Here is a 144,179-nt window from a genome sequence, read left to right on the forward strand (position 1 = left end):
ATTATTATATATTACATCCACTCTTTTTGGGTACTTTACATAAACACATATTTCGAAAGGAATAATATATAAATACATATTAAGGATATTGTATTCTTAGAAAACCTCTAACTGATAGCTAGTGGAGAATCTCCACTGTCCTAATCGAAATCTAATTATACCACTTCTATTATAAATACTGTATAAGTGAAAATTTCAAAAGAAATCAATTTCTAAAAAATTCAACTCTAAACATTGGGCAGCTTAAACCTAATTTTCAGAAGTTATCACTAACCTCTCCTTTTGAGTATACCTTTGGCTACAAATTTGAGAAATCAATTTATTTTTTAAAAATTATTGGTTATAAAAACAATATTAGTTGGCTTGAGAAATTATAGGCATACCATATACTTGAAACGTGCGTATACTGACTTTTACTCAAATGGGTAAACACTTCACCAATGACAATTTGAAATTTTGTGAAAAAAACGAAGTATTTTGGAAAATAAAATGCTTATACGTACCGGAATGCTGTAATCGGAACTAAAAATTATATAATCACAAAACTAAAATCATGATTATAAATGAATATAAAAAGAAAAGGAAATAATACTACAAAATATAAATGATAAAGTGAAATTTTTTTTCTCTTTTATTTTTTTAAGCTTTTAAACTTATTTCATGTAAATGACATTATTTGTTAAATAAATTAATATATAGATTCTAAATTAATATATTAGGCGAAGATAAAAATTTTTAAATAAAATATTTTATTTTCATTATCATGTTAATATTTCCGATAATGGAATGATTTTCCGTTGAAACAAATATTAAAGTTTAGTAACTAAAAAATGACAAGTTAAAATTACGTGATCTTATAAAATTAAGTAGAAAGTTAAATGACCATTAGTATGACTTATCCCGAAAGAAAAGGGTTTTCCCTTATTTGGGAAAGAGGAAGAAAATAATAAAGTAAGTAAAAATTTAATTTATTTTTCACCTCAACCTACAACTTGGAGTTTGAATCAACCAATAAAAGTGAGAATTCCACTGTTTTCAATAATTGTAAATTTTTAAATTTTTATGACACTGTTCATTTAAAATTTTATTTTTCAAATAATGGAAAATATAATTTATTTTCTTTCTTTTATTATATCTAAATAGAATGGTGGAAAATAATTATAGAAAAAAAAATTACTCCCTATCTTCTACTGTCCATAAAGATTGGCCATTAATCCATTTTGAAATGTCTCAAAATAATTGTCCACTTTTATTTGTTGTATGCATTTAAAGTTTTTTCCTCTATTTTACCATTTAGCAAATTCACTTTTACGTTTAGTTGCATTTAATTACATCTATAAATTTGAAGCTAATTTATTATGTAAATAGGGGTGGAAAAGGGAAACACATAAATCATCACTACATTAATTGTATTTTCTTAAAATGTATAGAAAAAAAAATAATATAATACTCTTTTTGGGACAAGGAAAAGTATTGCTCACTATTTTTCTACACTATTTTCCTTCCTCCATTATTTTTTTTTTTTTTTGGATTTATACCACGTGTATCTATAAGCCCATTGGGCTCTGACTGCGTCTGGCTTGAGTACTGCAAGGCCCATATAGGGACTGACAGTCCTAGCGTAATAATTTTGCATACCCAAAGTTCAAACTCGAGACCTTTGATTAAGGGAGAAATAGTCTCAACTACTCCATCCCAACCAACGTTGGTTTCTTCCTCCATTATTTGCTTCCTCTCATTTTCAAACAAATCATAAAAATCTGGGTAAATTATATCAATGGTCACTTAATTTTATATTTAATTTTGTTTAAGTTACATAATTTCAATTTGTCATTTTTAGTCACTCAACTTTAATTTTTGTTTCAACGGGAGGTTACTTACCGGAATTTGGTAATTGGAACAGTAATATGACATTAAAATTTACATATATTATAAAAACAAAATCATAGTTATAAAGGAATATAAAAAAGAAAAGAAAACAATACTACATAATATAAATGATGGAGCAATTTTTTTCTTCTATTTTTTTAAAACTTTTTTCATGTAAATGACATTATTTGTTAAATAAATTAATAGGTAGATTCCAAATTAATATATTAGGAGAAAATATGTATTTCTTAAAATAAAATTTTTTATTTTTATTACCATATTAGTATTTTCGATGATGGTATTGTTGAAACAATTATCAAAGTTTAGTGATTAAAAAAATGACAAACTAAAGTTATGTGATCATTGGTGTAATTTTTCCTAAAAATCCCTTTTAATTAACCAAATCAAGCTCATGACTTGCGAGCCATAGAGCATAAAGGTTTTTATGCTCTCAGAAAAGTGCATTTCTCAGTGTTCGAACTTATGTTTTCATCCGCACGGGGATTGATGTCGTTTACCATACTAACCAACACATTTTCGGTAGATTGAAACATCTTCTTCAAGCAAGAGTTACAGCCAACTTACCTGGGTAAAAGCCTTCAAAATATCTTTTTTCTTACCAAACTCAAAACTCATCAAAAAATCCCAAAAGCACTGCAAATATCTCCATCATTTCTCAAGTACAAAGGCACTGCCTATTACTTATTTGAAAAATGAAATAAATTGGCTTCACTAAAATTGCTAGTTCATTGGCTATTTCACTGAGCTGTCAAAATGATAGCGCATGTTATTGAAATATTTTTGCACGCTGAAATTGTCAATTCTATTAGCCATTTCAGTGCACTGTGAACTAAGAATACCTGCAGCGAATATTATTTTTATAATTTCTTTCAGAATTCCATTAAGTTGGGGGAACCGTTATTTTCTTTTTATTCTTGTTGGGATTCTTACTGATCCCGAGTGGGGGCTGTGAAAAATATCGGTGGTAAAAGTAAAATAAAATTACTATTACCACATATACCTCCAATAATTAAATATTAAATATTGACGATCGAAGCCACCAGAAATAATAATCACGGTAAAAATTAAATAATTACCGTAAATGCCAGAAAAAATAAGAACACCGAGAATTACGTGGTTCACCCTTCAACTGTTATGGGCTACGTCCACGGGACAAAAACTCTGAATAATTCTTCTACTAAAAATAGTAGGTACAAAAGAGATTACAAAAAATAGTGACACTCTAAGTGTTTAATAAAAAAACACCCCAAAAATTACAATCCTCACTATTTTCTCTCTTTCCCAATTTTAGGAACCCTTTTCCTAAAATTTTTCTTTGTTTTTATGTTTTTGTTTTTGTACATCTTGAAATAAAAATCCTTCTCCTTTTTATAGGAGAAGGGAGCGCAGTGGACGCGTTAATCACGCGTCCACTTTTCCCTTTTTTCCTTTCTTTCCTTTTTTTTTTCTTTTGTTTGGCACCGTCCCCTTTGACTGCCACAAAAACGTGTTTCATTCTTTTTTTTCTTCATTCAAACGTGTGTGGGTCCCACACGTTTGAATCTCTTTTTTTTCTTTTCAAATGTCTGTGGGTCCCACATGTTGGAGGGACCCCACAACAATTCTCCCCCTCCCGACTACATGGTGGGACTCTCCATCCCTGCTGCTTTGACGCATAGCTCGAACTTCTCCTTCGGAATGACCTTTGTTAATATATCTGCAACATTTCTGTCTGTGTGGATTTTCTGCAACTGAAACTGCTTCTCTTCAATGGCAAGTCTAAGCCAATGATATCTTACATCAATGTGCTTCGTCCGTGCATGATACATAGTATTTTTGCTCAAGTCTAACGCACTTTGACTATCACAATAAACTATATATTCTTCCTGCTGCACACCCAATTCTTGAAAGAATCTCTTTAACCAAAGCATTTCCTTTCCTGCTTCCGTTGCTGCAACGTACTCTGCTTCAGTCGTTGATAATGAAACACATTTCTGCAATCTTGACTGCCATGAAATAGCTCCCCCTGAGAATGTAAATAGGTATCCTGATGTAGATTTTCTTTCATCAAGATCACCAGCCATGTCTGCATCTGTGGAACCAACTACTGCAGCCTTTTCACCTCCAAAAGTTAAACATAACTTTGAAGTTCCTCTCAGGCATATGAAAATCCACTTTACTGCTTCCCAACATGTCTTCTGGGGATTTGACAGAAATCGACTCACAATGCCAACTGCATGAGCGATATCTGGTCTTGTACACACCATTGCGTACATTAAACTTCCGACCGCTGAAGAATATGGAACATTTGACATATCTCCTTTTTCTTTCTCTGTTGATGGGTAGGATTTCTTACTCAACTTGAAGTGAGCGGCAAGCAGAGTGCTAACTGGTTTAGCATTCTGCATATTGAACCTCTCTAGAACTCGTTCAATATATTTTTCCTGCGATAACCATAACCTGCAGGACTTTCTGTCTCGAATAATCTCCATTCCGACAATTTGCCTTGTTGATCCCAAATCCTTCATGTCAAATACTTTTGACAAATCACTTTTCAATTTGCTAATCATATGTGCATCTGGTCCAACGATTAGCATATCATCAACATATAAGAGAAGGATGATAAATTTACCATCAGGGAATTTCTGAACATATACACAAGGATCTGCATCTGTCCTTTTGTAGCCTTGATTCACCATGAAAGAATCAAACTTTTTATACCACTGTCGCGGTGCTTGTTTCAACCCGTACAAGCTCTTCTTCAAGCGACAAACCATGTCCTTTTTCCCCTTGACCTTGAAACCTTCTGGTTGTTCCATATAGATTTCTTCCTCTAGATCCCCATGCAAGAATGCGGTCTTTACATCAAGCTGCTCTAACTCAAGATTCAAACTGGCTACTAGACCTAGCACCACTCGAATAGAACTCATTTTCACAACTGGTGAAAAAAATCTCATCAAAGTCAATACCTTTCTTTTGAGTAAAGCCTTTGACGACCAATCGAGCTTTGTATCTCACTAAGTTGCCATCATCTTTCTTCAGTTTGTACACCCATTTGTTCTTGAGTGTTCTCTTCCCTTTTGGAAGTTTCACCAGCTCATACGTGTCATTCTTTTTCAAAGAATTCATCTCTTCTTGCATGGCCTTTCTCCAGTAATCTCTATCTTTGCAAGAGTGCACATCTTGGAAGCTCTCTGGCTCCCCCTCATCAGAAATTAAAATGTAATCAGAACTAGGGTACCTTGTAGATGGTTGGCGTTCTCTGGTTGACCTTCTTAACTGAGGTTCAACTCCTTCTGGTGTAATGGGGTTCTCTGGCTCCCCCTGCTCAACACCCTCTGCATCACTGTTATCATCTACAATTGTCTCTTGATCCCCTATGACTGGCTCTTCTTCTTCTTCATGTTCTGATTCTGGCATTCCTCCTCCTGTGGCATCTTCTGTAGGAATGCTTCCTGGTGTAATATCAACAACACCATCACTTGTAGATTCTTCACAAGTTGTATCTCCCACGATCTCATTCTTATGGAATACTACGTCTCGGCTCCCGACAACTTTCTTTTTCACTGGGTCCCATAACCTGTAGCCAAACTCTTCGTCTCCATAACCAACAAAAGTGCAAGGAATTGACTTATCATCAAGCTTTAATCTCTGCTCCTTTGGAACATGCATAAATGCCTTACAGCCAAATACCCTCAGGTGAGAGTATGAAATATTTCTACCTGTCCAGACCTTCTCCCGGATATCAAAATCCAATGGTGCTGAAGGTAGTCGGTTGATTAGGTAGACAGCAGTATTGACAGCTTCTCCCCAAAATGGCTTAGGTAAGTTAGCCATTTTGAGCATGGATCTGACTCTCTCAATAATGGTACGATTCATCCGTTCAGCAACGCCGTTGTGTTGAGGCGTACCAGGAACTGTCTTTTCATGCCTGATACCGTGCTGACTGCAATAATCTCTAAACTCCTTAGAGATATACTCACCACCATTATCCGTGAGCAAACACTTCAAGGCCACTCCAGTCTCCCTTTCCACCATAGCATGGAATTGCTGAAAGTGCTTGAATACTTGGTCTTTTGTGCGCAACAAATATATCCATGTTTTTCTTGAGAAATCATCAATGAAGGTAAGAAAATACCTACTTCCTCCAAGTAATTCTACCTCCATGGGACCACATACGTCAGAGTATACCAACTCTAACTTGTTATCTCTCCTTCTAGAGCTTTTCAAAAATGAGACCCGATGTTGCTTCCCAAATAAACAATAATCACAAGGGTTTATCTTACCTTTGGCTAATGGTATGAGGGACTTCTTAGCCAACATATTCAACCCTTTCTCACTAACGTGCGCCAGCCGCCTATGCCACAAAATTGGTGAAGCATCATCTTCAACTGTATTCAGTTGACCCGCACAAATTATTGCGTGCGTCTTATACAGCGAGCAACATAATTTTCCTCTCGCCACCACCAAAGACCCTTTGGTGAGTTTCCAATTACCGCCACCTGTATGATGGTGATAGCCTTCCTTGTCCAGTACACTCACAGATAATAGGTTCAACCGAAGATCGGGAATATGTCGCACATTTTTAAGTGTTAATGTGCCCCCGACACTTGTCTTTATGCAGATATCACCGATTCCCACCATTTGCGAGACACTATTATTTCCCATTTTAATAGTGCCAAAGTCTCCTGCTTTATAAGTGGAATATTCTCTTTTTGGAACACAGTGGTATGAAGCACCGGAGTCTATTATCCACTCGGTATCAGCATCTCCAACATGACAGCAATCTACATCGTGAGTGACTAAAGTCACCTCACCATCTTCTCCTGAGACTGTAGCAGATGTATTTCTGTCATTCTCCTGTCTTCGGTCTGCATTATCCTGTTTGAGTAAACGACAATTTCTTTTGAGATGACCCTCCTTACCGCAATGGTAACATTTTCTCATCTCTCTGGACTTGGATCTACCACCTGACTTTACATGCTTTGGACCTCTACTCTTGCTCCGACCCCTATTCTCTGTGACAAGGGCTTGTGAACTGGTACTAGCAACATCTCTTCTTCGTAGTTCTTCATTAAGTAGTCTATTCTTTACCATAGACATTGTTACCACACCATTTGGAGCTGAGTTACTCAATGATACCACAAGAGTATCCCAACTATCCTGTAGAGATCCCAACAGTAGGCATGCTTGCATCTCATCTTTTAAGGACATACCGCTAACTGCTAACTCAGTTACGAGTCCTTCAAAATCGTTCAGGTGTTGCATAATTGATCGTCCCTCTGACAGCTTCAAATTCATGACTTTACGCATCATGAAAACTTTTCCTTGAGCATTCGTAGCCTCGTACATATTCTTTAATTTCTTCCAGAGAACTTGGGGATCTTTTTCATTTCTCACATGGTTGTACAGGCTAGCATCTATCCATTGGCGTATTGTACCCAATGTCTGCTTTTTTAATTTCTCCCACTGCCTTTCTTTTATATCTTCCGGCTTTGCATTGTCACCTTTAATTGGATCATACAGATCTTTGCAATTGAGGTAGTCCTCCATTATGGATTTCCACATTGAATAATTCGAATCCGTCAATTTGATCATAGCCCCGTCGTTAGCCATGTTGAATTCTAGATTTGACAAAATTTCACTATTCACGAAATTCACTATTCACGTAAATAGTAACTTTGACAGATTTTACCAACCAAAGGCTTTGATACCAATTGTTGGGATTCTTACTGATCCCGAGCGGGGGCTGCGAAAAATACCGGTGGTAAAAGTAAAATAAAATTACTATTACCACATATACCTCCAATAATTAAATATTGAATATTGACGATCGAATCCACCAGAAATAATAATCACGGTAAAAATTAAATAATTACCGTAAATGCCAGAAAAAATAAGAACACCGAGAATTCCACGGTTCACCCTTCAACTGTTATGGACTACGTCCACGGGACAAAAACTCCGAATAATTCTTCTACTAAAAATAGTAGGTACAAAAGAGATTACAAAAAATAGTGGCACTTTAAGTGTTTAATAAAAAACACCCTAAAAATTACAATCCTCACTATTTTCTCTCTTTCCCAATTTTAGGAATCCTTTTCCTAAAATTTTTCTTTGTTTTTATGTTTTTGTTTTTGTACATCTTGAAATAAAAATCCTTCTCCTTTTTATAGGAGAAGGGAGCGCAGTGGACACGTTAATCACGCGTCCACTTTCCCCTTTTTTCCTTTCTTTCCTTTTTTTTTTCTTTTGTTTGGCACCGTCCCCTTTGACCGCCACAAAAACGTGTTTCATTCTTTTTTTTTCTTCATTCAAACGTGTGTGGGTCCCACACGTTTGAATCTCTTTTTTTTTTTTAAATGTCTATGGATCCCACATGTTGGAGGGACCCACAACAATTCTATGGAAGATCCAATTGGCAAAAGAATATTGTCTCGCTCTCTACTAAGTGAGGAGACCAATCGGACCATACCGAAAAGCTGCATGACATTTTTATAGTTACCTAAAATCTTTATGGAAATAAACTAAAAGAAAGAAATAATTATTATTTTGTCTCCATATTCTGCTATAATTAACTGCCCCATCTTTGTGTATTTATAAATAGATGATTTATCTAAATGTTTGATCCGTCCAGTTATTGTATCCCGTCTATTTTTTTTTTGTATTTTTTCTATTAAGAACCTTAAAAATAATATTTTATTGAAATAAACTATTTTATCCTTCCCATTTTCAAAAATAGGCTATTTTATCCTAAAAAATATAAGGAGAAATATTTCGACAATATGCATGGAAAAATAATAGACATGTATACCTATTTTCCTAAACGGAAAATAACAATCCCTTATTTTAGTTATTTTCTTTCCTCCATGGCCTAAAACTCAAGCTTCTACCAAATTTATTTAGACAAACAGAGATTATGGGGCTTTAAGAACACAAGAAGTACTTTATCAATTTGCATAATGATACATACTTAATTTCAGTAATAAGGTGATATCAGAATAGTTGAATAAAGAATGCAACACAAAGTTTCGAACGCAGAGTACATGAATTGTTAAATGAAGGATTTATCCAATTACATGAATTGTCGCCTATTGCAAAAACCTGGTGGATTTGGTTCAAGAAATCAATTGGAAAGATGAGAAAATAAGTTGGGAGGCAGCGTTAGAGGAAGCAAAGCCCAAATACATACACTCTGCTTGCAATCTAAATTAAAGGACGAGATAAAAAAAGTGCAGGCTTCAGGAAGAGCTACTCTCGAAGGTGGTCGAAGATTTGAAGCAGTAAAAAGGGAATTTTAAAGAGAGAGAGAGAGAGAGAGAGAGAGAGAGAGAGAGAGAGAGATGGGAGAAGATGAGTTTGTAGTTGTATAAACTATAAACGACATCGTTTGCACTAGAGGTGGACAATATTTTTCCCCGTTGGCATAAATTTATATACTTCATGCTACCTGCGATTGACTACATGGTCTTATTTGCTAACATGTAGAGGTGTGGGAATGATGTAAAAAAATGAACCTTAGATGCATAAATAGAGTCCAACAAAATTAAGAGTGTCATAGGATTTTTTTTTATAATTCGAAGGACAATCTATTTATTTAATCTTTCTTATTTGCTTTTTATTTTTTTTAGATGAGAAGATCTGAGGTTCATTTAGTAAGCCCATAATAAAATATAATGTAATGCAATCAATTGAACTTCTAGTAGTTAGCTACTATAAGTTCATTTAATTAGTTGTTAGAAATTTTATTTGATTGCATTATTTTATATTCTATCACGGCTTATCAAACAATATCCAAGAGCTATCTATTGGTATTTTAATCTATTTTTTTATTTTTATTATACCAATTTTCTTAAGTAAGGAATATAATTGGAAATCGATCAAATAATTAAGAATATTCATCTTTGGGCATCATTTGCTCTTGGAAATTTGATTATTTAGTCATTGAAATTTAACAAAATTATTTAAGTAGTCTTCACGTTTTAGATAAATATCAAGTGCATCCCTCACATTTACATCTGCCATCTTAAATAGTCCCTCCGTCTAATTTGTTGGATTTTTTCTGTTAAACAGTGGAAAAAATAAGAGGGTGGTGAGAGAAAACATATAAAATTGATAAAATTACCCCTCTCATCATCTTCTTCTCCTTTTGTCTTTCTATAAACCTCGCTCTTGAAATGGCGAAGAAAAAATTACCTGATTGCTATAAAGTCTCTTGTCCCGTGAAGATTGAAGCAATAAGGGTGGAGTTTAGGTAACGAAAGGGAAAGGATTGAGAGAATTGCTAATAAAGAGAAAGGGTGAAAAGCACGAAAAGTTGGAAAATGGTATTAATTGGAATTTTCAATATAATTTTATTCTGAGAAATCACTCTTCTCATTCATATGATATTGGTAGGATCTCATTGTATTTCCATTATACTTTTTCTACTGATTAAACAAATAAAAGTAGTAATTTTACTCTTTAATGGACTCATACAATAAATATTTATTTGAAAATATTTTATATTTAGTGAATCAATTCGATGCAAATAAAATTTAATTTTAGCCCAATAAATATCGCATGTTGAAATTAAACGAGATAACAAGTAAATTTTTTAACATGAAAATCAAAATTTTTTTTCCCTTTCAAAATCCTAATTAAAATTTAGGCATATATTTTTCCTAAATAACAATTTTTAAAAATAAAATGGTTTTCGAAACAAACAAAGGAAGCCCTGACACAAGTAGAATCTTGTGAGTTCGTAAGTGTGGCTACCAAATATGGACATGACAGCTCAGCTATGCATATTAAGATTGGGAAAGGCTTTTACCTTAATATATAAACCCATTCAAAAAAAAAAAAAAAATGAAATCTTAATGTATAACATTGACTTGGAAGACCTAAGACTCTTCTGGTCTTGATTGGCGGCCATTGCAAGTGCATTGCAATTTAACCGTTTAATGTCTCTTTTAACTTCCATCAGCCACAGCTTTTCTTCTTTCTTTTTTTTTTTTTTTTTTTTTTTTTCACTTTTCCAAGTTATTGGAGCCGAAAGTATGTGGAAATCCACAATGCTGAATACACCTTTGCTTATTATAATTTCTTACGTGTTTCTACTATTTATAGTCTCTTTTGTCCTTTTCATAGGAGCTAGAATTGAATTCATAACTTTTTTTTTGATTATACGGTATTTCCATTGTTGCCATCTAAATTAAGATTTCATTACTGAAATAAAGTAATATTTCATGTTGAAATATTTTCCATCCTAAATTTAGGTATAATTCATTTGAATTAGCATTTAGAAATTAAAATTTTATATTTAGTATATGCTTTATAAACTCAATTGTCAATTCATGTTTTGAAATATATAGGATGATAACTCAAAATTATATGTAAAAAGTTAGAAAATATATATTTTTTAAGAATATGTTAATAGTAAAAAATATAACCAATCAAATTAAAGATTTATTAAAAATAATAATTAATAACCAATCAAAATTAAACTATTTTTATTTTTTTAATCAATTAAATTAAAATATTTAATTATATTTTTATCGATATATAAACTTAGTGAATACTAGGCGGGTCGGGTTAGGTCAAGTTTATTGATTTAAAGTGCCTAATCCGTATGTGCGGGTGAATGATTTTTTTTATCTAACCCAACCAGTTAAATGTGTGAACCTGCGGTTATAAACGGGTTGGGTTGGATACGGGTTCAACGTAAATCCACAGGTCAAATGCATGAAAATAATAAAAATATTTTTAAATAAAATACAACTGTTTAAGAGGACTAGTAAAAAAATTAAATAAACTTAAAAACTTAATTATACAATAATTTTCACAAACTACAAATATATCCAATGACAATATTAAAATTAAATTTCTTAACATCATCATCAATGAAAAATTAAATTTTCTAATAAAAAAGACAACCAGTAAAATTAAAAATACTTAGTAATAGAATTATATAATATGTTTTAAGCTACAAAATACTCCAATAACAAAGGTAATATCTACTATATATGTAATTAATTTAGTATTCTTATTCAAAATTGCAAATTAAATCAAATTAACTAAATAATTCATAATTTATTTACGGATTAGGTCGGGTCTGCGGGTTTATCTAGTGAATCCGTAATCAAATTCAACCCGTAAATTATAAAAATGACCCGCATAACGCATGAAAGTGATAATTTTGCTTTTTAATAGACTCATACATGGAATACTTATTGAAAATATTTTATTTTTAGTGAATCATCTCTATGCAAATAAAATTTAATTCTAACCTAATGAATATGGCATGATGAAATCAAATGAGATGACAAGTAAATTTAAAAAAAGAAAAACATGAAAATCATTTTTTTTTTCTGTTTCAAAATCCTAATCAAAATTTAGGCATATATTTTTTCTAAAAATAATTTTGAAAAATTAAATGGTTTTGGAAACAAACAAAGAAGCCCCAAAATTTCTGACAGTAGAGAATCTGGTGAGTTGGTGAGTGTGGCTACCAAATCGGGCATGACAGCTCAGCTCTGAGTCGATAGATTGGGAAAGACTTTTAACTTAATATATAAACACTGACTTGGAAGACCTAAGACTCTGCTGGTCTTGACTGGCAGACAATGCAACTGCACTGCAGTTTAACCTTTCCCGCAGCTTTATTGTTATTATTATTATTTTTTTTTCACTTTTTCCAAGTTTGTGAGCCTAAAGTATGTGGAAATCCACAATGCTTAGTACACCTTTGCTAATAATATAATACTACTTCCTTTTAACTTTGATTCGATAAATAAATTTACTTTAAATTTTATTATTTTAATTTTATAGCACTCTTAATTTTTATTTTAATTTATTAAATATTTTAATTTATAAAATTATATTTATTAAATACTTCAATTTTATTTTATTAAATATTTCAATTTCTAAAGCTAGATCAATTACACTCATTAAAAAGTTGAAATTTACAAAAATTATTATTTAAAAAGACATGCTAACTACATATCAAGTCGATATTTTATAGATAAAAATGAAAAATTTTATAGATTATTGATATTAATGTCGAAAAGTGTGTAATATTACCAAAATTTATAAATTCAAGTGCATAATAGGTCATCCAAAAAGTTCAAGATGTCACAAGATTAAAGTTGCAAAGTTTATGGGTAATTTTATCTTTGTAATGTCTTATGCCGCTTTGATATTTATAATATCTTATGTCTTTTTTGTAGGAGAGAGAATTGAACTCGTGACTTTTTTATCATACGAGTATCTCCATCTTAGCCATCTAAATTAAGGTTTCATTCGCGAAATAAAATAATGTTCCATGTTGAAATATTTATATATAATTTTTTATTTTATCTAGTAGAATTTAAATTTAAATAGAAAATTGATATAACCAATTAAAATTAAATTATCTTTATTTTTTCAATTAATCAAATTAAAATGTTTAATGATATTCTTGTCGATCCACAAACTTGAATGAGACATTTTTAGCAATTTCAATATTTTCCTAATTATTCTCACTTTTATAGATTAATAATTAAAATTATAGATTAAACTTGTCTTAATCAAGTTTTTGGGCGTACCTATAAACCAAATCAACAGATATTTTTACTAATTGTTCCCAAATAGCATTGTAGGATGGATGAAACTGTGCCTAGACTCGACATGCAGGTTGATCTATGAGCCCAACCAATGACAATAAAATATTTTTTCTCAATAAAAGGTTGAAATACCTTCATTAAAAAAAAGATATTTTTTATCAGTTTGGTCCACGAATAAAATCATAGTTCTATCCTTGTAGGGTAGCATATGGATCACTTTTAGTAGTTTCCTTTTCTGAAATTTGTTAAAGAAACATCAAATTTCGAACTTTTTTGGTTAAATACATAAATTTACCTTAAAATTTTACAATTTTAACCTTACGACAATCTGAAATTTGTGCATAACTTATGGCGCACTTGAACTTGTAAATTTTAATAATATTACACACCTTTCAAAATTAATATCAACAATTTTTAGATTTTTTTAGCTTTTATATATAAGATATTGATTTGATATATAATTAGCAAGACTTTTAAAATGATAATTTTTATAAATTTCAACACTTTAATAAGTATTTATTTGATTTAATATGTAAATTAAAGTATGCAATAAAATAATTTCGAAAATTGAAGTATTTAATATGTATAGTTTAAAAGTTAAAGTATTTGATCAATCAAAGTAAAAATTAAAGTGTCACTAGGGCTGTAAACAATACAAGCCACTCATGAGCTACTCAACGCTTGGATCGGTAAAAGCTCACTTAAGCGTGTTCAATAAGCTTATCGAGCCTAACTCGAGCTTGGGTCATTGGCTCGTGAGCCAGTTTTTTCTAGCTGAGCTCACGAGCTAGTCTTATAAGACAAAATCAATCAAAACATATATTAAAACGATGTCATTTGGCTAATAGATTTCAAGCTCAAGTTTGGCTCGTTTTTAGTTATCGAACCGAGCCTGACTATTTTTAAATGAGCTCGAGCTCAACTGGGCTTGGTTATGCTCGTTTACACTCTAGATATCACGATAAAAATTGAGGGCATTACAAAAATACAGTAACTGAATTTATGTACAAGGCAACTTTTTTGTGCTTATATAAAGTGGCATGCATATCCAAAAAATAGAGAGAGAGAGAGAGCAAAAGATAGAAAAAAAAAAAAAAAGAAAATGGGATCAATACCTTGGTTACCTATGGGAATTCAATTGCAATTATTCGTAGCTCGATCAATCAATTCATCCCGCAAGAAATCCGCAGTTACCTATGGGAATTCAGTCGCCGGTTCTCATCAGAAGTCACTATCGTCGTCAAAGAATCACATGAAGGCTCCACAAACCATCTCTTCAATGCCTTGGTTACATATCTTGGCAGCATTGCTTTCTGCTCCTTTTCCTCTTCCTCTTCTTCATCCTCCCCGCGACGCCTAACAGTAGGCAAAAGGGAAAGCATGAAAGTTCTAACATATGGGTTAGACAGAAACTCAGAGATAGTTGATGTATTTCATGGAATTCCAATGAAATGGGGTTATTATACTGATGTCAGTTCTAGACTTCCTAATGAATTGAGATGGTATGTGCTCAGGTTTCATAAAAGACATACTGATTTGGTTAAAAACAAGTACTTACCTTGCATTCTTGACATGGCTAAGAGAATTAAAGATCAGAATAGGATGGTTAAGTTTTACACTACTCGTGGTGGTGGAGATGGGTGGAGCTCTAAAGGACAGAATTTAGATCATCCTATGACATTTCAAACATTAGCCATGGATGGTGATCTGAAGGCAAAAATTATAGACGACTTAGCTGGGTTTATTAGAGGGAAAGAGTATTATAAGAAGATTGGCAAAGTATGGAAAAGAGGGTATTTGTTGTATGGCCCTCCTGGAACTGGGAAATCAAGTTTGATTGCTGCTATGGCTAATTATCTTAATTATGATATTTATAATTTGAATTTATCCGCTGTTAATTCTGATTCTAGTCTTGAGTTTTTGTTGCTTCATATGTCCAATCGGTCAATTCTTGTGGTGGAAGATATTGATTGCTCTATCATGCTTCAGAATCGTCAAGCGGGAGATAATCAACAAGAAAATAAAACCCAATCTTCAAGGCCTCAGGTCTGTTCTCTGTTCATCTACTAATTTGCTCATTTTCTTTATTTTCTTCTCAGTTTTAACTTCTCGTTCTCTGATTATGTTTTTGCTATTGTTTTCTGGGAGATGGGTTTGTTTCAATGAGGAAGAAGGGATTCAGAACTAATTTGCATTGTACTTATACATGTTTTTTGGAGTAAAATGCTTCCAATTGTTTGCGAGGGTTTAAGCACTAAGTGTTGCTGAAGTAAAATTTGTTGTTGTTATGTAAAGGTAACGCTCTCTGGGCTTCTTAATGCCATAGATGGCCTTCTGTCGTGCTTTGGAAATGAAAGGATTATAGTTTTCACTACTAACTACAAAGATCGGATCGATCCTGCATTGCTAAGAGCTGGCCGTATGGACATGCACATATACCTGTCTTATTGCACATTCTCTACCTTCAAGCAGTTAGCAGTAAATTATTTGGATATTTGGGATCATGACCTATTTACTTCCATTGAAAAGCTTATCAAAGAAGTTCAAGTTAGCCCTGCTGATGTTGCAGGCGAACTAATGAAGAATAAAGATCCAGAGACTTCATTACAAGGCCTTGTCAAGTTCTTGGAAGACAAGGTAAATAATGAATCTTTTCATTACGATTTAATTTTGTTATATTTGTGATCGACTATTTTTGCTTCTTTTCGTGTCTAGAATCATATAGACGTTCTGTTCTGCTATAAGAGTAATTTTGCATAGTTAGGCTAAATTTTCCTGATAAAAAAAAAATAAAAAGATATAGAATTTGCAATCAGTAACAGTCAAATATGATATTAATTTTCTTTTTCTGAGGCCTCTAGCTTAGATTCATAGGGTTGCATCCCAAAATAATACAAAAGATAATTTTCATGAAATTTGAGATTGATTAATATCATACCAGCAATGAAAGTTGCATCAAATTTGTTTTTTCTGCCTTTATACTTGTCACTGACTTCATTTTTCCTACTTGTGTTTCCTGCATCAGAAATCATCAGAAGCAAAATTGCAAAAACCTGCGATCAAATCAGAAGACAATAATAGCCTTGAACAGAAGGCTGATGACACCGCCTTTGAAAATAAAAAAGAAGCCGAGTCTCCTAATGCTCATTCAACTTCACCGAAGGAAAATAATTATAGAGTGAAGGGAGAATTTGAGCCTGTTCTTGAATCTATTCTTTCAAAGCACGGCGATATTGCTGCCAATTGCTCCTTGCATTCTCTTCAATGCCGTTCCTCCCTCTTGGAGATTGTTTGTGACATTATCTGGAAGCTACAAGCAGCGGAGCTCAAAAATCTAACTGAAATTCATCTGAAGTCCATGTTAAATAGCATACAAGATCTTGAATCAATTAAACTGGAAGTTGGCTGGCTGCGTCAGAGGTTAGAGGAGATTATGAAGGAAATGGACAAGCAGCTAAAAGGAAGAAATGCAGAAACAATCCAGAGTAACAGTAATGGCAAATTGAATTGTTTTAACAGCAAGTCCTCAATTGATGGGTTAATTTAACTTTCACATTTAAGCAAGTGAATTTCCTTTAGATGTCCTGAGAAAGTGCAGTATGCAATATTAGCATATCTGTCTATTAGCCTGATTTAAGAGTAGCAGGCCAATGTAGTGGTTATTTAAGAAATAAGAAATTAAGTAGCCTTATTTAAAAGTAGCCTCGTTTAAAATTTCCCTTATTTAAGTTACAGTTATTTAAGAAAGTACAAGGGGAAAAATCTTGACTGGATCGAGTTCATAGCTTCACTTTTAGGATTTTATTACTCACATGATCAAAAGCAAATTGCATGACATGAAAAAAAAAAATTCTCCGTTATAAATATTCGTGGACTGTTGTTATCGCTAAGAATATTTTAAGATTTTTTATTTTAATTGACAATAACAAATAATATTTTAAGATTTTTAATTAAAATTTTTTAATTAGCCAATGACAAGGATGTTCTATGATATTTTTAATATCACTATTGATAATCTAACAGTCCCATGATTTATCTCTCGTTCCCATTTATATATGTTATAGATAAATTAGATAGTTTATAGATTGTTTTAAATAGCAATAATTACCATAGTAATAAGAATATTTGAAACTGTCAAATTAGGAATATTACAGATCTAGCAATTTCTAATACAAGAAAATATTTGAGAATTTTCAAGTCTTTCAATTTAAACTTAAAATTCATGAAGATTTTCAATTTCTCTATGAGTGACATATAGTTATTGTACCTATAACAATGTCATCAACATAGACTAATAAAGCCACAAAATCACTTCCTTGTTTTTTCTAAAGAAAGAATAATTTGCTTTAGATAGATGTAAATCCACTTTCCAATAAACTTAACATTTCATTATCTTGAAGCTTATTTTAACACATAAAGAAGTTTTTTTAACTTGTAAATAAGTTTATAACTAATAGAAGCTGGGGCAAAGCTACCTTGATGAGAGGGTGAGCAATGACCCCCTCTTAAAAAGAATAAAAATTCAAAAAATAACTTACTTTCTTGGGAATAAACCCTAGTTGTTTAGCAAAATGTTACACATTTTCACCACTTTATCCCCCTAACTTACATATTCAAGTATTTGCCCCCCTCTTAATTTAAAACCTAGCTTCACCTCTGAATAGAGCTGTACTATATTTACTACCAGGATTAACTACGTGACTAAAATACCTCCTGATAACCTAACTGGTAATATTAACACCTCCTGTTAACCTAACTGGTAATATTAACATTTGATAATAGATAAATATATTAAAGAATAACATATAGATATATATTAAAGATATTGTATTCCTAGAAAACCTCTAACTAATAGGTAGTGGGGAATGTCCATTGTCCTAATCCAAATCTAACTATACAACTTCTATTATAAATATTGGATAAGTGAGAAATTCAAAAGGAATCAATTTCTAAAAAGTTCAACTCTGAACATTGGATAGCTTAAGCCTAATTTTCAGAAGTTATCAATTGGTGGGATGAGTGTGGGATACACCTTCCATCACAACAACTCAACCTTCACAACACAACAACTCAATTTCCATAAGGATACTCTTCCTCGTTGGTCCCTTGCAGTAAAAAGAATAAGTTCACACCTTGGGGGAATTGGTTCCAATTCCATGTTTTTTCACGAAGCTTATGCATATATTGGCAAGTTGATTAATCTAAAGATGGGTCAACAAGAACCGCCATTAATACTGGTTGCGAGGTAAGTAAATATTTAATTTTTTCTTTTTATCATTAAGTGTCTAGCTCATGTTTTAAACCGGTTAGCGAAATTGTCCAGAAAAGACAATGAGGGTCTGTGTTGAAAAAGAAAAAGACAATTTGAATTTATTTTTTTCCCCTTTCATTTTCTACACTAATTAAGAAGAATATAGAATTTGATTTTTTAAGATTAATATAAAAGGATGAAGGATTTGATAGTTATGGGCAATTCTAATGGTTCTTTACAAGATATTTGGAACAACTTCACATGACATCATCTCTTTTCCAAATAAATTTCATTAAAAAATTCATTTATAAGTAAATTTCCATGTATAGGTTAATTTATTTTTAATATGCTACTCTATTGTCTTATACTTAGTTACAACTCATTAGCTATTTTAATAAGTTATAAACCTTGTTAAATTCATATCTCATTTGCAAGTTCTTTTAATTTTGGCAGAGTTTCATAGAATAAAATTGTAGAACAAATTCTCATTTAAATCAAGTGTGTCTATATATATATATATAGGTATAAGTTTCATAGCATATATATTTTTTATTTGCTTGCTTGATTTATTAAAATAAGAAAATAAAAACAAACAAAGATGTGTGTATTTCACACTGGCATAAAAAAAAACATAAAATAAAACTTGATATGACTTTGGCTGCAGCATATATAGATTTGCATGTCATTAATTTGCATTTTTCAAGTATATAAATTAAGAGAATTATAATTTGATAGAAGAAAGACAAACTTGTGGTGGTAACTTGAGAACCTACCATTAAGTATAACATGCATAAAATAATTAATTATTGCTTTTACATACTTGGATTAATATAAGTAGAGGGATCCATAATCATTCCTTGATACACGATATGATACATGACAAGTTATTGAATTTTTATAATTACTCTATCATACTTAGATTTTTAGTTTATTAACCCTCTCTTTAGCATCAATATATTTACCTTTATAAAATTAATCATACTTTGTCAAATTTTGATATTTGATTATTATCTATAAAATTTTTTCACGATGAAAATAATTATATATTTACCATTTGTTTATTTGAATAATATTACTACATATTTAATAGTCAAGTATTAGGTATCAAATAAAAAGGACAAATAAATTTAATTATTCCAGTATTATTAATAAACAAGGTAAATGCCCACATATTGCGTAGAATTTTGTGGGAGATTACTTGAATGATATGTGTTATAATATTTATTTTTTAAAATAAATATTATAAATATCAAAAGCAAATTGCATGACATAAAGAAGAAAATTCTCCCTAATAAATATCCTTCGACCTTGGTTATTGTTAAGGATATTTTAGGATTTTTAATTTTAAAATTTTTATTTTAAATGACCATAACAAAGAATATTTTAAGATTTTTAATTAAAATTTTTTAATTGGCCGATGACAAGGATATTCTATAATATTTTTAATATCACTAGTGATAAATCTAGCAATCCTATTATTTATCTCTCCTTCCATTTATATATGTTATAGATAAATTAGATAGTTTATAGATTATTTTAAATAAGCAAATAAATTAGTGAATGACTTATTTTAATGTTGGTTTAAAAGTTTAGAGTTATCTATTCTATCATTGTTTCCGATTTTTCAATGAATTAATCTCAATTCGATTTACATGAAAAAAAGATAGATTATAAATATGGTGAAATGCAAATTATATGATTTGAGAAAATAATACTCTTTCTTTATAAATTAGATGCGTTCACTTTTTAATCATGCACATATAAATTAAAATGGCCGAATAAAATTCCAAATAAATCTCCTTTACTATTAAATAGCACCACAAGATCTTGAATCACCGAAACTGGAAATTGGCTGGCTGCAGCATCAGGTTAGAGGATATTCGACTATAAATCCAATTTAGATAAGTATTTATATATTAATAATATATAAAGGCAGAAAAGTTTAGATAATGATAGCCAAGTGTAACTATGTGAAATTGTTACTTGTAATAAGAGTTAGTACAATTGTAAAAATATAAGACATAATTGTAAGAAAATAAATTGTTTTATGTATTCAGATAAAGCATTATCAAAATAATATCTACAAAAAATATTATCTATAGCATTAATATATTAATATAAATTTATTTCTTATTAAAACAATTAATAAGTAATCTACAAGCTTAAAAGTGTGAATAAATAATATATTACTAATAAATAAACAAGATATAAATAATTTAAAATATATAAATTGGAACGTCGTACAGGTACGCTAATTTTTAAAAAATAGGATATTAACATGCTTAGAATACACTATATTAAATAAGTAATACATTAATATTTCAAAAAAATATACAATCATTTATCATAAACCATAAACAAAAATTTAAAAACTTAATTTCTTATTTCAATGACACAAGAACAAATTAAAAAAAAAAAAACTCTTCATTTTTAATTAGTAATTAAAAAAAAAATCTTGGTTGTTCAACTTGGTGTATGAAGTAATCTCATATGCTAGGAGTTAGGTTGTATGAACATGGAACACGAGATATAGGAATGTACATGTTACAATAATTTTTAAATAAGTAGGACATCCACATACTTAGGACACACTATATTAAACAACTAATACATTAATATTTCAAATAAATAAATAATCATTTATAATAAATCATAAACATAATAATAAAAAAATACTTAATTTCTTATTTCAATATAATTAATTAAATTCTCAAAATTATTATTACTATTGAAAAATACATTAATAGTGTGTGCATTTTTTGATATAGGTCACACTATATATAGCTTTTGATATTGTTAGCTAAAGGCTTTGCAGAATACTTAACAAAACATATCTTAATTAGGGATGACAATTTTATATCTCTAGTTTCTTAAATCTATTTGTCTTAAAATTTTAACAAAATCTTTTTCATATCTCAGGCTAATTCCATATAAAATTTCATGGATTTGGAGTTCATTTGCATAGCTAAATAACCTAAGCATAGTACCCGATTTTCTGTCAGCCTCTCCACTGAGCAGCATGCATTCATTTACGATAACTTCATTTCTATTTACCCATTGCAGTAGCCCTTTTACCACAGCCTTTCCAATATCCTAAAATAGTTCTCTGTAAAATTTTATAATTTTTCGAGCTCATTTACCTATTTAACCAAGTCCATCTTAGTGACTGAATTTTAAGATGCTCAATTGTGATAGACTTAAGCAATACTTTACCTCCTTAAGCATCCTTAAGTTAATTCCACCACTAATTAATGCATAAAAACTCTTTTAACACTTAAATAACATAATTACCTTTCATATATCAGAATACCTAATCCATAGATTATCAATCAAATGACTAAAATTATCCAAGTTGGTCAATTACGCAAACTTGACATCAAATTCATGCTTAACCATACTTAATCACCTTAAAAGCACTTACAATCACATCATCTCCACCAAGTCAGCAACAATAAGTAAGTACCTCATATTCATAGTTCATGGAAATCAAAAATAAAACATGGAAAAGAAAGAGGAAGATAAGATAACCAACCTTTTCTTAAGGATCACTTGAAAGTATCTAAGTTTTCATGCACTTTTAACTTGCCTTAAGAGTTTTCTCTCTCTCTTTTCATGGAGCTTCGACCATTTTTAGCAAAAAATGAGCAAGAGGTGCCTTATGATGCATCATAAATAGGTGGCAATCAAAGCCTTTCATGGTAATTCTGTCCATGTCCTTTAGTTGTCTTTTTACACCTTAATCCTTCCTTTGATTCTCTTTTCTTACAATTGCACCTAAATCTTTTTAATAATTTAGTTTAGTCCCAATTAGGCCTAAACCAAGTCTATTTAATAATCTCAGCCCTGTTTAAGCAACATTATACCAAAATTATCGATTTTCGAGACTTTCGAGTAAAATTGTGCTTTACCGGGAAATCATTCTTCTTTAACTTATTCTCAATTCCCTTCAATCTTTCAAATTGATTCATAAATACTTTAATTTCCATTTAATTGATATTAATACCCTCTAAATATAGTGTTTCTCGTTATTCCCAATTTCTAGATTACTCGGATAATCGAAATTACTGAACAAGCTAGAATATCAACAACTACCAAATTGAGGACATATATACGCACAATTAAACTTTAATCAAATGTCTTAGGCAATTTAACATTAATCCATCAAATATTAAATCATGGTGCTAGCTTAATGAGCTTCTAGTGCTAGCTTCTCATCATCAAAGCTTAAGTTCATTTAACATTCTTCTAATTTGATTTTCATAACAAAATTGGTTTCCATTAAACATCATATCTTTTAATTAATAGTTCCTCATTAACAAATTAAAGTAATTTCAATTATTCTATTCTTTCAAATAGCAATAATTATCATAGTAATCAGAATATTCTAGATTGTCAAATTGTGGGTATTACATATCTAGCAATTTCTAATGCAAGAAAATATTTGAGAATTTTCAAGTCTTTCAATTTAAACCTAGAATTCATGAAGATTTTCAATTTCTCTATGAGTGACATATAGTTATTGTACCTATAACAATGTCATCAATATAGACTAATAAGGCAACAAAATCACTTCCTTGTTTTTTCTGAAGAAAGATAATTTGCTTTAGATCAATGAAAATCCATTTTCCAATAAACTTAACATTTCATTATCCTGAAGCTTATTTTAACACATAAAGAAGTTTTTTTAACTTGTAAATAAGTTTATAACTAATAGAAGCAAGGACAAAGCCACCTTGATGAGAGGGTGGGCAATTACCCCCTCTTAAAAAAGAAAAAAAAAATCAAAAAATAACTTACCTTCCTGGGAATAAACCCTGGTTATTGACAATATTGACAATATTGTAAATTGTTATAATCTAGACCTTGGAATAAAACACATACTCCTGCAAAAACGAAATTGGATAAACTGCTATTGCTGTAGTTACTTCTCTTTACATTCTCATAGGAGATGAAATTGGATTGTTGTAGTTAATTTACTTATAATTTAAACAATTCAAATAGCTTATTGTAGATAATTCTACAAATAAAGCTCTATAATTTAAATTATCTAATATGGTTAATAGAATATTAAGATAATATTTATTTATATTTTCAATAAATATTTAAGGTCTAATGCCAATACAAATAAATAAAGCAAAACCCAAAAATTGGTAAAAAAAAAATTATACAGATATATAAATAGATAGATATATTATGTTTCGATTTAAAAATTCAACTAAATTTTAGGTAGTGTAATTTAAGCAATTCAAATAACGTGTTTTAGGATAGATAGTTATTTATAAATAAGGTTCAGTAATTTAAATCATTTAATATGAATAATTATTAATTAAAATATTTAATGAAACAACTCGAATTTTTATTTTCAAAGATTTTCCAATTAAATTTAATAAACCGACAGCTTGGAAATTTATTTTAATATTTTAATGCGAACACTGTGAGAAATCGAACAGAAAACCGATTGAAAAAGCCGAAAACCAATTGAAAATCAAAGATTTGGGTCGAATCGAACCGGTTCGACCCAAACCATCTAGAAACATCTCTTTCTTTTCTTTTTATCTCCAGCGCTGCACCTCTACTTCTCACCCTCACCAGCGCCCCACCTCCACTCCACCAACACAGTCACCGCGTCTCCTCCTCCCTTTCTTCTTCTTCTTCTTCTTCTTCTTTCTTTCTTTCTTTCCTTTTTCTTTCTTTCTTTCCCTTTCTTCTTCCCTGCAACTGCGTCTGCGTCACTGCCAGCAACTCCAGCAGCTCCAGCAACGTCAGCCGATCACCACCGCGCGCCAGTTGCAGTCGCACCGCCTCCATCGCGCACAGCACCGCCTCGCCGCTCCTTCGCGCGCCACAGCCAGCGGCTCCACCTGCAGCAGCGCTTCATCCTCAGCCAGATCGCAGCGCCACAGCTCCTCGAGTTCATTGCGCCGCCATCCTTGCTGTCCAGTAGATCGCGCCACTTGCTCGCAGTCCCGATGCGCGTAGCTCCGATCTAGCACGCGTAAGCCTTTCCGATCTAGCAAAATTCAACAAAAATTATACTTGGGGTATAGAGCAATTCTTGCTAATTCTCAGAATTTATTTTAGTAATTTGGGTATAATTTAACTTAGTAATTTTAGTTAATTAAATTAATTTTAGTAATCTGGATTAGTTAATTTAATTTAGCAAATTTGATTAGTTGAATTAATTTAATTTAGTGTTGATGAGTCGATTAATAAAAATATATTTGATTAATTAAAATTAAATTCTGGTAGTAAATAAAATTGTTGGAAAATTTTGATTTATGGAATTAAAGAAAAATTAATATAGTTGATGTGGATAAATGTGGAGGATGGGAAAAATTAAATTGATGGAGGATGGAAAATTTAATTGATTGATTGCCCGATGGATGGGCCGTGTGATTTGGAGATATTAAATACATTGTTGATATTTTAACAGGTGGATAGTCCAATTTTTAGGGGAGATGTTGCCGAAATTTCGGTAGAAAATAAAAACATATTCAGACGAAAACAAATAAAATAGAGTTAGATAGAAAAATAAAATTTTAGTACAGAAAATAAATTAAATATCGAGATTTATTTACGTAGAAAAATTTAGAATATAAAATAAAAATTCTTAGAATGGTAAAGAAATATTGTCTGATAGAATTATTTTCTTTTGTGTCGTTCTTCCTTTTCTTAGATCGCCCGGGTCCATCCAGTGCTCCTCCAAGACAACATCAAAGCTGGAATTTCGCTCTCTATCACTGTGAGTAATAATAAATAATGCATATCAACATGCATTTGCATAGCATTTTTTTTACAAACCTTATATATATTTTTATATTAAAGCTCATTTATTTTATGTTGCATAATTGTATATTTGGATGTATTTGGTGTAGTACGTTCAAAAATTGTTTGAATAATTGTGTTGTGCATATATTGTGACTTGTTTGTGTGGAATTAGGATGAAGTGGGTCACCATGGGTTTGTGAGACCGTTACCGTTATATGGATCCTGATTATGATTATCGGTACCGTTATATGGATCCTGATTACCGTTAGCCGGGTAAATGGGAGATCGGCGCCCCCGTGTGCACCTACCGTTACCGTTACTGTTAACCACAGGTTGGCTTCTTTATTGGGCGCACCGGATAATCTAGATTTGATCGCAGCCCGCAGGGTGGCCTCCTGTTGTGAGCGCCTGATGATCTAGATTTGATGGAGACGACCGGGTTGCCTCCTGTTGGTATGGAAAAGAAAAGAGAGAATGGAAAAACAATGAGAGGACTGGTCAAGTGAGGATTAGACCGGTCGGCCAGTATGGGGGATCGGCTCCCTGGTGCACATGTGAGAGGATGAGCCATGTGGGAGGACGGCTCATCGGGGGTTCGGTGACTCCACTGACTAATTTCCACGTGATGTGATTATTTGAAGGTGATATTGTTTGTGGGTGCTGATGTAATGTCATATGATTGACTGTTGTGTGTTCATTCAGTATACTAGGGTGCATTTTGCTTGACTGTATGTGGTGTGTATTATTTATTATTATTCACTGAGTTGCAAAACTCACCCCCCCTTCTCTCCAAACCTCCCAGGTACTAGGAAGCAGCTGATTCGACTGAAGCTCTGCAATCTTCTCCGCAGAGTTACAAATGTAAACTTTATATTTCTGTTATTTCCTTATGGATGTATAAATTATTCTATTATCAGATTATTTTTGAACTCCGCAGTTATAGGGTTGTGTATTAATATTGGACTTATTGTTAGCACTACACTATAAATTAAATATTATGTAATTAGCTGCAGGTGAACCAGTAAGCCCTTATTGTGATTATAATTTATTGTGAATAGGCCTAGGTTATATATTATGTGTTATTTGAGATTGGGCCAGACGTTTATATATGGGTTTACTGTTTTGAAGAAATCGGGACAGATAGGTCGATAGATTAGATGAGTTAGGCTTACTACGGGCCTTGGGGGCCTTAAGCTTACCTGGGCCCTAGTGCCGGTCCGTCCCACGGAATCGGGTCGTGACATTTAAGTTGTCCAATTTCAATACAGAAAAATAGAATAAAATTTTAAAAATCTCTAACAAAAGAAAAATAAAAAGTTGGATATAGAGAGAGCATTGAATCTTTTTATTTATTTATTAAAATAAAAACTTAATTGGGTTTCATGCTTATGAGTCGGGACTAACGATCATTCCCAACAGAAATACCCTGATGTCATATATTATTCGGTCCAATTGACCAAAACGGAATTGGGCTTTGGTGGGATCTTGGCAAATATTATTGCAGGTTTAGACTAAACATGAATTTCAATATTGTTTTGGTTCCAATTCCATGTTTTTCACGAAGGTTATGTGTATATTGACAATATTGGCAAGTTGATTAATCTAAAGATGGGTCAACAACAACTGCCATTGATACTGGTCGCGAGATAAGTAAATATTTAATTTTTTGCTTTTTATCGTTGAGCATAGGCATGGCCACCGGTTCAGTTCTAACTAGAATCGAACCGTACTGTAGATGAACCAGAACCAGTGGTTCATAATTTTAAACCAGAACAGACGGTTCAAGGGCCGATTAAGGTTTATGTGAATGTTAAATATGAACCGGAACTGACCTGGAACTGACGGTTAACCGACGGTTTCTGTCCAGTTCGAACCGAATGCACAAAAAAAATTGTAGCTTAAAATTTTTATAAAAAAATTTATATCACTTTATTTGATTGTAGTTGATTTGATTTATGGTGAAGAGAAGTACAATGATACACAAGTTATAACAAGTGGTGAAAAAAAAGTATACATGATTTGACTTAATTTGTACAAAAAATGGTACATGAATAATTGATTTATAAAAAAAAAAAATACTTTCAAGTGTACAAAAAAGAGTGTAATGGATAGTTTTTGATATGATAGGTGTTTTTTTTTATTTATAGGTAAATAAATTTTATTTATTTTTTAATTAATTAATTAATTAATTACTGTAATTTACTAAATTATCTAAAAATATAGCTATTATTTTTCTATTATAAGGAACAATTTGGAAAACTAATAAATGAGAAACATATATAAATATGATGAGTTGATGATTTTTTTTTTCACAACCAATTATATTTTAACTCTTCTCTTATTATCAATTAAAATTCTCTCAAATTTCAATAGTTCATTATTTTTTCTATTGCTTTATTTTCCTTAATATTGGAATTATCTATTGTTTATTTTTTATTTTCTTACATCCAATTCCAAATTCTTTCTCTAATCTCAATTTTTTCATTCATAAATTTACTTCATTTTGATTTTTTTTAATAATTTTCTTAGTATTTGAGAATAATAATTTTCAACTCATTCCATTAATTTTATATTCCATTTATAGTTTTCTATATTAGTGAATTAGCAAAATTTGTAAATTTAATGTAATAATAGTTCTAAGTTAGTTAATAGAAGTTTTTTTTTTAAATTTTATAATAATTTATTTAGTTAATAAAATTTCAACATTTTAAAATTATTATTTATTTATAAATTCGTAATCAAAATTTTATTTTTTAAAAAAAAATTTGCGTAATACCGAAACCGAATCAGAACCGTAATTTGAACCGTCGGTTTGCTGGAACCGTGTCAAACCGTGGTGGAACCGGAGGTTCAAGGGTTGGTTTCGGTTTAAAATTTTAAACATCTCAAACCGGCGATTCACTGAACCGGCCATGCCTAATTAAGCGCCTGGCTCATGTTTTAAATCGGTTAGCGAAATTGTCCAGAAAAGACAATGAAGATCTAGGTTGAAAAAGAAAAGGACAATGTGAATTTAATTTGTTTTCTCGTTTCGTTTTCTATGCTAATTAAGAAGAATATAGAATTTGATTTTTTAATTAATATAAAAGGATGAAGGATTTGATAGTTATGGGTAATTCTAATGGTTCTTTACATGATATTTGGAACAAATTCACATGACATCATCTCTTTTGCAAATAAATTTCATTAAAAAATTCATTTTTAAGTAAATTTCCATATACAGGTTAATTTATTTTTAATATGCTACTCTATTATCTTATAATTAGTTACAACTCATTAGCTATTTTAATAAGTTATAAACCTTGTTAAATTCATATCTCATTTGCAAGTTCTTTTAATTTTGGTAGAGTTTCATAGAATAAAATTATAGAATAAATTCTCATTTAAATCAAGTGTATATATATATATATATTTTTTTTTTTTTTTTTATTTGCATCCTTGATTTATTGAAATAAAAAAAATAAAAACAAACAAAGATGTGCATATTTCACACAAGGCATAAAAAAAACATAAAATATAAACTTGATATGACTTTGGCTGCAGCATACACAGATTTGCATGTCATTAATTTGCATTTTGCAAGTATATAAATTGAGAGAATTATAATTTGATAGAAGAAGGACAAACATGCATAAAATAATTAATTATTGCTTTCACATACTTGGAATAGTATAAGTGGAAGGATCAGTAATCATTCCTTGATACATGATATCATACATGACAAGTTATTGAATTTTTATAATTACTCTATCATATTTAGATTTTTAGTTTATTATCTATTTTCAATATACTTACTACCTTTATAAAATTAATCATACTTCGTCGAATTTTGACATTTGATTATTATCTATTTTCACAATGAAAATATTTGTTTATTTGAATAATATTACTACATATTTAACAGTCAAGCATTAGGTATCAAAGAAAAAGGACAAATAAATTTAATTATTTCAATATCATTAATTAAAAAAGGTAAATACCTGCACATTGCGGGGGATTTTGTGGGAGATTACTTGAATGATATGTCTTATAATATTTATTTTTTAAAATATAATATATTTGTGTAGCAATAATTTTTGTTAGGCTGAATTAAAAAAAAATATTATAAATTGTCTTATTTTTTCAATTTTAGGCAACTATTATAATTTAGGCTATTGATTATATGAACTTTTCCATGGGATCCTAATCTTTATGCAACTGCAAATAAAATTAAAATTCAACTAAGAAACGACGAGCTTGTTTAATTGCTATCAACTTAGTCTTTAGTTCAAATAACAACGACGAGCTTGTTTAATTGCAAAAAAAAAAAAAAAATGAAAAAAATAACAACATATAAAGATATCATATTTACAAAAAAAATAGATTCGGATTACTCAATAAATCAAAAACTGAACATTTGAATGGCAAATCCCTACTTCATTATCATCAATGAAAATAAATATTAACATAAATACACAGTCAACAAAAAGCTGCATTAATATAGACATATAGTCAATAAAATTTTGTTAAGTTACAGTAGGAGGTATCCCAGCTTTTAAATAAACCATATTAGCCAGCTAAACATGCTGCCTTCAAAATTCAAATCAACAACCTCAGCATCTGATTCTATATCATAACAATCAAAAATTAAAAAAAAAAAAAAAAAAAAAAAAAAAAAAAAAAAAAAAGAAAAAGAAAACCATTACAATCAAAACCCATTATCAAAAGCAGTAGAAGAAGCGGCACGGAATTAGTGGTGGTGCAAGTTCAGTCTCGACTCATCTAGGATAACACTACAATTTGTTGCTAAAGTGAACTCAAGCCACTTTCAAATTTTTATTTTATGATTTTGATATTCTGTACTATTTGTTTCAGAATTTCAAATACTTGTGAAAATAGCTATCCATTTCATGCTATTTATGCACACAAACATTATTGCTTCCATTGTTTTGAAAATTCTAAAATTTAGAGATAAACAAATTAGAAAATTTAACTTGAATTAAAATCTATAAAAAGTAAAAATAAGAAAAATATAAAGATAGGATACAATGGTGTTTTAGTATTTTAGTTACAACGTCCTATATAATTTAAAATTTTAAAAGTTATCTTTATTAGTTATTATTAATTAATTAATTAATTAATTAAAAATTGAGAAAAAAATACAAAAATTTCTAAAAACATGAAAAATAGAATGCTTAATAAATAGAGTGCCAAGTAAGCTTTTTAGATTTTTTTTTTTTTTTTTTTTTTTTTGCATCAGGATTATATATATACTAGGTAAAGACCCGCACATTGCGCGGTTGCTCTTTTACTATATGTTATATTTTTAGTTTTTAAGTTATTTATAATTTATAAGTTGTTTAGTATATATGGTTTCATAGTCTATATAGACTTTTCAAAACTTACAAAATTAAAAATGGTGACTTAAAAAAATATAAATTGATATATATACAGAAGAAAAAAGAATTAAAAATCCATATATATATATATATATATATATATATATATATATATATATATATATATATATATATATATTGAATTTCACTTTTCCATCCTAATTAATCTAATCATAAAATAAAAGGATAAAGTAAAAAAAATTCAAAAATTAAATAGATAAATAATTATTTTAAGTAGATATTAATTTTTAAAATAAAATTATTGATGGTTTGTGATTGATTTCTAATAATTTAGATAACAACATTAAAATTTTAAATTATTAGGCATTTAATTTCAATGTGATTAAATAAAGTTTTTACGTATAAATACAAGTTAAACTCATAAAGGATAGATTTTATAAAGATATGTATTTGATTTTAAATTGGAACTCCTAATGATTCTAGAAGATTTGACAAAGCTTTGAAATTATTAAATTATTTAAAATTTTATTAAATTATTTTCAATGTAAAATTTGAAAATTATTAAACATCCCTTAATTAGTTATAGGTATTGAATCTATTTCTAACTAAAATACTTAATTATGAGTATGGTATGACTTTACGTAAGAGTTCAAACGCATTCATTTAATTTAGATTTTGATAATTATTAAATTTTTTTTTTCAAATATAGAGATTTGATTTTTTTTTTCATAGTATGGTATTTTCATGTCAGCTTCCTGATAATTTTTTTTGCTTCAGGATTATATATATATATAGATTTGATGCTGGTTGAAAATTATTCTTCTTCTTTTTTACTTATTTTCTTATATATAATGCCATATATTTCTTTTATTTATAAAAATCTCTATATTTAAGAGTGATGGCTAACTTAGAGTTGATAATATTTATGAAATCTCTCTTGGTTATAATATTTAGTAACAAGTTGAAATTACGTAACCTTATAAAATAAGTGACCACTAGTACGATTTACCCTGGAAAAACCTAAAGAAAAGAGTTTTTCCTTAATTGGCAAAGAGGAAGAAAATAATAAAGGAAGTAAAAATTTAGTTTATTTTTCACCTCCAACTTGGAGTTTGAATCAACCAATAAAAGTGAGAATTTCACTGTTTTCAATAGTTGTAAATTTTTAAATTTTTATGACACTGTTCATTTAAAATTTTATTTTTCAAATAATGGAAAATATATTTTATTTTCTTTTTTTTATTATATCTAAATAGAATGGTCAAAAATAATTATAGAAAAAAGAAAAAACTCCCTATCTTCCCTATCTTCTACTATCCATAAAGATTGTCCATTAATCCATTTTGAAATGTCTCAAAATAATTGTCCACTTTTATTTATAGTATGCATTTAAAATTTTTTTTCCTCTATTTTACCATTTAGCAAATTCACTTTTACGTTTAGTTGCATTTAATTACATCCATAAATTTGAAGCTAATTTATTATGTAAATAGGAGTGGAAAAGGGAAACACATAAATTATCAATACATTAATTGTATTTTCTTAAAATGTATAGAAAAAAAAATGTAACAATCTTTTTGGGACAAAGAAAAGTATTCCTCACTATTTTTCTACACTATTTTCCTTCCTCCATTATTATTATTATTATTATTTTGTTTGGATTTATACCACTGGGTATCCAAGAAAACCCACTATTTTCATTTCTCCATTATTTTTTTTTTTTTTTTGGATTTATACCATCGTTATTCGAAAATCCACTGGACTCCGATTACGTCCGGTTCGAGTGCTGAAAGGGCCCATAGCATAGCAATTTTCATACCTAAAACTCGAACTGGAGACCTTCTCCATTATTTGGTTCTTCTCATTTTCAAACGAAGCATAAAAATCTGGATAAATTATATCAATGATCACTTAATTTTACACTTAGTTTTGTTTAAATCACATAATTTCAATTTGGTCATTCTTTTAGTCACTTAACTTTAATTTTTGTTTCAACGTGAGGTTGCTTACTGGAATTTGGTAATTGAACAGTAATATGATATTAAAATTTACATATATTATAAAAACAAAATCATGGTTATAAAGGAATATAAAAAAGAAAAGAAAATAATACTACATAATATAATATAAATGATGGAGAAATTTTTTTCTCTTATGTTTTTTAAACTTTTTTCATGTAAATGACATTATTTGTTAAATAAATTAATAGGTAGATTCCAAATTAATATATTAGGAGAAAATACGAATTTTTTAAAATAAAATTTTTTATTTTTATTACCATTTTAGTATTTTCAATGATGATATTGTTGAAACAATTATCAAAGTTTAAAGACTAGAAAATGACAAACTAAAATTATGTGACCATTGGTATAATTTTTTCTAAAAATATCACCTCATTAACCAAATCAAGCTCATGGCCTCGGGTCATAGAGCTTAAGGATTTTTTATTCTCTCAGTAAAATGCATTTCTTAAAATTTAAACTTGTATTTTCACGTTTACGGAGATTGAAGTCGCTTATCATTGTAACATACACCTTTTCGGTAGATTGAAACATCATCTTCAGCAAGAGTTATAGCAAACTTACATGGGTAAAAGCCTTCAAAATATCCTTTTTCTTACCAAACTGAAAACTCATCAAAAAAATCCCAAAAGCACTTCAAATATCTCCATCAATTCGCAAGTACAAAGGCACTGCCTACTTATTTGAAAAATGAAACAAATTGGTTTCAGTAGAATTGCTAGTTCATTGGCTATTTGACTGAGCTGTCACAATGATAGTGCGTGTTGTTGAAATATTTTTCCACACTGAAATTGTCAATTCTATTAGCCATTTCAGTGCACTGTGAACTAAGAATACCTGCAGCGCATATTATTTTTATGATTTCTTTCAAAATTACATTAAGTTGGGGAACCATTATTTTCTTTTTATTCCATTGAAGAATCAATGGGCTAAAAGAATATTGTCTCACTCTTCACATAAGTGATGAGAACAATCAGACTACATCTAATAAGCTGTATAATATTTTTATAGTTACACGTAAAATCTTTATGAAAATAAACTAAAAGAAAGAAATAATTATTATTTTGTCTCCATATTCTGCTATAGCTAACTATTTCATATCTGTGTATTTATAAATAGATAATTTTATCTAAATTTTTTATCCCTGCGGCTGTTGTATCCAATCTATTTTTATGTATTTTTGCCATTAAGAACCTTAAAAATAATATTTTATTGAAATAAACTATTTTATCTTTCTCATTCTCAGAAATAGGCTATTTTATCCTGAAAAATATAAGGAGAAAATAATTATATTTCGACAATATGCATGAAAAAATAATAATTATTCCCATATTGTTTAATGGAAAAGTAGAGAAAATAGGAGGTAGGATATTACAGTCATGGAAGTAAACATTAGGGATAGAACTAGTTAATTCTATAGTAAAACATAGAGACAAAATAGTAACTAAAGGAAAAAAATTAAAAAAAAAAGTTAAAATTAATTTCTTTATTCTGTAAATAATAATTTTTTTTTCTATTTTTGTTTAATTCTAATCTTAGGATATGTTTTTTTTTTTTTGAGAAGAATCTTAGGATATGTTGTTATAACAAATTTATAAAATTGAGATTTAATAATAATAAAAATTAAATAAATTCACTGTGTTTGAATTATAGTCCAGTGTCTTGGGTTGGATGATTCTTGGCAGTTGCAAGGAACTATACGGCCAGTAACTAGACATGGACTTGACTGGAGATTCCTGTCACCGTGCAACTGTGCAAGGCAATTTAGTCCACAACGTGCTCTATAACTACACAAAGTTCACGGAACCACACTGACTGAAATGTGCAGGTAGCGTCCAATCTGAAGTGACGCTGAGCAGGAGATGACCCAAAAGTTATTCTTCTTTTATTATTATTTTTTTAAGCCAAATACATGGATTGGCCTGAGCTTTGACAAATAACACTGCGGCAGCCCTAGCTTTGCGATGGCTAATTATACACTTAAAGTAAAAATTTTGCACCTATTAAACACCTTTTATGGCCAATTATGTGCCTGAAGTAAAAATTTTGCAGATATTAAACACCTGCCTGCTCCCATGACCCTTTTGTGGGTCCCTATTTTCTCTTCATATCCCATCAAATCCCATCCTCCCCCCCCCTCTCTCTCTCTCTCCCAGTCTTTTCATTAAGCAAAAACAGAGCATTTCTTAGGAAACTTGAAATAAAACAGAGCAAGTAATGGAATTATTTTTCCCAGTCATAGAAGAGGACTCAAATTTTCAAAGCAAGAAACAAGGTCTGAATCTACTTGAGCAAAGTGATACATTAAAACTTTCCCTTATAATTAGTCAAATGCATTCTTTTGGGTTGAATCTGTTTATCCCATTAACTTGCATTATTTTTGTTTAGAAATATAGCTTAACCTCTGTAGAACTTTAATTCTCAATTTACAGAAAATCTATATGATTTCTACATATTTATCAAAATTTTAAAGTCTGTTTTGAAAATGGAAATGCATGTCCAATTTGGAACATGTTCCTGACTTCTGGGAGACAAAAATAAAGAATTTAATAAAATCCATAAAATTTCGCTTTTACCAAATATCTTTAGTGAAGATTTGAGTTGCTAGTCTGGGAAGGTACATAAGATTAGGTATACAAAATCACATGTAATAAAAATATAATTAGACATGTATATCTATTTTCCTTAACGGAAAATAACAATCCCTTATTTTAGTTATTTTCTTTCCTCCATGCCCTCAAACTCAAGCTTCTACCAAATTTATTTAGACAAACAGAGATTATGGGGCTTTAAGAACACAAGCAGTACTTTATCAATTTGCATAATGATACATACTTAATTTCAGTAATAAGGTAATATCAGAATAGTTGTAAAGAATACAACACAAAGTCTCGAACGAAGAGTACATAAATAAGCTAATAAACCTCTTCTATACTGCGGTATATTGTTAAATGAAGGATTTATCCAATTACATGAATTGTCGCCTATTGCAAAAACCTTGTGGATTTAGTTCAAAAAATCAATTGGAAAGATGAGAAAATAAGCTGGGAGGCAGTTTTAGAGGAAGCAAAGCCCAAATACGTATCTCTCCAATTGCAATCTAAATTAAAGGAAGCGATAAAAAACGTGTAGGCTTCAAGAAGAGCTACTCTTGAAGGTGGTCGAAGATTTGAAGCAGTGAAAAGGGAATTTTGAAGAGAGAGAGACTGATTGGAGTAGATGAGTTTGTAGCTGTATAAACTATAAACGACATTGTTCATGCCAGAGTGGACAAGATTTTTTCAAGTTGCATAAATTTATATACTTCACGCTCCTGTGACGCTCCTGCCAGCGATTGACTACATTAACTTATTTGCTAGCATGGAGAGGTGTAGGAATGATGAAAAAAATGAACCTCAGGTGCATAAGTAATGCCCCACAAAATTAAGGGTGCCATATTTTTATTTTTTTTATTTTTTAGTTTAGGGGACAATAGCATCATCTAACAATTCATTTCCAGATTCACCACCAACCACAATCAGTTTTTTACCAATCACAGTAGCAGTATGCTGTTCAATGAAATTACAAACAAAGAAAAAAAAAAACGAAAGTTTCCAGTTTTTCTAGGTTGGCATATGCATAATGAGATAATCAATAATGACTATAAAAATCAACCAAATCTTACATAGAAACGAGTGGGGCCATGGAAGAGATGGAGAGCTGTGGCTTTTAGACTATCAAGGGGAATTTTCATCCTTTCCTCGAGCGTACAAAATAGACAGAGGGACTACTTAGGATGACGAATGATGTGTTAGATATTCATTTAAAATGTGAAAATTATTTAAATAATTTCGTCAAATTTTAGGGATTAAATAATTAATTTCCCTTTGTTTTTATACTAAATCTTTAAAATTTATACACTTATTTAATAATTAAATTTAATTTCAATTAGGAGGTGATGATGATTGTTTTGAAAGTCTCCTGTCCCGTGAAGATTGAAGCAATAAGAATGGAGTTCAGGTAACGAAAGGGAAAGGATCGAGAGAATTCCTAATAAAGAGAAAGGGTGAAAAGCAAGAAAAAGTTGGAAATGGTATTAATTGGAATTTTCAATATAATTTTATTTTGAGAAATCACTCTTCTCATTCATATGATATTGGTATGATCTCATTGTATTTCCATTATACTTTTTCTACCAATTAAACAAATAAAAGTGGTAATTTTACTTTTTAATGGACTCATACGATAAATATTTATTTTAAAATATTTTATTTTTAGTGAATCGCAAATATAATTTAATTTTAGCCCAATAAATATAGCATGTTGAAATTAAACGAGATAACAAGTAAATTTTTTCACATGAAAATCAAATTTTTTTTTTTCCTTTCAAAATCCTAATTAAAATTTAGGCATATATTTTTCCTAAATAACAATTTTTAAAAATAAAATGGTTTTGGAAACAAACAAAGGAAGCCCCAAAATTTCTGACACAAGTAGAATCTTGTGAGTTCGTAAGTGTGGCTACCAAATATGGACATGACAGCTCAGCTATGCATATTAAGATTGGGAAAGGCTTTTAGCTTAATATATAAACCCATTCAAAAAAAAAAAAAAACTTAATGTATAAACATTGACTTGGAAGACCTAAGACTCTTCTGGTCTTGATTGGCGGCCATTGCAAGTGCATTGCAATTTAACCGTCTAATGTCTCTTTGAACTTCCATCAGCCACAGCTTTTCTTCTTTCTTATTGTTTTTTTTTTTCACTTTTCCAAGTTTGTGGAGCCCAAGGTACTTGGAAATCCACAGTGCTGAATACACCTTTGCTAATTATATAATATTACCTCCTTTTAACTTTATAACATCTTATGTCTTTCTGCTATTTATAATCTCTTATGTCTTTTTCATAGGAGTGAGAACTGATTCCATGATTTTTTTTGGTTGTTACGGTATTTCCATCATATCCATCTGAATTAAGATTTCATTACCGAAATAAAGTAATATTGAAATATTGAAATATTTTCCATCCTAAATTTAGGTATAATTCATTTGAATTAGCATTTATAAAATCAAATATAAAATATTTGAGTATATGTTTTATAAACTCAATTTTCGATTCATGTTTTGAAATGTAAAGGATAATAACAAAAATTATATGTAAAAAGTTAGAAAATATATATTTTAAAGAATGTGTTAATTGTAAAAAATATAACCAATCAAATTAAAGATTTATTAAAAATAATAATTAATAACCAATCAAAGTTAAACTATTTTTATTTTTTCAATCAATCAAATTAAAATCCTTAACTATATTTCTATCGATCTATAAATTTATTAAATACTAGGTGGGTCGGGTTGGGTCAAGTTTACTGTTTTAAAATACCTGACCCGCATGTGCTGGTCAATGATTTTTTTGATCCAACCCAATTTATTAAATGCGTGAATCCGCGGGTTATAAACGGGTTAGGTTAGCTACTGGTTTAATATAAACCTGCGGGTCAAATGAATGAAACTAATAAAAATATTTTTAAAATAAAAAACTATTGTTTGAGAAGATTAGTAAAAAAATTAAATAAACAAATTTAATTATACAATAATTTTCATAAACTATAAATGTATTCCAATGACAATATTAAAATTAAATTTCTTAACATCATCATCATCAATGAAAAATTAAATTTTCTAATAAAAAAGACAACCAGTAAAAATACTTAGTAACATAATTATATAATATGTTTTAAGCTACAATATACTCCAATAACAAAGGTAATATCTACTACATATATAATTAATTTAGTATTTATATTCAAAATTGCAAATTAAATCAAATTAACTAAATAATTCATTAATTTATTTATGGGTATGCGGATTTATCTAGTGAACCAGTGATCCAATCTAATCCATGAATTATAAAGATGACTTGTCCAACCCAATCCATTATATTTTAAACCTGTCAAGTTAGGTTGGGTTGGATCGCTCGGGATAAGTTATGTTATAACGAATCATGTATAGCCCTAGTAAAGACATTTTTAACAATTTTATCTATAGACCACACCAATAACAATAAGCTTTTTTTCCTTATGAATTTTCAAAAATACCTTCATTTAAAAATATATATATATAAATTTCTTTTTATTAATTTGCTCCATAAATAAAATCGTAGATAGCCTAAGGATCACTTTTAGTGATTTCCGAAAAAGCATCAAATTTCGAATCTTTTTTGTGCTTATATAAACTCGCATGCATATACGAGACTAATAATAGAGATAGCAAAAGATCGGAAAAAAAAAAAAGCATGGGGTCAAATTTATCAATACTAGCTTCAATTGCAATTATTCGTAGTTCATTCAATGAATTCATCCCACAAGAAATCCGCAGTTACATATGGCAATTCAGTCGCCGGTTCTCATCCGAACTCACTATCGTCGTCAAAGAATCACATGAAGGCTCCACAAACCATCTCTTCAATGCCTTGGTTACATATCTTGGCAGCAATACTTCCTGCTCCCCTTCTTCTTCCTCTTCCTCTTCTTCATCCTCCCCGCGACGCCTAACGGTAGGCAAAAGCGAAAGCATGAAAGTTCTAACATATGGGTTAGACAGAAACTCAGAGATAGTTGATGTATTTCATGGAATTCCAATGAAATGGGGTTATTATACTGATTTCAATTCTACACTTCGTTATGAATTGACATGGTATGAGCTCAGGTTTCATAAAAGATATACTGATTTGGTTAAAAACAAGTACCTGCCTTACGTTCTTGACGTGGCTAAGAGAATTAAAGATCAGAATAGGATGGTTAAGTTTTACACTACTCGTGGTGGTAGAGATGGGTGGAGCTCTAAAGGACAGAATTTAGATCATCCCATGACATTTGAAACATTAGCCATGGATGGTGATCTGAAGGCAAAAATTATAGATGACATAGCTGGGTTTATTAGAGGGAAAGAGTATTATAAGAAGATTGGTAAAGTATGGAAAAGAGGGTATTTGTTGTATGGCCCTCCTGGAACTGGGAAATCAAGTTTGATTGCTGCTATGGCTAATTATCTTAATTATGATATTTATAATTTGAATTTATCTGCTGTTAATTCTGATTCTAGTCTTGAGTTTTTGTTGCTTCATATGTCCGATCGGTCAATTCTTGTGGTGGAAGATATTGATTGCTCTATCATGCTTCAGAATCGTCAAGCTGGAGATCATCAACAAGAAAATAACACCCAATCTTCAAGGCCTCAGGTTTGTTCTCTGTTCATCAACTAATTTGCTCATTTTCTTTATTTTCTTCTCAGTTTTTACTTCTCGTTTTCTGATTATGGTTTTACTATTGTTTTCTGGAAGATGGGTTTGTTTCAACGAGGAAGAAGGGATTAAGAACTAATTTGCATTGTACTTATACATGTTTTTTGGAGTAAAATGCTTCCAATTGTTTGCAAGGGTTTAAGCACTAAGCGTGGCTGAAGTTAAATTTGTTGTTGTTATTGAAAGGTAACACTCTCGGGGCTTCTTAATGCTATAGATGGCCTTCTGTCATGCTGTGGAAATGAAAGGATTATAGTTTTCACTACTAACTACAAAGATCGGATCGATCCTGCATTGCTAAGAGCTGGCCGTATGGACATGCACATATACCTATCTTATTGCACATTCTCTACCTTCAAGCAGTTAGCAGTAAATTATTTGGATATTTGGGATCATGACCTATTTAATTCCATTGAAAAGCTTATCAAAGAAGTTCAAGTTAGCCCTGCTGATGTTGCAGGCGAACTAATGAAGAATAAAGATCCAGAGACTTCATTACAAGGCCTTGTCAAGTTCTTGGAAGACAAGGTAAATAATGAATCTTTGCATTATGATTTAACTTTGTTATATTTGTGATCGATTATTTTTGCTTCATTTCGTGTCTAGAATCATATAGACGTTCTGTTCTGCTAAAAGAGTAATTTTGCATAGTTAGGCTAAATTTTCCTGATAAAAAAAAATGAAAAGACATAGAATTTGCAATCAGTAACAGTCAAATATGATATTAATTTTCTTTTTCTGAGGCCTCTAGCTTAGATTCATAAAAGGGTTGCATCCCAAAATAATACAAAAGATAATTTTCATGAAATTTGAGATTGATTAATGTCATACCAGCAATGAAAGCTGCAGTTAATTTGTTTTTTCTGCATTTATGCTTGTCACTGACTTTATTTTTCCTACTTGGATTTCCTACATCAGAAATCAGAAGTAAAATTGCAAAAACCTGAGATCAAATCAGAAGACAATAATAGCCTTGAACAGAAGGCTGATGACACCGCCTTTGAAAATAAAAAAGAAGCCGAGTCTCCTAAAGCTCATTCAACTTCACCGAAGGAAAATAATTATAGAGTGAAGGGAGAATTTGAGCCTGTTCTTGAATCTATTCTTTCAAAGCACGGCGATATTGCTGCCAATTGCTCCTTGCATTCTCTTCAATGCCGTTCCTCCCTCTTGGAGATTGTTTGTGACATTATCTGGAAGCTACAAGCAGCGGAGCTCAAAAATCTAACTGAAATTCATCTGAAGTCCATGTTAAATAGCATACAAGATCTTGAATCAATTAAACTGGAAGTTGGCTGGCTGCGTCAGAGGTTAGAGGAGATTATGAAGGAAATGGACAAGCAGCTAAAAGGAAGAAATGCAGAAACAATCCAGAGTAACAGTAATGGCAAATTGAATTGTTTTAACAGCAAGTCCTCAATTGATGGGTTAATTTAACTTTCACATTTAAGCAAGTGAATTTCCTTTAGATGTCCTGAGAAAGTGCAGTATGCAATATTAGCGTATCTGTCTATTAGCCTTATTTAAGAGTAGCAGGCCAATGTAGTGGTTATTTAAGAAATATGAAACTAAGTAGCCTTATTTAAGAGTAGCCTTGTTTAAAATTTCCCTTATTTAAGTTACAGTTATTTAAGAAATTACTACGGAAAAATTTTACCTAGACTGGGTTTATAGTCTCACTTTTAGGATTTTATTGCTCACATGATCAAACACAAATTGCATGACATAAAGAAGAAAATTCTCCATTATAAATATCCTTGGCCTCGGTTATCACTAAGGATATTTTAAGATTTTTAATTAAGATTTTTTATTTTAATTGACCATAACAAAGGATATTTTAAGATTTTTAATTAAAATTTTTTAATTGGCCAATGACAAAAATGTTCTATAATATTTTTGATATCATTATTGATAAATCTAGCAATCCTATTATTTATCTCTCGTTCCCATTTATATATGTTATAGATAAATTAGATAGTTTATAGATTATTTTAAATAAGCAAATAAATTAGTGAATGACTTATTTTAATGTTGGTTTAAAGGTTTAGAGTTATTTCTATCATTGTTTCCGATTTTTAAATGAATTAATCTCAATTCGATTTTCATGAAAAAAAGATAGATATAAATATGGTGAAATGCAAATTATATGATTTGAGAAAAAGAATATTCTTTCTTTATAAATTAGATGCGTTCACTTTCTAATCATGCACATATAAATTAAAATGGCCGAATTAAGTTCCAAATAAATCTTCTTTACTATTAAATAGCACCAAGATCTTGAATCACTGAAACTGGAAATTGGCTGGCTGCGGCATCGGGTTAGAGGATATCCGGCTATAAGTCCAATTAGATAAGTGTCTATATCTATTCTATATAATAATAATATATAAAAGCAAAAAAGTCTAGATGATGACAATCAAGTGTAAGTATATAAAATTGCTACGTGTAATATAAGACATAATTATAAGAAGATAAGTTGTTTTATGTTTTCAGATAATGTCTTTATCAAAATAAAAAAAATATTATCTTTAGCATTAATATATTAATATCAATTTATTTCTTATTAAAACAATTAATAAGTAATCTATAAGCTTAAAAAGTGTGAATAAATAATATTACTAATAAATAAATAAAATATAAATAATTTAAAAAATATAAATTGGAACGTCGTACGGATACTATAATTTTTAAAAAGTAGGACATTAACACGCTTAGAAGACACTATTAATATTTCAAATAAATATACAATCATTTATAATAAATCATAAACATAAAATAAAATAAAATTAATTTCTTATTTCAATGACACAAGAACAAATAAAAAAAAACACTTCATTTTTAATTAGTAATTAAAAAAAATATTAGTTGATTAGCTTGGTGTATGAAGTAGTCTCATATGTCAGGAGTTAGCTTGCACGAACACATGACACGAGATAGAGGAATGTACATGTTACAATAATTTTTAAACAAGTAGGACAACCACATACTTAGGACACACCATACTAAATAATTAATACATTAATATTTCAAATAAATAAATAATCATTTATAATAAATCATAAACATAAAAATAAAAAATACTAAATTTCTTATTTCAATATAATTAATTAAATTCTCAAAATTATTATCACTATTAAAAAATACATTAATAGTATGTGTGCATTTTTTGATATAAGTCATACCATATATGGCTTTTGCTATTGTTAGTGAAATGCTTCATAGAATACTTAAGAAAACATATCTTAGTTAAGGATGAGAATTTTACTCAACTTGATAGGTACATAATCAGGTTCGATCTGATTGGTGGATTTGGATAGTGATTAAATGAGTTTGAGATGGGTTTGGATGGTATTTTTATTATCCGTATTAAGTTCGTATCGGATTGAAGGACTCAGGTACCCACTACCTGTTACCCGTTTAAATAATATTCCAAAAATTTTTGAAATAATTATTTCTAAAGAAAATTATATATATGCACCTTTTTAATTATAATTAATGCTATACTTATATTTAATATTTATATATTTTTTATTAAATCAAAATAATAATTTTATAATTTTTACTTATTTTTTATTTTTAAAAAATAAAAAAAATTTTAATGTAAATTGGGTATTTAAACGGGTTCAGGTATTTAAACATGTAATTATAATTGGGTTCGAGAAGGGTTCGGTTATTAAAAGTGAATTTCTAAACAGGTTCAGGGACATGATTCCTAATCGGGTATTTAAATGGATTCGAATATTTATAATACATTTCACAGTCATTTTATTATAAAATTTTATTATTTTTCAATGATGTTAAAAGATTGTTTCATTTTTTAATTCTGCTCCACTCATCACGTGGGTACTAACATTAGTAATATATAAAAGCAGAGAAGTTTATCTTAAATGACAGGTAAGTGCAAGTCTTTCAAATTGCCAGTGTAAGAATAACAGTTATTTAGCATAATTGTAAGAAGATAAATTGTAATAACAATAATTATAAGAAGATAAATTGTTTTATATTTTCAGATAATGTCATACAGAAGGAAAAAAAGAAAAGAAAAGAAAATTAATATTAATAATAAAAAATTATTGTTATTCTCAAAAAAAACTATTTTATTTGGAATAAGAAAGGAATATAAAGGAAAATAATTCTGATAATTTTCTCTTCAAATTAGAAGAAAAATTTAAAAAAAAACTATAAAAATAAATTTATAGAGAAAAATTAATTTTAATTTCTTTTATATCCAAAAAAGAAAGTAACATAAGTTTTTTCCGAAAAAAATTTAGTTCCTTGTTATTTTTTCTTAAATTTAGTTTTGAAAAATGTTAATATTCAACGAATTGTCAGGCCTAATTTTTTTGTTCCTTATTATGAGTTTTTTAACCTAATATACTCTCCCTCTGGTTTGGAGCTGGTCTTTGACAAAAATTGAACATTAGAAGAATTGGTTTATATTCCTAACTATTTACTCTCTACGTTTTCTTTCTTCTGTTAATTTTATTTTTCTTTTATATCTAAAAAAATAAATAATATAATTTTTCTCCAAAAAAAAAAAATTTAGTTCCTTCTTATTTTTTCTAATCATTCATTAATAAAAAAAGGCACAAAAAACAAATTAAAAAATCATTTCATTCTTTATTGTTAATAAAAAAAAAACCTTGGTTGATTAACTTGATATATGATATAGTCTCATATACCAGGAGTTAAATTACACGAACACGGAACATGAGATACTGAAAAGTATGTGAGACGAAAATTTTTAAAAAGTATGACATCCACACGGTTAGAACACACTACTCTAAATAAATATAATACATTAATATTTTAAATAAATAAACAATCATTTATAATAAATCATAAACATAAAATATAAAAAATACTTAATTTCTTATTCAATATAATTAGTTAAATTTTTAAATTATTATCACTATTGAAAAATACATTAATAGTATGTGTACATTTTTCTATGCATGTCATATTACACGTGAACACGATTCGCCTAATACGTGAAATAAATGGATTAGGGTTAAGGTTAAATGGGTTCGTATCATAAATAAGTCACCCATTTTATAACACGAATATAAACATATCGTGTTGTGGGATAAATGAGTGACCCGTTTATTTAAAAGTAAAGAGGAAATTTTAGTGTTACGTATAAATACTCCAACTACAACCTACTTAAATTGCATTATTGTATTACTTTTTTTATTTTAGTTATGAATCTTGAAGAATTTATACATTTTATATACGAAAATTTATTTTTAAATATGATTGGAATTAAATAGGTTAAAATTTATAAGTAAGTTAAGTAGGTCGTAAACAGGTCAACACGACTCACTTAACCTGTTTATGATATTAAGCGAGTTATACGGATTGTATATAACATGACCTACTTAACCTGTTTATCATATTAGACGGGTTAAACGTGTCGTATTCGTGTCACCTGCCTAATTTTTGTGTTGTGTTCATGTCGATAAATTTAATATAATTATTAAATTGATTGTGTTCGTATTAACCCTAATCGTGCCGCATGTCAATCGAATCCGTGTCAAAACTGACACGCCAAACTATCTTAACACCCTTAGATCATACCATGCATGACTTTTGCTATTGCATAATTTGGTAAATTTTTTTTAGCATATCTCACGTATAATTTTGTAATGCATTTCACGATTATTTTATTATAAAATTTTGTTATTTTTGAATGATGTAATAAAAGATAATTTCATTTTAATGTTATATAAAAGCATATTAGTCTATCTTAAATGTTAGCCAAAAATTAGTTCTTTTATATTTTCAAATAATGTATTTATTATAACAATATCTATTCTTTTATATTTTCAAATAATGTATTTATTATAACAATATCTATTAATTACATCTCATCAACCTATTAAATTAAATTCAAATATATATAACCAAAACGCTAAGGTAATTATTGAAATAATAAATTAAATATTTTTTATTTGATGTTTAATATTTATTATAAAATAATTATTTATTTATATAGCTTTTGATATATGAAACTACTCCATATACTAAGCTATTCAATTAAATATTTTTTATTTTATGTTTAATATTTATTATAAAATAATTATTTATTTATATAGCTCTTGATATACGAGACTATTCCATATACTAAAGCATTCATTGAATTTTTTTTGTAAAAATGCAAATTGCTTACACTTTATTAACTTTTGTAAAATTGTCATTCAATTTGTAAAGGTCGTAACCAATTACCTTCGAAAATATAGTCTAACTCTTATTTTACATCAAAATTAATTACAAATTCTATAATTTAAATTTATAAAATTTTTAATATGGTATTAGAATCATTTGTGAATTTATAAAAATAATTATCCAAAATTGCAATTTGATATAAGAATTTAAGATCATTTTTAATAATGAATTCTTTTTTATTTTTTCTAAAAAAAAATCATATTTTTAATCCTATATTTTAAGATCACTTTTAAATATTTTATTTTTATACATAATCATGTAGAATATTTCAAGAAAATTTTCATTTTCAAGTTCCAAGAGATAAGAAGATAAGAAGGAAAAGAAAAGAAATTATGTACAGTAGCAATGGCCTTAAGAAAAATAATTAATTTATACATACTCCATTAAATAAAACAGGTAATGATTAAACAATATATGAAATACATCATTTACCCTCTTCAGCCATCTTCTTACGGATTTCATGAGCTGTGTTGAAGATACCGAGCGTAGGTTGGTTGCACACAAAACACTTCTTGTTCTTTACATGGTGCTGTGAATCAGAAAAGAGTAAAAACAGATCAGTCACACACATATAACACAGATCAAAATGCAACAAGAGTTTAAGACATGCAGCACAATACAGTCAAGAAAGAGGAAAAACAGAAATTCTGTCTCAGACATTCAACCAAACGCAGCATAAACAAAGCCATCAAAAGCACACAAGCATTTACCTTCAAAGCACAATGTTCGCAAAAGTAGTGCTTGCATTTAGTCACAACAGGATCTACAAAAGGCTTTCTGCAAATGAAACATGCAAATGGTAATGAATCATCATCATCTTCATTGTCATCGCTCTCGTCTACACCATCCTCATCCTCTCCCAAAGCCAAATTTCTCTTCCTTATCTTATTTGCCTCTTCCCATTCTTTCTCTAGTTGCCAACCAGGCTTATAATCCCCTCGATCATGCATGAATTTACATGAATCTCCATATCCACAGTAACCAGTTTCTTTATAATCCTTACATATGTCAGGCTGATAATCAAACCTTGCTGATACCCGAATATGAGCAGAAGCCCTAAGGGGGCCATGAGAACCACCAGCTTTTTCACTTGAAATTGTTTGCTCTCTTCTAAAGCCAGCTTTATGATCAGTATAGCCATGAATTCCTTTATACAACTTTTCATTCCCAGAGGCTGGTTGTTTACCCTTCAAAGCCTCCTCCGCTTGCTTAAGAGCCCTCTCGCGAATGGCCCGGGCATCTTTTGAGAACTCAGTCTCAGTTTCTAGAGTTGCTGTTGCCTTACTATCATGTTGAACTTGAATTTCCTTAGAAGACTCGAATTGAAAGATTGGTCTATCAGATTCCACATTTGCTTCAGTAGCCTTGGACTTCTTGGAAGGTTTAGAAGAAAAGTAAAGCTTATTATTGTCAGATTTTGGAGCTTTTTTCTGATTGTGCAGCAAAAAGCTTTCTGAATCCTCATCTTCATCAATTGTCCTCTTTCTTATGTTCTTATTCTTCAGTGGCTTTTTGAAGAAATTACACACTGCAAATGCCCAAGACATCAAAGGGATTGCTTATATTACCATAGAAAGAAAAACAGCAAAAAAACAAAAATTTAAAAGAGGGAGAAACCAAAGAAAGAGATAAAGTTCCAAGGTATACACCTGGTGCAGGTTGTTGGGATTCACCTGAATCAGCCATCTTCAGATGTGGAAGGAAAATTATAAGCAGGACTATATGAGTTATGGTGGAAAAGTACTCCTTTATAACTCTGAAAATAGACAGGAACACCACATCAGCCCCAAACACAATATAATCTCATGAAATGAGAAGACAACTACAGTGCAAATAGATTCATTAAATAAAATAGCATCAACAAACTTGATTGGATATATAACATATCCAATACTTAGCTTTCAAGAACTCTCACCATCTAAAGGTTTTTAAACAATATATTAACACCATGCTTCAACCAGTTTAAACATCTATGGACTTGCATATGAGCGTTAGGCTTATACTTTAGGCCTTAAGACCAAATCTCCATTTGCACTCAATTCAGAGTACTTCAGACTCTCTCCATTCCAGCATTACCTATACTGCTACATACATATGCAATGAATCTTTGAAAGCAACAGAAGAACAGACATATCATATACACTAGATAAACAATCCTCTTTAACTTCTCCTACACAAATAAATTACCAAATAAACAGTCTTAATGGCAACAACTATTATTAGCATTTGAAAACCCAAATGGAATCAAACACAACTACTTAATTAAAAATATAAGCGCCAACACTTAATTGTTCTCCAAATAAACAAATGCCAGAAAAAACAGAACCACCTTCAATCCAATAGGGGATTAGCAGTAGCATATCTTTTTGATTAACTGGATAAGGATTAGCTTCTTTTGTGATTTCTGCCTAGCAGTAGGTGTCAGGCGAAGGGCCAGAAACGTCTTCTTTCTACCCGACTTGTCTCATTAATGTGAAAACTGGCAAGCCCACGGAGCAGTGCACTAGCTTTACTCTTTCTGAATCAGAATCAACAGTTCTGTTCAGAAAAACTCATTACAAAGATAGAAACTCAAAATCAGCACAGTAAAATTAAACAGAGAAATTATAAGAAAAATAAAAACAAGAAGCCAAAAACCAAAAACAACAGAACCCCATATAATTGCCTAATTCAATAGTTCAAAACTCAGTTCCCAAATTGATTCAATCTACTTCCAATCTCAGTTAAACTAAATTAAATTTGAATTCAATAATTCTTAAAAATGTAATTAATAAATTTACAAAGAGAGAGAAAAAAAATGACCACCAATAGTAGAATACTACTGGCGAGCAAGGATGGAGAGAAGCAGCAACGATGAAGAGAGGCAGTAACGACGGATTGGACTCAATTCGGTGGTGAGTGAGACTAGGGATGGCGGCAGGGCAGTACCCACCAAAAATAAGTTACCCAACCCCAAACCCGTTATCATTTTAAGTACCTGAATTCATCCCGAATCCGTTAAGGAATAAACCAATAATACCCAAACCGGCCCCAAATCCATTTAGAATTACCCGCATACTACCCGAACCCGTTTACATAAACATAAGAAATTTTACATAAACATAATTCTTGAGTGAGAACTAAAGCCACATAGAACATATTAAAAAGTATCTCAATAAAAAAATTACTGAATTAAAAAGTAAATTAAAACAGAACAAAATTACAATAACAACACAAGAAATTTTACATAAACATAATTCTTGAACTCCACCTTTTCAAGAACCAAGATTGCAACGATTAACAATCATAATCATCTTCTTCCGCACAACAAACATACATCCGACCCCACGCATGAACAAAAATCTGAAAAATAAATAAGAACAAGAACTCCATTATCCAAGTCAGAAAAAATTTCAGCCCTATATAAAATCACAAAATACTAATCCCACTTATATATATATATATATATATATATATATATATATATATAAAACTGTAGCAGCAGAAAACCAAACTTTATTGCCAAACCATTCTCAGTATATGACAATTATACGCAAATAATCTCATTCTCAGTATCTCTACACAACCTGAATCATTATTACAAAATCAAACTTTGAATTAACAAACCAATCATGTCAGATTTCACTCATATAGCCACGAATCGGCTTATATTCACCATCCTTTTGCCTTTTAATAAATATATATATTTTCAACAAATAAAACATGCACAAAATCCACGAACGAAAAAACAAAACAATAAACATATATCTCTCGGCTGAACCCACAAAATAATTCAATATCCTCAACAATTCCTGCTCTTTGTCTGTTTTATATGTATTTATATATAAAAAAAAAAAAAAAAAAAAGAAAGAAAAGGAAAGGGGACGAAGCAAAAAAAAAAGGGAAAACTGAGAACGAAATATAAATAATCAAGAACGAACCTGGCTCTTGTACGCTTGAAGAGCACGACTGCTGCGGAGGCGACGGTCAAGAATAAAGCGACGGGGGGTATAAAGAAACACTGTGGCTGCAGAAGGAGAGAACAAGAGCGGCGCAGGGACAGGGAGGGAGCAGAAAAACTTGACTTTTCGTTTGTAATGTTAAAATGCAGCCCTATGATAAAACGACGTAGTTTTATTTGTGGGTTCATTGGAACCTCCTAAATCAATACTACGTAGTTTTGATGGTAAAATAGTTATTTTTGTTATTATTATTATTAAAGTTATTATTCTTAAAGTTATTATTATTATTATTAATTATTGATTAAAAGAATATAATTATATTTCATTATTATTATAATAACAAAATATTATATAAAGTGTTAAGTTTAATATTTTTTATTAGAAAATATACTTAGTAGGTTATAATTAATTATGGTTGTTGTAATCATTAAACTAGACTTCTAAGTATAAGTATACTGATATATATGATGATACCAATAAAAAAATAAAAAGACATTTAACTAAGGTCTAATTGTAATTATGTTTATAACCTAAGTATAAGTATACTGATATATATGATGATACCAATAAAAAAAATAAAAAGACATTTAACTAAGGTCTAATTGTAATTATGTTTATAAGTTCATTGGTGATATTTTATATGAGTCATATTCTAATTTACTAAAAGTCTATGTAGATTTCATATTCCACATGAGTTATATTTTAAATTAAGATCTAATTATAATTATCATTTGAAGTTTACTAGTGATAATAATAAGTAATTTTTAAAATTTTTAATTATATAACATTTAGCGTTCTATTCAATTAATAATTTTTTTTTAAATTTTTAATAAATTACATAATTACTAAACTTCATAAAATTGAACTAAATTATTAAGACACGATACCATATGTATAATTTCGTTTAATATATTTTATGTGAAAAAACTAAATTCAAACTATTAAAATATTGTAATTTAATGCATGTAATTTTTTTACTAAACATTACTTATGAATAAATTATATTAATATTCAATAATATTTTTATTTATTAATAAAAATTTAAAAATATAAATAATTGTAATTTTTTACTAAATACTACTCATGAATAAAAAGAAATCATGCCATATCTTTGTCTTTTGATGATTAGTATATGGTTGAAGTTTAGCATGAATATTCTTTGTATATCTTGACAAATGTCAAATTTCCTATGATTTAAGTCATAGGGATTTTTGGAAAAAATGATAAGTATATGGATTCTTGAGGTGTATTTATGTTTCTTAAAGCATATAATGTGTTTTTGGATGAATTGATGAGAAAAAGAAAGTCTTGATGTTAAGAATGAAACTCATGACTTAAGTTTTCCTATTACTTAAAATATGAGAATCTTTGAGTAAATGCCATAAAGTTTGCATGTTTAACATATGTGCATGCTTATATTTGTTGAAGGAATATTTTGATTGAGATATTTGACGAGTATAAGCCTTGAATATGGAAAATGGCTTTTATGACATGAAATTCCTATGATAAGCTAATCATGATAAAGTATGGGTTTTCATGATTTTATTGGATCTTAAGCTAAGAACATTTGATGATTTTGAGTATATCAAGAGAATGTAAAACTTTAAGAGTAATCTTATGATTTAAGAAAGTAAAGTTTTGGGCTTTAATATACTTAGTGTCAATTTGTTGTGTGATTTTGATTTATTCTGTTTTATGAGCATGCTCAGCACTTTATGCTATTCTGTTATTTGGATATAGCTATGATCATATGTTTGGCACATGAGTGCCCTCTGTATGAATGGACGAGCTCTATCTAATAAGTTTTGGCTTTTAAGCACTTTGTGATAATGTGGCTATTCTATCCTTCTGTTTCTGAAATCTAATCTATTTCATTTTCTATTAAGTGTTTGTGAGCCCCACAAGCTAAAAAGAAAAGAAACTCACTTAATAAGATAATATTTTATAATATACGCATTTGTGAGATCATAGTTCATACTTATAATACATATGCTTGCAATACATGACTTATGAGTATTATCCTTTTATATGATACCATGTACCTTTAGCTTGTAAATATGTAATTATGCCTTTATGTGATATTATATGGTTTAATTCTGAGTACTCTTGTTATATATGTTTAAATGATTATATGAAATATGAAAGCTTATGCATTTTTGCTATTCACATGATTATATGATTATGAGTTAAGCATGAAATTTTGATTTGAATGTACATTGCCATCGCAACATTGGATGTATATGATTTATGAGTACCACTGAATTGTATACTCAGGTCGATTTCTATCATGCGCAGGTTGTTGATCGAGGGTTCTGGTAGAAGACCAAAGTATTAGCATTAGAGTAGAAGGATTTCATTTTGGTAGTTCTAGTTTATGTTTATTATATTTATTGATGACTATGGCAGGTATAACTTAAATATGTTTGGAGATTGTATTTATTTGGAGCATAGTATAAGATTTAAGTTTATGAAATTATTTTACTCTTGAGTTGTAGAACTAACTCCTGGGTTATTTATGCATGAATGATTTATGGAACTCATATCTAAGAGTATTTATAATTGTATATGATTAGAAGAATTATGATGATGTTGATGATAATGATTAGAAGATTATGGATGTATTATAGATTGAGATTGATTATATATTAGAGCTATTGGATGGTTGAGGAATTGAATTGGAAGTGATTAAACCCCAGATCTTCAAACACGCTCATGCTCATAAATTGGGACTAAAATAAACAAGAAAAGCACAATTGAAGGGGGCAGGTATGTGAAATTTGAACAAATTTGTGTCTAGGTGTTACTGATGTTGGAGCACCATTATTGCCCTCTCTAAAAGCTATCGCCTTCTCTCTTTTTCTCTTAGGCAAGTTCTTTATCTCTGTCTCTCTCTCTGATTTTCGATCTCCATTTTCTTGTCGTTTGGTTATTGTCACGCCCCGACTCTAATCACCGGAGGAATTGTCTGCTTTGGTGTAGTCCACGGACGCTCTACATCGCAGTGTAGTCCCCGCACGCCCTACACCTCACGGTTTTGTCCCGCAGGTGAAATGGGAAACTTTCCAGGAGGTCACCCATCCTAGGATTTCCGTTAAGCGAGCATGCTTAACCCTGGAGTTCTTCTAACTCTCCAGCCATTCCATCAAAGGGCGCCTCTGATGATTAGTTTCCCCCTTTTCGATATATGATTCGATTCATTCCTGTCTCCCGCATTCCACTACCCTAGCTAGCCTGCCATCCTAGGATCGCTTTGCCGGGTCGGGATGTCACAGGCCCACCAGCTTCTGCGTAGTTCGTCCTCGAACCATACATCTATTGGAGGGGGTCCGGCTCTGAACCAACTGTCACGCCTCGACTCTAATCACCAGAGGATTTGTCCGCTTTGGTGTAGTCCACGGACGCCCTACACCGTAGTGTAGTTCCCGCACGCCCTACACCACACGGTTTTGTCTCGCAGGTGAAATGGAAAACTTCCCAAGAGGTCACCCATCCTAGGATTTCCGTTAAGCGAGCACGCTTAACCCTGGAGTTCTTCCAACTCTCCAGCCATTCCACCAAAAAGCGCCTCTGATGATTAGTTTCCCCCTTTTCAATATATGATTCGATTCATTCCTGTGTCCCGCATTCCACTACCCTAGTTAGCCTGCCATCCTAGGATCGCTTTGCCGGGTCGGGATGTCACAGTTATTGAGAAGGTTTTTGCAGAAATAAAGTTAATAGCTTGCAGTTTGTTACGTATTTCAACAGGGGACTTTTGTTATCTATTGTAAAGATTCAAAATTTACTTTCGACTTTTTTGACGATTTCTCTCTTAGCTATTGAATAGAGAGCTTTTTGGGTTTTGCTTTTTTCCCCTGTTTTTGGCTTTGTACTTGCTTCTTTTGATTTTTCAGTTGTTCTATGTTCTAATGTTCTATTGGGTTCAGATTGTTTAGTTCTTAATTTTACTTTTGTAATTGTTCTTAAATTTATTTTTTTTAAAACCAATTTATATGGTTTTAATGAGTAAATACTAGTCCCTGCATAAAATAGATTTTGGCTTAAGTTTTTAAATTTAAATGTTGATATTGATTTGAAATTAAATGGGCATTGTAATTTATTGTTTTTATGAATGGAGATCAAGGAAATCTTGAGAGTTGTTGAAGAGTAGCATTTTTATTGGGGAAGTGTAGAGAGGACGAGAATCAGAAGTGATGGTGGTATAATATCCATGTCAAAAATTCATCTTGGCATAACATCTCTATCCTATTTGTATTTCCGACTTCCCATGTAAGTCGAAGACACCCGATTAAAAATATTTTTAGAGTTTAAACACTTAATTAAAAACATTTTCCGTTGAGACATCAAAATAGAGAATTTTCAAAAATTGGACACTAAATGTATAATTAACCCTTTCTTTTAAAAGTTTTCCATACACTGTTTTTATTTTTCCTTTACAATCATACTTTTATATTTTTACATACTGTTATATTGTCATTATGTGTGTTTAAGTCTTATAATTTTTTCAGTCATTTTAGAATATATTTTCATAGCTTTTTTCAAAAGATAGCTTAGCATTCTTTTACAATTACACTTTTAATAATAATTGCACTCATGTTTTCAATCATATTTTATGAGCCTTATTAGAAACTGTTTGCCTTTAACATCACATTCACCTATCAAACACATTTATATCCCTATATAATTACATTTAACATTTCACTGGTCCACTATATAGTTTCTCACGAAATCGATCATCTTATCATAGTACTCTAAATAAATCAAACATTTGATACCTCATCATAATTATTTACCTCAAAATAATACTCTTAAAAATCTCAACTATACCATACGACAAAAATTTTTTATCATATACTTATATACAGATCATATTCTTATCACCATTGTCTATCTCCAAATAATATCTCGTAAGATTCACTCATCTATAATGCATGAATTTTCACAGATTATATATCTCATAATGGTATATTGTAAAACTCAATTTAATTCTATTGCAATGATGTTATCAATCATCCATATTGCTCAAATCACATCCTTATCTCTAGTTTTCCTAATTTGTTTAACATTTATGAATTAAATTCTCCATAATATGTGGGTATTTGAAAAGATCCATAAAATTATTTTCAAAATTCTTCATTTAAAAATCTACATATTAATTTTTAACCAATCATAATTCTAGGATATTATTATATTTAAAAAAATAATAATGACAATAATAATTTTATGTTTTGTGAATTATTTAAACAAAATTTATTAATAAATACTACCTTATTTGTTAAACTAAACCTAAAGGGTAAATTAAATCATTAGAAAATCAATTAAGATCAAACAAAAACCAGGATTTGGACCTAACCAAACCTGATTAGACCAAACCCTTCCTAAAAACCCAAACAAAAATCCCAATTCCCCGCTTCTGTCTCCCCGACTCTATCAAAAGTCCATAACCCTTCCCCTTCAGCAATTCCCACTCGTCAGAGCTTAAGCTCCGCCGACCAGACCTTCTTCACACAGCCATCGCCTCTCCGTTCACCACTCCTTCTGATTCCGGCCTGTTTTGGCGTTGCCAGCAAGAGAGAGAGCTGTTGCGATCTCTTTTCTTCCCGATAGACGTAGCAGCGCTTCTCCCTCATCTCCGGCAACTCCAGCCCCTATCGGTTGACTCCAACCCTTTCTCGACGGCGTAACTCCGCTTTCTCACCCTCTCCATCGTCGTTCTGATAGCTTTAGGGTTAAAAAGAATTCTTTTTTCATACCTTTCAATCTGTGAATTACAGAGTTTATATACACAACATATAGAATATTTACAATAACTGCGTTTGATCCTTTCCTTATTTGCTTGATCCAATTTCCTTATTTTTCTGATTCTTGATCCTTTCCTTATTTGCTTGATCCGATCCTTTCCTTATTTGCTTGATCCGATCCTTATTTTCATGATTCTGGTTGATTTCCTTATTCTTACACTCCCTTTCAAGTTGGGTCGTAGGGTCTCCGACACCCAACTTGACTAATGCTTGATTGAAGATCTTTCCTGGAACTGCTTTGGTGAGTATATTTGCCAACTGCTCCTCAAACCGAACAAATGGCAAACAAATGCTTCCATCTTCAAGTTTCTCCTTGATAAAGTGTCTGTCAACTTCCACATGTTTGGTCCTATCATGTTGTACTGGATTTTCAGAAATGCTTATAGCTGCTCTATTATCACACAACAGTTTGCAGGGCCTTCCTGGAGGGAAACCTAACTCTGTTAATAACTTCTTCAACCAGAGAACTTTAGCTAAACCCCTCAAAACTCTACCTCAGCACTAGAGAGAGCTACCACCTTCTGCTTTTTACTTCTCCAGGTGACCAAGTTACCGCCAACAAGAGTGAAGTACCCTAATGTCGATCTCCTGTCAATCAGATTCCCCGCCCAATCAGCATCAGTGTAGGCTTGTATTTCTAAGTGACCATGCTTCTGGAATAACACTCCTCGTCCCGGTGTTCCTTTCAGATATTTGACAATCCTGAGTGCTGCTCCATGTGGTCAACCTGTGGCTTGTGCATGAATTGACTAACCACCCCAACTGCATAAGCAATGTCAGGTCTAGTATGTGAGAGATAAATTAGCTTCCCAACTAGCCTTTGATACTGGCCACGATCAGCTAACTCAGCTCCTTCAGTGATCTTGAGCCCATGATTGACTATTATTGGGGTTTCAATCAGCTTGCAATCCACTAATCCTGCCTCTGTGAGAAGGTCAAGTATATATTTTCTTTGTGAGATGAAAATTCCACCTTTTGACCTCAAAACTTCGATGCCTAGAAAATATTTTAGTCTCCCAAGATCTTTCATTTCAAATTCTTCGAAGAGCCTCTCTCTCAATGATGCTATTTCCTCTGTGTCATCTCCTGTGATAATCATATCATCCACATATATAATGAGGCAAGTTAACAGCTCTCCTTTCTTCTTTATAAAGAGTGTATGGTCAGAATTACTTTGACAGTATCCATATCTTTTCATGGCCATAGTAAATATCCCAAACCAGGCCCTTGGAGATTGTTTGAGCCCATATAATGCCTTTTTCAGTCTACATCCTTCCCCAGCTTTGAACCCCTTTGTAAAACTTGGAGGAGCTACCATATAGACTTCTTCTTCTAGGTCGCTATGTAAGAAGGCATTTTTCACATCGAACTGATGTAGTGGCCAATCAAGATTTGCAGCTAATGAGAACAGCACACGTATCGTATCTATCTTGGCCACAGGAGAGAATGTCTCTGAGTAATCTATGCCATAAGTCTGTATGTACCCTTTGGCAACAATTCTAGCCTTATATCTTTCAATGGTTCCATCTGCATGACACTTTATTGTAAAGACCCATTTGCAACCAACCGGCCTTTTTCCTTTTGGTAACCTGCATTTCTCCCAAGTACCATTTTTTCTCCAGTGCATCCATTTCAACTTGCATAGCTTGTCTCCATTGTTGGCTGTTCTGGCCTTCTTCAACAGTTCTTGGAATATCCTCCGAATATATTGACATTTTAAAGGCCTTTGCAGATTCAGATAAGCTCCCCCTGACTAAGTTTGCCATTGGATGTCTTGAATTTCGAGGCTCATAATCAAGTTCATACCTCTTTGGTGGCACTCCCCGATTGCTTCTTATGGAAGAACATACCTCTCAGTTCTTGGTACCTCTTAGGCTGTCAAATTAGTCATTTCACCAGCAGGTATATCTAAAGGAGCCTCAGGAGTAAAGTCACTAACCTCAGGAATATCGGTTAGAGAGGATTCAACATGATCTGATGTAATGGACTGTTCTATGTTATCAGAAGCAGATCCGGTGGTCTCGCCTACTTGCTCTGTTAGGACAGTTTCAGGCAGTATTGGACTATGTAACCAACTTAGTGGATCATTTCTAAAACTCTCCCCCTGATCACTAGGTTGGTTGTGAAAATAGTAATCGGTTTCAAGAAAGTCACAGTCCATTGTGGTATACATATGACCAGATTGAGGATCAAAACACCGATATCCTTTTGTATGAATCCCATAGCCAACAAAAACACACGTAACAGCACATGGGTCAAGCTTGGTGCGACTAACTTTTAGGAGATGAACATAGACTGTACTACCAAAAACTCTTGGAGGTAGAGTTAGGATAGAAGGTATGTTGGTGTATTGAGCCAAGGTGGATATAGGTGTTTTCATGTGGAGAATTTTGGTAGGCAAACGGTTCATAAGATAAGTTGTTGTAGCAACAGCTTCAGGCCAATAACACTTAGGTACTTTGGATTCAATCATGAGGGCTCGGGTGATTTCCAGGAGTACCGATTTTTTCTTTCGGCTACTCCGTTTTGCTATGGTGTGTGTGGGCAAGAGGTTTGGTGTATAAGTCCATTGTTCCAAAAAAAGGTTTGCATTTTTAGGTTTACATATTCCCCCCCCCCCCATTGTCAGAACGGAGGATTTTTATTTGTTTTTGAAATTATGTGTGAATTAAGTTGTAAAAAATAACAAACTTATCAAAAACTTCAGACTTAAGTTTCAGAAAGAAAACCCAAGTCATTCTTGTGCAATCATCAATAAATAAAAGGAAATATGAAAAACCATTTTTGCAAGTAACAGGGGCTGGATCCCACACATCAGAATGTGCTAATGAAAAAGGGATGTCAGTTCTAGTGTCATTAGGATAGAAAACTTGTCTATGACTCTTTGCCAAGATACAGGTATCACAAGACAACTGATTTTTATGAGAAAAAAAACTGAGTAAATAAGTGTTTGAGGTACCCGAAGGGTGACCCAATCGTCGATGCCACAGCCAAGATTGTCTATCCACCGTCCCATGAGCAAGCATTGCGGTACCTTGTTGGTTCACTTCATCGACATAGTAAAGTCCATGTCTTTCAGTACCACGCCCAATGATCCTCCCCGTCCGAATATCCTGCAAAATGCAAAAAGTAGGATACATCAGAACCACACAATTTAGCTCTTTGATTACATGACTGACTGACAATAGTTTATGTGACAGGGCAGGAACATATAGACAGTTTTCTAGTTTAAGTGTTGGTGAAAAATCAATAATGCCTGCTCCCTCAATCGGTACAAGACCACCATCAGCTGTTTGAATTTGTTTTTTTCGGGGTTCAGTAGGAGTATGGAAATCTGAAGCATCTGGTGACATAGTGTCAATAGCTCCACAGTCAAATATCCATAATGTCTCATTTGAGGGTTTATTTTTAGCAATTAGGCCTATGCTAGGTACCTCTTCGCAATTTTTTGTATCCAGGGATACAAAATGAATATTCTCAAAAAACTCGGGGTAAATCTGCAAATTTTCCATGCTTCCATATCCAATTGCAACATTATTATGGGTTCTATGGTCAGTGTCCAAAGAAACAAAGTCTATAAGGTTAGTTTGTAAAATTTCAAAATTCTGAGTCCCTTTCTTAAATTTACCAGGTGTCTCCACATTAAGAACCCTAGGGTTCCCTTTTTGTGTCTCAGTCGCGTCTCTGCCTCCTCCTTTCTGTGATGCTTCGCCTGCCATTCCACCAAATCCAAGAGGCTGGCTGTCTCCCCTAGTGTCGATGGTCCCAAGATCGCCCACTGCGGCGGCGATAACTCCCTTGGTCCTCTTCTTGCTATCTGGCCACCACTCATGGTACCCAATTAGTTTGAAACACTCCTCTCAGTTGTGCCTTGAACCTCCGCAGTGCAAGCATTTAAGACCACTCTTATCATCCTCTCGCTGGAGTGAAGATTTGGCCCCTGTCTTGGCCGTGTCTGACCGGCTTTTGGTGGCGAGGTCGCTCCCTATTCCTGTGGGGTTTAACCCCGATGATGGCTCCCCTTTCATGATCTCTCTCCGGGCTATTTCTCTTCTGATCATCGCATGCGCTTCTTCCACCGTTGGTAGAGGATCTCAATTCAGGAGATCTCTCCTGTCCTTGTCATACCCATCATTTATCCCTGCAAGGAATTGATACAATCTGTTCCTTTGCATTTGCCCATTGTAGATCGTGATATCCTCAGAGCATTTTATGGGATTTGGCATTCTTCTGTCAATTTCCTTCCAGATAGCCAGAAGCTTACTGTAAAAATTCTCGATTGGATCTGAACCTTGCTTCAGGCTATTAACTTTCACAATCAGATCGAAGATCTGTAGACCATCCTGACCACTATTGTACATTGCCTCTATTCCCTTCCACAGATCTCTTGCAGTTGGGTAATCAAGATACTGGTTCACCAAGTCGAATTCTATATTCTCTATGATCCATATGATTACATTGGAATCTGACTGTGCCCATTTGGTATATTCTGGATCGGTGGTTAGTGGTGGAGGGGTTGTGATGTGTCTGAGCCTACCTCTCCCACTGATTGCCAAATACATCAGTCTGGACCATTTAGTATAATTTTGGTTGTTTAGTTTTTCTGAGATACTCACTGTTTGACTTGTTGTATTTTCTGTGGTAGGTTTGGTGTTGTTGATTTGCTGAAACAGTTCCAGTAATTGGCTCACTGGAATAGATTGCTCCATTGATTTTGTTGTAGACGAGCTAACTTCGTTTGACATTTTAAGTAAGTTTCAATGGTAGGTAATGAGCTTAGACAGAAACTAGGTCTAATGACCGAAAGACTGGCTCTAATACCATGATAGCTTTTAGGGTTAAAAAGAATTCTTTTTTCATACCTTTCAATCTGTGAATTACAGAGTTTATATACACAACATATAGAATATTTACAATAATTGCGTTTGATCCTTTCCTTATTTGCTTGATCCAATTTCCTTATTTTTCTGATTCTTGATCCTTTCCTTATTTGCTTGATTCTGATCCTTTCCTTATTTGCTTAATTTGATCCTTTCCTTATTTGCTTGATCCCATTACCTTATTTTCCTGATTCTGATTGATTTCCTTATTCTTACACGTTCTCCGGCTGGCATAGCAAAACGCAAGGAGCTGCAGTATTGTTCTTCGATCGGGAAGGCGCCACTTTTCTTTTGTTTGTGATTTTTCGGTGAAACCAATCAAGAGCTGGCCAAATCACCTCTCATCCCATCGCCAACACCTCAACATCCACTGTTCCTCTCTTTCCTGGCCAAGCTAGCATCGATAGAATGTGATTTGGACAAAGAACCTGATCGTTCAACCCGAAGATTTACAATTTCTGACGTGTTTCTATGACTAGGGTGCTCTCTTGATGATATTTGATCTCGTTCAAATTTTTTTTATCAAGGATTTAAATCCCTAATTAGCTACTATTCGTGTAAATAATTAGTAACTTCAACTTTACTTTATAAATTGATATATGAACTGAATTCCTTTATATAGAAATAGGTAGACTATTGCTTCTAATATAAATTTTTGTGGAGAATCAAGGATTCATTAGGTTGATAGTAGCTAGTTAGCAGTATGCTTGTGTCCTTGACATGTGTTATGAAGGAAACCTTGATTTTTATCATTTCAAATGAACTATAAACTAAAATTTTATAAGGGAATCTATAAGCTAATATGTTTACTACAGATTTTGATTAAGAAATTAGGACGATTGTGATATGGCAGCAATCAATTGAACCATTTGTTAAAATTAGTACCATGATATGAGATATACGATATGGTAAATCAAATTTTTGTTAGTAACTGAATTAACTAGTATATATAGTATGAATTTGAGTTAAAAAAAACCTTGATTTTTTTTAGGCTGGCAGCACCCATTTTAATTGATTACTTGAATTATAGCTTATGGTATGAATATAAGATATTGTGAATCTAAGTTTTTGTTGGGAATGGAGTTAAGGGCCGTGTGTACCGTGTGTATGAGTTCTAATCATAAAATTCTGATTTCCTTAGCTTGGTAGCATCTAGTTATAAATTAAGTTCTCGAGGGGAAACAGGTTAACTATCATATCATGTATGAGTTTAATCAAGAACTTAAGGTTTCTTTGACGTGATGACAGCCTCTAGCCAGAGAAAATCACGGGTTTTGGTTGAACTAAGTCCATGCTTGGTGGTACGAATATGTTTTCATAATTTGTTATTAGTAGTAGAAGTAGGCATGGCCACGGGTTCGGTTCTAACCGGAACCGAACCGTACTGTAGATGAACCGAAATCGGACCGAAACCGGCGGTTCAAGGGCCGGTTAAGGTTCATGTGAATGTTAAAAAATGAACCTGAACCGGCCCAGAACCGGTGGTTAACCAGCGGTTTAGGTCCGGTTCGAACCGGATTCACAAACAAAATTATTTGTTGCTTAAAATTTTTAACAAAAAAATTTATATAGTTGATTTGATTTGTGGTGAAAAGAAAAACAGAATGATACATAATTTCTAAAAAGTAGTGAAAAAAAACAACATCATTAAATCATTTGACTTAATTGGTAGAAAAAAAAGGTTCAAACTAGCCGTTTGAACTATGCTCATTTGTAAAAAGAAAAAAATTATGTGTAAAAAAAATAGGTTCAAACGGCTAGTTTGAGGTGGCATTTAATTTTTTTATTTTTGGTAAATAAATTTTATTCATTTTTAATCATTTATTTATTTATTTATTTACTGTAATTTACTAAATTATCTAAAAATATAGCTGTTATTTTTCTGTTATAAGGGACAATTTGAAAAACTAATAAATGAGAAACATTTATAAATATGATGAGTTGATGATTTTTTATTTCACAATCAATTATATCCTAACTCTTCTCTTATTCTCAATGAAAATACTCTCAAATTTCCATAGTTCATTATTTTTTCTATTGTTTTATTTTCCTTAATATTGGAATTATCTATTGTTTATTTTTTATTTTCTTACATCTAATTCCAAATTCTTTCTCTAATCTCAAATTTTTCCATTCATAAATTTACTTCATTTGATTTTTTAAATAATTTTCTTAGTATTTGAAAATAATAATTTCCAACTCATTCCATTAATTTTATATTCCATTTATAGTTTTTTATATTAGTAAATTAGCAAAAGTTGTAAATTTAATGTAATAATAGTTCTAAGTTAGTTAATAGAAGTTTTTCTTTTAAAATTTATAATAATTCATTTAGTTAATAAAATTTAAACATTTTAAAATTATTATTTATTCATGAATTCGGAATCAAAATTTTATTATTTTTTTAAAAGTTTGCGTAATGCCGGAACCGAATTGGAACCGTAATTTGAACCGTCGGTTCACCGGAACCGTGCTGAACCGTGCCGGAACCGGAACCGGACTGGAATTGAAGGTTCAAGGGTCGGTTCCGGTTTAAAATTTTAAACATCTCGAACCGGCGGTTCACTGAACCGGCCATGCCTAAGTAGAAGTTCTAATGGTCAAAATAGAATAAAAATGCAAATTGTTTTGTAATAGCAGCATGTATTTTGTTAATCTCATGACCTGTAGCTTTTAATATGAGTATATGAAGTGGTAATCAAGTTCTTAAATAGGAAAATGTGTTAAGCAACTCATTAAGTGTAAATTTTAATAAAAGACCTAAGGTTCCCTTAGTATGGCAGCAGCTAGTTGAGCCATCTACATTTGGCTTTAACTTAATGAAAAGGAGATAGTATTGTATATTTAAATTTGGATAGAGAATGAACAAGCTAAGTGAATAGAATATGGATTTTAAATATAAATTTAGAATTCTATTATTATAACTGTTTACATGTTACTCTATTGTTGAGCTTTGAAGATGATGAAATGAAAATTGATGCACAAATGAATAGACATAAATTCATCGTCAATATAAACAATAAGAAATTGAGGAAAGGTGAACTCACGTGTAGCCTGTGGAGTAAATTAACTATAGGAATATATTTTAGTTTAGTATTAGACTTAAATAATTATTATTTTATTTCAGTATTTAGTAGAAACATTGTTTCAGTTTCATGTTTAATTTTGAATAATGGATTTATATTTTTGCTATTAAGAACTATGCTTGTTCTTTTATAATAAAGAAATTTTTCATAGCTAATCTCATTTGATCTTCAAAATCTAAAAAACCAAGCTCAAGAAATTTTTTTTTTCAAAACCATATCATGGTCTAATTTTCGTAACAAGTTACTAGATTAAAATTAATCCAATGGATTATAATTAAAAAATCAATATCTAACAACATAAAATTATTTCTATATCAATACAGAATATTATCATTCTCCACCATATACGAAACGTCTTTCTCCACATTATACATGGGCCCTGCATTGCAACTCTTTTTCAATTAAAATAGTGCCGTGTTTATCATTCTCGAAGTTGAAAAATGACACATCTTCGCCACCGTCTCACATCCATCCTCGGCCACCGCTTCTCCTCATCCTCCGCCGCCAGAAAGAAGGTGCCCATTCTCTATGAAAGCCCAGAAATCAATGACCAAAATCGGAAAGACGTCGTGACACTACAGCTCCTTTCGTGGGGAAAAGGTGCTTCTGGCCAGCTTGGTGGCGGCATCGAAGAAGTACGACTATACCCAGTTCCAGTGGCCAATCTTCAGGTATTACCGTCCTCTTTCAGGCTCTCTCCGACCCCAGGCCAACTTCTTCTCAGAGATAACAAAATCAGAGATAACAAAGAAGTAATTGAAGTGGGAATTTCTTGTGGATTATTTCACTCTGCATTGCTTATAGATGGTAATTTCTGGATTTGGGGAAAAGGGGATGGGGGACGTTTGGGCTTTGGACACGAGAATCCTGCGTTTGTTCCTACGCTAAACCCTAATTTGGATAGCGTTCGGTCTATTGCTTTGGGTGGTATTCATTCTGTTGCCCTCACTTCCTTCGGCCAGGTCTTTTCATGGTCAGTACTTTTAATAGCGTCCTTTTATGAACTTGAATTGTAAAATATATTTTTTAACTCCCTATAGAAAGTTTTGATCTTTTTACTCTACGAAGAAATCAATTGTAAGTTCTGATGTTTATGCAAGTAGTGCTTGACACTAGGAAGTATTGGCTGTATTGTTATTGACGAGTTGCATGTATCTATTTCACTATATTGACCTGACTACGAAGTCGGTATACATAACTTGATAGTGTTGTGTCATTAAAATTGAAGTCTGCAGGGGTTATGGTGGTTTTGGTGCACTGGGACATTGTGTTTATCACAGAGAGCTGCTTCCTAGATTAGTTGAAGGCACTTGGAACGGAAAAATAAAGCATATTGCCACTAGTGGCACGCATAGTGCTGCTGTTACTGAATCAGGTTAGTAAATCTTTTCTTGTTCGTGTACTGAAAATAAGGATTTTAATTCTCTATGCAACCTACAAAGTTCACCTGTTAGGCATGAAATGGCCATGGCTTTTACAGTAGCAATTTGGCGATGCTTCACTCTGTTGATTTCAGTAATCATTTGGATGTAGGGGAACTTTATACATGGGGACGGGATGAAGGCGATGGTAGGTTGGGCCTTGGCCCTGGGCGGGGCCCAAATGAAGGGGGTGGACTTAGCATCCCTTCCAAAGTCAAAGCATTGCCTGTTCCTGTTGCTTCTGTTTCCTGTGGTGGTTTCTGTACAATGGCGTTGACGGAGGATGGGCAGGTTTGGAATTGGGGAGGTAAGGATGTTACTTCCTTTTGCGTGAACTTTATGTTCTTTTTCCTTTTCTGTATTGCAATATAGATTCAAGTATTTTGATTTAATTTTGAAGAAAATCTTACGCACTAACTGTTGATTCAAATTCTTGCAAAAATCAAAAAGGTTATTGAATTTTCAATTGGTTGGATTAATTTTTCTCCATGGTCAAATAATATCATGTCCTTACAGTCATCTTGTTTTCTGTAAATAGCATAGTTATCTTATTGTGGAGGATGTTTTTTCTTTTTCAAATTGCTTCCAATAACTTTGGGGAAGGGTGGAAAGATGGAGGGCAAGGGTAGGAAAAAAGGCACCTTCCCGCTTGTAAGTCAATTACTGACTTTCAAGACAGCAAATCACAACTTATTTGCTGTAAATCGTGTATATGTTTTTTTATGTGGGTTGCAACATTTCTTATTAAGTCATTTTCTTCTTCCTCTTCCTTTTCTTTCTTTTTGTCTCTCTTTATCTTTTGAAATAGTGCTTTCTTGATTTTAGATTATACCTTAGATTCTTAATCTTGACTCTTGTCAATGAATCAAATATTATGCTAGGCGTCATTTGCTTCCGGGAGTGATTTTGTTGTGGCAAATGCCCTGTTCTTAATGTGCACTTCACTTCAAAATATATAGGGGCCCCACTTATGTGCAAAAATAAAATTCTTAGGCTTGCAACCATAAGGGCATAAGTTTAAACCCCTTTAGAGTAGCTAATTTATTTCATTGTGTATATCTTAGGACTGTCTCCTCTTTCTTTTTCGTTGACCCCAAATTCAATGAAATTATAACTGGGAAATACCTTGCTGCTTTGAGATCTTTCATTTTTTAGGTACAATTAAATGTTTGGATTTAGTTAGTAGAAACACAATCATTTGTTTAAAAGAAAAAGGAAGGAAATGCATTACTTTTAGATAAACGAGATGCTGCTGTGAGTTTTATTTTATTTTATTTTCTAAATCGAGGCAGAAAATTGTTAAGATCTAATATATGAATATGAATGTTAACTGGTGTGATCTGTTGATGCATTGCTAATTTTCAGAGCTGGAATAAATTTTTATTTGCTTCACATTTTTTATGATATTGAATAAACAAGTCTAATTTTAGCATTTTTATCTTTTACTCAGCAAATTCAAACTATGAGCTTGGAAGAGGTGACAAGGCTGGTGGCTGGAAACCAAAACCGATTCCTAGTCTTGAAGGGGTTCGTATCATTCAGATAGCAACTGGTGGATATCATTCTCTTGCTTTAACTGGTAAATGACTGCAAAATCTCATCATTAAAGCAAGACGTCCAAAGTTTTTCATCTATTTCTTTTCTGCTCCATTTGACTTTGCTGCCTTTTTTGTCTAGCATAATTTAATACTTTCATGGTTCCTTCTTGGTCATTATATCAGATGAGGGGAAAGTTCTTTCATGGGGCTTTGGTGGACATGGCCAGCTGGGCCACCCTTCAATTCAAAACCAAAAAACACCAGCAGTAATTGAGGCTTTAGCTGATCAACATATTGTTTATATTGCTTGTGGAGGTTCATCTTCAGCAGCTGTAACTGGTAAGATTGATGTGATCTAAGTAACCTTTTCTCTTCACTTCTAACACATTCTATTAGTTGATATTATCTTACCATATTGTGAAAATTTGAAGTACTGTGCTTTCATTTATCTTCATCAGCCTTAGATTGGTTAGACTGAAATCTTATATCTTAAGAATAATTGGTCACTTGCATTTAGTTGTGTTGGAGTCGGTTGCTAGTTGCAGAGTTGGGACAAGTTTAAGGAATTATAGTCACTTTGCATTGAAGTTCCTAAAGCTGAATTTTTTTTTATTCAATTTCATGTCCTTATAAAGTGCTGTTTTTGATTTTGAGCAGAAAAAGGGAAGTTGTATATGTGGGGAAATGCCAGAGACTCTCAATTAGGTGTTCCTGGTCTGCCAGAGGTACAGCCATGTCCTGTTGAGGTCAGGTTTCTAATGGAGGATGATGGCTTGGGACCCCATAACGTGCTGTCTGTCGCTGTTGGCGCATCTCATGCAATGTGTTTGGTTTCAAGATGAAGATGCTAAAAATAGAATCAATCGTATGGCTGTAAGATGCAGACTCTGCAAGGCTACGGAGGATGAATCGAAACCATTGATGATCTGAGTCGAGAATGATTAGTAAATGAGAAGTTTTGCATAGACATATTGGAGCTTCTTGTGGTTTTATCTCCATAATGTCATTTAACGCAACTCTATTCTTTCTTGTAAGTTTCTATTGCCTGTGTTTCTTACAGGTATAATTTTTTTTCAGCCGAAAGCAGATTACATGTTTCTCACCACAGGTGGAGAACTTGAGTTCCTTCCTTTTATGAATTGGAAGAGAGAATTGATGCAGAAAACTTTAGAAGTGATGAAATTTGATTGTTAAAGTTTCTTTCTACAAAGATGAAGAAATGGCTACAATGTAAATTGATATGATGTCCTTGGCTCTAATATCGAACTTTTATACACATGCATTCATTTTAAAAGGGGAATTGTTAAGGCAGACCGAAAGGCGTGAAATGGGAAAGTGAAAAGAACAAACACAAAGGTGAAACCTTTGCCTCTTTTGCCTTTAATGTTTAGATTAAAACAAAAGAGAAGCATAAATCTTAGATTCTTTGCTCCCTATTTTAACTCACTGTCAGGTCCTCCCATTTGAAAGTTAGACTTTCAGCCCATAGTGTATTTAATTGTTGAATTGCTGACTTTTTGAGTGGAATGATCCTATGATGAGCTTAAGCAAATGTCAAGAATTTTAGAGAAATTTATTAAACACGAGAGATAAAGATGTTAATTAGGATATAAGTTACGGACGTAAATGTATTTTTTTTCCTACCAACGATTGCCTTTTTAATCTCTTGAAAGTTGATATAAGGTAATCACAAATTTCAAAGTAAGATTAATTGAAAAAAGGGAGTGGATATACCTCATGAGAAGTTAAAATAAATAAATAACCCATCTCATATTAATTACATATATAATCATTTATTGAACAAATAATGATGCCAAAATAAAAATTCTCTACATTCACTGTCTGGTTTTTATTGATCACATTGTTGAAAAGCAAGCAACAAGGAGAGTAGGTTAATGGCTTATTGCCATCTCTTTCTTCTTTCTTGATAGCTTGTTCATTATATTATACGTTTCTCTCTCTCTCTTATATATATATATATATATATATATATATATATATATATATATAAAACAACTGTCCTAACTAACAATTCCATAACCTATAGTAATAATGAAATTGTAATTTTTGCGCTGCAACCAAGTTTAATACAATGTACTATGTTCCTTAAAAAAATGATTGACATGTGAAGCACATAAACCTAAGGCCTAGAAAATCAAATTTCAATTTTTGCTTCACAAGTCAATCGTTTTTTTTAGGGCCTTGAATCATGCAACTAGGCTTATAATCCCCTCGATCAAGCATGAATTTGCATGAATCTCCATATCCACAGTAACCAGTTTCTTTATAATCCTTACATATGTCGGGTTGATAATCAAACCTTGCGGACACCCTAATGTGAGCAGAAGCCCTAAGGGGGCCATGAGAACCGTTTGCTCTCTTCTAAAGCCAGCTTTATAATCAGTATAGCCATTTATTCCTTTATACAACTTTTCATTCCTAGAGGCTGGATTTTTACACTTTAAAGCCTCCTCTGCTTGCTTAAGAGCCCTCTCACGAATGGCCTGACATCTTTTGAGAACTCAGTCTCAGTTTCTAGAGTTGCTGTTGCCTTACTGTCATGTTGAACTTGAATTTCCTTTGAAGACTCAGATTGAAAGATCGGTCTATCAGATTCCACATCTGATTCAGTGGCCTTGGACTTGTCGGAAGGTTTAGAAGAAAAGTATAGCTTATTATTGTCATATTTTGGAGCTTTTTTCTGATTGTGCAGCAAAAAGCTTTCTGAATCCTTATCTTCATCTTCCTCAGTTGTTTTCTTTCTTATATCCTTGTTCTTTAGTGGCTTCTTGAAGAATTACACACTGCAAATGCCCAAGACATCAAAGGCATTACTTATATTACCATAGCTGAAAAAAAAAAACAGCAAAAAAGAAAAAATTTAAAAGAGGGAGAAAACAAAGAAAGAGATAAAGCTCCAAGGTATACACCTGGTGCAGGTTGTTGGGATTCACCTAAATCAGCCATCTTCAGATGTGGAAGGAAAATTATAAGCAGGACTATATGAGATCTAGTGGAAAAGCACTCCTTTATAACTCTGAAAATAAATAGAAACACTACATCAGCCCCAAACACAATATAATTTCATAAAACGAGAAGACAACTACAGTGCAAATAGATTCATTAAATAAAACAGCACCAACGACCTTGCTTGGATATATAATATATCCATACTTTTGCTTTCAAGAACTCTCACAATATAAAATGCAAAAGCATAATAGTAGTAATGAATAAACCATTAGCCATCTAAAGGTTTTTAAACAATACATTAACACCATCGTTCTTCTCATTTTGAAACAAAGCATAAAAATTACATTTAATTAACCAAAACAAGCCCATAGAGATCATTTAGAACATGGGCTTAACAATTCCAATCTGTTGACTTGTTGTAATAAGCTTAGTTTATCTTAACCCAACTTAGGAAAATTTCAGATTCAACCGTCTTCTTTAGGCTAAATCATTAAAAATATCCCAAATTTTGTGGTTAATTTTAATTCTAGCATAAATTCAACTTTCTTTTTCTAGTATCTTGAATTTCAACTTTAATTATAATAGCACCATAATCTCAAATTGTACTCTCAATTTAATGAATAAAATATTATTTTCATGGGATCCATACTCTTTCTGATGGTCAGGTTAATCGGCCGTTGCTTATAAGTAAATAAGTATTTTATATTTATTTATATAAATATTAAAATAAAAAATAATATATTCATCTTAAAAATAAAATAGTTTTATTTATTTATATATAGTATAAGTAATCATTCCCTAAAAATAAAATTAGACTGTAATGAATAACACATATTTTTAGAAGAGATCTGACTTAATTATAATTTCAATAAACCCTAACTGAAATTCTATGATTAAAAAATGGCAAAACAAAAACTTAAATTAATATTCTGTGCTTATAACTAACTAAAATTTATTATTTTACTCAGATTTTTATGAATTTATATTTCTAACCAATATTAGTTATTGTGTCGTTAAACAATGAAGTTTTGGTTAATCTAACCATGAGAGAGAGTATAAGTCCAACAAAAATAATATTTATTCATTAATTTGAAATCATGGTGGTCTTGTAACTAAAGTTGAAATTCAGAGTAATAGGAGAAGAAAGTTGAAATTAGGATACAATTAATTAAAATTGGTAGCAAAGTTTGAGATTTTTTTTAATGATTTAGCATCTTCTTTAAATAAGAGTTACAGCAAACTTACCTCGGTACAAGCTTTCAAAATTCCTTTTCCTTATCAAAGTCAGAACTCATCAAAAAATCCTAAAGCACTTCAAATATCTCCATCACTTCTGAATGCTGATTTTTTTTTTTATTTTAACCCGAAACTTATTGACCCGTCTAATTCAGATTTGTACCTAATATGCCCATAAAAGGGGAGTGAAACGTTCCATCTCGAGTGTTTAAAGGGACTTCATATCCAGAACTCGAATGCGAGATCTCTATTTACGAGAAAATGAAATCTCTTTCATTCGATCTCAACTTTCGGGGTACTTCTCAATCGTAATTTTAGTGCAAAGGCACTTCCTACTAATTATTTATAAAAACGAAAAAAAAAAAAAAGGCTTCACTAAAATTGCTAGTTCATTGGCAATTTCACTGAGTGCATGTTACTGAAATATTTTTGCACAATTCTATTGGTGATTTCAGAGCACTGTAAACTAAGGATACTTGTAGCCAATATTATTTTTTAATTTCTTTCAGAATCACATTAAGTTGGCAATCGTTTTTTCTTTTTGATTCACAGGGAGATCTATGTTGGTGGTGATGTGCCCACTCAATTGGGATCCACAGTTTGAAAAGAAAAAAAATAAAGAGAAAAAAAAAACATTCTGTTTGAAAAAGCAAAAGGTTGGTTGCCAACCATTCAAAGGTCGGCAACCAACTACGAAATTAATGGAGAGCCGTGTGTAACAAACACACGACTCTCTCATTCCCTCTCCTATTTAGGAGAGGATGTTTCTCAGTTTAGATGTACCAACAAAACGCGAGAGAAGAATTAGAGAGTTCAGTTTTAAGAAGGGTTCTTAAAATGAAGGGTTTAGAAAATAGTGAAGATTATTAAGGTGTTTTTGGGAAACACTTGTGAGTGCCACTATTTTGTATTACTCTCTTTGTAAGCCTACTATTTTTAATAGTGAAAGAAAAATATTCGGAGTTGGTCCCGTGGACGTAGCCCTAAATAGTTGAGGGTGAACAACGTAAATTTCTGTGTCCCAATTTTAATTTTTCCGCTGCTTAATTATTCTAGTAATTTTATTTCCGGTATCCTAACAAGTGATACCAGAGCCTGGTTCAGCTGGTCAGATAGCAGTACCGGATCCGTGGATATATTTTGAAAATAAATATACCACGAAGACGAGAAAATTACGACGAGTCCATTGGTGCAGTCCGCTCGGAAAGACGTTGCAAAATCGACTTAGTAATGAATAGTAAAATAGTAACTCAAAGTTGATGGTGAATAGTTACTATTGGCTTGCTGAGCCCGTCACTGTTAAGCCCAGCACTATTACGTATAGTACTATTCATGTATACAGGTACTATTCAAGTATAGTACTATTTACGTGTACTATTGCTATTCTCGTATACTGTTACTATTCACATATATGGTTACTATTTACTCAAAAGTTATGGAAGCTAGAACGAGCAAAATGATCAGTTTAAATGGCGCAAATTACCATATATGGAGAAATAAAATGAGAGATCTCCTTATGGTAACCAAAATGCATCTACCCGTGTTTGGTTCAAGCAAACCGGAAGACAGACTGATGAAGAATGGGCTTTCGAGCATGAACAAGTTTGTGGTTATATTCGACAATTTGTCGATGATAATGTGTACAACCACATCTGTAACGAGACTCACGCCAGAACATTATGGGACAAGCTTGAACAGCTATATGCCTCAAAATCCGGCAACAACCAATTATTTTGTTTGACGAAGCTGATGAATTTCAAATGCCAAGAAGGTACTTCTGTAGCAGATCACTTGAGTGAAATGCAGGCGACTATTCACCAGCTGTCAAATATGGGCATAAAATTTGATGACAAAATCCTCGGCCTTATGGTGCTTGCCTCCTTACCAGAGTCTTGGGAGACTCTGAAGATATCAATAACAAACTCTACACCACATAGTGGAGTTAGCTGGGAATTTGTTAAAAATGCTGTTTTGAATGAAGAAATGAGACGTAAAGCACAGAATCCTTCTTCATCTCAGTTAGACATTTTTTTAGCAGATGCTAAAAGAAATAACCAGCCCAGAGGGAGGAGCCAATCTAGAAGTTCAATTAGAAGAGATAAGAGCAGGGGTAAATCAAACAAATTTGCTAATATTGTGTGCCATCATTGTGGGAAGAAGGGGCACATTAAAAGGTATTGCCGGAAGTTCAAAAGTGATCAGGAGAAGATCAAAGGCAAAGCAAAGAAAGAAGAAAGCAGTGATGATGAAGCCAATGTCATTGCTGAGTTCCAACTGTTCATTGAAGACATTATCAATCTTGCAACCCAGGAGACCAGTTGGGTAATTGATAGTGGGGCTACACTTCACGCAACATCTCGAAGAGAGAATTTTTCATCTTACACACCAGAAAATTTGGGTGTGGTCAAGATAGCAGACGGCAAACTGTTGAAAGTCGTCGGTAAGGGAGACATTTGCCTGGAGACAGAAAATGGTTCGAGATTAATTTTAAAAGATGTTGTGCATGTACCAGCATGCATTCAAACTTAATCTCGGTTGGCAGACTTGATGATGAAAATTTCTGTAGCACCTTCAGAAATGGACAGTGGAAGCTCACAAAAGGTTCCATGGTGATAGCGAATGGAAGGAAAGACCCAAAGCTGTACGTAATGCATGCGAAGCTCTCCCAAGATGCCTTTAATGTAGCGAAGGATGACAGTACAATTGAATTGTGGCATAAACGACTAGGTCACATGAGTGAGAAAGGAATGACAACTCTGGTTAAAAACAACATGCTATCTGGATTGGATAAAGTCCATTTAGAGAAATGTTCTGATTATATGGTAGGAAAGCAGAATAGAGTAGCTTTCAAGATTTCTCAGCCTTCTAGAATGAAGAATGTGTTAGATCTGGTACATTCAGATCTATGTGGACCATTGATAATGTCATATGGTGGAAATCGATACTTCGCAACATTTATTGATGACCATTCTAGGAAGACCTGGGTGTACACTTTGAAGTCTAAAGATCAAGTTTTAGATGTTTTTAAACAATTTCTAAACTTGGTTGAGCGACAAACAGGCAAGAAGCTGAAGTGCATCAGAACAGATAATGGTGGAGAATACACTGGGCCATTTGATGCTTTCTGCAAAGAGCGTGGTATTCGACATCAAACAACACCTCCCAAGACGCCGCAACTGAATGGTTTGGCTGAGAGGATGAACAGAACTTTGATGGAGAGAGTCAGATGTTTACTCTCACATGCAAAGTTGTCTAAAAGATTTTAGGGTGAAGCTCTTCTTACAGCAGTTCATCTTATAAGTTGTTCACCTTGTGTTCCTCTTCAGTATGATACTCCAGAAAGAGTATGGTCAGGAAAGGATGTTTCCTATGATCACTTGTGGGTGTTTGGTTGCAAAGCATTTGTGCATATTCCTAAGGATGAGAGGTCTAAGCTTGATGTCAAGACTCGACAATGTGTATTCATTGGTTATGGTCAAGATCAATTTGGCTATAGATTTTTTGATCCACTCCAGAAAAAGATGATAAGAAGCAGAGATGCTGTATTTGTTGAAAATCAGACTATTGAAGATGTTAAAAAGACTCAGAAGCAAGTTGCCGATAGATCTGAAGATGATTCAACAGATGTCCAAATAGTTCCTCTAGCAACAGAACAAAGAGAAGTTGGAGATGAAGAAACTATTCCACAAGAACAAGAGCCAGAGCTAGAAAATCCAGAAATTCCTCATCAGAATGAACCAGAAGATGATTTTGATGGTGTTCCTGTTCAGCCACCAGCACCAGAAGGTTCTCAAACATTAAGAAGGTCTAGTAGAGTCAGACAACCATCTACTAGATATTCAGCAAATGAATATGTATTGATGACTGACGGGGGAGAACCTGAATGCTTTGAAGAAGCAATGGAAAGTGAACACAAAAGGAACTGGATTGAAGCCATGCAAGATGAAATGAAATCCTTGCATGAGAATAAAACATTTGAGTTGGTAAAGTTGCCCAAAGGCAAGAAAGCTTTGAAAAACAAGTGGGTGTTCAGGATCAAGCAGGAAGAACACAGCTCCCAACCATGATTCAAAGCTAGACTGGTTGTGAAAGGATTCAATCAAAGAAAGGGTATTGATTTTGATGAAATCTTTTCACCAGTTGTGAAAATGACATCCATTCGGACAGTGCTCGGAATGGCCGCCAGTTTTAATTTGGAAATCGAGCAAATGGATGTAAAGACTGCCTTCCTACATGGAGATTTGGAAGAAGAAATATACATGGAGCAGCAAGAGGGTTTCATAAAAAAGGGGAAAGAAGATTATGTTTGTAAACTGAAGAAGAGCTTGTACGGCTTGAAGCAGGCACCAAGACAGTGGTACAAGAAGTTTGAGTCTGTCATGAGGGAGCAAGGTTACAAAAAGACCACTTCAGATCACTGTGTCTTCGCAAAGAAATTCTCTGATGATGACTACATTATTCTCTTGCTCTATGTAGATGATATGTTGATTGTTGGTCAGAATTCTGTCATAATTAATAGCTTGAAGAAACAGCTAAGTAAGTCTTTTGCTATGAAAGACTTGGGACCAGCAAAGCAGATTCTTGGTATGAAGATTACGAGAAATCGAAGAACCAAGAAATTATGGTTGTCACAGGAGAAGTACATTGAGAAAGTACTTCAAAGGTTTAAAATGGAGAATTCTAAAGCGGTTAGTTGTCCTCTTGCTAATCACTTTAAATTAAGCTCAAAACAGTGCCCTTCTACCGATGGGGAGAAGGAAGAGATGGAAAAGATCCCATATGCTTCAGCAGTTGGAAGCTTGATGTATGCTATGGTTTGTACACGGCCGGATATTGCTCACTCAGTCGGAGTAGTGAGTCGGTTTCTTTCAAATCCTGGAAAGGAACATTGGGCTGCAGTAAAATGGATTTTCAGATATCTTCGAGGTACGACCAAAGTATGATGTTTATGCTTTGGAGATGAGAAGCCAGTATTAGTCGGTTATACCGATGCAGATATGGCTGGGGATGTTGACTCGAGAAAGTCCACATCAGGGTATCTAATCATATTTGCAGGGAGAGCTGTGTCATGGCAGTCAAGATTACAGAAGTGCGTTGCTCTATCAACAACTGAAGCAGAATTCATAGCACTAACAGAAGCATGCAAAGAGTTGATGTGGATGAAGAAGTTCTTGAATGAACTCGGAATTCATCAAGAACGATATTTGATATTCTGCGATAATCAGAGTGTGATTCACCTTGGGAAGAATTCCTCCTTTCATTCAAGATCAAAGCACATTGATGTTGGATATCATTGGATCAGGGATGTACTGGAGATGAAGCAGTTACAGCTTGAGAAGATCCATACAGATGAAAATGGATCAGATATGTTAACGAAGATTCTTCCAAAAGACAAGTTTGAATATTGCCGATTAGCTGCAGGGATGATGGAGAGTTTGGATGACATCCCCACTTGAGCGTGCAGGGGGAGATTTGTTGGTGGTGGTGTGCCCACTCAAGTGGGACCCACACAGTTTGAAAAGAAAAAAAATAAAGAGAAAAAAAAAACGTGCTGTTTGAAAAAGCAAAAGGTTGGTTGCCAACCATTCAAAGGTCGGCAACCAACTACGAAATTAATGGAGAGTCATGTGTTACAAACACACGGCTCTCTCATTCCCTCTCCTATAAATAGGAGAGGATGTTTCTCAGTTTAGATGTACCAACAAAACGCGAGAGAAGAATTAGAGAGTTCAGTTTTAAGAAGGGTTCTTAAAACTAAGGGTTTAGAAAATAGTGAAGATTATTAACGTGTTTTTGGGAAATACTTGTGAGTGCCACTATTTTGTATTACTCTCTTTGTAAGCCTACTGTTTTTAATAGTGGAAGAAAAATATTCGGAGTTGGTCCCGTGGACGTAGTCCTAAACAGTTGAGGGTGAACCACGTAAATTTCTGTGTGTCCCAATTTTAATTTGTCTGCTGCTTAATTATTCTCGTAATTTTATTGCCGGTATCCTAACAATCTAATGGGGCAAAGAAATATTGTCCGTAGAAAAAAAACAATCAGATCACATTTGATTGGTTACGTATTTTTTAATTACATCTTTATAGGAATAAACTAAAAAAAGAAATAATTCTTATTTTGTCTCCATATTCTAGCATCATTAACTACTTCATTTAAATGTTTAATTCTGTCCAATTATTATATCCTCCCATCTATTTTTTATATTTTTTTCATTAAGAACCTTAAGAATAATATTTTATTGAAATAAATTATTTTGTCCTTATTTTGAGAAATAGGCTATTTTATCTTTAAAAAATAAAAGTATAAAATAGTTATATTTTGACAAAATACATGGAAAAATAGTAATTATATATATATTATTTAACGGAAAAGTAGAAAAAAATAGACAGAGGGATAATATAATTGGACAGAATTAAATATTAAGTATACAATCATCTTATTTTGGAAATGTAGGAATGAACTAGTTAATCATACCAAAATATAAGAAAAAATAATAATTATTGAAAAAACTCCAGAAAAAAAAGTTAAAATTAATGTCTCTATTTTGTAAATAATAAATATATATTTTTTTCATTTAATTCTAATCTTAGGATAAATTGTTATAACAAATTTATTAAATTGAGATTTAATAATTATAAAAAAAAAATTAAAAGGGAAATGCTTGTAGCTCCAACATGTGCAGCTAGCTTCCAATTTGAAGTGATGCTGAGCAGGAGATGACTCAAAAGTTATTGTTCTTTTATTTTCTTTTTATTTTTTTTTTTCAAAAAAGAAGACCCAAGAGTTTCATTTGACGGGCCCTAATAGGATGTAATGTAATGCAATCAAACGAACTTAGCTATTATAAGTTAGAAATTTTATTTGATTGTATTATGTTACATTCAATTACGGCTTATCAAACAGTATCCAATAGTTATCTATAGATATTTTAATTTATTTTTTAAAGCAAGGATATAATAGAAATCAATCAAATAATCCGAGTATTTATCTTGTTAGAAATCATTTGCTTTTATACTAAATCTTTAAAATTTATACTTATTTAATAACTAAATTTTAATTTCAATTGGAGATTGGAAGGTTATGATGGTAATGGATTTTAGGTTCCTAAAGGGAAAGGATTGAAAAAATTGCTAATAAAGATAAAGGGAGAAAAGCATGGAAAACTTGGAAATGGTATTATACTTTTTCCACCTATTTAACAAATGAACCAAATATAAATTAACTAAAAGTTATCGTAACATTAATTTAACAATTTGATTTTTCAAATGAGGTCTAGAGCTCGACTCTCATGAACCGCTTAGTGGATTGATTTAGTAATACTCATGGAGAAAACTTTACTCTGAATGGACCAACCCAACTCACTTTGTGATCATACCCCTATAAATTAAGATGCTCCAATTAAATTCTAAATAAATAATCGTTACTATTAAACTAGTCATGGTCACCATTAGATTTCAATTTAGCATTTGGCTAAAATCAAATCAATCAAATTATTGTTTTTTTTTTTTCAGTTTCAAAATACCAATTAAAATTTAGGCAAATATTTTTTCTAAAAAATAATTTTGAAAAATTAAATGGTTTTGGAAACAAACAAAGAAGCCCCAAAATTTCTGACAAGTGGAGAATCTTGGGAGTCGGTGAGTGTGGCTACCAAACTGGGCATGACAGCTCAGCTCTGAGTCGATAGATTGGGAAAGACATTTAACTTAATATATAAACTCTGACTTGGTAGACCAAGACTCTTCTGGTCTTGATTGGCAGAAAATGACACTGCACTGCAATTTAACCTTTCTTTGGACTTCCATCAGCCACAGCTTTATCATTATTATTATTTTTATTTTCACTTTTCCAAGTTTGTGGAGCCGAAAGTACGTGGCAATCCACAATGCTAAATACACCTCTGCTAATAATATAATACTAACTTTGGTTAAATATATAAATTTATTTTAAATTTTATTATTCTCGATTTTTATTTTGATTTATTAAACACTTTAATTTGTAAAATTACACTTATTAAATATTTTAATTTTATTTTATTAAATACTTCAATTTTATTTTATTAACACTTCAATTTGCAAAATTAGATCAATTACACTCATTAAAAAGTTGAAATTTACAAAAATTATTTTTCAAAAAGTTCATGCTAACTATATATCAAGTTGATATTTTACAGATAAAAAGAAAAAATTTTATAAATTATTGATTTTAATGTCGAAGAGTGTGTAATATTATTAAAATTTACAAATTCAAGTGCTTGATAGGTCATCCACAAAGTTCAGGGGCCACAAGATTAAAGTTAGAAAGTTCATGGGTGAATTTTATCTTTATAATGTCTTACGTGACATTTATAATATCTTATGTCTTTTTTTTAGGAGAGAGAATTGAACTCAGTGACTTTTTTTATCATATGAGTATCTCTATCTTAGCCATCTAAATTAATGTCTCATTCGCGAAATAAAATAATGTTCGATGTTGAAATATTTATATATAATATAATTTTTTATTTTATCCAATAAAATTTAAAACTTTTTTATCATATGAGTATCTCCATCTTAATCATCTAAATTAAGGTCTCATTCGCGAAATAAAATAATGTTTCATATTGAAATATTTATATATAATATCCAATAAAATTTAGATTTAAATAGAAAATTAATATGACCAATTAAAATTAAATTATCTTTATTTTTTCAATCAATCAAATTAAAATCCTTGTTGATATTTGAAACAACCCGGATTTTTATTTTCAAAACATTTTCCAATTAAATTTAATGAATCGACAGCCTGTAAATTTATTTCAATATTTTAATGCGAATACTGTGATAAACCGAATCGAAAAAGCGATTGAAAACTTTGAAAACCAATTGAAAACCAAAGGCTTGGGCCGAATCGAACCGGTTCAACCCAAACAATCTAGAATCATCTCCTTCCCTTTTTTTTCTTCTCATCAACACTCACTCCCTCACCATTTTTGTGCCACTAGTCCACCACTGACACTGCCATCAGCACACTGCCAGTGCCACCACCTCCTCCTCTCTTCTTCTTCTTCTTCTTCTTCTTCTTCTTCTTTCTTTCTTTTCTTTTCTTTCTTTCTCTTTCTTTTTCCCTGCGCCTACGACTCCGTTGCTGGCAGAAGCAGATCGCGCCTCCACCAGCTCGAGCGTAGCCATAGCGCCACTACCTCTCCTCACCGCCGCTCGCCGTTCTTCACAGCCTCCATCTAGCGAGCACCGTAGACAGGAGCAGCGCCTCAGCTCAGTTGCAGCTCCAGCGCGTCTCCGACCACCAGGAGCATATCTGTCGCGCTTGCAGTTGCGCCGCCAGCTGCTCTGTCATGGCCCAGCCCATGGTCAATATTGTCCGCTTTGGGGCTCCAGCCCGTACGAGTACCCCCTCACGGTTTTGTTTTCAGGCAGGCTTTGCAACCCGCCCAAAAGGCCTCTTCCAGAGTGCGCAGCCCAATGGTCGATATTGTCCGCTTTGAGGAGTTGATAACTACATTCCCTCTCACGGTTTTGTTCCTTTGGGAGTTGATAACTACATTCCCCAAAGAAGGCCTCAACCATGTTCTGGAACCACCCCTCTTATGTACAGGACCACCCCCTCGTACTTAACCGATGTGGGATTTGCCTAAGGTGTGCTGGCCTTGCCACATACACCCCCCCTTGGGGACTCAGCGTCCTCGCTGAGGTTTGCCCCACCACCGGCCAGAGGAACGAGGGTCGGCTCTGATACCAATATAAACATGTCACACCTTACCCTACTTTAAGACATGGCATGTCGCCCGTAATATAATTAATAAGCACTTAATTCTTATAAATGCTTACTAAGTATACTACAAGGGACTTAATCCTTTTAATTCCTTCATTTTTATATCTTGTAGCAAAATAATTTAGTTATTAAATATATATAACTTCTTTTGGTAGATATTAATCTCAATATAATTTCTTAAACATATTATAAAAAAAAACATAAAATAAAATGGTTCCATAACCCATAAGTCCATGGATGATTTAATTACATATTGGAGTCCTGTTCAAATCTTAGATACATAATAGAAATTAATTACTTTAATAGACTATAAATTTTCAAATTCATACAATCATAATTTATATGAATCTGCTCAAATATACATAAATGATCTGTTAATGTTTAATACATCATACATATTCCAAAAGAAGTCAAATATACAATAGCTACATCAGTAGCATACTATCTACATCAAATAAAAATGATCCTCTCTTGGTTCTTTTTCCTTTCCTTTACCTGCGATAGTACAAAAGCAACTATCGCTAAGCATATGGCTTAGTGGTGTACTAAAAAAAATAATAAGGAATGACAATTCATAAATCCACCATGGTAAAGAAAATAAGAAACAAAATAAATCAATACCATTTAAATCATCAATTCATAATATAGTCTTTAATGCTTTTATAGAGTCAATTCTGAGGGCCATCAATGTCTAATGTGCACATCTAGACCTGCTATCTACAACCTCAATCTGTGATATGATTTCAACAGAAGAGGGAGCAATCTACAACCTCAACATGGAGGGAGAATTTCATATCAATCATATATCATCTAGTGATGATATCCATGTTCAATCGATCGTAATATCAACTTCAACAAATGAAATGATATTCGGGGTAATAACCATATCTATATCAGCTGTAAGACTTTTAAACAATTCCATTTATGTACTAATATCAAAATCACAATGGACAACATTTCATTTCACAACCACTGCTAAAAACATTTAATCACGGCCACCCCTCATACTACAGATATCAATTGGCCAACGTCCTCCTCTTTCACAGTATAAGAATCATAAAATTCATTTACAAATATCATTCGGTCGTATGCTTTCAAAATAATCTTTTTCCTCTTTAAAAACTTATGAATATAGTTATAATTCATAAAGCAAATCCATTGAAAATATTTTGCAAAATCAATTTCATTTTGTTTAAATAAAAGTAGGAAAGGAATAATATACACTAACCTGAACTAGATGGCTCCCCTAGCCCTTTTCCTCTAGTAATCACCCTCTCCTCAACTCCCTTTCTCTCAGCAGCTGTAGCATGATATTAATACTCACATTAAGATCATACTACACAATGTACACACATGCACTTCTATAAGAATGTAAATTAAGCATTAGAATGTAGTCTCATGCTTTTTCTTTCATTTTCACTATACTTGTCCAAGTGTTATATGATCTGAGTTTAAGCATGAAACACTTCATATCCAACACTTAACCACATCCTAGACACAAAATACTAACAACGAAAACAATAGAAGTGAATAGCATGCTAAATTCGTTCAAGGTTTATGAAATGCAGAATTTCAGCATTTGAGTAGCTGGCATTGCGTTGACTATATCTTGAATTCCCCATATTCAATTGCCCTGAAATTTTGACAGCATGTTCCAAACATCTTAGGGTACTGTTCTGGAAAATTTCATAATTTTTAAAGCTCATTTGCATTTTTAAATGACATAATTATAGAATCTGAAGTTCAGTTTTTCTCATGCTGAGCAGCCTGCATTGATTTACTTATAACTCCATTTCCTTTTATCCAACGGCCTTTAAATTTTAACACGACCTACCCAACATCTCAGCCTATCTCCATATCAAATTTCATAAATTTTGGAGTTCATTTGCTTAGTCAAATAGGTCAATTACAGAAGCTGAATTTCAGGCAGCCCAACTGTAACATGTCCAACAATAATTTATATATGTTTAAGCATTCTCACCTCACTTCCAGCACAAATTCATGCAATCCAACTCTTCTATTACTTACATAACATCATAATATAAGAATATCAGAATTCCTAGTTCATGGCATATCAAGAACAAACTCAAAATCATCCATCTTGGTGACTTATGCAACTTAGACTTTGAATTCATGCATAACTACTTTCAATCATCTTAAATCACCTTAAAATCACTTCTCATCACTTCATCTTCACCAAATCAGATTACACAAACAAGCACCTCACTTCAAAGTTCATGGAATTCAAAAAGTAATCCATAGAAATGAAGGAGGAAGTGAAAATAACTAACCTTCTCTTAAGAATTACTTGAAAATTCTTTGATTTTCACCTTCTTTTTGCTTGGTTTTGACTCAAAACCCTCCTCCTCTCTTCTTGAACGACCTGAACTGCAAAATGGGTGGTAAGTGTCGTGCTTCTCTTCACTTCTTCATAAAAATTATATAATAAACTTTATTAAAAATTCCTTCCATGTCCTTTAATTGCAAATTGCACTATAATCCTCCATTTTGTTTTCCCTTCATCCTTTGGCACTCTAATCTTTTTAATCACTTTACTTTAGTCCTATTAGGTATAAACCAAGTGTATTTAATATTCTAAACTCCACTTGGTAAAAATCGTACGGAAATTACCGTTTTTCAGGCTTTTCAGGTAAAATCGTGCTTTACCGAGAAGTCATTCATCTTTCAACTCATTTTTGATTTCCTTTAAGCTTTCACATGGATTTGTAAAGATCAATTAATGTTTCATTTAATATTAATATTATGTGGCAAGGCCAGCACACCTTAGGCAAATCCCACATCGGTTAAGTACGAGGGGGTGGTCCTGTACATAAGAGGGGTGGTTCCAGAACATGGTTGAGGCCTTCTTTGGGGAATGTAGTTATCAACTCCCAAAGGAACAAAACCGTGAGAGGGAATGTAGTTATCAACTCCTCAAAGCGGACAATATCGACCATTGGGCTGCGCACTCTGGAAGAGGCCTTTTGGGCGGGTTGCAAAGCCTGCCTGAAAACAAAACCGTGAGGGGGTACTCGTACGGGCTGGAGCCCCAAAGCGGACAATATTGACCATGGGCTGGGCCATGACAATTGGTATCAGAGCCGACCCTCGTTCCTCTGGCCGGTGGTGGGGCAAACCTCAGCGAGGACGCTGAGTCCCCAAGGGGGGGTGTATGTGGCAAGGCCAGCACACCTTAGGCAAATCCCACATCGGTTAAGTACGAGGGGGTGGTCCTGTACATAAGAGGGGTGGTTCCAGAACATGGTTGAGGCCTTCTTTGGGGAATGTAGTTATCAACTCCCAAAGGAACAAAACCGTGAGAGGGAATGTAGTTATCAACTCCTCAAAGCGGACAATATCGACCATTGGGCTGCGCACTCTGGAAGAGGCCTTTTGGGCGGGTTGCAAAGCCTGCCTGAAAACAAAACCGTGAGGGGGTACTCGTACGGGCTGGAGCCCCAAAGCGGACAATATTGACCATGGGCTGGGCCATGACATGCTCCACCACCAGGTCGCGCCACCACTGCAAGTCAGCCCCTCCTGTGTCAATCTCAGGTGGTCCAATCGCTTCCAGCACGCGTAGTTTCAATCTGAGGATTATAAAAATTCAAAAATGCGAGGACAAAAGCTGGAAGCATGTGGCTAAAAAGGCAGTCCTTTCAAAGGACAATAAAGAACTGTGAGTAGTGTTAGATAACTAGTATCATCCGCCTGCATTCATGCATTCATGGCTAAATGTTATCATGCATTATTTTGTTGAATTATCATACTGTGATGCACTATTTGTTGATATTAAAAATTGTTTGATTATTTGTGTTGTGACTATGCTGTGCTTTGTTTGTGTGGAATTGGGATGAAGTGGGTCACCATGGGTTTGTGAGACCGTTACCGTTATATGGATCCTGATTATGATTACCGTTACCGTTATATGGATCATGATTACCGTTAGCCGGGTAAATGGGAGATCGGCGCCCCCATGTGCACCTACAGTTACCGTTACCGTTAACCACAGGTTGGCTTCTTTATTGGGTGCACCGGATAATCTAGATTTGATTGCAGCCCGCAGGGTGGCCTCTTGTTGTGAGCGCGTGATGATCTAGATTTGATGGAGACGACCGGGTTGCCTCCTGTTGGTATGGAAAAGAAAAGAGAGAATGGAAAAACAATGAGAGGGCTGGTCAAGTGAGGATTAGACCGGTCGGCCAGTATGGGAGATCGGCTCCCTAGTGCACACGTGAGAGGATGAGCCATGTGGGAGGACGGCTCATCGGGGGTTCGGTGACTCCACTGACTAATTTCCACGTGATGTGATTATATGAAGGTGATAATAATTGTGATTGCTGTTGTATTGCCATTTGTGTGACAAACTGCATGATCATATAATTAAACGCATGACCAGATTAAAATATTTTAGCATCTGTGTGACTGTGTGGGGTGAGAGGGTTATCTAACCCTACTCATTGAGTTTGGCGCTCATCCCTGCCTACTATTTTTTTTCCAGGTAATAGAAAGAAAGGAAAGCCCTATGGAGTTGAAATACTTATTATAGAAGACCGTTAATGATAGAAATAACGATGTGAATGTAAAGGTAGAGTTCCGCAATTGTATTCCAACTGGGTTGTAAATGATTAAATAGAGTATAGACATTTATTATGTGGACTGTACTTTGGATATATTTGTGAAATAAATTATTGGGCCTGAATCCATAATTATGAATAGAATGTAAGATTTAAATAAGTTAGGCTTACTACGGGCTTTGGGGGCCTTAAGCCCACCCAAGTCCTAGTGCCGGTCCGGCCCACGGAAATGGGTCGTGACAAAGTTGGTATCAGAGCATTAAGTTGGGCCTTAGGAATCAATTGCGGAACATAGGAAATTGAATATAAAACTCCTACGTTGGGATCGGCCGTAACCAACAAAGGAGAGACACTAAATAGGAGACGGTCTTAGTGCAGGTGGACGCACTGTGCTCTAAGCCAGGCACAGAATCATAAATAAAATAAATAATAAGAATAAATAAATAGATAAATAAATGGTGAAAGATAATTATATCTATAAATAATGATATTTTAAAGGTTAGTTAAAGCTTTGAAACACAGAAGAAATTAGAAGGAAGTGCAGTGGCCTGATCAACCAGTGTACTCTTTCTAATGGAAACTGTGTCCTTAGCTTAAAAATTTAAATTTTCTCCTATGGAATAACATTTAGATAAGAGGATAAGTGATATGTGCTTAATAGGTTGAAGCAAAAATAATAAAAGCATGCTAGTGTTATTTAATATATGTTGACTGTGGAATACATGCTTGAAATTGCATAGATTTGTATATATGTGTACGTACAGCAGGGGTATATTGAGAATGGGCTGTTAGTCTTAATTGATAAAAGAGTTAGATGATTCGGGGTCAAGGACATTAGGATCTATTTAATGAGGGTATTGATTTTAGCATATTTATTTGATGAAGTTTACATGATATGGTTGGTGGAATTTATTAGAACTGTGGAGATAATCATTTTTCTGGATGGAATATATATCTTGGTTAGTACATTTACATGAATGATATTTATAAGGTTTAAATGATAAATGATTTGGTGTGATTTGCAATAATAATTGATGATGAGTGTTTTTCGTAAGAAATAATGTTGGTGGAATTATATCAAGTGCTTGTTAATTACGAGAAATAATTACTGTTTATTGGAGTAAAGAGTATTGTGGTAATAATCAACTATTTCTTTCAAGTGTATGACTATAGGGAATGATATAAATTATTGTGGTTATAAGAAAGGTAAATTGTGATTCTTAGTAAGAAATGAATTGCTTTAATCTTTATGTACCTAGTAACGGATATTGTGTGGATTGTGGCACTTTATGGGTTAATAGGACATGATTATGAATTAAATTCAACGAGATTTAGTCTTTTGATATTTAAAATAATGGTTGCATTCTAGACGTTATGTAAGTTATAAATAAGGACTATTGTTTAATGAGAGATTCTATGATCCGAGAAGAAGTAAATGACTCATAAAAAGAAATTAAGATGATTATGTTATATAAATAGTGGGCCATGACAGTTATGTGCATTGATGAATGATATAGGACATTAAAGGATAATCGTCCAACTATGGACTTGATGTTACACCAATGAATTAGATAAATAAGACTGGATCTAGTTCTATTATTGTATGGATATGAAGAAAAGACTCAACTACAAAAATGTGAGGAGTATAGATGAATAGGATTTAAATGAGGATAATTGGTATTTAGAATTTTGACAAATTAGGAATAACTACTATTAATGTGAAAAAAAAAAAGTGAAATACTATTAAGGGTAGAATGATGGAACATGTATATTATTGAAGGTAGGAAAATGGCTTTGAGGTTTAAAATAATTATCACTGTCGGTGATAATTCTACTAGAATATTAAACAAATAATTGATAATGTTATGACCAAACTTTTGAGTTGAGTTAATCGGGTCTTGTGAGGTGAGTTTCGAGAATTAGTGGTTCATAAATAGTAAATTTAGAATCTAAAAAGAGATCAAATGTAGGAAGCTATTAAATGTCTGGTGATAAACAAATAGATAAATGATTCAAGGATTGTAATCCCGATGAGGAAAAGAACTAAGTACTTATATTCAGGAAGAAAGATAGACTTTCTACTTGAGAGTAAGAAATTTTTGACTTCTGTCATTTGATAGCGTCTAGTTAGGAAATAGTTTTATGAGTTATATGAATCGAATCCATATAATGAGCTTATAAATGTATTATGTACAAGTGTTGAAAGCTTTGTAATTAAAATCAATATTGTCTTTCCTAGTTTAGGTTTATTGTCTTTCCTAATTTAGGTTTATTCCTATTTAGATCTCTTCCTATATTGGAACAATCTTGTGTATATATATAGTGATGTAGAGATTGAAAATATAACACACAATAAAAAAGAAATTCGAAATATTCTTTCAACATGGTATCAGAGCCATTGCCGTGAATTTTTTCGGCGACGGTTTCGATTTGAAACAGGGCTGAGATATACAGAGTGCCGCCGGAGTTAGGAGTTGGCCGTCACCGCCCAGCTCAGAAGGAAGAGGGACTGCCGATCGGCCCTCCATCCAAGCCGCGTCGCTGTCCGACCACCCGCGTGTGCACACGCGCCGCCAGAAGTTTTCGGCCGTTCTTCACGCGCCGGCGCGTGCGGCTGTTTCTGGCGAGATCCGTCGACGTTTTTTGTTCCGACGGCCTCGATTTGTTATGGCGTTCTTCCCTTGCTGGTTCTTCAGCACCAGTTTTTGCTTTTTGCAATTTTTTCCTTTTTTTGGTTGATTTCTGCCGCTGCCAGTTCTTCGCCACTACCGCTTAAAAATTTTTTTCTGACAATATGGCTGACGGAAAAAAGGTAGATATGGGTTTTCACTCAGAGAGCCCCTCTCTTCAGATTAGTCTGGTGAAGTTAGATGGAACAAACTACCTGGCTTGGTCTCGATCTTGCTTATTATTCATTGAAGCAAGAGGTTTGCAGGGATACCTTGATGGTGGCGCAACTAAACCAGGTTCGATAGATCCAGGCTTTAACAAATGGAAATCCGAGAATTCTCTTATTATGTCTTGGTTAATAAATTCCATGCAGCCAACTATTTCCCGAGGCTATTTGCTTCTTGATACAGCTAAGAAGATATGGGATGCCGCTTCACAGACGTATTTGCAAACTGGAAACTATGCTCAGAGGTATGAATTGCGACAGAAAGTTCATGAAACCAAATAGGGAGATCTGACTATCGCTCAGTATTTTGCTGAACTTAGTGGGTTATGGCAAGAACTGGATTATTACCAAGACTTTCAAGCCAAATGTACTGATGATGCGACTCAAGTTCAGAAGTTGATTGAAGTAGAACGTGTGTATGATTTTCTAGCTGGCCTAAACAACGAGTATGATCAAATTCGAGTCCAAGTTCTTGGACGAGATCCTTTTCCATCCTTGCGACAAGCATATTCTTTTGTACAGCAAGAGGAGACTCAGAGGAATGCAATGGTTCACAGATCTACAATTGATAAAGCAGGGTTGATTGCTAATTCTGCAAGTGAACATATACAGGCTGCCAAGAACGGTTCTTCAAACAGAGATCAATTATTTTGTGACTATTGTGGTAAGAACAGGCACACGAAGGAGTTCTGCTGGAAATTACATGGACGCCCAACTAAAGGGCGTGGAGGAAAGCGGGTCAGTTCTTCTAGACTGCAGGCACACATATCTGATGGTGGAGCTTTATGTGAGGAAACATCTACTACTGGTAGCTTTTCTGATAAGGAAATTCAGTCCCTGAAACGATTGTTGTCACAGCTTGATTCTTCCTCAACTCAGACTGCAGCTTCTAATTTTGTTAATTCAGGTAATGCTTTTCTTACCTTTCTTGCAAAAATTGCAAAACCCTCTTGGGTTATAGATTCAGGAGCAAATAAACATACAACAGGCTCTATAAAACATTTTCGTACATATTCTAAGTATCAAGGCACAGAAAAAATTCGCATTGCGGATGGCTCCTTAGTACCCATTACTGGCACAGGTTCTATTAACTGTACTTCCAATATTAAACTCTCCTCTGTTCTTCATGTCCCTAGATTCCCTATTAATCTATTATCTGTTAGCTTAATCACAAAAGCGCTTAATTGCAAAGTAACCTTTTACCCTACTCATTGTATATTTCAGGAACTAAACACGGGGAGAACGATTGGCAGTGGTAGCTTGCGCGATGGACTGTATCTGTTGGATGACGTTTGTCGTTTTTCAAAGTCGGGTACCGGTCAAGCTTTGTTAGGAACTTCTAGAAATCCTTCCCATGAAGTTATTCAATGGCATAGGAGATTAGGACATCCCTCTTTTTCTGTTTTAGGACGTTTATTTCCCACTTTATTTGCTAAGTGTGATTTCGATTCCTTAGTATGTGATGCTTGTGAACTTGCCAAACACACCAGGCATTCTTATTCTCAAATTAATAATAAAAGCTTGATTCCTTTTGCTACTATTCATTCTGATGTATGGGGTCCTACTAAAACTGTCTCTCTTTCTGGTTATAGGTGGTTTGTGACCTTTATTGATTGTTGTACTAGATTAACTTGGGTTTATTTGATGAAAACAAAAAATGAAGTTTTTTCGTGTTTTCAGAATTTCCATAGAATGATTTGTACTCAGTTTGATGCGCATGTTAAAATCCTAAGAACTGATAATGGTACTGAATACATGAATGCAGTTTTTCGTACCTATTTAGATTCTAATGGTATTATTCATCAAACTAGTTGTGTCAATACTAGTGCTCAAAATGGAGTTGCGGAAAGAAAAAATAGGCATTTACTGGAAGTAGCTAGGTCTCTTATGTTCACTATGAATCTTCCCAAACCATATTGGGGGGATGCTATTTTGACTGCTGCTTACCTTATCAATCGTATGCCTCTTCGTACTTTAAATTTTAAAACTCCATTAGAGGTTCTTCAAAGAAAAAACTCTTATATTGTACCTCCTAAAGTCTTTGGTTGTGTTTGTTTTGTTCATCAGAATGGTCTAAGCAAATTAGATCCTAGAGTCTTGAAGTGTGTGTTTGTTGGTTACTCTGCTACTCAAAAAGGATACAAGTGTTATCATCCTCCTTCTAGAAAATATTTTGTGAGTATGGATGTTACCTTTCGGGAATTTGAGTCTTATTTTCCTTCCCAATCACCTCTTCAGGGGGAGAAATATCAGATGGAAGAGGTGATGAATGACGTTCCTTTCCAGGGGGAGTTTCCTGTAGACATAGATAGTAGGAGAGAACAACCCAAACCTCTAGAAAGATTGGATAGACCTGATTTGAAAACCTACACACGACGGACTAATACAGATACAACCATGGAGCATGAGACCTCTGATCAACCGTCTTCTCCAATTTCAGGCTCTGAAAATACAGCCGAACAAGAACTTGGTGAGTCTTCTTTAATTCCTGATGATTCTGATCCTAATCTTGATTCCAGCCCTTCTGTCAATGACCTTGATATTCCTATTGCTCTTAGAAAAGGAGTTAGAACGTGCACTAAACATCCTATCTCCCATTTCATCTCTTATAATGCTCTGTCCCCTTCCTATAGAGCCTTTGTTTTGTCTGTTTCTTCTGTTTCTATACCGCAGGATTGGCAAGAGGCATTACAGGACTCAAAATGGAAGGCTGCAATGGTTGAGGAGATGAGAGCTTTGGCAAAAAACGAGACATGGGATCTTGTAACTCCTCCATCAGGAAAGAAGCCAGTTGGATGTAAATGGGTGTTCACAGTTAAACATAAGGCAGATGGTTCCATTGAGAGGTACAAGGCCAGATTGGTAGCTAGAGGGTTCAGTCAGACCTATGGAGTTGATTACCAGGAAACTTTTGCCCCTGTAGCCAAAATGAATACAATTAGAATTTTGCTGTCTTGTGCAGCCAATCTTGACTGGGAATTACATCAGTTTGATGTTAAAAACGCTTTTCTACATGGTGATTTGAAAGAAGAGGTGTATATGGAGATTCCTCCTGGATTTGATGATGACAAGACCAGAGGAAAAGTTTGCAAGCTGAAGAAGTCATTATATGGGCTGAAGCAATCACCAAGGGCATGGTTTGAAAGGTTTAGTAAAGCTATGCTTTCTTTTGGGTACATGCAAAGCGATGCTGATCATACTTTGTTCATCAAACATCATAAAGGTAAGATCACCTTGCTTATTGTTTATGTTGATGATATAGTGATGACTGGAAATAATGAAGAAGAAATGACTCACTTGAGAAATTTGTTAGCTAGGGAGTTTGAGATTAAGGATTTGGGAAAGTTGAGATATTTCCTTGGGATAGAAGTTGCTAGATCAGAAAAAGGGATTTTTATTTCTCAAAGAAAGTACATGATCTTCTTAAAGAAACTGGTATGTTGGGATGTAAACCCGCAGAATCACCTATTTAAGCCAATCATAAGCTTCAAGCTGGAGTGGGAAGTTCAGTTGATGTTGGCAGGTATCAGAGATTGGTCGGGAGGTTGATTTACCTTGCCCATACTAGACCAGATATTGCCTATGCTGTAAGTTTAGTGAGTCAGTATATGCATGACCCTCGGGAGTCTCATTTAGAAGCTGTGCATCGGATTCTAAGCTATTTAAAATCAGCTGCTGGTAGAGGACTTTTATTTTCTAAACATGGCCATTTGACAATAACAGGCTATACAGATGCGGATTGGGCTGGTTCTCTTGATGATAGGAGATCAACCTCAGGATATTGTGTTTTTGTTGGAGGAAACCTTGTCACATGGAGAAGCAAGAAGCAGGCTATTGTTGCAAGGTCCAGTGCAGAAGCAGAATATAGAGCTATGGCACAAGGAATATGTGAACTCCTATGGTTGCGCAGATTAATGGAAGAGTTAAAGTTGGTTGAAACAACAAATATATCCTTGTTTTGTGATAGTAAAGCAGCCATCAGTATTATGAATAATCCAGTCCAGCATGATCGAACTAAGCACATAGAGATTGATCGTCACTTTATAAAAGAGAAGATAGTTGAAGGCCTTATAAAGGTCTCCTATATAGCTTCAAAAGAGCAACTAGCCGATGTTTTCACGAAGGGTTTGAATAGCAAACTGTTTCATCCTTTGGTTTGCAAGTTGGGCATGAGTAATATCTATGCACCAACTTGAGGGGGAGTGTTGAAAGCTTTGTAATTAAAATCAATATTGTCTTTCCTAGTTTAGGTTTATTGTCTTTCCTAATTTAGGTTTATTCCTATTTAGATCTCTTCCTATATTAGAACAATCTTGTGTATATATATAGTGATGTAGAGATTGAAAATATAACACACAATAAAAAAAAAAATTCGAAATATTCTTTCAACAACAAGTGATGAGTGTTATTAATAGTAATAACTGGGAATAAGAGTTGATGAAGAATCATGAGGTTCAGCTTGAGGTGGCGATGAATATGAATAAATGTAATGTCTTGATGCAAAGTAGTTAGAATAAGAAATTCCTATTACTTAGTGCATTTTTGTAAGTTACTTAGTTTATTGGATGGAGAAAGGGAGATATAATTATGCCTCTAGGGAACAGAAAAGTATCTAGAGTATTTTATACATCAATGAACTAACTGAGTTTTAATTTTACTATTCATTTGGAATATTGAGATTTGTATAAGAATAAATAAGTGGATTTGGACTAATTTTAGCAAATTTAGTAAGGAGGATACACATAAGTATTCGAGGATTGAAAACATAAACTATAAGATTATTGGATGGGTAACGAGATGGTTAAGATTACATCTTAATTATATTGGAACGCCAACTCATGTGTGTCAATTAGATAAATTATTAGTTTAAATTACCCATGGAATGATTGAGGTACTAATTAAGGTGAGAATTATTGAAATATAATTCAGAGTCAATGTAAACCTATTCCGAATTTCTTAGTAATTGGTAGCAATTATGATTGAATGAATATAATTGTGTTATAAATGGCAGCTTGCGACATATCTTGTGGTTTAAGGGAATACTTAATTAATTAGGTCCATTGAGGATTGGTACATTGTAACTCCGATGTTGAAGGATTCAATGAGGTATTAACCTTATTTGGAGTAAAGAATATAGAGATAACATAATTAAGGTTGAGGATATTCCTAGATCGTATTAGGTATAAATTTTACAAATTTGAAAGTGATATACATTACGATAGGCTTAGAGAAAAGGAATAACCCAATAATATTATTATCTGAATATTCATAGGCATTCATGAGATTAAGAATAAACATAAAACAATGGGCATAATGTAACCAGGAATTGGATTATAGGTTTAATATCCTTAATCTCATACTTAACTAGAGTAAAAGGCGTTACTTGTTTAGGATTCTTGATTTCTAAATACGTAAACTTAGGTCTAAAAGATTGATCAAGGATAGAAGAAATAGATAAATTGAATATAAACTACGGTTTGGAGAATTTTACATCTTGATTGTAGGCTGGATTTCTTTATGGAAGTGAGTATAATAGAATGGCGTTTACAAATTCTAGAAATAAATGAAGAATTATCTGGCATGACAACAATTAACTTGGCTAGTTGCATAAGTTCTTGTCATAATTAGTTAAGAAATGGTATGATATGACAAATTGGAAAGAGGAACAGAGAAGTTAAAACTAAATTAGGGACTCGACTATGAGTTTAAATTTTCTCTATATAGTTGATGTACGATTTGTTTTCATGAAGATTCTCATTAGTAGGATTTGAAAGGAGATTATATGTCTTTCGTTGGAAAATGGTTAAGGTGATAAATATGTGATGAGATTGGGATAGAAGTCATGATCTCCTATCAGTTGATAGCAATTAGCTAGAGAAATGTCATGATTTTGTTTGAAATAAGCTTGTAGTAGTGGTAAGAATTTGTTCTCTTTAATTGGAAATGATCAAATAGTACTTAATGGCAGAATTTGATAATAATCGAAAACCTCCTTGAATTGGCAGCAACCATCTTATCTAATTATAAATTTCCTCCATGATTATTGGAGCAATGATATTAATATTTGGAACTGAAGGAAAATGGATGAGTCAGCATGTAGGTTTTGAATTTTGAAATAAGGATTCTAAATTGGGATAGTAGTAAATTTGAATATGTGAATTTTTGTATCAGAAGATTTAATACTTGGTTTGTGTATGAGCGTCTTATTGAGTGATTATCAGTGCCTATAATAGCTAGTGAAAAATAAATGAGGCGATATACAAATGTAGGTCACATAATATATAACTAATGAAATTAATAACCCTTACTTGAGCAGAGATTACGAGGAACTTAAATTCTTATGTGTAAAGGTGAATACTAGTGTCGAATTTGTGTCTTGGATTATGAATATTTTACTTGATTTGACGCCTTGTAAATATAGTACAACTCAAGTTTAAATTAACTATAGTGATAAGTCGATATCTAAACTTTGGGGATGAGTTCAACTCATAATCATCCTACCCTCTCTATAAATTAGATTTTCTTCCCGTGCTTGTTTATTGGGTTGTCTTAATTAATAAATCTAATAAAAATTAGTTTCACCACTCTGACTAACGAACTCAAAAATATTTACCTCATCGTCTTGATTCACCCTTCTAGCTGCTCAGACGAACAAGTATCCTCCTAAATGTAAATGCAATAACTTTTAGCAGTTGCAGCATTATGTGAGAAGCACAACTACCATTGTCGTAAACAACTGTTGCATCCTAGCTTCTTGCTACTTTTAACATTCGAGGATGAATTTATTTAAGGGGGGAAAACTGAAACAACCCGAATTTTTATTTTCAAAATATTTTCCAATTAAATTTAATGAACCGACAGCCTGTAAATTTATTTCAATATTTTAATGCGAATACTGTGATAAACCGAACCGAAAAAGCGATTAAAAAATTTGAAAACCAAAGGCTTGGGCCAAATCGAACCGGTTCGTCCCAAACAATCTAGAAACATCTCCTTCCCTTTTTTTTTTCTTCTCATCAACGCTCACTCCCTCACCATTTTTGCGCCACTAGTCCACCACCGACACTGCCATCAGCACACTGCCAACACCACCACCTCCTCCTCTCTTCTTCTTCTTCTTCTTCTTCTTCTTTCTTTCTTTTCTTTTCTTTCTTTCTCTTTCTTTTTCCCTGCGCCTGCGACTCCGTTGCTGGCAGAAGCAGATCGCGCCTCCACCAGCTCGAGCAGAGCCATAGCGCCACTACCGCTCCTCACCGCTGCTCGCCGTTCTTCACAGCCTCCATCTAGCGAGCACCGTAGACAGGAGCAGCGCCTCAGCTCAGTTGCAGCTCCAGCGTGTCTCCGACCACCAGGAGCATATCTGTCGCGCCTGCAGTTGCGCCGCCAGCTGCTCCGCCACCAGGTCGCGCCACCACTGCAAGTCAGCCCCTCTTGTGTCGATCTCAGGTGGTCCAATCGCTTCCAGCACGCGTAGTTTCAATCCGAGGATTATAAAAATTCAAAAATGCGAGGACAAAAGCTGGAAGCATGTGGCTAAAAAGGCAGTCCTTTTAAAGGACAATAAAGAACTGTGAGTAGTGTTAGATAACTAGTATCATCCGCCTGCATTCATGCATTCACGGCTAAATGTTATCATGCATTATTTTGTTGAATTATCATACTGTGATGCACTATTTGTTGATATTAAAAATTTTTTGATTATTTGTGTTGTGACTATGCTGTGCTTTGTTTGTGTGGAATTGAGATGAAGTGGGTCACCATGGGTTTGTGAGACTGTTACCATTATATGGATCCTGATTATGATTACCGTTACCGTTATATGGATCCTGATTACCGTTAGCCGAGTAAATGGGAGATCGGCGCCCCCGTGTGCACCTACCGTTACCGTTTCTGTTAACCACAGGTTGGCTTCTTTATTGGGCGCACTGAATAATCTAGATTTGATCGCAGCCCGCAGGGTGGCCTCCTGTTGTGAGCGCCTGATGATCTAGATTTGATGGAGACGACCGGGTTGCCTCCTGTTGGTATGGAAAAGAAAAGAGAGAATGAAAAACAATGAGAGGGCTGGTCAAGTGAGGATTAGACCGGTCGGCCAGTATGGGGGATCGGCTCCCTAGTGCACACGTGAGAGGATGAGCCATGTGGGAGGACGGCTCATCGGGGGTTCGGTGACTCCACTGACTAATTTCCACGTGATGTGATTATATGAAGGTGATAATAATTGTGATTGCTGTTGTATTGCCATTTGTGTGACAAACTGCATGATCATATAATTAAACGCATGACCAGATTAAAATATTTTAGCATCTGTGTGACTGTGTGGGGTGAGAGGGTTATCTAACCCTACTCATTGAGTTTGGCGCTCATCCCTGCCTACTATTTTTTTTCCAGGTAATAGAAAGAAAGGAAAGCCCTATGGAGTTGAAATACTTATTATAGAAGACCGTTAATGATAGAAATAACGATGTGAATATAAAGGTAGAGTTCCGCAATTGTATTCCAACTGGGTTGTAAATGATTAAATAGAGTATAGACATTTATTATGTGGACTGTACTTTGGATATATTTGTGAAATAAATTATTGGGCCTGAATCCATAATTATGAATAGAATGTAAGATTTAAATAAGTTAGGCTTACTACGGGCTTTGGGGGCCTTAAGCCCACCCAGATCCTAGTGCCGGTCCGGCCCACGGAAATGGGTCGTGACAATATTATTGTCAATCCACAAACTTGAAAGAGACATTTTTAGCAATCTCAATATTTTTCCAATGATTCTCACTTTTATAGATAAATAATTAAATATTATAGATTAAACTTGCCTTAATCCAGTTTTTGGGCGTACCTATAAACCAAATCAACAAATATTTTTGCTAATTGTTCGCAAATAGCATTGTAGGATGGATGAAACTTTGCCTAGACTCGATATGCAGGTTGATCTATAGATCCTGATAGGTGTTAATTCTATAGTGTTTTAATATAGTTTTTATTTGAATTTTAGTAAGTTTTATTGCTTTAATTTGATTTTAAATCACTTTTAGTATAATTATGTTCAAAAGCTTCCTTGATCTTTAATCCGCTTGATCTAAGAAAAAATTGCAGAAATTTGGCGCAGAAAAGAACTTTATAATACAAGGCACTTAGCTTCTAGCACGCCCAGGCCGTGCTAAAAAGCACAACCGTGCTAGAAGCCAAGGAAACCAAAGGAGAGACAGAAGAGAGCACGGCCAGGGTGTGCCAAAAGGCACGGCCGTGCTATAATGGGACCAGGGCGTGTCAAAGCATAGCACGCCCGTGACAACTCTAGGCAGACTTCCAGAGAAAAGCACGCCCTTGCCGTGCTAAGTGGCACGCCCGTGCCTCAATGCTTCGCTAGCCCGTGCTACCTAGCACGCCCCGTGCTTCACTAGCCAGACTTCCAGACTAAAGCACACATGGCCCGTGCAAGGAAGCACGCCCGTGCTGCGCAGGCGGAACCAGCGGGAATTTAATGCGCAAATCAAGCTTTTTCTCACATGGGCCGACCTCGGGGAGTTTCCTAAACACACTAAACAAGACCTGGACCTATTCTTGAGGAAAAAGGAGTCCTAATCAAGAAGAAATCAAGAACCTAAACAGTCATGATCTCCTATAAAAGATTTTTCACTAAATAAGGATTCTATTTCCTAAAAGGAGTAAAACTTGCCTTCAAAAAAACTCTATATAAAGAGAGGAACTTCTCCTAACAAGGGATCTCGTTTTTTATGCAATTTCCTTACATAATTCTTTCTTTCTCTCAAGATTTCAAGCATCAAAGAATTGTGCCAAGATTCCAGGAAGCCATCAACATAGTTGTGATACAGTTTTTATTCTAAACCCTTCATCTTGTTTCTTTCTTTATTGTCTTTAATTATGATGAATGATTCAAGTATGATTGAGTTTAATTTAATTACTATGTCTAGCTAAACTCTTATACTAGGGAATTGATGTAACTTAATTCGATTCCAGTTTATAATATTAGATTTATTCTTCCTTGTTCTTGTTATAACTTATTATTGTGCTTAAGGCGTCCAGGCAGAAATTTTCCCCTGGATTGAATTATTTCAATAATTACATTCGGGAGAAGGGTTATTGATATGAAAAAGATAATAATTTACTTGAGAATAATAACTTGATGCGAAAGCTATATGGTTTGACTCAAGGGATGTTTTCATAAGTTAATAAATTTTTAAGTTGTGAACTCACAAAACAACCATAAAACCTAATAATCTGATTTATGTTTAATTTCACTATTAAAGATAGGTAATTGAACTGGATTAGAATAACTAACAATAAATCGGGAGAGCTTGTTAGTGACTTTAGGGTTGTTCTCCTACTTGAACAATTAAAATTGATTAATGAACTAATAGAATAAGCTGGATAGAATTAAGTGAAATCAAATTCCCTAGTAGCTTAATCCTCTGATTTCTTTTCACTTGAATTTTGTGTTTGATCTCTTCTATTTTTACTTTAAATTTTATTTACCTTACAGCGAATCTCCTTTATCGTCGTCTAAATAATAATAGGTTAACATAATTTTGGTAATTGATAAACAATCCCTGTGGATACGATACTTTCTTACTCTATACTACTTGTTGCGATTTCGTACACTTGCGAAAACCGCTGTCAGATCCAACCAATGACAATAAAATATCTGCCATCCAAGCACGAATAACTTCGTTTGAGAAAATATTTTCAGTTTAGAAAATTTTAAATTCAGAAAATAACTTCATTTGAGAAAATATTTTTCAGTTTAGAAAATTTTAAATTCAGAATCTTCCGCTGCACGGATCTCAATTTATATTTCTACCTATTATCTGGATATACCATCCCTCAGTAAATGGTCGAAATACCTTCATTAAAAAAAAAAAACTTTTTATTAGTTTGGTCCATAAATAAAATCATAGTCCTATTCCTGTAAGATAGTGGATGGATCACTTTTAGTAATTTTCTTTTCGAAATTGGTTAAAAAACATCAAATAACTTTTTTGGATAATTACATAAATTTACCTTTGAACTTTGCAATTTTAACCTTATGGCACTCTGAAATTTGTAGATAATTTATTGTTCACTTGAATTTGTAAATTTTAATAATATTACGCACCTTTCGAAATTAATATCATTAATCTTTAGGTTTTTTAGCTTTTATCTATAAAATATTGATTTGATATATAGTTAGCAAGACTTTTTAGAATAATAATTTTCATAATTTTCAACATTTTAATAAGTGTTTAATTGATTTAATTATGGAAATTAAAGTATTTAATAAAATAATTTCGAAAATTGAAGTATTTAATAGGTATAATTTATAAGTTAAAGTGTTTGATCGGTGAAAGTAAAAATTAAGAGTGTCACTAAGGCTGTAAACAAGACAAGGCGCTCGTGAGCTACTAGACGCTCGGCTCGGTAAAAGCTCGCTTGAGCTAGTTCAATAAGCTTATTGAGTCGAGCTATCGAACTCGTTTAATAAATGAGCCGAGCTCAAGCTTGGGTCATTAGCACGTAAGCTGGCTCACGAGCCAACTTGATCAAGCCGAGCTCCCGATTTATTTTTCAATGAGTCGAGCTCAAGCTCAAATTTTCAAACTCAAAAAAAGCTTGAGCTCGAGTTTACCAAAGCTTAGTTCGACTTATCTTATTTATACTTCTAGATGTCACCTTAAAAATTAAGGACGTAGTAAAAATTAAAGTAATAAAATTGATAGGTGAATTTATGGATTCACCAACTTTATATGCTCGTACAAAGTGGCGTGCATATCCATAAAATACAGAGAGAGAGAGCAAAAGATAGAGAAAAAAAAAAAAACCATGGTCTCAAGTTTATCAATACTAGCTTCAATTGCAATTATTCGTAGCTCATTCAATGAATTCATCCCACAAGAAATACGCAGTTACATATGGGAATTCTGTCGCCGGTTCTCATCAGAACTCACTATCGTCGTCAAAGAATCACATGAAGGCTCAACAAACCATCTCTTCAATGCCTTGGTCACATATCTTGGCAGCAATGCTTTCTGCTCCACTTCCTCTTCTTCTTCTTCCTCCTACCAGCGTCGCCTAACAGTAGGCAAAAGCGAAAGCATGAAAGTTCTAACATATGGGTTAGACAGAAACTCAGAGATAGTTGATGTATTTCATGGAATTCCAATGAAATGGGGTTATTATGCTGATTTCAATTCTACACTTCATTATGAATCGAGATGGTATGAGCTCAGGTTTCATAAAAGATATACTGATTTGATTAAAAACAAATACTTGCCTTACATTCTTGACATGGCTAAGAGAATTAAAGATCAGAATAGGATGGTTAAGTTTTACACTACTCGTGGTGGTAGAGATGGGTGGAGCTCTAAAGGACAGAATTTAGATCATCCTATGACATTTGAAACATTAGCCATGGATGGTGATCTGAAGGCAAAAATTATAGACGACATAGCTGGGTTTATTAGAGGGAAAGAGTATTATAAGAAGATTGGTAAAGTATGGAAAAGAGGGTATTTGTTGTATGGCCCTCCTGGAACTGGGAAATCAAGTTTGATTGCTGCTATGGCTAATTATCTTAATTATGATATTTATAATTTGAATTTATCTGCTGTTAATTCTGACTCTGGTCTTGAGTTTTTATTGCTTCATATGTCCGATCGGTCAATTCTTGTGGTGGAAGATATTGATTGCTCTATCATGCTTCAGAATCGTCAAGCTGGAGATCATCAACAAGAAAATAACACCCAATCTTCAAGGCCTCAGGTTTGTTCTCTGTTCATCAACTAATTTGCTCATTTTCTTTATTTTCTTCTCAGTTTTAACTTCTCGTTTTCTGATTATGTTTTTACTATTGTTTTCTGGAAGATGGGTTTGTTTGAATGAGGAAGAAGGGATTAAGAACTAATTTGCGTTGTACTTACACATGTTTTTTTGGAGTAAATCCCTCCAATTGTTTGTGAGGGTTTAACCACTAAGTGTGGCTGAAGTTAAATTTGTTATTGTTATGTAAAGGTAACACTCTCTGGGCTTCTTAATGCCATAGATGGCCTTCTGTCATGCTGTGGAAATGAAAGGATTATAGTTTTCACTACTAACTACAAAGATCGGATCGATCCTGCATTGCTAAGAGCTGGCCGTATGGACATGCACATATACCTATCTTATTGCACATTCTCTACCTTCAAGCAGTTAGCAGTAAATTATTTGGATATTTGGGATCATGACCTATTTACTTCCATTGAAAAGCTTATCAAAGAAGTTCAAGTTAGCCCTGCTGACGTTGCAGGCGAACTAATGAAGAATAAAGATCCAAAGACTTCATTAGAAGGCCTTGTCAAGTTCTTGGAAGAAAAGGTAAACAACGAATGTTTTCATTAAGATTTATTTTTGGTTCATTTTGCGTCTAGAATCATACAGTTCTGTTCTGCCATAAATTGACTGGGTGACGAGCTTTTGCATCGTTAGGCTAAATTTTCCTGATAAAAAAAATGAAAAGATATAGAATTTGCAATCAGTAACAGTCAAATATGGTATTAATTTTCTTTTTCTGAGGCCTCTAGCTTAGATTCATAAAAGGGTTTCATCCCAAAATAATACAAAAGAAAATTTTTATGAAGTTTGAGATTGATTAATATCATAACAGCAATGAAAGCTGCAGTTTAAGTTGTTTCTGCATTTATACTTGCCTTTGACTTGATTTTTCCTACATCAGAAATCAGAAGCAAAATTGCAAAAACCTGAGATCAAATCAGAAAATAATAGCCTTGAACAGAAGGCTGCTGATGCTGCCTTTGAAAATAACGAAGAAGCCGAGTCTCCTAAAGCTCAATCAACTTCACCGTTTGAAAATAATTACAGAGTTAAGGAAGAATTTGAACCCGTTCTTGAAGCTATTCTTTCAAAGCACGGCGATATTGCTGCCAATTGCTCCTTGCATTCTCTTCAATGCCGTTCCTCCCTCTTGGAGATTGTTTGTGACATTATCCAGAAGCTACAAGCAACGGATTTAGAAAATCTGACTGAAATTCAGCTTGAATCCATGTTAAATAGCATACAAGACCTTGAATCAATGAAACTGGAAGTTGGGTGGCTGCGTTGGAGGTTGGAGGAGATTATGCAGGAAATGGACAAACAGCTAAAAGGAGGAAGTGCAGAAACAAACCAAAGCAACAGTAATGGCAAACTGAATTGTTTTAACAGCAAGTCCTTAATTGATGGGTTAATTTAACTTTCAAATTTAAGCAAGTGAATTTACTTTAGATGTGCTGAGAAAGTGCAGCATGCAGTATTAGCATATCTGTCTGTCTATTAACCTTAGCCTTGTTTAAGAGTAGCAGGCCAACGTAGTGGTATAAAGAAAATTTTCCCTTATTTAAGTTACAGTTATTTAAGAAGAGTACATGGCCATATTGCTTCTGGGCCTCACGTTTAGGCTGTTATTGCTTATATGATCAAAAGCAAATTGCATGGCTTAAAAAGAAAAATTATCTGTTTATAAAAATCTTTGGTCATGGGTCAATCCTCCTTAACGTAAACTCTTCTTAGGCCAGCTTCTTTGCCTCTGAAGATAAGAGGGAATTAATCAGATTTATTGTGGGCCGTAATAATTAACACGGATCTAGACATCTCCTGGAAATATAAAAAAAAAAAAAAAAAATATCCATGGCCATGGCTAAGATATATCAGGATTTCTCAATTAAATTTAATTGGCTATTGCTAAGGATGTTTTAGAATGTTTTTAATATCACTATGGATAAATCTAACAATCCCATCATTTTTCTCTCGTTCCTTCATTTATATATGTTATAGATAGATTAGATAGTTTATAAATTATTTTAAACAAGCAAATAAAACTGCTCATGCTTTAGCTCGTGTGACTTATTTTGACGCTGGTTTAAAGGTGTAGAGTTATGTTACAAACAATATTTTTTCTATCTCTGTTTCAGATTTTTCAATGAATTAATATCAATTCGATTTTCCTGAAAAAAAAAGGATAGATTATAAATATGATGAAATGCAAATTATATGATTTGAGAAAAGAATACTCTTCCTTTATTAATTTGATGTGTTCACTTTTTAGTCGGGGCAATATAAATTAAGATGGCCCAATGAAGTTCCAAATAGATCTTTTTTATTAAACTAGCACACCGGATGTAGTCAGGAATCTTGAATCAGTGAAATTGGAAATCAGCTAGCTGCATCACAGGTTATATGATATTTACAGACGAATATGAATCTGGTTTAGCAAGTATTTTCCATTTAGAGACATGCCACGGAGAAAAATACTTATTTAAGCCTGATTCATGGTCTTACTTATGAATTAAATAAATAAAACTAAGGATTTTTTAAAAAGTGTTTTGACTTTATTATTATTTTTTCAAATGTATGGTCAAAAATACTTTCGCTTCAATAAAAATATTTAATTTCATCAGTTTAGAAAATATATTCTGCCTAAAATATTGGATATTTGTAATATTGGGTCGAATATAGTATGTAAAGCCATATCGCATATGGGCCTCACTTTTAGGCTTTTCACGCATGTGGACTTGGATTTTTGAGTTGCTGTTAACACCATAATCATCAAATTTCTAATACTATTTGGAAAATATTTTCTAGCGTTTGGTACAACATTAAAAAATTTAATTTTCCATCATATAAATAATGCAATTGCAACTATTATATTTCACATAAATCTAATAAATATATGCAAATTCATAAAGAAAAATAAAAGGTGGATATCATAATAAAAAATATTTCTAATATTTTACTGTAATTTCATAAAGTTCAAACCAAAGTTCATACAATACTTAAAACATAAATCCAATTACAAATATTAGAATATTTCTAATATTTTCTCTCGGAAACGACATTAAAACGTATTCCTCTAGGTATATGGGATTCTTGTTCATATTTTGATATTATCGCGCCACTTACTGCTGTAATACTTGCAGTTGCACCAATACAAGCAGCGCGAATGGATTTGTCATCCATCTACGAAGCAAAAAAAATAATATAGCAAGAGAACTTCTATTAGAAAATAGAAAACTATGAGAAACTTTAAGATAATGGCAGTCAAAAGAACGCATAAAAGCAACCATAGAAACAATGAAACGTCAGTGTATCTATCAAAATAAACAATGAAACATCAGTTGTCTCCCTAATCCATATGGTTTCTGCAAATAAATCACAACACCCTCAAATGCAGAATAGAAGCAAACCCATCAAAGTGTATTTATCAAATAATCTAGGTTATACTCTTGAATGTCATATACCATTACTACTGTATTGATGCGTATATATTATAGGACTAAAAAAGGACTAAAAGAGCATCGTACCACGCCTCTAAGGTATTCAGGCAAGCCAGAGGAGAATCAGAGACCAAAAATAAAATGCACAGATAATTTTATGAATGCTTTGGTGTTGTCTCTTTATTGGACAAGGAGTTTCATCCTTTGTTTGAAAAAACAGGGCAGATGTCTGCATCAAATTATACTAGTGCTAATGTATCACAGCATCAAATTATACTATTTAAAAAAAATTAAACTAAAAATTCCAGAAAAAATTAAAAGTCTTATTAATAGGATTTTCTTCTTAAAAGGAAAAACTTGACCAGAACTCAATGGTCCTATATAAACTTAGTTACATGCATGTAACTATCAAATGGTCCTATATAAACTTGACCAGCACCAAAGTTTCTCCTTAGTTACATGCATAGCATACTATCAAAGTAATTTGTGTTAGGTACCGGCAATAAAGCTACGAGAATAATTACGCTGCGGAAAAATAGAAATAGTGACACAGAAATTTATGTGGTTCACCCTTAACTGTTTAGGACTACGTCCATGTAGGACTACGTCCATGGGACCAAAATATTTCTTCCACTATTAAAAATAGTAGACTTACAAAGAGAGTAATACAAAAATAGTAATACAAAAATAGTGGCACTCAAAAATTGTTTCCCAAAAAACATCCCAATAATCTTCACTATTTTTCTAGATCCTTAATTTTAAAAACTCTTTCTTAAAGCTGAAAACTCTCTAAATATGAGATTTTACTCTCTTGTTGGTGTGTATAAACTGAATCAAATCCTCTCCTATTTATAAGAGAGGAAGACGAGAGAGCCGTGTATAGCTCTCCATTTTGTCAAAGTTGCATGCCAACTTTCCCTTAATTTTTTTTTTCTCATCACGTGTGTGGGTCCCACTGAGTGTGCATTGCCACACCGATGACAAATATGTGGATCCCACTTGAGCGCACAACAATTTATTCATAGCCAATCACCAGAACTCATTACCAAAACAAATTTAGATAAAAAAAAATCATCAAACCAGAACATAGCTCAAGTCCAAGACTGTACAACTAAAATTACTAGTATGAGTAGGCAAAGAAGGAAGCAATTCTGAAAAATAAATCCAATTTAGAGAAAGTTACAGAAAGGATGACGACAGAGAAGACACAAATGGTGACAAGGAAGAAAATCACCAGCGATGATGCGGAGCCACTGTTAGTAGCTGACAAGAGCTGGCTCGTTAGGATTCAGTTTTGTTGCGATGTTGATGATGAACGGTAAGAGAGTAGGAAACTTGATTTGGGCTTTTGAGAAATGTAACGGGCTTTACACAAGTTTTTAGATGCAATGAATATCGGGTTAATTTCACTGGTAGTATCTCAATTTAGCGTATCTCTATTTAACTGTACCTACATTTTAATTTGTAATTTAAAAATACTTCGACTTTGAATTTGTAATACTAAAAATACCTTTGACCATTTTAATTAAGTTTTCGGCACCGGATTGCCAAGTGGCATATAAAAAATTAAAACTGTCTAGATGGCATATTATATCTTTTTGTTTTAAAAATATATTTAAATAATAAAAACTTAAACCATCATTAATTGATAAATAGTTTGCTTTTTTTTTTTTTTTTTTTTTTTTTTTGTCTTCGGTTAACAGTTTGATCTACTGTTATTTTTTTTTTTTGATAAAATTCCAAGGAAATCTACATTGCAGGCTTAAGGTGTCAACTGCCAAACTAAGGAGTTTTTTTAATATAAAAAAGTTAATTAATTGTTTTGGTTTAACTTTTTTATTGCTTAAAAGTATTTTTTTTAAAAAAATGTCACCTAGACAGTGTGTTAATTTTTTCTATGCCACGTGTCATACGACTTGGCAATCCAGTACCGAAAAATTAATTAAAATGGTCAAAGGTACTTTTATTGTTACAAAATTAAAGTTGAAATATTTTTAAGTTACAAATTGAAGTGTAGGTACAATTAAGTGCAGAGACCCTAAATTGAGGAACCACCAGTGAAATTAACCCAATGAATATTATATTAATTTAAATAATAAAGATTACAAGTGGAATCTCTATTATATTATAGTATATAAAAAAGTTTAACTGAATAATATGATCAACCATGTTATATAATTATTATTCCATTACATGCTTCATTGTAGTTTATCAAATATGACCTTAACTTTTACAAACATAGAAATAAACTTTATTTTCAAAGATAACTTCTTTTTTCAGGAAAATAGAGATAATTTCTTTATTACTCCCTCCATTCTTTTTATATAGGAGTAACTAAATTTTTACAAATTAAGAAAGTGGTTTAATCATTTTTTTTTTTTTTTTTGCCTTTTTGTTTTTCTAATTTACCTATAAATATCTCATTTATTTCTCCTCTACTATCAATATATCCATTAAATTACATTTCAATATTAAAATAAGGTTGTAAATGCTTTGTTGGAACGAAGAAAATGTAAAAGGTTGCAAAAAAAAAAAAAAAGGGTTTATGCTCTGACCTGTGGTGGGAAATTTTTTTTTTTTTTGGTCCTTCTTAGGGAAAGTTGTGTGAAAATATAAAAATTTGTTTCTCTTTCAAAAAAAAAAAAATAAATAAAAATTTGTTTACTAATAAAAATTGTGTGAAAATTTGTTAATACTTAGATCATTCAATATTTGAGTAATTATTCGTTTTTCACTCCATATAAACGGAAAATATAGGAAATTGGATAAAAGGACTTTACAGTGTAATGACAACATTATTTAAGTCTTTCAAATTAATCAATTAAATGTTAAGGGACTTAAATGTTAATTTGATCATAATTCAATGATCTGAAAATATTTAACCTAATTTTAATTTTGCCTTGCCATTTTTAGTGCTTGTAATTCAATAGCGATGCACAAAAGATAGCAGAAGACTAAATAATTATTTTTCATTCAGAAATTACATTATATATTTACTCATTATTGTTATTATTATTGTTTCGAAATTATAAAATTAAATAATATAAAAAATTTATCGAATTTCAATTTCAAATTAAAATCACTTGGCATGTATACGTTAAATTAATCTAAATTTTTGGACATCTCATGCACGTCTTTTTCTTAAAAAAGGCTTTTTAAAGTAAATTAAATTATGTATTTGAATCAAACAAACGAAGTCCCAGATTTTTGGTCACGTCTAGCATCTTGTCACCGTGTGTGGCTATCAAACTTGAAGATAATGGACATGACAGCTCAGCTAACCATATTTGAATGGGACAAGCTTTCAACCCAACTTAACTTAATGGTGCTTGCTGAATATACGTAGAATAAAATCAGTTTGCCCATAAATTTAGAAATAATATTTTAAATAGAGTTCCAATTTTTCGTTCAAAAGAAAACAAATATTTAATATAAATCAAAATATAATAAAAAAAGAATAAAATATTTAATTTAAATTAAACATAATTGATAAATAATTAAAACAAAAAATAATAAATAATTTTTGAATCAAGTATTCATAAAATCAAGTTTTTTTCTAAATCAATAATTTTAAATCAAATATTTTATTTAATTATTTTTTTAAATCAAAAACAAGACATTATAATTTTTTATAACTATTTTATATTTCCAAATAGTTTTTTCTTTGCTCATTTTAAACTTTCAAAATTTTTATTAATTAAAAATTAATTTTATCAAGATTAAATTTTTATTTCTTTGATATAAATTCAGATAGCAAATTTTACCAAAAATTTTGATCTTTTTGAATAAATTTAGGCCGTGTTGGGCAACAGATTTTTAAATAGCTTTTAGCATTTTGATTAGTCAAAATATTACACTCTATTTAAAATACTACTCGATAACATAACGTTTGGATTAATTTTTAGATATAATGGTAGTGTTTTGTCAAAAGCTAACTCATATAATATTTATTTTTTAGCATTTCATTAAAAAATATTTAAACAGCTAATAATTTAATTCTATTAAAATAACTAACAGGTATTAAAATAACTAATTTTACCGTCCATATAGTTAATTTTATCTAACGAACTCTTAATATTCCTCTCCAGATGGAGATAAATTAAACTTTATTTCACTGTATAAATATAATCATTGAATAGAAAGGCACAAAGCTCTTCTAGTTCTTGTATTGATTGGCCGACAAAGCAATTTATGTTTTTCTTGCTATGCACGAGTCGTGTAGACTCCACTCTCCACCCAATGTCTGTGTGGACTTCCATCAGCCGCACAGCAACTCCTCTTTCTTCTTTTATTTTTATTTTTTTAATTACTTTTCCAAGTTTGTGGAACCGTACGTGGAAATCCACAATACTCCTATATTAAAAGTTTACTAAAAATGGATGGAGCACTTCACTTGCCATTTACATATTAAATTTATTTATTTTAATAAAAAATTCTATTTAATTTAACTCAATTCAAAATGTTCTTAATTTTTTTTTCTAACTTTTTTTTTGGCAATTTTACTTTCATGTTCATCACTTTCTTGTTACGTGTCTATGCGTCCTCGCGCATACGAGAGTGACAAATTTCTCGACCCATCCTTTTTGAGTTAACTTTCAATGTTTTTACTAAGTTAAAATCATATTTCTATTAATTACAGTATTTTATAACATAATTTTTATAATAGCTATTTTAGATGTTAAATGAGTTTTTCATAAAATGTTAAATATAACTTGTTTGTGGTTTGTTATTTTGTTTCAAAATATAAGTTGTTTTGTGTATTTTAAGAAATAATAAATGATATTTTTTTTAATATTGTCATTATTTACACTAAATATAATAAATATTTCGCAAGCAACTATTGATTTTGAGACAGAATAATTTGAGTTTGTTATAATTTAGGAGAATTAATTGTTTTCTTAATTTTTATATAAAAATTTTAAACGATTTATATTTTGAACAGAGAGAGTAAGACTCGGACTAAAATTCAAAATTCAGTATACTAAAAGACAACTCATTAATCAAAATGATTAAAGTAAGACAAAAAAATGAAAAATATATGTACATATACCTAAAATGAAAGGGAGGTCATTCAGTTATCATATTCATTGAATTATGATAATAAAATAATAATAAAAACATCTTATTTATATGTAGATAACTAAAAACCTAATTTAAGAGGAAGAATGTCATCACTAAACTAGAAGCTTAACAAAGTCCTAATTAACATTTTCAGAAAAAAAAAAACATTTCTAATTAAAAATACCATATATTAAGCTAAAAATTTCATAATTTCCCATACAGCATTAATTATTTAAATGATAATTATAGAACGGGAAATTAAGCTAACCAATTAAACTAAAGCTTTTAAATAATAAATTTCCTATTTTATCTTTTAGCCAATGAAGTTAAAAGGGCAATTTGTCATTATGAAATTTAACCAAGCCCTTTTTTGACAATTCCAATATTTTCGTTTCGTATTCCTACTTTTATATATAATTATAATTATAAGTTATATGTAAGTAAACAATGAATCAAATAAGCTAGAAAAAAAACATACATTTGTTTTATTTTTTTTATGTACTGGAAATCAAGTGGATGAATCAGCTATCCATAATCATTTGTTGAGCACTCTGGACCACAAGTGGGAGGTTTTTAATCTTGTTGTACAGTCAATAATTTTATTTTGGCCATCAAATCTCTCAATAAAAAAAAAAAAAAAAAAAAACTATCCATACCAATTGAGTAAAATAAATTATTTTCAAAAAGAAAAACGGCTATATGTAACCGTTGACTAAAATAAATTTTTTTAAAAAATACATATATAGTACGAATTAGATCAAGTAATCAATACTATACGAAACTGGTGAAAAAGCGTCAAATTTTCTTTTCCGCGCTTATATAAACTGGCATGCATATACGAGAGCAATAATAGAGATAGCAAAAGATATAAAAAAAAAAAAGCCATGGGAGCAAGTTTATCAACACTAGCTTCAATTGCAATCATTCGTAGCTCATTCAATGAATTCATCCCACAAGAAATCCGCAGTTACATATGGGAATTCAGTCGCCGGTTCTCATCAGAGCTCACTATAGTCGTCAAAGAAACACATGAAGGCTTGACAAACCACCTCTTTAATGCTTTGGTTGCATATCTTGGCAGCAATGCTTTCTCCTCCACATCCTCTTCCTATTACTCTTCATTGCCGCGCCGCCTAACAGTAGGCAAAAACGAAAGCATGAAAATTCTAACATATGGGTTAGACAGAAACTCAGAGATAGTTGATGTATTTCACGGAATTCAAATGAAATGGGGATTTTATACTGATTTCAATGCTACACTTCATTATGAATTGAGATGGTATGAGCTCAGGTTTCATAAAAGATATACTGATTTGGTTAAGAACAAGTACTTTCCTTACATTCTTGACATGGCTAAGAGAATTAAAGATCAGAATAGGATGGTTAAGTTTTACACTAATCGTGGTGGTAGAGATGGTTGGAGTTCTAAAGGATTAAATTTAGATCATCCTATGACATTTGAAACACTAGCCATGGATGGTGATTTGAAAGCAAAGGTTATAGAAGACATAAATGGCTTTATTAGAGGGAAAGAGTATTATAAGAAGATTGGTAAAGTATGGAAAAGAGGGTATTTGCTGTATGGCCCTCCTGGAACTGGGAAATCAAGTTTAATTGCTGCTATGGCTAATTATCTTAATTATGATATTTATAATTTGAATTTATCTGGTGTGAATTCTGATTCTTGTCTTGAGAATTTATTGCTTCATATGTCCAATCGGTCAATTCTTGTTGTGGAGGATATTGATTGCTCTATCATGCTTCAGAATCGTCAAGCTGGAGATCATCATGAACATAATAATACCCAATCTTCAAGGCCTCAGGTTTGTTCTCTGTTTATCTACTAATTTGCTCATTTTCTTTATTTTCTTCTCAGTTTTAACTTCTTGTTTTCTGTAAAGGTAACACTGTCTGGACTTCTTAATGCCATAGATGGCTTACTGTCCTGCTGTGGAGATGAAAGGATTATAGTTTTCACTACTAACTACAAAGATAGGATCGATCCTGCATTGCTCAGAGCTGGTCGTATGGACATGCACATATACCTATCTTATTGCACATTCTCTACCTTCAAGCAGTTAGCGGCAAATTATTTGGATATTTGGGATCATCATCTGTTTACTTCCATTGAAAAGCTTATTAAAGAAGTTCAAGTTAGCCCTGCTGATGTCGCAGGTGAGCTAATGAAGAATAGAGATCCAAAGACTTCATTAGAAGGACTTGTCAAGTTCTTGGAAGACAAGGTAAATAGTGAATTCTTTCTCTTTTAAGATCTAATTTTATCATATACTTGTAAATAGTGACTTGATTTTTCCTACATCAGAAATCAGAAGCAAAATTGCAAAAACCTGAGATCAAATCAGATGACAATAAAAGCCTGGAACAGAAGGTTGATGATAATGCCTTTGAAATTAAAAAAGAAGCTGAGTCACCTAAAGATCAATCAATTTCACTGAAGGAAAAGAAGTATAGAGTTAAGGGAGAATTTGAGCCTGTTCTTGAAGCTATTCTTTCCAAATACGGTGATATTGCTGCCAATTGCTCCTTGCGTTCTGTCCAATGCCGTTCCTCCCTCCTGGAGATTGTTTGTGACATCAGCCAGAAACTACAAGCAGCAAAGCTAAAAAATCTAACTGAAAACCAACAAGAGACCTTGTTAAATAGCGTACGAGATCTTGAATCATTGAGACTGGAAGTTGGCTGGCTGCGTCAGAGATTAGAGGAGATTCAAGAAATGAAGGAAATGGATAAACAGCTAAAAGGCAGCAATGGAGAGGGTAATGGAAAATTGAATTGTTTTAACAGCAAGTCATTAGTTGATGGGTTAATTTAACATGGTGGAAAGGGTAAGAAAGTTATTTCACTTTCACATTCAAGTCAATTTCCTTTGGATGTCCTGAGAAAGTGTGAGTATGCAGTATCAATTGGCATATCTGTCTATTAGCCTTATTTAAGATTAGCAGGCTAATTTGGTGGTATAACCAAAAATTTCCATTATTTATAGTTTTTAACTTTCTGATAATTGCTTTCAGTTGCCAGAAAACCCCATTTTAAAGGTCTCAAACATATATAATTGTTGTGATAAAATTTGCATACACCTGATGTATGAACGGTGATCCATAAAGCATTTTTTAAAATATTATTACTATTTCATCCTTTTTTTTGTCATTTTTACAATCTTTTTTTTTTTTTTTTTAAATTTACCTAAACCTTATATATGAATAGTTACATGCACACTCTTTTTTAAACTTCATATCATTTCATTAAAGTTCAGTTGTCAAAAACATCCATGGTAGAATAACAACCTTCCAAAATCAATTATATAACCACTGAAGAGTAATATATATTATTTGATTGGCTTGATATACTATTTTACCTCGACTTTTTTCTAGCAATTGCAGTTTTAATCTAATTTAACATTTGGATGAATGATATCATTATTTATAACTTTATATGCAGTTGCACCTTAAATACAATTTCTGATTAATATTTGCAAGAAATAAGGCTTAATTTGCTTTCTGAACTTGGACACAATATATAATTTTTTTTAAAAAAATTAACTTTTTTGTATATTTATGCCTTAAAGTTGCACCAAAAGTACAAGATGCCGTTTTTTATCCCAAAAAATAAATTATTTGATTTAAATAAAAGATGATTAAAATGTAATTATATATTTTATCTAAATAAAAATATAATTAAAATAAATAATCAAACAAAAAATAAATATTTTTATAAATGAATATCTCAATATCTCAATATAATCAAATATTTTTCTAATTCTATAATTTTTTTAAAATCAAATATTTGTTAAATTATTTTGAAATCAAATACTGTAAATTTTTTAAAATTATTATTATATAATTTTGTAATTTTAAAATTTTAAGTAATTTTTATTAGTGAAAATTATAAAAAAAATTTACTTAAAAAAAGTTGAAAAGTCAAATTGGACTAAAGTTAATTTTTAGAGAAATTGTATCACAAATTCCACTTTGCAATTAAAAAAACATAAACTCTGGGTCCCACAATCCAATTTTAGTTAGATTTTCATTTTTGCTCGATAGAGACTGAGAATCAAGCCCGAGGGTTGATGATTGGAAGGATTAGCTAGTTTAGCGGGGCTTTTGCACAATATTGCCAAAGTGGCTTTGTGAATGGATTGGTCGGTGCTTTAAGAAATACAATATTAATTTATTAAATATCATTTTGTAAGAAACACAATATTAATTTATTTAGTAGCACAAATATATTCTTTCACCTTCAACTTTAAGTTTTATTGTATTTCACTCTGATTTAATATTTATGCCAATTTCATCATGAACTTTAATTTTTTATTACAATTTCACTCTAATTTCACTCTGAACTTTAACATTTTGTTGCAATAGAACCCTAAATTATAATTAAGACTTAAATTGTAAATAAAAAATAAGTTTATTCTTGACCTTGGGCTTAGATTAACTTAATACATTATGTGAATGAGGAAGTTTGAGTTAATAGTAAGGACAATCTCTATTATTATTTTTAATATTTTAAATTCTTTCTTTTATTGATAATAAGTAATATTAAAAATTAATTATTTGATACATAAATTTTTTTTTGAAAAAATTAGAATATAATTATTATTATGATTTTATTTTAATATAAATTTTAAAATAATTATAAAATCTAAAACAAAGCTGCTATCAATTTATGACTCATAAACTATTAGAAATTGTAACACTTTTTTTATCAAAATAAAATATAAGATATTATAATTTTTTTTAAAAAAAAGTATTCATGTATCAAAAAAATTAATTTTTAAATATTATTTATTTCAATTGAAGAAAAAATTTAAAAATATTAAAAATAATAATAGAGATAGTCCTTACTATTAATCCAAACTCCTTCACCGACATAAATGTATTAAGTTAATCCAAGCCAAGGTCAATAGTAAATCTATTTTTCATTTACAATTAAGTCCTAATTATAATTTAGGGTCCTACTGCAACAAAATGTCAGAGATCAGAATAAAATTGATATAAATGTCAAATTAGAGTGAATTGCAAAGTTCCGACATAAAAATCAAATCGGAATAATATCGCAATAAAACCTAAAGTCTGATTGCAAAACATTATATTATGCCTTTATTTAGTTAGGTAAATATTAGGTGAGTGGTTCTATAAGTGCTTGGAGGGTGCTGGACAAAGTGGAACCAACAACTTATGATATGGCTTTGCGTTAATGGAAGCTTACTTGTCCACCAATAGGTAAGTGGGTGAGTAGAGCTCTGGTTGTGCAAGATTTTCTTAGCTACCATGGAAGTTATAGAGAAAGGGAAGAGAAAATGTTACTTAAGCAAATTATTTTTTACTTTTAGTTAATAAAAAGCAAAGAGTAAAATTACTAAGAAACTACCAACAAAATTGGTGGTTTCTTAAACAAATTATTTTTTATTTTGTTTATGTTTTTGTTAAGAGAAAAGGAAATTGTAAGATTGCTAAGAAACCACCAATAAGATTGGCTGTACAAATTTAACATTACAGTTTTTCGATAAATACTTTGAAAGGCATAATGTATAAGAATACTCTGAATTTGCAGTTTTAATGTATTTTAACTTTTTTGTTAATTTTATCCTAATTTCGACATTTTGTAGCGATAACACCATTAATTGCAATTAAGGATGAGAATGCAAATAAAAAGGTACTTCCATCATTTTTTAAAAATTAATTAAAAAAAAGGTTTTAAATGCCTTTTGCATATTAAATTATTTATAGATTTAGAAATATGATAGTTGAGACGTGTGAAATTAAAATACTAAAAAGTTATTTATTTATTTTATATTAAATGAATAGTAACTTGACTATATTTTCAATCTAAAAAAAAATTTAATATTAGAGTTTTTATCCTTAAAATATAGATAATATGGAAACAAAACATGTAATTGAAAAAATTACATTTTGTTAAATTAATTTTTATGTCATGCTTCCTAACTCTTTAGGAAGTACAAGAAACATAGATTATTATTAACTAGCATACTTATTTCAAAATTAAAATTTAATATATGCAACACTAACTGGATAGATTTTAATAAATTTTTTTAAAAAAAAATTATATTTTTATAAATGTCACATGATATTCTCAAAATGATGGAAATATTTTTCTATTTGCAATTTCATTCTTAATTGTAATTGAGGGTGCTACTATTATTATAAAATATCAAATTTGAGTAAAATTGATAAAAAAAATTAAAATAAAGTGAAATTTGTAAACAATTTAAGATATTCTAATATATTAAGTCTATTTCGAAAGTACAGTATTCGGGAGTTAGGACTTTTTTATTTTTTATTTTTTACTTCATTAGAGAAAATTGCCTTTGTAAGAGTCCAGTTGCAAATTGGATAGATTTGGTGAAGTATTCCAAAACAATCTAGCAATTTCTGGTCTTGTTTTGAAATAGAGTGTCCTAAATGACATATCTTATACCTGATACAACTTTTCTATAGCGGGTCAAAATGTCTATCAATAAATTTAAGGCCAAAATGAATATACATGTCCCCGAATTTTATTAAAAAAATCTTACGGCACTCTAAACTTTGTAAGTGACTTATTATGTCCATGAAGTTACGAATTTTGCTAATATTATATTCTCTCTATACTAATAATAATATTTTTTTCGATGTTTTTGGTATTTATGTGTAAAATATTCACTTAATATGTGGTTAATATAATCTTTGTAATAATAGTTTTTTCATATTTTCAGTTATCTAATAAGTGTTTAATTGATTTAATTTTAGAACTTTGAGCATTTAATAAAAAAATTTTTGTAAGTTGAAGTACTTAATTGATACAATTTTAAAATTTGAAGTATTTAATATGCCAAAGTAAAAGTTGAGGGCGCTACAAAATTTTTTACGTAAAATACAGTGATGAATTTATGCATTGGGCCATAAATTTAATGCAGTGGTTTTGCCTGCAGTTTACACGATGTATTTAGATATTTTAACCCGCTACGGTAAAAGTTGTGTTAGGCTCTAATTATTTTTTTCATTTGAAATAACACAAACTAAATTTGATAAATAATACTTTTCTAATAAAAATATTTAAAGCAACTATGTACTTAAATATTACTCATTTTGTCTGAAAAAATATAAGTCGTTTTAAGATGACTGTTTTGTTCCAAAATATAAGTCATTTTGAGTATTTTAAAGAAAAATAATAAATGATTTTTTTTCAATTTATCAATATTTATATTAAATACTATGATTATTTTTACAAGTTACTTTTGATTTTGATATAAAGAATGTTTTGGTCAAATTACAGTTTTTATGTTATAATTTAGAAAAATTAATTATTTCCTCAACCCAGTACAAAAAAAAAAAAAACAAATCCTTAATCCCTATATAAAAACTTTAAATAACTTATATTTCAGGATGAAAGGAATATCAAATTCAACTCCATAATATTCCATGTTCATTTATTTATTTACACGACATAGAATTCTTCACTTAACATTGTATAAAACAAAGACATACTAATTTTCATCATCTTCGTTTCGCATTAATAGACATAAAATGAAAGTCCACATATAAACAGTATAATGATAAAATAAACTACATTATCATTTCTATAAAATACAGGGGTGGAACCAGCCCAAAGAATTAGGGGGTTCAAACTATAATTTTGATTAATGAGGGGATCAAACCAAAATATTTTTTTCAATTTTTTTAACACTAAAAATTGATTTTTTTTAAATTTTTTTTATATTGAGAGGGCCAAGACCCTTTAATCCCTAACAACAAATAACTAAACCATAAGTTATATTCTCATATCTTATGGCAGATATTGCTATGTTGGTAGCAGAAGAGTTTGAAAGAAGAGACAAGAATTCAAGAAAAAGGTGGTGCATATAGAGAAGAAGAGGTCAATTGGGTCTTCTGTGTTTCTTTTTATTTCTCAAAAGGTCAAGAATTAATTTTAAAACACTGAACTGAAATTCAATAAGAAATCTGCCAAAAATGGGCATCACAGCATCAGAGTATAAAAGATGCATCAATGAAGCATTCAAATACCTCACAACTTTGAGTTCTCAATTCAATATGTGGCCCAATCATGAAAATGGATTATCAATTTCTCATTGATACATTAAGGTAGTGTTTAGTTCAATTCATTTGAAATGAATTCCACTGTTTAGGTTCATAGGACTTAAAATGCAGAATTCAATTGAATTCAGCATTTTAGCTGTTTGGTATATTTTCAGAATTGAATTTCATTTGTTCTTATTTGTTAAATTACTCTAAAATCTAATTATTTAGTGAAACGACCCGGAATTTTATTTTCAAAAATTTTTCATTTAAAAATTTAATTGTTAATCCTAGCGAATGGCATTATAGAACTTATTACGTTCAAAATTTTAATAAATTAACACCCTATGGATTTATTTAATCAATTAAATGAAATTATACATTTTATATAGTTAAATGAAACCGAAAGAGTTAATTAAACCAATTGAAAAGCTAACAAACCGAAAGGAAACCCAAGCAAAGATCCTGAATCGAACCAAACTAGTTCTGAATCAAACCAAACCATTTCCTAAAAACCTAAACCAAACTCCCTAAGAGTTTCTTCTCCTATTAGCGGCAACCTCCACCCCTCCCCCTCTCCCTTTCGCTTTTCCGGTCACCTGAAGCCAGCGCCATCCCACCGCCTCCCGCCGCCGTTCCCTTGCCGCTCTCTCTCTCCCTCTCCTCTGTTATCTCGGGCTAGCGGCTAGCGCAGCTGTCGCACGAAGCCTGCAACTTTGCTAATCGGGAAATCGCTTCGCCTCTCCAGCTCCATTTTTTCGGCGACTCCAGTGCAAGCAGCCAACTCCGGCCTCTCTCTAGTCGACGGTGAAGCTCTAGCTCTCTTTCTCGCCGCTCTCTCTCCTTCCCGTCCAGGCTGGCGCAACAAACTAAGGAGCTGCAAGTTGCGATCTTTTGCGATCGGGACAGTCGACTCGCCGATCTTCTTTGCTTTTCCCGGCGAAACTTGTCAAGGATCGGCTGGTTGCACCTTCCAACGTCTCCAGCAAGTCCATTGGCCACCGTTTTCCTTGGCTCCGGCTAAGCCACCTCCGGCAGAGTCAACCTTGAGTGTTGAAGCTATTTCCGGTTAATTTAACCGGAAAATAACCAACTTCCCACATAATTTTCAACTAGGTAAACTGATTTTGGACCCTTTTTAGCTTATTATTCATGAATTTTCTGATTTTGTGGCTGATTTGGTGTGCTTGAGGCAACTTCCATTCAGAAGCTAAGAATTTGATTAATGGCAGTAGCTTCCGATTAGAGAAATTATAGTTTTGATTTAATTAAGTTCATATATGATAGTAGAAGCGTATTTTTTATGGTTGTCATATAAAAGCTCTAGTGATCAAATGAAGTAACAATAGGAATTTTTATTTATTACTGTGGCAACAGGTAACTTAGTTATTTTGATTAAGTTTTGTTTAATGAAAAAGGAAAAGTTATAGTGTATTGAGTTTATAAATTAAATTCTTGCTAACAATTGGTTAATTAAATATTCATATTTGGTTATGCTTGGTGAGGATAGCGATTCATAGATTATTTAGTTGTTAATTAAGATCTTAGTTAATGTTTATAAAGAAAATATGAGCTATAACTTTGTATGATTATTAAAGGTATATGATTGGAAAGTTTAAAATAGTAGGACTTGGAGGATAAACAAGTAACCATTTTCACTCGGTCGCATAATTATTATTTATTTGTTTAATCTTAGTTAAGCTATGAATGTTTTTGTATTAGTAGCAACTGATTTGTATAGATGGTTAAAGGACTATTTTGTTACTTTGTTGGAGGAAGGGAAAAATAATTTGATTTGATTGATTGCTAGATGGATGGGTTGTGTCGACTAGATGAATATTTAATGAAATTGTTGATATTTAAACAAGTTGATGGTTCAATTTTTAGGAGAGATGCTACCGAAATTTCGGCAGAATCTAGTCTAGTTATAGCAATTAGATAGGAAGATAATTTATTAGATTAATTCCCTAATTCTTTACTTAAAATTAATTCTTTGTCTCATGCAATTCTTCCTTGTATTCTTAAATTCTTTAAATCGTATAAGCTCGCCTACTGCCCCGAGTCAAAGTTCGAGTTAGAGCTTCTTCCTTTCTCTACCACTATGAGTAATAATAGATAGAAGATATCACCATTGCATACACATGTCACTTACTTTATAAAGAAATATATATAGATGATAACTTAACATTCATTTTTATATTATCATATTATTATATATGTATATATATTATATTTATTTATATAATAATTATATTATGTTATTATTAATTATATAATTATACTTTTACGTTTCCGCATTAAGGATTGGTGTGTTGCATTATGTTGAATAATTTGTTTGATTACTTGTGCTGTGAACTTACTGTGCCTTATTTGTGTGGAATTGGAATGAGGTGGGTCACCACGGGTTTGTGAGGGTGGTCTTTGATACTATCGGCCATGTATGGGGAGATCGACGCCCCCATGTGCATCTAATGATATATGATATGAAAAAACCACAGGGTGACCGCCTGTTGGTATGAAAAAGAAAAGAAAATATATAAAAAAAAGAGAGGGCTGTTCAAGTGAGGATTAAATTGGTTGGCCATATATGGGGGACCGGTTCCCTGGTGCACACGTTTGATAGGGCGAGCCATGGGTGAGGATGGCTCGTCGAGGGGTTCGGCGACGCCACTGACCAACTTCCACTTGTTTGATTATTTGAAGGTGTAATTACTTATGGGTGTTGAAATTGTGCAATATGCTTGATTGGTTGCGTGTTTATTTTAGTGTAAAAAGGTTGCATTTCGCATGAATGCTTGTGTATGCATTATTTGTTATTATTCACTGAGTTGTAAAACTCACTCTTCATTTTTTAACTTTTCAGGAAGTAGGATTCCTGTAGGATTTCTGTCGAGTCGTTTAAAGTTCTGCAACCTTCTTCGCAGAGCTATATAAGTAAATTCCTAATTTCTGTAATTAACTAATTTATGTATTGTTATGTATAAGAACTTTGCTACTTCTAGTTATTATTGCACTCCGCAGTTGTAGGATTTATATACCTCTAATCGTGTAGTAAAATGGGTATACTATTCTATGGACTTACAAATGTCTTAATCATTTATTTAGATGCATGCATGAACTGGTAGCCTATATTATGAATGAGGTGTATTACACATAAGCGTGAACTGTGTATTGAGATGTTTGAGATTAGACTAGGATCATGTGATTATTATATATATATATATATATATATATATATATATATATATATGGGCTTACTGCTCCTAGGATTTTATTTGGCGTGTATGGACTTTGTAGTTTAGGCTTACTACGGGCCTCAGGGCCTTAAGGGTACCTAGATCCTAGTGTCGGTCCGGCCTATAATTTTGGGTTGTGACATTTATGAATAATAATTTTTAATTCAAGTCAAAAAAATCTTTTATTTAATGCATTTATAATACTCCATTTATCCCAAAATATAAATCGTTTTATGGTAATTATTTTATTACAAAATATAAGTCGTTATGAGTATTTTAAAAAGTAATAAATGATATTTTTCAATGTAACTGTCACGATCCATTTTCAAGAGTTGGACTAATCCCATATTCTGTTCACAGTGGTAGCCTCAGGCCTAATAACTATATTCTCATAATCAAAGCCCAATCTAATAGTCTACAGACGTATCAAAAATATAAGTCATATAATTACTACATAAACTTATATTATTTAATTACAACTCATTTGAAATATTGTTGCGAAACTCTAAAATTTATGATATTTTACATTTATATGCTTAATACAACTATTATTATTTTTCTTTATTTGTTTTTCAAATCAACTAGATCCATAGGGTTCTTCTTTCCTCCTATTATCTGGAAAAATAATGTCATGGCTCCGCCCTGGTTAGTATTGTCCGCTTTGGGCCCTTCCGTACGAGGTCACCCTCACGGCTTTGTCCCTTGAGCCATGGAGACAGATCCATGCACCCAAAAGCGCGCTAACCAGTTTAGAGACCACCCCTCTTATGTACTGAACAGATTCCTCGTGCGTAACCGATGTGGGATTCGCCTAGGTGCACTGTAGGCTTAGATCCCTCACAGTCACCCCCCGTAGGGACTCAGCGTCCTCGCTGAGGTTTGCCCCACCACCGGCCAGAGGGACGAGGCAACGGCTCTAATACCAAATGTCATGGCTCCGCCCTGATTAGTATTGTCCGCTTTGGGCCCTTCCGTACGAGGTCACCCTCACGGCTTTGTCCCTTGAGCCATGGAGACAGATCCATGCACCCAAAAGCGCGCTAACCAGTTTACAGACCACCCCTCTTATGTACTGAACAGATTCCTCGTGCGTAACCGATGTGGGATTCGCCTAGGTGCACTGTAGGCTTAGATCACCCCCCGTAGGGACTCAGCGTCCTCGCTGAGGTTTGCCCCACCACCGGCCAAAGGGACGAGGCAACGGCTCTGATACCAAATGTCATGGCTCCGCCCTGGTTAGTATTGTCCGCTTTGGGCCCTTCCGTACGAGGTCACCCTCACGGCTTTGTCCCTTGAGCCATGGAGACAGATCCATGCACCCAAAAGCGCGCTAACCAGTTCAGAGACCACCCCTCTTATGTACTGAACAGATTCCTCGTGCGTAACCGATGTGGGATTCGCCTAGGTGCACTGTAGGCTTAGATCCCTCACAAATAAGGAGGCAGGGGTGAGCGCCAAACTCAATGAGTAGGAGTAGATAACCCTCTCACCCCACACAATCATACATACGTTAATCATGTCACACAATCAATAGTCCTTCGACTAATTATGAATGGACAAGCAAGCATGAATGCATACTTATCAAATAAGTCACAACAATTCAAGAAATCAAACAGTGGACATTAGTTTGCACAATCACCCATTATAAATAAGGATCATGCTCACTCCCAAAGTATGCTTTAAACTAATTTTCGAAAAAATAATCCACAATCCTTGTGTTAAGCGCACTCAGGGAGTCCACCCCAATTCGGGCTTGACGAACCTAGTCCGTCTAATGTTTCTTTCCTTTCTTTTCTTTCCCTTGTTCACTTTTCCTTTTTTTTTTTTTTTTCTTTTTCTTTTATCACCAATGCGCATCAAATCAAAGAGTACAAGGGGGGATGCCAATCCACCCACTTACGGCATATTCACCATGCTCGTGCTCCCACCCCAGGGTGATCCACATCATTCTAACTTCACGGTAAATCATGAATAAATCATATCCAAACACAAGATTTCACATCATTCACACAATGTATAATGTCCAGCATCTTCACATATTTCAATATATTAGTATATGTGTTTCATGTAGTTCATGGCATACATGCCTGCACAGCATTTCTACATGTATGCATGCTTTACATAAATAGCATATCATTCATGTCTACATGAATGTAAAATGCATGAGCGATACATATTATTTAACTCTACTCACAGTTCTTTATTGTCCTTAATAGGACTATGTTCATTACAGCTCCCTTCTGGCTTTTGTCTTGTCATTCTGGAACCTTGTAAGTATCTAGAAAGAAAATTTTAAGTAAGAATTTAATTTTGAGATATTTAACTATCATTTATTTATTAATGTTGGCCAATATAGTCGATGGTCTTAACTTATTAAATTGTATATTTACTATTCTTTTATTTATTTATTTATTTAATCTAATATATAAACTTTAATAAAGCTTATAGTCCCTTGATAAGTAATGTTTATAATAATAATAATAATAATAATATTAATATTAATAATAATAATATATGGGTAATACATTCGTTAACGACATAATTAGTTCAATTCTTTATTAAACAATTTTTCGAAAATTTGACACCATCTCCCTTATAAATTGGGATAACCGTCTAGTCACGTATCAAACCAAAAGAACAATCTAACATATAGCCCATCCATTGGACAATAATCTCAATCAAAGCTCATCCTCCATTATGCCATAATTATCTCAATTGGTAACTAATTTACATTATATTCATCATGCATATTTACTAATCTAGATAATACAATTATTATTATTAAATATATATAACAACTGAGTTCTCATTATTTACACACTATTCAAACTATATAAATAATGAATGGATGCCCTCCAAAATGATAATAAGATATCAGATTCTTTTTAATCTAATTTTCCCTTTGATTTAAGTTAATTGATCAACTAACTTAGCTAAGCTAATACTTAAATATTTTCCACTTTAGCTATACATTCAGTTCAGTTAAACCGAAATAATTAAATTAGATCGATAAATTCTTAACTAAATACTGTCGGAAATTTAGCATCAAAGCCTAAGAGAAGAGAAGAAGAAGAAAAGATAGAAAAGAAGCTTCTAGCGCATTGTTGGGTAATTTCGGTTTGAATTGAATCGGTTTGGTCCAACTCAGCGATTTAGTCTGAATTTCATCCAGTTTGAGGATTCCAATTGATTTACAGGTCCTATTTAATAATAATAAAATATTTGCTTTTAAATTTCATTGGTTGAAATTAATAATTAAATTTTTAAATGATGTTTGAAAATTAATTTTTGAGTTATTTCAGTTACCCTTGTTTAGATTAGTATAATAAATATTTATATTTATTGCTTTGAGATAAAGAATAGTTTGAACAAATTACTTTTGAATTTTTTATAATCTAAAAGAATTAATTGCTTCCTTAATTTTTGTGCTATAAACTAAACAACTTATATTCTAAAAGAGACGGAGTAATTAACAATTATTTAAGTTGTTAATATACTAATAAATTTATATATATATATATATATTTATTTATTTATTTATTTATTTACAAAACGACAGAAGCAGTTGTATTTCGGAATTTATACACCGTTCGACTCGGCCCAAGGAGCGAACAATTATTTAGAATTTCTGTGGGCCCCATAAGTTAGCTGTATTAGATACGCTTCATGTGGTATAATACACACTTCACTTGTAATACAATTCAAATTAGAGGGCAAATAGGAGATTTGATACATGAACTTTGAAGCAAATTGGAGACTGGAAATGCCCAGTAAGCCGGAGCAATCGGAGGAAGAAGAAAGAGAAATCTTGAGCAATACCAGTTACTAAAATGGCGAAGACACAATTGATAACACTTGAGTGATTGAGATAACCAGACACGATTTTCTGTTCTATCGCGTATGCTTTTTGTTTTGATTCATGAGAACTGAGTAGGTGATGAAGGAGATGCTGATTTTATTTATTAAAAAATATTATTTATTAGTCTTTATAATGCTCAAAATAATTTATATTTTTGAGATAAAATAATTATTTAAAAATAATTTATATTTTGGGACCGAGGGAATATTAGTTTGCCACGAGTTGATAAGTCTAATAGTTTCGTGTATTTATTTATTTTTATTTTTATTTTTAAATAAATAATATATTTAATTTTTTTTATTTTTAATAGCAAATATTCAATAATTTAGAGGAATATAACTTTCTTAGATTATTATTAAAAGTACAATGTAAATAGTCAATGATTATAAAGAAATATATATTATATATGTCATAAGGGTATTTTAGTCCGATAAATAATGTTACGTAAGTTTTGTGGAATTTATTTCAAAATTTTACCAAATTTAATATATTTTAGTTTTAATTATAATCAATTCCACGAAATTGAATTTTAGAAATTGAATTCTACATTTAATTAAACCAAAAAAGCTTAGAATTTTCTATAAATAACTCTATTCATTGTCCCACGTTGCCACATCCAAAATATTTTTGAAACTAAACTTCCACTTAACCATTTAATTTGCATTATGGTCAAGCTTTTTGCACAAAATTTGTAATCACAAATGCAATAGACCATAGAATTTGCAGGCAGAGATCTCAAACTAAGAGCAACTCCATTGTGATCGTAGATTGTAACTTATTTAATTGTCAAATCGGAAGAATGGAAAGTTAAAATATATATATATATATATATATATATTTCAATGTTATTGTCTCTATAGTCAGTTAAATTGATGTGTAAGAAAAAAAAGTAGACCACCCTCAACCACACTCTTTATTTTTAAAGGGTTTGTTAGATAATTGACTCGGCTATTTAATTTTTTTTCCTATTAATTTTATTTTCCCTTTTCGCCATCTTCTCCCTACTCAACCTATTTCTTCTTGGCTCTAAACCTGTATGTTTTATTTTAATTAAATATAATTTTAAAAAAAATAATACACATCATCCTAAAATTTTATTCTATTAGGTTGTATTCGAGAGCTTTTTTTTTTTTTTTTTAATTCAATAACTACAAATAAACTTATAATCACATCATTGTTGACGGTTCTATTTAATATGCCACATAATCCACAATCAACTATCTCATTTGTAACGTCCCATTTTTCTATTGAATCGAGTCGTTGCTTAGAGTCGAGTCGGGCTGATCCAAAACCCGGTTCGAGCCATTAGAGTCTAGAGTGGGCTAGAATGAAATAAGGAGAAGAAGTGGACTTACTTGAAGGAAACAAAAAGATCAAAGTATAAGGATTAGGACTTGCTTGCACTAAAATATAAAGTTGAGGTAGGAAGTTGTACCATTTTGACACTTGAGGTACCATTTGGTAATTTTCACATAAAAATCCATGATATTCTAGAGACTACCCGTGAGTTCCATTTCATTTTCATTTCTTCATCCTTATCTTCATCTTCTTCCTCTACTTTCCTCTTCCACTTTCCTTTCTCCATCACTTTTAATGGTAGTGAAGATGTTAATGGGATTCAAACATTAATTCAACTTCTATTCTATCCAAGTAAGTAAACCTTCTTGAATTTCATACTTTAATCATTTGGTGATATTTTTAGATGATTCATAAGAATTCTCATGTATAGGAGAGGTGAGCTCAAAGGTAGAAGAAAAAGGAAGTTAAGAAGAAGATTCCAAGCTTGTTAAGTGAAGGTGTGATATCTCTTTTCATTTACCATTTTCTTTGCATGAGAAATTGTGTGGTGTGTTGCTAATGAGACAATATTGCTTCATGTTGAGTGGGAGGACTGGTAATGGTGAGAAAACAGGGGAGGTATTGAATAAATGAAGTAAATAGTGAGTTTATGCTGAAACAGGGGAGTTACTGGTACTGGAAATTTTACCAGTAACTTCATCTTGATTTTGACCCCATTTAATGATGGAATTAGGAAGTGTCATAGAAGAGTTATTTGTTCCTCTATGTGTTAGCTTTACATGGGTTTTTGAATCATTCAAATCGGAGTTGTATATTGAGAGATATGATCAAAAGAGTACAGACAGTGCAGGCTGGAAAACGCGACGCGCGCGCTCGGGAATTGCATGAAGAGCTCGCGACTTGTGCCCGATAACTCACTGTCTATCATTTGGTGCTTTACGCGCTCGCGACCTTGCAAGGCGCGCTCGCGACTTGTGTTTTCATGCACTTTTGGACTTCTTTTTCTATGCAATTGGATTCCTTTGCTCACTTTGTATGCCTCCAATCATTTTACAACAAAAATACAACATTAAATCATGTATCAAAACAACATGCAAGCATGCAAATGATGTGAAATGAGGTAAACACAACTTGTAATTGTATTCTATGCAATTGTGAAATGATGTGAAATGGTGTATGAAGTTATGAATTCTATGCACTTGTATTCCTTTCTCAACTTGTATGTCTTCAACCATTTTAAAACAAAAAGACAACATGAACACATGTATAAACACAAAATGCAAGCATGCAAATGGTGTGAAAATAACATGACACAAGCATGCAAATTATGACACAGTTACTTTGCTTTTGTTTTATCTATTGTCATTCCATTTATATGCTCCATTGAGGTTAGGTAGAAACCATGTAGATAAGGCTATGTCGCGACATAGAATAGCAGATCTGCGCCCCATACAGTTTGGTACTCCGGCTACAGGCCGTTGAGTGGATATGATTATACAGGCCATAGCAGCCAAGCATACAGTTTCATCCAGTTTCATACAGTTTCATCCAGTTTCATACAGTTTTTCTTATCACTTCGGTTTCACTATAACCTTATGGAGCTATACAGTTATATCGACTACAAATTGCATAATCATACAGTATACTAAACAGCAAGAAAGATCATTAAGGGAAAATGAAAGTATCATGATATGTGTGCTTACATTCCATATGTGAGTAAATGTTTATTTCTACATATGTATGTGCTTATATGTTTCTTCATTCATTGTGATATTCACTGAATTTAATCAAAGTTGCAGAGTTTATACAGTATAAAGAACATCAGGTAAGATTATGAAAGTATCATGTTATATATGCTTACAAGTTTATTTATTTAATTCTTAAGGAGCCATACAGTCATGAGATGTTATTAATCATAACTTATATGATGTGACTAAAAGTGCATAAGTCATACAGCATAATGAATAGCAAGTAAGACAATGAACATATACTGTTATGTAATCTTACATGTTTATTGATTTCATTCATACAACACAATGAACAGCAGGTAAGATCATGATAGTATCATAAAGTGTGATTTAAGGTTCATGTAAAGGAGTTATGAGATAATTAGAACTAAATTATTGATGTTTATGAATTAGAAGTTTATTCGTTGCTATAAAGAGACATTTATGTTGAAATTTACTGATTCTATGAGTATCAATGCTTTATGAAATTTGTATTTTAAGTTAATTGTCATCGCACTTTGTTTAGTATGTGAATTATGAACACCACTGAGTTTTATACTCAGCGCGTAGATTTTTATCACGCGTAGGTTGAAGATCGTGGTTGGTACTTGAAGACTTGAGGAGTATGTTCAAAGCAGAAGTGACTAACTTGGTCATAGTAGATTGAGAGTTGTAATATTAAGAATTATGGCATGTATTAAGATTTATGGCATGTATAATTATTACATTTGTTAGAGCTTATGTGATTGGAAATATAATTGAAGCATGTAATTATTGTGGTGTAAGTATTTGGAGGAAATGATTGAAATATTTTACTATAGTTGGTATGATTAGGTCATGAAGACTTGATATAGATCATGAATGCAATTAATTGCTGGATTTTCAATGCTATTGAGGATTTATACAGTTATGACTATATATATAAAGTGTTGTTGTGTTATGATGATTAGTTGGAGGTATTAAAAGTTTGAAGTTTAATTGGGAGTGTTTTATATTCATATTTAGCATACAGGATGATATCAGCATGACATGATATAAGTTCAACCAGATTGTAGCGTCTCGGCTCGGTTCATTCGGGTTAACGGGTGGACCGGGAAGGGATGTTACATCATTGGAGTTGCTTTAAAGTGCAAACACATCATTCACAAGTGACTTAAAATACAATAAGAAACAAATCCTACTGGTTGTGGCTCAGTTGACAATGCAAGCTGGGCATGTGGAAAGAGCTATCGATCCCCAGTAAATGTACTCATAGGGAGGGGCGAAAAGCTTTAACTATGACTAAGCCCTGAGCCGAATTAAGCGGTTTCTGGTAATAGGGTTCGGATAGCGATGGTTTAAAAAAAAAAAAAAAAAAGACCCAATACACAACAACAATGTAATATGAAATTATAAACCTAGCAAATAAGCCAAAAAATCCTCATTATTTGGATTTGATTCATGAATGCCTAAAGCTTTGTTTGGTTCCTAAGCAAAGATGATATTAAGGAAAGGTCACGAGTATATTAAAGGCCAAGGATCAAAAGATTGTACAAGTTTCTATTGAACGCGCGCCACGTGTTTGCGTTATGGCCTATAAGAACATTAAGCAGTAATTATTCCCTCATATGTTGCAACAGAAAATGACAAAGCAACACAGATACTCCATTTTAACTAGTTAAAACAATGATACATACGACAAGCTGGCTGTCGTTCTGACGCAAAGTATTAACAACGGTATCATTTTACGGTCGCATCCTGACCCTCCACGTCCCCATGACCCTACGGAATCCAGCGGGCTCAACAAATTCACAATCATCCAAATTCCCGCACATATATTGTTTCCCACGAAATCCATCCAATTCCCATGAAATTAAATCCCATAATTCATCTGACTATCAGTTGCTCAAGAACTGAAACTGTTCTTTTGTCCATTATAGTTTCAAGCTAACATGAAAATTGCAAGTGCTGTTTTATTCTTTCAATTGAATTTTCCTTTTCTCTTTACTTGCTTTTATCACCTTTCTTTTAACATATGAAGCATTTGTGATAAAAGAAAGCAAATCTTGAAATTCCAATGGAAAGTAAACAAACAGAAGCCAAGAAATTCAAAGATTGGAAACAGGCAGAGGATACAAAATTCAAAGGTTGGGATTGCTGGTTGCTGGTTTTGTTGATTGGAGTTATGGTTTTAATAGCAGCTGGGTATACAATTTTAAGAAGCTTTAATCACTTCAAGAAAAGTTCACATCACAACGGAGCCATCGTCAAGAAATATGCTGATGCTCTTGAGGTAGCGCTGCAATTCTTTGATGTACAGAAGTGTAAGTTGCTTGTCAACTAGCTACCTAACTTAGATTTGGTAAACGACTAATAACACCTTTGAGGTTTGTTATTTTAATGCCTGCTATTTTAAGAATAAAGATTTTGAGGGTCATTAGTGTTTTATATACTTTATCCACTCTAGGGCTAAAGTATATTATATTTTAAACTTGTATGGACCAAATTATCATAAAATTTAAAATGTAGTGAAAGATTTCTAATTTTACAAATATGAAATAACAAAGTAGACCAATATTCAAATTATATAAATCTTTAAGAGTGTTATGATAATTTATCTTATGGGATTTATAGTACTGCATATGATTTGCTTTGTTTGACATTTCCAATTGGAGTGAAGATCTCAACGTAATCTGTGATGCAAATTCTTGTTGCAGCTGGGAAATTGGTGGATAACAGGATTGCTTGGAGAGGAGATTCAGGTTTGCAAGATGGAAGACAACAGGGCTTGGATTTATCAAAAGGAATATATGATGCTGGGGATCTCATCAAATTTGGTTTCCCAATGGCTTTCACTGCAACCATGTTGTCTTGGGCTATTCTTGAATATGGAGATCAAATGGATAAAGTGAAGCAATTGGAGTATGCTCAAGATTCTCTCAAGTGGATCACTGATTATCTTATCAATGCTCATCCTTCACCAGATGTTCTCTATGTTCAGGTTGTGCGTCATGTTTTAATCAATATAATTCAACTCCACGGTAGTTAAATGAAATTTCACATTGATTTAAACCAAACATGATGTAAATTTTTGTTTGTTTGAAGGTTGGTGATCCTGATTTGGATCATAGTTGTTGGCAAAGACCAGAAACCATGACAGAGGAAAGACCACTTCTGCAAGTTAATACTTCTTTCCCAGGATCTGATGTTGCAGCAGAAACTGCAGCTGCAATGGCATCAGCATCTCTTGTTTTCAAGAAAATAAACTCTTCCTACTCTACTTTGCTCCTAGAACACTCTCAGCAACTTTTTAATTTTGCTGATACTTATAGAAGCTCTTATAGTGAGAGCATTCCCCAAGTTCAGACATTTTACAACTCCTCTGGATATGGAGATGAACTCTTATGGGCAGCTGCTTGGCTTTACCACGCAACTGGCGATGAATCATACCTCAGATATGTAACTGAAATGAACGGAGAGGAATTCTCTTACTGGGGAAATCCAACTTGGTTTACTTGGGATGACAAGCATGTTGGAGTTCAGGTACACGCCTCCAGTCTGTTTTGCATTAAGGTTCAAACTAGCATTTTAGATGTCATCAGAAAAAACAGTTTGGAAGCTTATTTAGCTGTTCTGAAGCTTGTATGATCAGACCAAAAATGCAAAGTTCACCTTACAAATAAACTTTAATGACCTTTAATCAAATAGTGATGGGGTTTTTGGAGCAGGTTCTGCTATCCAGGATAAACATGTTTGGTGCTGAAGGGATGTCAATGGAGGAGAATCTTGAGCTTCAAATGTACAGAGAAACAGCTGAGGCCTTCATTTGTGGACTTCTTCCAGATTCACCTACAGCCACATCCAGCAGAACAGAAAGTAATTATTCATCCTTTTGTTGATATTATTCAAAACAAATATACAAGTTTCTCATCATTAATTTTACTGATGCCTATTCTTTTAATGCAGACGGGCTGATATGGGTTGTCAAATGGAATTCTCTGCAGTATTCTGTTGCCTCTGCATTTATAGCTCTTCTGTTCAGTGATTACATGGTGGCTTCCCATATTCCAACTCTGTACTGTAGTGGGATATTGTATAGTCCAACTGAGCTTCGAAGTTTCGCCATTTCACAGGTATAAAACTTCTTATATTTACACAAAAATTACACATATTTTCTTTTAAATTGCTAATATGATGATACTGCAAACACTTTCAGGCAGATTATATCTTGGGAAAGAATCCTATGGAAATGAGTTTTCTCGTTGGGTATGGAAATGAGTACCCTCAGTATGTACACCATAGAGGATCATCCATTCCTGTTGATGCCAAAACTGGGTGTAAAGATGGATTTGAATGGCTTGACTCTCCTAATCCTAATCCAAATATAGCCGTTGGAGCTCTAGTTGGTGGCCCTTTCCTTAATGAAACCTATAACGACTCTCGAAGAAACATAATTCAAGCTGAAGCAACTACTTATAATGGTGCTCTCATTGTTGGCCTTCTATCAGGCTTAGTCTCCACTTCTTTGGCGGTTCAGTCTTTCACATAGCAGATAGCACAATCCTCTTGTAAAGTCCATAGCCATTAAGATAATAGCTCAGTGTTTTAGTATCCATCTGAGAGAACATTTGGAAATCTGCTTTTGGGGTTTGAGGCTCCAATGAGATAGTTTGTAAATAGTGGTAGTTAGATGATAATAATAATATATCATATTTTTGTTTCTTGCAAATTCTTGTGTATGTGTGAGGTGTCTAATTTTTAATATTAATAACAATCTATCTGTATCTATATGAAAGCTGAAAAAAATAATATTCAAAGCTTCTTCCTATGATCCCTCACCGTTGCATTTATCTTTTTTTTAGAAACTTTTAGAACTTATTTTTATTTTTCTATAATTCGATTGGAGGTATATTTTCTAAAAGTTAATTTTTAAATTTTTTAAATAGATAAATTGATAATTGAGCTTTTTAAAATTTTTAAAATTTAATTTTCATCAAGATAAACACTAACTATAAAAATATTAATTTGAATACAACACAAATTCTTTTCTAATCCAACTTATTTATATCATTCCTAATTGATTGAGCTGAACTCATGGATGATTGTGAACGTCAGTATGTGGAGCAATTTTGGACCTTGTTGTATTTTTTTATAGTTGTGTTTTTTTTTTTTTTTTTGGAGTGTTAGATAAATATGCTGTTTGCTTTTATTTTAGGATTCTTTATTTTACAAAGGAAATTCAGTATGGTAATGTAATAAAATATTTTGATTCATTAATATTATATATATATATTATGCTTAAAAGGAGATATTGATGATGTTGAAAGTTGTACATCTATTAAAATTAATATTATTCCTTGAATTATCTATGTTTAATTTATTTATTTGAAATTTTAATATTGATAGAAACTAACTAGATAATTATTATTTCATTTTTCGGTGGTGTTATTACCGAACTGTAAGTCTAACGATATATCTATCTATTGAAATTTATTCTTTCATTTATCTATATATTTGAATTGGTGGTTCTTAAATTTATTTATATATTTTAATAATTTAATTTAAATATACTGCACAAATCACCTTTAGTAAAAATTAAAGCAGAAATTCATACTTCCTCTATCCCATATATATAGCTTCATTTTTTTTTTCATCTGTCCCAAAAAATAGTCCTATTTTTTTTTTTTCAAACATCATTTATTATTTAATTTCTTAACTTATCCCTATTTAATGTACATCCACATTCCCAATTGATGTCCATTGTTTAATATTATAAAGGGATATTTTGGAAAAAAAAAACTAAACAAAAGATATAATTCAACCATATTAATTAGTCTTTTCTTAATCAATATGAAAGTCAAATTAGGTCTATACAAACGGGATGTAGAGAGTACTATTTACTATTACTTTATTTCTTTTATGTAAAATCAACTTTACTATTACTTTATTTCTTTTATGTAAAATCAACGTAAAACATGAATTAACTTCCAATAAAAAAAAAATTAGTACCCATTTTTCTGATTATTAAATTCCAGACAATTTAAATTTTACTTTTTTTTTTTTGTTTGCGTGATTACTAAGTTAGGTAGCTCTCACATTTAATTAATTTCTTTAAGATCAATCGAAATACCTAAATGTCTTAAATAATGGAATTTTTTAACTTCCATTTCAACCATGTTCATTTGCCGAGTTTCAACATGTGCATCTACTGTGAAGTTATTTTCATAATAAAATTTGATTATAATGTTAGAGATTTACAATATTGGGCTATTTCAAACAATGTTATAATTATTTTGATATTTGCTATTATTAATTATTTCAAATAGGATTTTACTGTTGTTCTTAACAGTTGATAATTCATAATAATTTATCAAAAATAATAATATAATTAACTACGACAATTAATAAAACAATAGTTAAATATCTGCACATGAAGCACGGTTTTTCTACTAATTCTTATATATAAGTGAGTTATGCAATTTTTAATATTAATTATTTGTAAGTGTAATTGAGCATTTTTAATATTAGTTAAATTTGTTTAAGTGTAATTGTAAAATCAAAGCTCACTCGCTTGAAAATTTCCAATTGACAATTAAGACCTTATTATTCTTTGACCCAAATACTTCCAAAAAAAAAAAAAAAAAAAAAACATTTATGTGCCTTCTTCAATTTTAGGATAGTTTATTTTTTAGTTGTTGATATGACTTGATAGCTAGTGGCTAGTGGCTTGAAGCTGTTAGCTAATTGGTGTTTTGAAAAAATTTTAAAAGGTAAAATGACCATCAATGGTATATATTAAAATAATAATGTACTTTTTTAATTATTAAGTAAAATATATTATTTTGCAATTTAATGTATATAAATAAAATTATAAATTATTTCTTATAATTAATATTTAGTCCCTCTCATTTTTTTATACAGAGGTAGCTAACTTTGCACAAGAATTAAAAAATTAGTTTAACTGATTTTTTTTTTTTTGCCAAATTTTTTTTATTTTACTCCCAACATTATATTAATTGAGTGTTTGGCTCATTCCCACCCATTTCCATACACACATTTAATTAACAGATTACAAAAAAATTCGCATCCAATTTTCTGTTAATTAACCAATTTAATGAAAAAAAAAATTACTCTCATATTAAAAATGTGCACAATTTCGTAAAATGTGCACTTCTCCTAAAAATGTGCAATTTTTTTAGCAAAATCTGTAATGCCCACTTATATAACATCGTAAAATGTGCTCTTTTTTTATGTCTAACTTTTCTTTATACGAATAATTTGTAATAAAATGTGTTAATATAATATAAAAAAATGACGCATAATAATTTTTCTATTCTTAACTAATGAAATATTCATTATAATATCCACACATTCCGTTGGCCAAATGTCTGAAAAAATCCAGTTTCCTGTCCTCTGTTACCAATGGATAATTAAATTGAACCTTCCATGGTTTCAAAACGGCCACGTGGTTTTAAAATTTTCCTTGCCGTCCTATTATAATGTAGGGTGTTAAAAAGCGCGGTCAAAATAAATGGATTAGGATTGAGGTTAAACAAGTTATGTGTTATAAGCGGATCATCTAATTATGACACAAATATAAACGTGTGTTATAAGCGGATCATCTAATTATGACATGAATATAAACGTGTCTAGATTGATACGCGGATTAAATGAGTAACCCATTTATTTCAAAGTAAATAGGTAATTTTACTATCAAAAATAAATATTCCAACTAAATTCCTATTTAAATTTTATTGCTATATTAATTTTTTATTTTAATTATGAATTTTGAAAAATCTATTCATTTTAACTATGAAAAATTATTTTCAAATATAATTTATGTTAAATAAGTTAAAACTAAAAAATATCATAAGCACGTTAGATTGGTAGTACATAGGTCAACACAATCACTTCACTTGTTTATGATATTAAGCAGATTACATGTGTCATATACGGGTTAATACAAATCATTTAACATATTTATAATATTAGACATATTATGTGTTGTATTCGTGTTGATCCTAATTATGTCGCGTGTTAAGTGAATTCGTATTGAAGCTAACTTGCCAACCCGTTTTAATACCCTTATCATAATGTATGATTTGACGTATTCCAAGATGCTTAATAATCGACTAATTATTACCTGCCCACTCAGTAAATAAATTTTGCAAGTCATAGAATTTCATAAAATTCAATTCAAAATGAATGCCACAAAAGTTATGGAATTCATTTATTCCAAAGGAACTCCTGCTACAAATTTTTTTTTTTTTCTTAGTATACGACTTTAATGGACAACGACCCTTTCCTACGTGGCATCTTCCGTGACCATCCATTCAATTGTAATTTATTTGGTTTTTTTTCAAATTCTTGTACCATTTGATGAAAAAATAGCTAGCTTGAGCATTTTCTTTGCGCCGTGTTTACTTTCTCCTTCCTACAATCTATTGAAATTTTTTGAAATATATATACATATAGCCCAGTACAGCTTCATATCAATACATCCAGAGCCAACCTTCCCTTGTTTTCCTTACCATGAAGCAAGAATTCCCTTATATTTCAGTCTTTTCAACTTTCATCTTCTTCATCTTCATATTATTGAAGATATTTCGTAACACAAAGTCGAAAACCAGTTCAAACCTTCCTCCTCCAGGGCCATGGAAATTACCCTTGATAGGTAACATTCACCAACTTCATGGCTCCTTACCCCACCGCTGTTTGCGTGACTTAGCCAAGACTTACGGCCCAGTTATGCGGCTGCAATTCGGTCAAGTTTCTGCCGTAGTAATATCGTCGGCGGAACTAGCCAAGCAGGTTCTGAAAACTGATGAAGAGAACTTTCTTGATAGACCTCGAGCTGAGGTTACAAATATCTTGTTTTATAATCGTCAGGGTATTGCATTTGCACCACATGGAGATCACTGGAAGCAAATGCGAGATATTTGTATTTCATCTATGTTAAGTACACGACGGGTTAGATCATTCAGATCAATTAGACAAGATGAGGTATCAAAATTTATTAGATCTATTTATTTGAAAGCCGGAACTCCCATAAATCTTAGCAAGATGATATTTTCTTTAACAAATAAAATAATTGCAAGAACCAGTGTGGGTGAAAAAGGTATAAGAGAAGAAGATTTGAAATACATTACGAAAGAGTTTAACGAAGCTGTAGGAGGTTTTAGTGTTGTTGATATATTACCTTCTCTTAAGTTTCTGCATATGATAAAGGGAAAAGCGGTAGGCTTAAAAGGGTGCAAAAAGAAGTTGATAGGATTCTTCAAAACATCTTAAATGAAAATAAATCTTGCAAGATTGTTGAACCTGATAATCTTTTAGATGTTCTTTTGGATCTTCAACGACATGGCAACCTTGACATCCCATTAACAAACGACAGCATCAAAGCAACCATCTTGGTGAGTGAAAATATACGTTTAATTAAATTCTTAAGTACAGTAAAGATTCCTAATTCTATTTTAATTTAACTGTTTTAGGATATGATCACTGCTGGAAAAGACACATCATCAGCAATTTTGGAGTGGGCAATGGCAGAAACATTGCACAATCCAAGAATAATGAAAAAGGCACAAGAAGAAGTGAGACAGGCTTTTAGTAAAAAAGGAAACAATATTGATGAAACAGATCTTAAGGAATTAAAATTCTTGAAATGTATCATCAAAGAAACTTTGAGATTACATCCTCCAACGCCATTTGTTCCAAGATAATGTAAGGCCAGATATGAGATTGATGGATATTGTATAGAACCCAAAAGTGAAATTCTTGTCAATTTATGGGCAATTGGAAGAGATCCCAATTATTTTCCTGAACCTGAAAAGTTTTATCCAGAAAGATTTATTGATAGTTGTGTTAATTATAATGGAATTGATTTTGAACTTCTTCCATTTGGTGCTGGAAAAAGAATGTGCCCTGGAATGTCACTAGGAATGGCCAATGTTGAGCTTCCACTTGCACATTTACTTAACCACTTCGATTGGAAGCCATCAAATGATGGAATAAAGCTAGAAGATATTGATATGAATGAGGCTTTTGGTGCTATAATTAGAAGAGAAAAAGATCTCACTCTAATTGTAACACCCACCGCCCAGTTCCGAGAGACCCGGCGGCGGATGTCACATTCGGTGCCGGAGGCACCGTCTTAACTTAACATATAAATCAGAAAATCCTAGTATGAATTAGAAGTGATTTAATATTCACAAGTTTAACAAGTAGTATTATTTTTTTTAAAAAAAAAATGATTTGGGAGAAACCTATAGAAAAACTGCAAGAGTTTCCCCTAAATATAGACATTGCCAAACAAGTGAATACAAAACACTCCCAATTTCAAAACTCCAAACTCCATCAAACTCCAAGAACAACACAATAACACTCTTCTAAGGTCTAACTACAACATTTGCGTATGCATCAATTAGATACATTTAGTTAAACATATTACTTTGAATTTTCTGCACAATAAATAAGTTCCAAGTCTATCTTCCTATACACCCAATTAATTTACAATAATATACTTACAGTATAAATTACATAATAGAGTCTCCAAAAATGGACTACTTATACATGCCATAATACTTAATTACATAACACACTAATCAACTACCAAAATATCTCTTCAGCTCTGATGCTACTCTTTTGGTCTTCAATCAGCAATATAGACTCCAACCTACGCGTGATAAAATCAACACGCTGAGTATAAAACTCAGTGGTGCTCATAAAACACAACAAACCAATGTTGCGATGACAACACACTTAAAATATCAATTTTCATCAAAAGATTTACGATCATAAAATCATTAACGCTTTAATATACATTTACATTTATAACAAAATGATCAAATAAAACTATTAATATTTTATTCGTTCAAATCATAAATTCATTATTTGAAATTGTAGTATACCAATACATATACTGGTTATTTAGAAAACCATGTAACGTAATATCCTGCTTTGACAATTCATTTAATAACATATAATCATTTATTTCCAAGCTACCTGAAAAATATGTTTACAAGGGCTCACATACACTTAGGAGAAAAAGAAGCAGATAGGTTTTCAGAACAGATTCAGAATGGCCTTAGGTCGCCAACAGATTCAGAACATATAGAGCGCGTCCGCCCTAACAGAACAGAAGGCACCCACGTGCCTAGCATATGATCATAGCTTCTTATCAAAATGGCATCGAATGCTGAGCATGCTCATCAGACAGAATAAAATCAAATCACGCATCAAATTCACACCAAATATATTAGAGCCCAAAATCCATTTTTTTATTCTTATTTTTATTCTGACTTTCCATTGCTCATAAAATTTATTTTCTGTAGTATTCATAAAATTACAATGAAAACTGAATTTAAACTGAATTCATTCATGAAACGTCTCATACTTAAACCAAAGTACTTAACATTGGAAATTTCCAGCATAAAAGCAATCTTGACCTTTGCTGAGTTTTTAATACATAACTTGAGTTATATATCTCCAAATTGAATGAAATTAGATTCATTAGAAAGATAAGACACAATTATACAATTGTTATGAAGGAACCATAACCCAGATAAATCTGAAAGATAGGCAAAATAAGCTAGGAACACAGACTGATAGTCCAGACTGGATTCAGCAGAACCAAGTCCAATGTTTATTGAATTTCTCCGTAACCAGACACTCAAATTAAACCAATCCAACACCAGGGCAATCTCAAGACACAGGGTAACAAATCTCATGAAGAGCTCAACACCTAATCTTGCCATTATGGTGGTCAAAATAGTCACTCAATCTATTGCTGCATGTGGTACGTTACAACAGAGTCAGTTTAGGTGTTTTAATCATAAGTTGAGCTATATATATATATATATCAAAATTGGACACAAGAGGATGGGTTGGAAAGCTAAGAAATATACCTACAACTTTTATGAAGGACTCAAATACAGAGGGAAAATAAAACGAATAGAAAAACAGTCCTTAAACACACCCATTAACATTTTCCCTTAATAAAATTCTGCCACTTTTGGAAGAAGAAGAGAAAAATAATTTCTTCATAAATTCAACATATAGGTAGGCTTAGAAAACACTCAAGAACACATTTATACAACCAAATTCCAGCAATCAAATCATTTCATACCAAATCCCAAATTTTCACAAAGTAGTACAAACTTCACAAATCCAAAAATTGAAGTAAGGTTAGTGTGTTTATGAACACAAACCTTTAAAACAACTTGAATCAAAGCTCCTTAAACTTTGGTCTTGCCTTTATCTTTGTTAGAAGGCTCTCCACCCTCTACATGTAATAAGCTCAAAATCAAAACAAAGAAAACAAAGAAAAGAAGAAATTGGAGCATGATTAAGTATGTATATGCTAAAAGAAAACTCTAAATCCAAAAATAATGAAGTTTACTTCACCTAATGAATTCTCCAAATTCCTTGAAATTAATCCCTAAAAACCACTTCTCAAGCTTTAATCTCTAGATTTTCTTACTTTATTCAAGGTAAATGGAGTGAATTTGGTGAATTATTCAAGTAGAAAATGGAGAAAACAAAGAGAAGAGAAAGAGAGGCTAAAGGTGAAATGGAGGAGAAGAAGATGAAGTTCACGTTAGATGGAGAAGAAGAGGAAGAAAAATATTGCTCAAATAATGGAGTTGACTAAAGGGTAGTTTGTACTTTTCACCAAAATTGGATGGCTAGGATTGAATGTAAATCTAATCTAATGGCTCCAAATATTCTCCAAATTAAATTCCTTCAAAATATTATATAACACAACAAAATTCTCAAATTTACTCCATAAAAATAATTCCTCTAATTTCCTTAATTAATATAACACTATTTCAAATTTAGTCCATACAACTATTGCCTCTAATTTCCTTAATTAATATCACATCTTAAGTTACTACTCACTAATTCTCTAAAATTCTCCAAAAATATTCATTACTTACTTTCTACCCATAAAAATCATGCATGCATGCATGCTCCAAAAATGTGACATAAAATAGTAACCATATATAATAATTTTTCTGGACCAAAATAATACCGACTCCCGGACCGACAGTATTATTCACAGACAGATAAACTACTATTTCAACACAGGAAAAATAGGGCGTTACAGCTCTTCCCCCCTTAAAGAATTTCGTCCTCGAAATTCACCTGAATTAAACAACTGAGGATGCTGTTGTCTCATAATGTCTTCACTTTCCCATGTGGCTTCCTCGGTCTTATGGTTTCTCCAAAGAACCTTTACCAAAGGAATTCTCTTATTCCTTAGTTCCTTGACTTCCCTAGCAAGTATCTTCACCGGTTCTTCCTCATAAGTTAAATCTGGATCAATAGTAATAGATTCAACTGATATCACATGGTTGAGGCCTTTTGGGCGGGTTGCAAAGCCTGCCTGAAAACAAAACCGTGAGGGGGTACTCGTACGGGCTGGAGCCCCAAAGCGGACAATATTGACCATGGGCTGGGCTATGACAATTGGTATCAGAGCCGACCCTCGTTCCTCTGGCCGGTGGTGGGGCAAACCTCAGCGAGGACGCTGAGTCCCCAAGGGGGGGTGTATGTGGCAAGGCCAGCACACCTTAGGCAAATCCCACATCGGTTAAGTACGAGGGGGTGGTCCTGTACATAAGAGGGGTGGTTCCAGAACATGGTTGAGGCCTTTTGGGCGGGTTGCAAAGCCTGCCTGAAAACAAAACCGTGAGGGGGTACTCGTACGGGCTGGAGCCCCAAAGCGGACAATATTGACCATGGGCTGGGCTATGACAATTGGTATCAGAGCCGACCCTCGTTCCTCTGGCCGGTGGTGGGGCAAACCTCAGCGAGGACGCTGAGTCCCCAAGGGGGGGTGTATGTGGCAAGGCCAGCACACCTTAGGCAAATCCCACATCGGTTAAGTACGAGGGGGTGGTCCTGTACATAAGAGGGGTGGTTCCAGAACATGGTTGAGGCCTTTTGGGCGGGTTGCAAAGCCTGCCTGAAAACAAAACCGTGAGGGGGTACTCGTACGGGCTGGAGCCCCAAAGCGGACAATATTGACCATGGGCTGGGCTATGACAATTGGTATCAGAGCCGACCCTCGTTCCTCTGGCCGGTGGTGGGGCAAACCTCAGCGAGGACGCTGAGTCCCCAAGGGGGGGTGTATGTGGCAAGGCCAGCACACCTTAGGCAAATCCCACATCGGTTAAGTACGAGGGGGTGGTCCTGTACATAAGAGGGGTGGTTCCAGAACATGGTTGAGGCCTTTTGGGCGGGTTGCAAAGCCTGCCTGAAAACAAAACCGTGAGGGGGTACTCGTACGGGCTGGAGCCCCAAAGCGGACAATATTGACCATGGGCTGGGCTATGACAGGAATAGCAGTAGGGTGTAACAAACCGAAAGGAAACTGGTGCTCTGCTTTAACTTGCTGGAATGTCAAACACCTCGACACATAATCTGTGATATCCCTCTTCATCGCCGGCCACCAATACTGTGATTTCAAATCCTGATACATTTTATTACTGCCAGGATGCATAGCATATGAACTACTATGAGCTTCTTTTAAGATACTCTTTCTCAACTCTGAAATTTTAGGCACACAAATTCTGTCCCCAAAGTACAAGCAGTCGTCATCTTTAATCATAAATCTCTTTTTCTTTCCCTCTCTGGTTAGGTCTTTCCACAAGGCAACAGTCTCATCATCCTTTTGTGCATCTCGAATTTGTTGAAGTAGGCTAGGTCTAATCACAAGCTCTGCCACAAGTGCACCATTACTAGCTACAGATAATCGAGTATTCATAGCACGTAAAGCAACCAAGGATTTCCTACTAAGTGCATCTGCTACCACATTCGCTTTACCTGGATGGTAATCAATGGTAAAGTCATAGTCTTTAAGCAGCTCTAACCATCTACGTTGTCTCAGATTAAGCTCCTTTTGAGTAAGCAGATACTTGAGACTCTTATGATCCGTATACAGATGACATTTCTCACCATACAAGTAATGCCTCCAAATCTTCAAAGCGAAGACTATAGCTGCTAACTCCAAATCATGAGTAGGGTAGTTCTTCTCATGTGGTTTAAGCTGTCTAGAAGCATAAGCAACTACCTTACTCTCCTGCATAAGCACACAACCCAATCCATTATGCGAAGCATCACTATACACATCATACGGTCTACCCGAAACTGGCTGTGTCAACACTGGAGCCTCAGTAAGCATCTTCTTAAGCTTCTCAAAACTATTCTGACATTTATCAGTCCACTCGAATCTGACATCTTTTTGAAGAAGTCTAGTCAAAGGAGCTGCAATAAGAGAAAATCCCTTTATAAATCTTCTATATTAACCAGCCAATCCTAAGAAACTCCGAATCTCTGTAACATTCTTAGGTGGCTTCCATTGAAGCACTGCCTCTATCTTCTTCGGATCAACTCTAATACCCTCAGCAGAAATAATGTGACCCAAAAAAGTAATCTCAGACAACCAGAATTCACACTTACTCAACTTAGCATACAACTGTCTCTCTCTCAATATCTGAAGTACAATTCTCAAATGGTGATTATGATCCTCTCTAGTCCGAGAATATACCAAGATATCATCAATGAACACAACTACAAACTGATCTAAGTAAGGATGAAAAATCCGGTTCATCAAATCCATGAAAACTGCAGGAGCATTCGTCAACCCAAATGGCATTACCAAGAATTCATAGTGACCATAACGTGTCCTAAAAGCAGTCTTAGGTACATCTGATTCCTTAACCCCCAGCTGGTGATAACCCGATCTCAGATCTATCTTTGAGAACACACTAGCTCCTCTCAACTGATCAAACAAATCATCTATCCGAGGCAATGGATATCGATTTTTGACTGTAACTTTATTAAGTTGTCTGTAATCAATACACAATCTAAGTGATCCATCCTTCTTCTTTACAAATAATACTGGAGCACCCCATGGAGATACACTAGGACGAATGAACCCCTTATCAAGTAACTCCTGAATCTGTATCTTTAACTCTTTCAACTCAGTAGGAGCAATCCGATATGGAGCAATGGATATCGGTGCAGTACCAGGCATAACCTCAATACCAAACTCAACCTCTCTCTGAGGAGGTAACCCAGGCAACTCCTCTGGAAACACATCCGAAAAATCACATACTATGGGTATATCATGTACACCAGGGGATTCTGACTCTGGAGCAAGTACACAGGCTAAGTATGCCTCACAACCATGCTGGATCAGTCTTCTAGCACTAGAAGCAGAAATAACATTAGAGAGGTAATCCGACCTCT

At 32.4% G+C, this 144,179-nt stretch overlaps 8 protein-coding genes, 5 long non-coding RNA genes and 2 pseudogenes across 15 annotated transcripts; 10 read left to right on the forward strand and 5 right to left on the reverse strand.

The window, feature by feature from the left end:
• Positions 1 to 14,685: 14,685 nt before the first annotated feature.
• LOC149496658 (AAA-ATPase At3g50940-like) lies at positions 14,686 to 17,149 on the forward strand. Its single transcript, XM_089720071.1, has 3 exons — positions 14,686 to 15,497; positions 15,747 to 16,088; positions 16,477 to 17,149. Exons 1-3 carry the CDS (start codon positions 14,832 to 14,834, stop codon positions 16,996 to 16,998), a joined length of 1,530 nt encoding a protein of 509 aa, XP_089576197.1. The 5' UTR covers positions 14,686 to 14,831; the 3' UTR covers positions 16,999 to 17,149.
• A 7,117-nt stretch (positions 17,150 to 24,266) lies between these two features.
• LOC149496659 (uncharacterized) lies at positions 24,267 to 26,514 on the forward strand. The gene is made up of 3 exons (XR_016320345.1): positions 24,267 to 24,743; positions 25,379 to 25,444; positions 26,273 to 26,514. It is a non-coding gene; the product is annotated as an uncharacterized LOC149496659 (long non-coding RNA).
• Positions 26,515 to 39,046: 12,532 nt separating this feature from the next.
• On the forward strand, positions 39,047 to 41,697 carry LOC105628855 (AAA-ATPase At3g50940). The gene is made up of 3 exons (XM_089720041.1): positions 39,047 to 40,048; positions 40,298 to 40,639; positions 41,030 to 41,697. Exons 1-3 carry the CDS (start codon positions 39,104 to 39,106, stop codon positions 41,546 to 41,548), a joined length of 1,806 nt encoding a protein of 601 aa, XP_089576167.1. The 5' UTR covers positions 39,047 to 39,103; the 3' UTR covers positions 41,549 to 41,697.
• A 4,960-nt stretch (positions 41,698 to 46,657) lies between these two features.
• Positions 46,658 to 50,414, reverse strand: LOC105628837 (zinc finger CCCH domain-containing protein 1). Of its 3 annotated transcripts, none has more exons than XM_012210326.4 (6): positions 50,257 to 50,414; positions 49,587 to 49,678; positions 48,666 to 48,854; positions 47,986 to 48,092; positions 47,047 to 47,864; positions 46,658 to 46,865 (listed from the first exon to the last, which is right to left on the reverse strand). In XM_012210326.4, the coding sequence occupies exons 4-6, from the start codon at positions 48,020 to 48,022 to the stop codon at positions 46,761 to 46,763; spliced, it is 960 nt and encodes a 319-aa protein (XP_012065716.1). In that variant the 5' UTR covers positions 48,023 to 48,092; positions 48,666 to 48,854; positions 49,587 to 49,678; positions 50,257 to 50,414; the 3' UTR covers positions 46,658 to 46,760. The 3 variants fall into 3 exon arrangements, with proteins under 3 accessions (XP_012065716.1, XP_037497258.1, XP_012065710.1); XM_037641330.2 differs by having other exon boundaries at positions 48,010 to 48,092; positions 48,666 to 48,874; XM_012210320.4 differs by having other exon boundaries at positions 48,666 to 48,874.
• A 9,758-nt stretch (positions 50,415 to 60,172) lies between these two features.
• Positions 60,173 to 60,640, reverse strand: LOC149496660 (uncharacterized). Its single transcript, XM_089720403.1, has one exon. The coding sequence runs from the start codon at positions 60,638 to 60,640 to the stop codon at positions 60,173 to 60,175; it is 468 nt and encodes a 155-aa protein (XP_089576529.1).
• Positions 60,641 to 64,408: 3,768 nt separating this feature from the next.
• Positions 64,409 to 68,247, forward strand: LOC105628826 (RCC1 domain-containing protein RUG3, mitochondrial). Its single transcript, XM_089720871.1, has 6 exons — positions 64,409 to 65,017; positions 65,280 to 65,419; positions 65,578 to 65,772; positions 66,916 to 67,044; positions 67,187 to 67,342; positions 67,661 to 68,247. The coding sequence occupies exons 1-6, from the start codon at positions 64,485 to 64,487 to the stop codon at positions 67,843 to 67,845; spliced, it is 1,338 nt and encodes a 445-aa protein (XP_089576997.1). The 5' UTR covers positions 64,409 to 64,484; the 3' UTR covers positions 67,846 to 68,247.
• A 722-nt stretch (positions 68,248 to 68,969) lies between these two features.
• LOC105629295 (zinc finger CCCH domain-containing protein 1 pseudogene) lies at positions 68,970 to 69,800 on the reverse strand (annotated as a pseudogene).
• An 11,436-nt stretch (positions 69,801 to 81,236) lies between these two features.
• Positions 81,237 to 83,457, reverse strand: LOC149496661 (uncharacterized). The gene is made up of 3 exons (XR_016320576.1): positions 83,275 to 83,457; positions 82,212 to 82,283; positions 81,237 to 81,478 (listed from the first exon to the last, which is right to left on the reverse strand). It is a non-coding gene; the product is annotated as an uncharacterized LOC149496661 (long non-coding RNA).
• A 16,769-nt stretch (positions 83,458 to 100,226) lies between these two features.
• LOC119371359 (AAA-ATPase At3g50940-like) lies at positions 100,227 to 102,850 on the forward strand. Its single transcript, XM_089720837.1, has 3 exons — positions 100,227 to 101,219; positions 101,469 to 101,810; positions 102,169 to 102,850. Exons 1-3 carry the CDS (start codon positions 100,281 to 100,283, stop codon positions 102,682 to 102,684), a joined length of 1,797 nt encoding a protein of 598 aa, XP_089576963.1. The 5' UTR covers positions 100,227 to 100,280; the 3' UTR covers positions 102,685 to 102,850.
• A 7,751-nt stretch (positions 102,851 to 110,601) lies between these two features.
• LOC105628807 (AAA-ATPase At3g50940) lies at positions 110,602 to 112,933 on the forward strand. The gene is made up of 3 exons (XM_089720034.1): positions 110,602 to 111,588; positions 111,667 to 112,008; positions 112,089 to 112,933. The coding sequence occupies exons 1-3, from the start codon at positions 110,650 to 110,652 to the stop codon at positions 112,596 to 112,598; spliced, it is 1,791 nt and encodes a 596-aa protein (XP_089576160.1). The 5' UTR covers positions 110,602 to 110,649; the 3' UTR covers positions 112,599 to 112,933.
• Positions 112,934 to 118,355: 5,422 nt separating this feature from the next.
• On the forward strand, positions 118,356 to 120,907 carry LOC110008871 (uncharacterized). Its single transcript, XR_002283667.3, has 2 exons — positions 118,356 to 118,938; positions 120,686 to 120,907. It is a non-coding gene; the product is annotated as an uncharacterized LOC110008871 (long non-coding RNA).
• A 5,350-nt stretch (positions 120,908 to 126,257) lies between these two features.
• LOC149496662 (uncharacterized) lies at positions 126,258 to 128,765 on the forward strand. Its single transcript, XR_016320334.1, has 3 exons — positions 126,258 to 126,567; positions 126,647 to 126,713; positions 128,531 to 128,765. It is a non-coding gene; the product is annotated as an uncharacterized LOC149496662 (long non-coding RNA).
• A 975-nt stretch (positions 128,766 to 129,740) lies between these two features.
• On the forward strand, positions 129,741 to 132,651 carry LOC105628798 (endoglucanase 24). Its single transcript, XM_012210284.4, has 6 exons — positions 129,741 to 130,246; positions 130,640 to 130,923; positions 131,028 to 131,465; positions 131,651 to 131,798; positions 131,889 to 132,055; positions 132,139 to 132,651. Exons 1-6 carry the CDS (start codon positions 130,000 to 130,002, stop codon positions 132,469 to 132,471), a joined length of 1,617 nt encoding a protein of 538 aa, XP_012065674.1. The 5' UTR covers positions 129,741 to 129,999; the 3' UTR covers positions 132,472 to 132,651.
• A 3,803-nt stretch (positions 132,652 to 136,454) lies between these two features.
• Positions 136,455 to 138,359, forward strand: LOC105629286 (cytochrome P450 726A27 pseudogene; annotated as a pseudogene).
• Positions 138,360 to 138,426: 67 nt separating this feature from the next.
• Positions 138,427 to 140,508, reverse strand: LOC149496663 (uncharacterized). Its single transcript, XR_016320601.1, has 3 exons — positions 140,328 to 140,508; positions 140,132 to 140,205; positions 138,427 to 138,597 (listed from the first exon to the last, which is right to left on the reverse strand). It is a non-coding gene; the product is annotated as an uncharacterized LOC149496663 (long non-coding RNA).
• Positions 140,509 to 144,179: the final 3,671 nt, after the last annotated feature.

This window comes from Jatropha curcas, chromosome 4 (assembly GCF_041381405.1).
Source record: "Jatropha curcas cultivar XTBG-Jc1 chromosome 4, XTBG_Jcur_1.0, whole genome shotgun sequence".
NCBI classification, from domain to species: domain Eukaryota; kingdom Viridiplantae; phylum Streptophyta; class Magnoliopsida; order Malpighiales; family Euphorbiaceae; genus Jatropha; species Jatropha curcas.

What these genes read in the sequence shown, in the direction of transcription:
- LOC149496658 (XM_089720071.1), top strand. Translation starts at nt 14,832, where the DNA reads ATGAAAGTTCTAACATATGGGTTAGACAGAAACTCAGAGATAGTTGAT. An exon ending in CCCAATCTTCAAGGCCTCAG is followed by an intron (nt 15,498 to 15,746) that starts GTCTGTTCTCTG and finishes TGTTATGTAAAG; the next exon opens with GTAACGCTCTCTGGGCTTCT. An exon ending in TCAAGTTCTTGGAAGACAAG is followed by an intron (nt 16,089 to 16,476) that starts GTAAATAATGAA and finishes TTCCTGCATCAG; the next exon opens with AAATCATCAGAAGCAAAATT.
- LOC105628807 (XM_089720034.1), top strand. Translation starts at nt 110,650, where the DNA reads ATGGGAGCAAGTTTATCAACACTAGCTTCAATTGCAATCATTCGTAGC. An exon ending in CCCAATCTTCAAGGCCTCAG is followed by an intron (nt 111,589 to 111,666) that starts GTTTGTTCTCTG and finishes TTTTCTGTAAAG; the next exon opens with GTAACACTGTCTGGACTTCT. An exon ending in TCAAGTTCTTGGAAGACAAG is followed by an intron (nt 112,009 to 112,088) that starts GTAAATAGTGAA and finishes TTCCTACATCAG; the next exon opens with AAATCAGAAGCAAAATTGCA.
- LOC105628837 (XM_012210326.4), bottom strand. Translation starts at nt 48,022, where the DNA reads ATGGCTGATTCAGGTGAATCCCAACAACCTGCACCAG. An exon ending in ATCCCAACAACCTGCACCAG is followed by an intron (nt 47,865 to 47,985) that starts GTGTATACCTTG and finishes GGGCATTTGCAG; the next exon opens with TGTGTAATTTCTTCAAAAAG. An exon ending in GCGAACATTGTGCTTTGAAG is followed by an intron (nt 46,866 to 47,046) that starts GTAAATGCTTGT and finishes TCTGATTCACAG; the next exon opens with CACCATGTAAAGAACAAGAA.
- LOC105628826 (XM_089720871.1), top strand. Translation starts at nt 64,485, where the DNA reads ATGACACATCTTCGCCACCGTCTCACATCCATCCTCGGCCACCGCTTC. An exon ending in TTCGGCCAGGTCTTTTCATG is followed by an intron (nt 65,018 to 65,279) that starts GTCAGTACTTTT and finishes TGAAGTCTGCAG; the next exon opens with GGGTTATGGTGGTTTTGGTG. An exon ending in TGCTGCTGTTACTGAATCAG is followed by an intron (nt 65,420 to 65,577) that starts GTTAGTAAATCT and finishes ATTTGGATGTAG; the next exon opens with GGGAACTTTATACATGGGGA.
- LOC105628798 (XM_012210284.4), top strand. Translation starts at nt 130,000, where the DNA reads ATGGAAAGTAAACAAACAGAAGCCAAGAAATTCAAAGATTGGAAACAG. An exon ending in CAGATGTTCTCTATGTTCAG is followed by an intron (nt 130,924 to 131,027) that starts GTTGTGCGTCAT and finishes GTTTGTTTGAAG; the next exon opens with GTTGGTGATCCTGATTTGGA. An exon ending in CACATCCAGCAGAACAGAAA is followed by an intron (nt 131,799 to 131,888) that starts GTAATTATTCAT and finishes CTTTTAATGCAG; the next exon opens with ACGGGCTGATATGGGTTGTC.
- LOC105628855 (XM_089720041.1), top strand. Translation starts at nt 39,104, where the DNA reads ATGGGGTCAAATTTATCAATACTAGCTTCAATTGCAATTATTCGTAGT. An exon ending in CCCAATCTTCAAGGCCTCAG is followed by an intron (nt 40,049 to 40,297) that starts GTTTGTTCTCTG and finishes TGTTATTGAAAG; the next exon opens with GTAACACTCTCGGGGCTTCT. An exon ending in TCAAGTTCTTGGAAGACAAG is followed by an intron (nt 40,640 to 41,029) that starts GTAAATAATGAA and finishes TTCCTACATCAG; the next exon opens with AAATCAGAAGTAAAATTGCA.
- LOC119371359 (XM_089720837.1), top strand. Translation starts at nt 100,281, where the DNA reads ATGGTCTCAAGTTTATCAATACTAGCTTCAATTGCAATTATTCGTAGC. An exon ending in CCCAATCTTCAAGGCCTCAG is followed by an intron (nt 101,220 to 101,468) that starts GTTTGTTCTCTG and finishes TGTTATGTAAAG; the next exon opens with GTAACACTCTCTGGGCTTCT. An exon ending in TCAAGTTCTTGGAAGAAAAG is followed by an intron (nt 101,811 to 102,168) that starts GTAAACAACGAA and finishes TTCCTACATCAG; the next exon opens with AAATCAGAAGCAAAATTGCA.
- LOC149496660 (XM_089720403.1), bottom strand. Translation starts at nt 60,640, where the DNA reads ATGTATTTGGCAATCAGTGGGAGAGGTAGGCTCAGACACATCACAACC.